This window comes from Embiotoca jacksoni, unplaced genomic scaffold (assembly GCF_022577435.1).
Source record: "Embiotoca jacksoni isolate LCO1_2020_lvr unplaced genomic scaffold, fEmbJac1.0.p SCAF_18, whole genome shotgun sequence".
NCBI classification, from domain to species: Eukaryota; Metazoa; Chordata; class Actinopteri; family Embiotocidae; genus Embiotoca; species Embiotoca jacksoni.
This window is the reverse complement of record NW_027185318.1, coordinates 9054390-9178068: the sequence shown is the minus strand read 5'-3', so window position 1 is coordinate 9178068 and position 123679 is coordinate 9054390. Positions and strand designations below refer to the sequence as shown.

General features: G+C 41.5%; 7 protein-coding genes across 10 annotated transcripts; 4 read left to right on the top strand and 3 right to left on the bottom strand.

Moving 5' to 3' along the window:
• Positions 1-30938: 30938 nt before the first annotated feature.
• On the bottom strand, positions 30939-49615 carry LOC138200128 (SLIT and NTRK-like protein 3). 2 transcript variants are annotated; one of them, XM_069152604.1, is made up of 7 exons: positions 49379-49615; positions 46214-46494; positions 45784-46035; positions 45429-45544; positions 44229-45158; positions 41634-41853; positions 30939-34381 (listed from the first exon to the last, which is right to left on the bottom strand). In XM_069152604.1, the coding sequence occupies exons 2-7, from the start codon at positions 46427-46429 to the stop codon at positions 33248-33250; spliced, it is 2868 nt and encodes a 955-aa protein (XP_069008705.1). In that variant the 5' UTR covers positions 46430-46494; positions 49379-49615; the 3' UTR covers positions 30939-33247. The 2 variants fall into 2 exon arrangements, with proteins under 2 accessions (XP_069008705.1, XP_069008704.1); XM_069152603.1 differs by having other exon boundaries at positions 49509-49615.
• Positions 49616-54839: 5224 nt separating this feature from the next.
• On the top strand, positions 54840-74506 carry LOC138200127 (nardilysin-like). Its single transcript, XM_069152602.1, has 32 exons — positions 54840-54900; positions 55521-55767; positions 56287-56533; positions 57084-57165; positions 58246-58399; positions 58750-58823; positions 58987-59082; positions 59269-59391; positions 61061-61118; positions 61861-61934; positions 62233-62302; positions 62561-62638; positions 63694-63814; positions 64883-64941; positions 65346-65400; positions 65502-65606; positions 66132-66255; positions 66579-66665; positions 68355-68474; positions 68617-68668; positions 69010-69160; positions 69323-69450; positions 69645-69807; positions 70015-70046; positions 70330-70468; positions 70629-70676; positions 70764-70816; positions 71501-71584; positions 71814-71904; positions 72136-72252; positions 72340-72429; positions 72560-74506. The coding sequence occupies exons 2-32, from the start codon at positions 55556-55558 to the stop codon at positions 72779-72781; spliced, it is 3309 nt and encodes a 1102-aa protein (XP_069008703.1). The 5' UTR covers positions 54840-54900; positions 55521-55555; the 3' UTR covers positions 72782-74506.
• A 3780-nt stretch (positions 74507-78286) lies between these two features.
• LOC138200124 (protein FAM163A-like) lies at positions 78287-91793 on the top strand. 3 transcript variants are annotated; one of them, XM_069152599.1, is made up of 6 exons: positions 78287-79024; positions 79685-79735; positions 85976-86079; positions 87542-87565; positions 87726-87840; positions 88694-91793. In XM_069152599.1, exons 5-6 carry the CDS (start codon positions 87748-87750, stop codon positions 89069-89071), a joined length of 471 nt encoding a protein of 156 aa, XP_069008700.1. In that variant the 5' UTR covers positions 78287-79024; positions 79685-79735; positions 85976-86079; positions 87542-87565; positions 87726-87747; the 3' UTR covers positions 89072-91793. The 3 variants fall into 3 exon arrangements, with proteins under 3 accessions (XP_069008700.1, XP_069008702.1, XP_069008701.1); XM_069152601.1 differs by having other exon boundaries at positions 79685-79740; XM_069152600.1 differs by lacking the exon at positions 87542-87565.
• Positions 91794-91879: 86 nt separating this feature from the next.
• On the top strand, positions 91880-97152 carry LOC138200121 (rab GTPase-activating protein 1-like). The gene is made up of 8 exons (XM_069152595.1): positions 91880-93130; positions 94236-94316; positions 94476-94586; positions 94903-95007; positions 95126-95209; positions 95348-95419; positions 95669-95935; positions 96602-97152. Exons 1-8 carry the CDS (start codon positions 93020-93022, stop codon positions 96830-96832), a joined length of 1062 nt encoding a protein of 353 aa, XP_069008696.1. The 5' UTR covers positions 91880-93019; the 3' UTR covers positions 96833-97152.
• Positions 97153-97292: 140 nt separating this feature from the next.
• Positions 97293-100452, top strand: ebi3 (Epstein-Barr virus induced 3). The gene is made up of 6 exons (XM_069152596.1): positions 97293-97590; positions 98028-98142; positions 98267-98366; positions 99031-99148; positions 99289-99452; positions 100109-100452. Exons 1-6 carry the CDS (start codon positions 97494-97496, stop codon positions 100262-100264), a joined length of 750 nt encoding a protein of 249 aa, XP_069008697.1. The 5' UTR covers positions 97293-97493; the 3' UTR covers positions 100265-100452.
• A 108-nt stretch (positions 100453-100560) lies between these two features.
• Positions 100561-103316, bottom strand: odf3l2a (outer dense fiber of sperm tails 3-like 2a). Its single transcript, XM_069152598.1, has 5 exons — positions 103268-103316; positions 102746-102856; positions 102376-102498; positions 101932-102073; positions 100561-100906 (listed from the first exon to the last, which is right to left on the bottom strand). Exons 1-5 carry the CDS (start codon positions 103314-103316, stop codon positions 100561-100563), a joined length of 771 nt encoding a protein of 256 aa, XP_069008699.1.
• Positions 103317-106444: 3128 nt separating this feature from the next.
• crlf1a (cytokine receptor-like factor 1a) lies at positions 106445-122099 on the bottom strand. Its single transcript, XM_069151825.1, has 9 exons — positions 121987-122099; positions 117971-118249; positions 116308-116437; positions 115296-115465; positions 110380-110537; positions 109163-109237; positions 108983-109076; positions 107484-107668; positions 106445-107312 (listed from the first exon to the last, which is right to left on the bottom strand). The coding sequence occupies exons 1-9, from the start codon at positions 122057-122059 to the stop codon at positions 107289-107291; spliced, it is 1188 nt and encodes a 395-aa protein (XP_069007926.1). The 5' UTR covers positions 122060-122099; the 3' UTR covers positions 106445-107288.
• Between the last annotated feature and the right edge of the window lie 1580 nt (positions 122100-123679).

The following is a 123679-nucleotide window of genomic DNA, read 5'->3' as shown; positions in this document are numbered from 1 at the left end:
TCAGTTTGTGCACAATGATTTGCTCTAAAATGCTCACATTTTATTTTATTGTTAAGACGAGAGAACCTCATTTTTGCGGAAGCTCGGCATTTTTGAAATATGTTTTTGACGTTTTCTTTTCATGAAAGCAACTGGAAAAGTCCTGGGTGTTTGAAAAAAAAAAAACAACAAAAAAACCCATTTACACTTATTTCCAGTCAAGGTGTTGTTTATCTTTTGCCCCATGCTGTTACAAGTCATTATCACATTTTGTTAGCTTTCTAGTCATACAGTCTGACTTGTTGCAGAGGCACCACTGCGGTCTAACCATCTGTTTCAACTTGAAAAGAGTTGCAGCTGAAGGGGCTCCAGTTTTTACTGTTTCCATCTCCAGTTGGAATACAGAAATCTTTGAAATCGGTCCGAATTTTAACTCTCTCCGTCTTCACAGGGGATGTGCTGACAAAGGGAATTTACAGTATTGAACAATAGCAATTAACAAAAGGCAGTAAGGAAGTGGAGCGGCCTGAAGAGGGAACGTCTTAAGGAGAGATGAGAGACCCTTTACTTCCTCATCAGTAAATCCTTGCTGACGGACACAAGAGAATTCTCTTTCCCAATGTTTTTTTTTTTTTTTTTTTTTTTTCTGTTTTAATGAGCACACACTTTAACAATCCCACATGCATACACACATACCCTCCGTCTCCATTCCTTTCCCCATGTTTGTGCCTTTCTTTCTCCGCTGACACACACACACACACACACACACACACACACACACACACCCTAAACAGCAGAGATTGCCTCATTCTATCATCATTGGCCTTATTTTGAGCGAAGCGTGTGCAGGCATACACTGCAGAAAAGCCTAAGTCAGGAAGAGAGCAGTGTCTGGTTTCTATCAACAAAGCATCACATTAAATTCGGAACCACCTCCTCTGTTTGGTGTTAATCTAATGGCCCATTACCCCACCTGTCATCAGGAGAAAATATGGAGGAAAGAAATCTACCTGATGCCTGTATCGCACGCCTGTATAGGAATGAGTATCTTCTCGTCATTGTGTGTGACATGATGCATGCATATGTGGAGTGTGTATACGTGGAGGGTGCATGCATGCATGCCTCTATTAGTGCATTGCTGGCTGTGCGTACAGAACAGGACTGTTCATTTCCTATCTATCTAAACAGACTAAACAATGCCACTTTAAAAATCTCCCTGAGTTTTAATCACACACACACACACACACACACACACACACACACACACACACACACACACACACACTCACACATATTCTCACACTCGCACACTGTTTGTGATCTGGCATGTGATCTGTGAGAGCAAACGCCAGAGTGGACACTGTGAGGAGGGTGATAGCTCTTGTTTATCTGCGCAATAGCGCGGGATGTTTACCAGAGTAACACGCAGGTGTGTGTGTGTGTGTGCGCGCGCCTGTGCCAGTGCACGTGTCTATGTGTGTGTGCTTGTGTGTGTGTGTGTGTGTGTGTGTGTGTGTGTGTGTGCTTGCTTGTGTCTGGTTGTACATGCACACACATGCCTTTTGTGGACTAACTCAAGGCTTTTGGTTGCGTGGCAACCAGATAGAGAAACTTTTAACTACAGTAGAAATGATTTCTCCTTCTCATTGACAACACCCAAAATAACCAAACCTGAGCAAATAACCAACCACCCACACACACACACACACACACACACACACACACACACACACACACACACAAACTGTACAAAGCACTGCTCTGAAAATGGAATTAACTGCATTGTGACCTTTGCTTCGGTCATCTGTAGAATTTTGTGTTAGCATCATCAACAAGATCCAAAATAACCAAAGCTGTGCAAATACAAAGACACACACATAATACAGAAATGTAAATCAAGACACCTCCACTAAGTGTGCAAAGTGTGAATAATGTTCTGTTACAAGCTTTTCAAGGACTTAAATGCGTGCGGCTGTGCAGAAGCAAGTGTTTCCTTTTTATATGGCTGAATCCTCGTACGTGAATTACAGTGTTTTCAGAATCGCACACCTTCTGTTACGCTGCGTAGCTGATTTGAAACAAATTGAAAAAGCAACAACACCATCTAAATATGAGGGCTCCTTTTTGCAGCCCTCCGAGCAATCTCCTCTCGCTGCGTCTGTCGCTTCGCCCGCCACCTCTTGATCCCCCGACTTCCATAAAGAAAATAAATGCAATCCATTATCATTATAGACAAGAAGAGATACAAGGACAAAGAGAATGAAATGCCTCGCATCGCTCCTTTTGACACATTCATCACAGTTGTGATGAGCAGCATAGGGAGGCAGTGCGCCTCACTTCAGCGGCTGACACGAGCCCGGGTAAAACTTGGGGACCAAAGAGGCTTGAAGTAACGCCCACACTAATGTTCTAATCTTATTCTCGGGCCTATATTTGGAACCCACCCATGTAAATTTAGCTTCACGGATGCCTCGACACACCCAAGGCGCTCTGGTTTCTATCTCACATTTGAATAAGTCTGTTTTTCACCAGCAAATCTATTCCACGATTACACAGCGAATAATTACCTACAGCTGAATATGGAGGATGAAATCATTATTCACCGTCAGATTATTAATCACTACTCTAGTCCTGATCTGGGTCCTCAGCTGTGAAATTATAGTTCTACTTTAGCAAACAACAATAATGGACTGTACTGAGTTGAACAGGGTGAGAAGGAGGGAGCGAAATAGAGAAAGAAGATGGAAGGACTTAAAGGGAAAGAGACAGACTGAAGAGGAGGAGGCGGAAGAGAGGGACAGGCGGAGAGTAATATCAACCTGAGAGGGGGAGGAACTCAGGTGGAAGACGACAGATAGACAGAGGCAGAGAGAGGAAGAAAAGGAGGAAGAGCACAGGGAAAATGAGTTTGCCGAACATTGTGCTGGAATACAGAGTAATAATTACAGCAGTGCTCCTTCCATTGTGTGTCTTGGAAAACCAAATTCAGCCACAGCCAATTTCAATTAATCTTTATTGAAGCTTTTGTCAGCATCCTGGTTGGCAGAAAAGTGAGGAGAAGGAGAGACAGAGAGAGAGATGGGAAAATGGGACAGAGGGATGTGTTCACGGAGAGGAGACAGAAGAAATCAGTGTTGCCTGATGGATACCAGATGCTGAAAATTATTGTATTGAAGAAAATGATCATACGCGAGTTATAACTGAAAGAACAAACAAGACGTAAATAATTAAAACAAACATTTTTTTTTTTTTTTTTTATTGAAACAAGCAATTTCTTACACTGACAAATCTAGACAAAATTTAAAAAATGCTGACATAGTTATATGATTCATGGAAGAAGAGTATTCTTGTAGGACTCAATTAAAATAGAAATATCCCAACACGAAAAACAAAACAGCTCCTCAGTAAACTAAAGGCTTTAACAACAGCCTGTACATAGAAATGAGATAAATAACATGTTTACCATATCAGCTCAAGTTCAGCATAGCCTGACAATTTTCAATCTTCAAATAGGTGTGGTATTTCCTATACTAATCACGGTCTCAGTTTTATTATTCACACTAAAGTATTTCCTTGTATGATCTCGTACTGCTCCTGCACTTTGAGCGCTAATTGTGCAATATTTTCCAAGAAGTGTCCCAAAAAGGATATGATCGCTAACAGCTGCAAGATAAGTTGCAGCATCCCACACACTGAATATGATAAATACCTACAGATGTAGTCTGTGGAGTTTACTTAGTGCAAAACCATATAAAAGGACCTGACTTTTTGTTTGTATTCAGTTGATCTGCAGACCCACTTGTCTTTTGTTACCTTAAATATCGATTTTCTGGAAGGTCTGTGTCAGCTGTTGTTGATTTCCACGACATAGGCTACTCGGTGTGTCCATAACTCTGTCGATCTGATGAAAACTCTTCACGTTGAATACGGATAAAAGTAGTAGGGCTTACCTCAGGGGCAAACCTTCCAGTTTGCGACAGTTCCCCCCTCTAGTCTTCCAAAAGAGAGATGGTGTCATACACATCTTTTTTGCACATAGTGGGATTAAGGCATTATAGATGGTACATCATACACTGGGTGACATTTTCCAAACAGTATGTTAATTATTGTAATTTTAAGGTTCAATAATTATCATACATCTGGCAGCTCTGGAGGGTCTGGTTCTTGTTTTTCAGACTTGACACCAATTGACTGTTTGCTAAACTCCACCTATTGCTACACCCAGCGTAAAATCATACAGAGGAGACCTTCTCATTTGGCTTTGGATAATCCTCAGGTTTGGCATTTGTAACTCAATTTAATGCAAGTATGGCTGCAGCTGGCTGGCTGACGTCGAAAACAGAAATTTGCTTCAAATTTGAAACTAGATTTGCCAACAACGCTTTGTCTCACAGGAAACAACTAATATCATCAGAAAGGTTAAGTTCTGCTGTTTATTTTGATATGTGGTATGTGTATGGCTATCGGGATTTTGTGACTTGTTCGACTAAGCAGGAGTTTGAAAACTGGAGAAGAAATTAGTAAAGATATTACTTTACAGATTTTTGGGCTGTTTTCATAATGGAATTCCTTCAGTGTACAAATACATGATTAGCATCATTACAAAGTTCAGTGTCTGCTCTTTGTGGTGATATGTGTTCCACATCTATGCAGTGACAATTTCACGAGTAATTCAATCCAGAGTGGTGGGTGTGGAGATGAAGGCAGAGGTGTATGCGGATTTGAACTATGATTGAAACTGATATGGATTTAAAATGCTTTTTCTCTACAAGACTTGGTCACACAGACAAGCAACTAGCATTGTTTGAAGGCTCAAATTGTGTCATTTCTTTTGATATCACTGTGGGGAAATCTTCCTGAGTAGTTGTACTTAGAAGAAGGGATATGAATTTGGATGCACGGCGCATCCAAAGGGCTCTAAGGGTTAAATATCTAGTTATGATTACCAAGTTATTAATGAACAATCACTTTTCAGGGTTGTATTTGGCTAAAATCAGTTAATGCAAAGCATATCTGTCCCTCTATGTATTTGGTTATGCGTGTTACCACTTTTATGCATATAGATATCGTCCTATATGTATATTCTACATGTCTCTGTCCCTCTCTGTATCTCTCTGTATCTCTCTTTCTGTTTGTATTGTTGTTGTTCCTACTGCAGGGAGACAAGTCTTTAATTCCAGCAGGTTTGCTGGGAGCCATGACGAGCGATGTGTCCCGCAGCAATAATATTCAAGGGATAGTATTTTACAACATCCCTTCTCCGTTGGTATTGAAACCCTTGGAACATTGCTCTGCTCATTTTCATACATATTGCCTCTTCTGTCTTCTTTGGACTCATCTCTACGTAGCTCCATCACAGAAAGAAAGTGTTTTCTTTAAGACGTAACTTACCGTAGTCAACACTGCTGAAATGCCCCTTTGAAGCGATTTTCACAGCGGCAGAATGTTTTCGCTGCTTTTTTTAAAACGCACACCTCCAGAGGAACTCAGGAGCAGTCAACCTACAACACTGGCAGTCTTGGGAATCGGCTGTTGATACCACCAACATTCAGCCCCCTCCCCTCCTGCCCTCCTCCCCCCCACGCGTTCAATATAGATTGTTGCAACAAACAGAGGTAAAAGCATGACTCTGATAGAAATGACCACATACTGAAGAATTACATGCTATTTTCTGAGCCGAAATTGCTATTTAAAAAAAAAAAAAAAGAATCGCAGGTGTCAATACTATTACTTCAAAGGAAAAGCAATTAAATGCTGCTAGTCTTAGTTGGCTTTTCATGACCTCCTGTAGAGATAAAATGTGCAAATGGAAACAATTGGCACTCACTCCCACAAAAATAATTGCTGCCATAAAAGCAAATTCCATTAACATCAAAAACTCAAAATCATACTTAAGAAGAAATTTGGGAAAAAAAATTGTTTAAGAGGATGAATTGCCTGTTTTTTTCTTTTAGTTATTACTCAATACAGCTCAGGTCACAAAGAGCTTTCCTAAGTGGATGTGTAGTGTTTTAGAAAAGCAAGTCCCCCAAAAGCCCCCCCCAAAAATACAAATAAAACAATGTCCCTTTAAACCTCATGCTGTAGAGATTAAGAGCTGGAAGGTTACCGACCCTATTTCTTAGTGTAATCCACTGTGGAGCCTCAACAAGACACCGTATAGGGATACTTTTGTGAGGGATTATAAGGTGTCATCAGATAATCAGCACACACAAACCATGAGCTGAACCACAAGAGTAGACAACATGCCAGGCATCGACATCTCAGCCCCTCGGGCCAAATCTGCAGCCCCAGATAACAGCGTTGCCTCGGCAGTCTCCGGAGGGTAAGGAGGACTTCACTTTTCTTCGATGAATTTGACCACTGAAGGTGACCGTAGTCAGAGAGAGAGAGACAGATCCTGATACTGAAATGCTCACTCCACTGTTGGTTGACATTCATCTGCTTGGCACGGAGCCCGTCATTTCAGTGGTTAGCGTGCGGAGTGGACATCACCGGCCTGACCTGCCATGACACAGCAGTAATACTTTTTCAACAAGAAATAACATAAGGTGGGTGGAAGCCCTTGTCCAGCTAAGCACCACCTTGCAGTCCGCTTGACATGTTGGCAGTTTCCAGTGTGCTTTATTTAGACGCAGCAGTTTGTGCACCGCAGCTAAAACAGAGGAAAAGGTATCACACTGTAGGGAGTACACTAAAATTAGACCGAAACAAAAAGCAGAAAAAGGTAAAATGCTTGTGTTCAGTCCCCTAACAGCTAATGACAAGAGGAAATGAACAACAAAAAGGGTACATTTAAAAACCCTCAGTGGATTCATATGCATAATTGAATACCACCGACAGAGCTGTTGTCAATTTTGTCCTGACAACAATGAACCTTAATTTTTTAACATGCTGCTTTTTTTCTATTTTGAAGTGGCTATAATCAATATTTTATCATAACAAAATTAGATGACAATGTGTAAAGAACAACAATGTGAAAGGGAACAACCCTTTCACATTGTTGTTCTTTAGGATGAATATACAGAGCTGGATGGTCATTAAACCTGCAGTTCCTCCCCTGCTTTTACAGAGTTTTGTATTTCTCATTGTTTCGCTGTCCACACCAGAACTACCTCCTCAGCACCAAATGGCAGAGATACACAGCTAGCGGCTGGCTGGTGAACATAGTGGAGCATTTTGCAGCTTAACAGCCAAATATTTCCCACAGGAGTTGGTGGAGACAGGAAGCAAAGCTATGGAGAGTCGTATAACAACTTAAAAGGTGATGACATGACAGTGTTGTGTTCGGCACCTGTTTCCACTCTCCCCAAGTGGCAAAAAAAAAAAAAAAAAAAAAAGTTATTAGTTTTAAAGGTGAGAAAAATTTATATTTCGGCGTTAAGGCATGTGCCACCTCAAAAAATGATGTAAGGGCTGAGGCGGCTGCAGTGACAGATTGTTAATATCGTGATAAAGCAAGCTGAAAAAAAACTCAAGCGTGTACTCTGTCTGAATAACTAAAATCTAGGAATGCGATCTTCACTGGAAATCTCGTACCCAATGTTATATGCGATCAAATACAGCTGCAAAACCTTTTCACACATTCACAGATTGGAATTTGTGATGACATTTTCTTTTTACAAGTTTACACATTCAGATATGAGCGTGCAATTTTTTTTTACGTGCACACCAAAGGTGATATACAAGTGACGTTGTATACGCAGGACTATCACCTGCAGGAGAGTGCTGATGTTGTCCCATGTGCCAACCAAAGTCAAGCACTGAGTTGTATTAAGTACACAAGTTACACAAGTTAACTTGCGTAAAGTACGGTTTTATCTCTCTTGTACCGCAACTTACATCATGTACATAATGTAAATTTTAACCCATGATCTTAAACCTAACTAGTTTTGGTGCTTAAACCTGACAAAGCTGCAAGTGCATGTATTTATCATTGCTCTCATGACGACCGAGGCCTGGTACATCTGTCATGGGTCCCCTCCATAGTTAATACACTGTGTGTCATTTTGGCAAATGAGCTATTCTTTCATTTAGGTATATTGGTCTCATAGTCTCTATTTTGTTGCTTTGGTATGAGGACATGTTTGTCCTAAAGGGTCTGTTATTGTTCTGTGGCTGTGATCAGTGGCTGAAATCTGTCTTTGAATTACAAATCAAAACCTATGTTGTACGGTTTGACAGTGTGTTTCCTCTTAACCCTTTGTGTCAAATATAATGCAGATTGATTTTCAATATAAGCTGCTACCACATAACTTGGGCTGACAAAGCACAGTACATAATCATAACCAAAATCACACACAATATCTGCTCTCCATATAATAGTGATATAGTATATCTCCCCGCTCTTGTATACAGAAATACAAACTGTGCAGCTGAGATAAAAATGGGACTTCTGAAAACATTTCACCCTCTGTTAGTTTTGACTCCTGACTCCCTGCTTCCTACGCTCTCCAAAATACACCTTCCTTCCAATCACATCACTTAAAATTGACAAATGGACAAAAATATATTTTTGGAGCTGCAGACGTATAAAAAAACTCAATAGTAGGAGCCAAAAAGAAGAAGAGAAGCCTTGACAAATTGTGCCGTAGGTGGAAATACGAGCGAGTTAAAGGGAAAGTTTAAAAAAAATGAATATATATTGCTATAATTTCTTTAAAAAATATGGGATCAGGCATAGAGACAGTAGAGATTTGAAGAGAGGCAGCGGATGGAGAGAGAGGATAACATTCTGGAAAGTTCAGGAACAGATTCAAACCCTCGAAATTATGGGGGCACAAGTCTCGCTCCTGTTGAGCCCCTTTGATCCACTAGATTGACCTTGCATCAGTTTTGGACTGCGGGGAGCTATTTGTAAGTTGGTAGCTATCGAGGCTGAAAAATATCTTGCGGTGCGCCGCAATCAAGCCTGCAGAACTCTGACCAGAAGCAGAGCAGCAACATGGGTTCGTCTGGCTGCGCTGCTGCCACCGGGCTATCAGGCTGTTTGGTGATCAGTTAACTGTTGCAAACATTAGGACGCTTTATCAACCGGCCTGCGAACATGGGAGAGTAACTCCGGAAATGAAGATGATTTATAATACATGAAAAAAGAGGTGTCACTAATCCCACCAGAGCAGGAAACACAATGAGGACTGTCAGCAGAAACTTTAAATATTGATTCCTGGAAAAGACAATCAGACACACATTTCCCCTGAACTACAGCGTGTGTTACCCGCTGTTGGTCATTAATCTGAAGGGAAATAAACATTTCAATAGCCTCTAAAAAGTTTGTCTTTAATTGAAATACTTCAGAATCTTTAGTCCTGAAAGGTATGTAAAGTTCCCTCAGAAACCTGAAATTGACTTCGACATGCAAGATTGAAAAAACAAACAAACAATGAATCACAGACTGTTCAGAAAAGTAATTCTTGAAATGAAAATTTAAACAAAATGTGAACCTCACGAAGCAGTCAGATTCTCCAAACCCCATTCCTTTGTGTGTTGTCAAAACAGTAATTACATTTTTATTGTAAACCTGACAGCACATTAAAATTTTGTATTCTCAAGCTGACAAAATGGCTAATTTTGCTGTCTTTATATTGACAAATTTGGCTGAAGCAAGTTAAAATAAAGAAAAGACTGTTTCACAATACAATAAAATAATTACTTCTATAGCACGGAAACTGAAGTGTGATTCTGTGCCGCCTAATGATGCATTCTCCAACAACCTTTCGCTTCTATTTAAAATTATGACATTAAAAGGTAGCTCAGAAAACATGAAGCTCAATCTGTAATTGACATTTGTAAAGTGGAAAGCACATGAACATCACTACTGGAAGACGGCATTTAAAAAACACATTTGTGCAAAAATTTACTAAATACTAACTCTGTAACTACTAAAATGTGACACTCTAAACTACCACATTTGTTAATATGCAAACAATCGCAATCTTTAGTTTCAGTTTTTATTTTTTTTAATTTTTATTATCCAAACAGCTTCCAGTACCGTTGTCACTTCGATTTCAAAAATTAATTTTGGTCCGGGGCAGAGGATTATTATTGTGGCCCCTCGAATTGTTCAGTTACACATTGTGAGCACAAAGTCTCATAGGATGGTCAGTATTTGCTTATTTGCTAGGATACATCATCATTTCAACGCTACTTGCCTTTCATAATGTGTCACACACATTAATGACATAATTCTTAACAATTTATAACATGGCTTAAGTTGGTTTTCCTTCATGTTCCGGTTTTACCTTTGATGTGCACTAGATGAAAATTTGATTCGATTTCTAATGTTGTCTACATTACTTTTGATTGATTGAAAACCTTGGACACAGCAAAAGCATCTGCAGTGGCATGACATTTATGATTATACAATAAAGATTAACACAGACAGAAACACTGGGGGACAGATATGTTTGGCTGCAGTACAGAGATTAAATAATTTATTCTGATGGAGACCACAGATTTATGACAAAATCACTGCATTAAACGAAAATGTGCTGTCCTAAAACGTAATATGGATACAAAAGATACAAAGGAAATATGTCATATAGGACATGATAAACACAAGACAAAGAATAGGTTTTTATTTTAAGTCTATCCACAGAGGACCGATGCTTGAATACTAGTTTGATCCCTGCACATGTAGAGTGTGGTATCATTATGAAATGGAGAATTTAACTGCACAACAGCTGCTGGCTCAGATCTCAAGGTCAGCAAAGCCTTTAATTAATTATACATGTTCAGTTAACAACTTGTGTCAAGGCTGATGTTGGTTGTTTTCATCTGGAAAAGGCTCACGTGATGGAGGCGTGATGGTTGAAAACCACTGCAGTAGATGACAATGATTTGATTTGTAACTATGTGTACATTCATTTTGATTGAATGGAAACTGTGGAGTTTGAAAAGACATGGCAGGAAGCATCTGCAGGTGTGTATCTAGTGGCATGATACTTATGTATTATACAGAAAAGATACACACAGACAGAAACACTGGGGCACAGATATGTTTTGCTGCATTGCAGACATGAAATAATTTATTGTAATGGGGACCACAGATCTATGGCAAACTCACTACATTATGCTAAAATGTCCTAAAATCTAATATGAATACAAAGGATCCAACTCGAATCATTGACTCCAACAGCATGTGACATGTTAATAACAAGACTGAGGCTATATCCGAACTAATACATTTCATTTTAAAACCAAAACAACCCCCGTTAACACAAGTGTTTCACCGCTTGAGAAGTTATCTCTGTCCATTCTAACACGGCTCTCTATGTAGGGCTGATAACACCACAGGACATGTCTTAAATCACTCAAATAATAGTTTGCCTCCAAGCGCATGTCGTCGCAGCATTATAAAATGACCTGTTGATGGCACTCAATGACAAGTCACTTCATTAAAATTCATCTTCAGAGGAGCGGGAATGTCAGTATCAGAAGTCATGGCAATCTATCCAATAGTTGTCCAAAGTCATTCGTCATTAAGACAAACCATTTTATAATGATTGAAGACAATGTTAGGTGAAAAAGCGAAGAGAGATTAGAGCATTTAAATTCCTCACGAGTGTTGTGTTCAGATTTTATAACGGCCTGTCCAGTTGCTGAGATATTTTAGCCCAGTGGACAAACGACCGACAGCAGCCCTCGCTAAAGCCATGCGACTGAGCTCAAACATGACTTTGTGGGTTACTCTTGTGTAAAGCGCTGCCATGATTTGTAACAACAGTTTTACAAAATGAAAAATGAGTGCAGGTCACACGGTTAATCAATACGCCTAAATGAAGTGGATCAATACTACAAGCTAATACAATTCATCCATAAATGACTGACAGTTACACAGTTCTTTTTTTTGTGCTCAGTAGGAGAAACTCTCTGCTGATGCTGTGAAGAGTTTGCAGCATTCATTTTTCTCTTCACATGAAATCTCCCTGTTTGTCAGGTGAATTATCGTCTGCTTAGAACTCTCACTTTGATCTAAATCATTTAAAGGCCTAATGAGTGAATCACCTTTGAACGACTCAGAGACTTGCTGATGGTTTGAAGTCATACATCAATACTTTACTTAGGATAATTTATGATGTCTCGTTTAAATTACAATGTACATTAATAAAAGGTATTTTGTTCGAAGCAATTAGCTTTCAAAGACCACAGTGGAAATAATGTAACTGTTGTGCATGAAGCTCTTGCCCATACTCACACTCACGTCCAATGTTGTTGTACTTCCTATGCTGTATGACAGGCTGTATATTCATGTTGTGAATTTATTTTTAGCCACTCTATGGATGGAAATTTTAGTTGGTTGGTTTTTCAGTTGGTCTTTGATCCAGAGTGGAGTATCGATTTACAACAACCATGGATCTTTGTACCAATTATCATGGTCCTCAGAGGATTAAGCTAGTGACTTTGATGTTGTGGCTCTTTCTGTTGTGACACCATGAGGTTCTGACAGTAGTTTTGGGTGATCTACAGGATAGGCATGCATGTTCCCCACAAAATAGCTTATAATCAGTTATTTTTCCTCTAAGCATCATGGAGAGGTCAACATTTTAGTGCCCAATATTATTTGGTTTATGACCAAATACCTTCAAAACTAACAACATTCCCATTAGCGTCAATGCCGCTATCTTTAGACAGCACCCGCTAAGTATCGGCATGTGATATGCGAGTTTATTAGCATTAAAACATTTGCTATTATTGTTCCTCTATAGCTTTAGAACAGCTAGCACAGCTGCAGACTCTTGTTTTTTGTGTAATCTATAATCTGCTAGTTTGCCAGGCCTGCCTTGAAAAAGAGATTTTATGTCAAGAGTCTTCCTGAATGAGGTTAAATAAATCAATAAAACTGATAATATAAATCAGTGTCAGGCTTTTATGCTTGGCATTGTGGATGTGTTAATGTCCTCTTTCGCCTGACATCCGCTAAACTAAACTAAAAGCATGCGTTGCGTGGTTATGCTTTGCATTAGCTCTCGATTCAATAACAAGTTTTGATAGTTTTAATTACAGCTTGCTCTGAAGTATTATGTTGTCAAGAGAACCTGATATAATATTATTATCACAATGCAGTAATTATGAAACAACAGTTACAAATCATCCTCCAACTCAGACTAAAAATCATGAACAAGTGAAGAACTGTCTCAACCCAACTGTTAATATTTATTGCTATTAATTTTTTTTGGATATAAAAATTGCAAACGGTGTCAAATCTGCCCTGAGGCTCAGGGCAGAAAAAGGATTTTAATAAGGACCTCTGACAGCTGTAGTTTTGTTTTTTTAATGGTGACATTTGCACAGTTTCTATTTGCCTAAAGTTATCAAACTCATCGGCCACACAAAGGACGAGCCTCCTGTCGGGAAATGTAAACATTTAAAGATCATAAGCATGGAGACATGTCTCCACATGTTATCTTCAAGCAGGGGAAATGGCAGCACATGTTTGGGCCCCACTTTTAGCAGCCCTGAGCGAGTAAGCGACTCCATACTCCTCTCTTCTGTTTTGGTCCAGTGACAGCCCACCATGACGCCTCCTGGCCCTCCAGCTGGCTGCTCAGTTATTGTGCAGGAGTAATGGCCACGAGGCTCCTGTTAGCCACGCGATAGACTCTTGAGTTTCTTCCTGATCTCTGGACTCCCCACGTGGCCACTGAGCCGTATTAAATCATGGCCTCTGATACCGGAGAGGTATCAGGGAATATAGTAACAGACTGACACTGAGGAAGGCAGACAGCGACAGGGAGAGGCAGATGGACACACACTCTCAGATACTCTCGAACACACGCGCGCACACGCACACGCACACACGCACGCACACACACACACACACACACACAGCCTGCACCCATACTGCTGTGACTGAGAGTGAAAGCATGACTGTGACAGTTGTGCTGTGGGGTTATCAGTGGCCAACAGAGCATGCCCAGACACAAACACACATATACAACCCCCTATAAACACACACACACACACACACACACACACACACACACACACACACACACACACACACACACACACACACACACACACACACACACACACACACACACACACACACACACACACACACACACACACACACACACACACACACACACACACACACTCCTGAGGCCTCTCTGGTCAATGTTATGTACAGTCAGAGTCTGACGGGAGCAGACTTTGCCTTTTCCTTGCCTGCCATCATCCCCCACTCAGCCTCTTTTATTCACTGGCTTGTACCTCTTTGCCCCTCCCCACACCCCCCATCCACACATCTACGTCTTATCTCTCACCTCCTCCTCCTCCTCCCTCTCTGTCTCCTCTACACACCCCTCCACGGATCCATATGATCCTCTTAAGTAAAACACCCCAATCATTCTTCACTAGTCATCGGCAACTATATTGCTGAGGTAACACAGGCAAGCGTAGGTGCCCGTGCAGATGCTGGCGAGGCAAATATGGGTGTCATCATCTGAGAGATCATACCGCATGAGCAGGAGTGTCTGTCTGGCTCCCTCCCTTAGATTTTTCTCTCACTCTCTCTCTGCAATAACAGTTTCACACTCCCTTCCCCTCTCCACTGGGAGACAAACATTAAAGAGCTTTCTCATAATGAGGGAAACTACAGAGAAAAGACTTAAAGTACACACACACACACACACACACACACACACACACTTTCCACACACTCGCACACACACATACGCCCATGCATTCACACGCATGTAGAAACGTGTACACGTGCCATAGTTACGTAAAGGTTACGTAAAAGGTATTAATATTAAAATGAATGCTAGTGCTTGGCTGTCATTAAAATAGTACACACACTTGGGTGTGTATGTGTTTGTGTGTGTTTGTAAATGCGCATACGTTTATCTGTCTGACCGTCATTAGAATACCTAATATTTTATGAAGGAGCTGGGATGGAGAGGATCCTAGAGCTATTAAATTAGAGCAGGGGAACTCCTGTCAGCCGGTGAAATTATAGTCGAGCTCATCCTCGAACATCCTACAGTCAGTGATGCACTTAAACTGAACTTGCAATCGTCATAATAACAATAGATTTTGTTTAGATGGCACTTAATAGCCTGTAGGTGATGATAAGAAGCTGTTCAATACATAACCCTTATATGTTGCACATATGTTTTGTCTTTAAGATGGTGACTGTCACATTAGACCTTAATGGGTCATTAACTCTTTCCATGACTTTACTGATATACACAGCTGACCACTCATTGCTCTCTGACCATTAAATAGTACTAATTGTTTATAATTAATTAATTATATAGGTCATTGATAAAGTTCAACTTTACCATGCTTCCAATAAATCTGTTTATTCACATTGATATAAATGAAGACCCATTCTTCATCACATCGGTGGTAATAATGGGCTCCGTCTTTTTTTCTTGCCAAATGTTACAATGAAGATATACGTGTGGTTTTGTGGCAGTACATGCGCACACACTGCATTTAATTTGGTCTAAAAGTCTATATCCTGCTTTAACACCAAAAGGTCACAGGTTCACTGAAATTGAAATGGAACATCACTTGCTTTTGGCTTCTTTAAGGTCACAGTCCTCTTTGCTGTTATGAGTCAATGTCATAAAAACAGTTGACACACCAGGCGATTGAAGGCAGGCTAAAAGTATTTTTTTTTCAGCCCAACGTGAGGTGTTCCAGATGCTGTCTTTCATATCAACATGAAAAACTACATGGGATAAAACCAAGCAGATGCCATGCCTGATGCTCATTTTTGTGCCCAGTGCCTCTAGCCGTCCAGTCGGGCCGCTACATGCTGGTGTTTCAGTCTTACTAACAATGTGGTGTGCCTTCAAACATTGTTCAAACCCTCCCCATGAATTGTATTTTGAAGTCTGGTGGGCACCCTAAAGTTCAGAAAAAATACAGACTATTTCAGGCAGCAGTTTGGGGAAAAGAGTAAAAAGTGATTCACAAAAACATATTTCAATTTGAGGGACTGGTAGACCCATAAAAAAAAAAAAACTTCTCGGAACAACCTGAATAGAAAATCTGTGATTTACAACCCTGAAGCTACTGGACGTCAAGGGGTTAAAAACATCCTCTAAGTAGGGAAGAGGCAAACCCGCCTTTTTAAGTCGGCGTTTATGCTATGATTTTATAATGAGGGAAGTTACATAAAAATACGTTTATTTTCTGAGAATTTTGTTTATTTCGTTGCAAATCTTTATGATATTTATGAATTTTTAACAACTACTGTAAAGGAAGCTGCGAGCAACTTGAGCTTTCAATAAAACATGAACTCATAGTATTCTGAAAGGTATAATAATATATTCACGGTTATTACAATGGTGCTCGTTCTCTTCAGAAATGCAGAGTGCAGTCGAGAGACAGACTTCTACTTGCCTTTCGGGAGCCACATCGACTTGTAAGATATAATACAAACAGACACTTTGGCTCTAATATAAACAGAAGTTTTTTTTTTTTTTTTTTTTCAGTAGGTGTTGTTCCCACAGCTGACAGTGTTTGCCCGTACCAGACTCCTCTAACCGCTGACACTGACCGAGGGAATACAAAAAATATCAGAGGGTTAATGAGGTTCAGGTGCCGCTCTTCATCTCTTCCCACCTCCCAGCCACAGCTCCAGCCCGCACCCGCCTGCTGCAGTCGCCTCAATGCCGACTATAGTTCAAACTGCCCCACAATACCAAAAAAAAGAGAGCGCAGGTGGTTTGTGCCGCGAAACTGACACAAAAAAAACCCTTCAGTATTTATTTCCTGCCTCCAACAAAAGTTTCCCTGCTCCAGAAGTGAATGGCTTCAAAAGCATACTGTGTTTTTAGCCTTTATCCTGTGGCCATGTTTTTACTGACCATTTCACTCCTTGCAGTCAAGTTTAGTAGAGTGAAATCCATTGTGGAATTGAGGTGGACCAGTTCATTTGATGCATTTACTCGGCATTTGCTTTTCGGTTACAATCTTATCAAGAATAATACACGCTTGGTTTGGCTATCTCCTGTTGGCTTCACTCTCTGGTGACGTCAAACCGTTGTTCAGATAGCAGCACAGATCAAAGTGATGGACTGACACGGTCATCCATAAAGGAGTCGAGAGTCCAAACGTCCACCAAAGCAGACCAATCAGTGTGAGAGCACATCAAAAATCTGATCATGCAAATCATAAAAAAAAATCTTAAAGTTTGAGGATTTTGATGAATTGATAACAAAGTTATGATTAAAAAATTTAAAAAAAAAAAAATTATATATATATTCTTCACTATTTAATGGTCAGAAATCAAATTGAAGTAAATTTGTGGCATTGACAATGTTACCCCATACTTGTTCTGATTATGACAATATTTTCCGATGCTGCTTACCATGGCTAATTATGTCGATTTTGTTTATGTATTTTGTATAAAGCTGTTGAGTTGAACTTGGATATATATTTTGTATTCATATTAGTGACATGTTGATCTTGTAATTGATTCAGCAATTTATTTTGTGTGTAATTTTGTGACTATCTCTGCCAGTTGAGATTTCCCTTGAGTTGTCATTCAAACAGCGTTCAGGTGAGGTGGATTTGAGCAATTCTTCGAAGGCATGTTAAAGGAAATCAACCTGCAGCCATTGTTCACCTGTTTCTGTGCCACAGGTTTCCAGCAGAACATTACTAAGTAGCATTGTGATTGTGGGAAACATGGCATCAAGTGAAAGTGTCAGAAGTCAGATTGTTTTTCCAAACAAAGACGGGCTTTCTCGGCGTCAAATCATGGCGAGACTGAAGGTTCCTAAAGGGGCAGCGCGCAGCACTCTGAGACGTGTTGTGGAAACTAGATCAGTTGTATCCAAAGCACGATCAGGCGGCCCAAAAGTGATTACGCCATCAGAAGATCAATGCATCAGGCTTTGCTGTGTTTGAGATCGAAAAGCAGCTTCATCACAGATACAGAATTTGTTAGACAAAAACAATCCCAATCAGCAAAAGTCATGTAAAAGAAGGCTGTGTAGCAGTGGTGCCAGAAGACATATCTTGGCATATCTTGTGGATGACTGGGAATAAAAAGAGTCAGTTTACTGATGAATCCAAATTTGAGATCTGTGTCAGTGACAGAGAGATGAACAGGAGAAAAAAAATAATACCACGGTAGATCAAACCCACAGTGAAACATGGTGGGAATTTTTCTCATTTGTCGGTGTTGGCGTCACATCGCCACTGAACATTTATGATGGCACGTCAAGACTGAGAAAGCCAAGAAGCTTATTGTTTCATCATGATGAGATAACATGGGTTATCAGGTTTCGCAGAATCTTTTGCAGTTCATCAAAGCAAAACGGGGGAATACCAAATACCAAATACTATTTGAACTATTATAACGTAATCTGAAATTCACACACTTCTTTCATAGCTTCAACTACATTTTGTGTGTAATTTCAAACAAATGCAAAATACAAGCGTTTTCTCTGACTTTTGACCCCCAGAGTACATCCAAAGACAACAATCAATCATTTATGTTTTTTCTGTTAATTGTCTACTTATCATGCAGCCAAATGATTTGAAACCAAGTCTCACCTCCAATCATCTAATGGTTAAAAAAAATAATTTGACTGTGGACATACTAGATTTGGATGAGCACAAAAATCCAATTACTTTTTTAGTAATGGTCTGTCCTCCAAATTTAATAAAAACCCTTTTGTAATTTTTTTTTTGAGGATATAAACTAGCAAAGGTCTTCAGATGACTCATAGTTTCATAGTAAACCACAGAACAATAATCATTTCGAGCAGATCAATAGTTTAGTCATATTTGATTTAACTCTTGACTTGCATCTTGTGGTTCACGTTGGTTCAGATGTGTCAGCTGCTTGTTTGCATTGTTTGAATGTAATGCCTGTGACAGGCAGTGATTTGTTTAGTTGTCAGACAGTGTATATGAAAGGCTGGCTTGCAATATGAGTCATAGGAAGCAATGCTGCGACTATTCATTGGCCAAGAGTGTGTCGCTTGTCTACTGAGATGTATAAGATACTGTACAGAGCAAAAGCTTTAGGCAGTAAAAATAAAGGATGCTTTCAGAAAAGATGCAATAAATTATTTTCATTTCTCAATTAATACAACTCTATACAAAGCGCAGTAAACCTCAAGCCTCATTCTTTTCTCCCAGGCAGTAGTGGAGGAATGGTAAATGGTCTGCACTTGTATAGAGCTTTATCACCTTACAGTCTCAGCGCTTTTACATTCACACGCTATTAAGACTGAGCTGCCATGCAAGGTGCTCGCCATCAGGAGTACATTCACACACCAATGGCACGTCATCGGGAGCAACTTAGGGTTCAGTGTCTTGCTCAAGGACCCTTAGGCATGTGGACAGGGGACAGGGCAAGGAGCCGGGGATTGAACCACGCACCTTCCGATTAGTGCGCAACCCACTCTGCGGTCTGAGCCACAGGAAGTATCCAGAGCCTTTACTTCAGTAAAACTACCAATAGAGCAATGTAAAAACACTGTAGTACAATTAAAACTACTGCATTAAAAAGTATTAGCATCATTAAAGGTTTGTCTCTTTCACTGATAAAATATTATATATGACACAATTAGATTATTAATACTGAAATATCAGTGTGTGTGTAAGGGATGTGTAAGTGTCTGCACCCCCCACCCCGCCCCCAAAAAACAACAACAAAGAAACAACCTATTGCTATAAGCTCTGTTTGTTCTTGTCCAGCTCCCGAATAATACTAGCGGGTTGTTTAATGTGTTTTTGTTTCATTTCAAGTTGTTATAATTTCAGTTCGCATATATGCCCTAATTCATTATTAACAGCAGATATTCTTCTATAGGGAATTGTCACTCATATTTTTGTTAAGCCTGAACCATTACAAGAACGTGACTCAGATCTCTGACCCAAAGCGACTGCTTCACATTTCCTCACGCACTCAGTGATTCCTCAGGGGACCGCGTTACCTTTTTGAACAACAGAACAAAACATATTCTACCAAAAGTGAAACTCAGAAGTCAACAATTTGTAGATCTTTGCCTAAACAGAAGACAACAGGAACAACATAATGTAGCCCAAAAAGAAATGTCACATCTTTTGTGCTCCTTAATTTTCTGCTTCCAAATAGCATCATTTTTGTGCGAAAAAAATGTGCAAACAGTGGAGTGAGCGATGCTTTCTGGAAACTTAGACAAGCACTTGCAGGAAAAATGTACTGCTAAGTCCAGTCTCAACTGTAAGATCAAATATAAATAGTTGCTCAGTGTCCGGTTCAGCTTTTTTTGATACAATGTTTGATCTTGAGTGAAAGAAAGTCTGAGTGCTGTACAAGAGAGAGAGGTAACGTGAGGAGAGAGTACAGTTCAGTGTTTCTCAGAGGCTGAAATGAGAGGAGAAGAACGCGAGCTCAAAGGCAGTCAGGTGTAAGACAGCAATAATCGACTGAAGACAAAACACTGGTTGAACGGGGTGAACTGGGAGAGCAAAACGAAGCTTCTGAAATAACAAAATCTCAAGCTACAAATGGTCAAATTTGTGTGTGTGTGTGTGTGTGTGTGTGTGTGTGTGTGTGTGTGTGTGTGTGTGTGTGTGTGTGTTTTATAACCAGTCCATTACTTGTAGAACAGAAGGCACAGACTCAGAGCTGTGGACGTGCTAATTCTGCATTTACAATGCAACATTTAAAACCCCTTCTGGCTCCGAATGAGTTGAACAGAGCAGCACATTCTGCTTCGCTGAGTCTGCTCAGCTGTGCAGTTTTCTGGTAGTTGTCTGCGTATTTATTTGATTCAACAATTGGGTATCTGCAGCCACCTAACCTCTTGCATAGTCGCAGGGTAATCTGACTTACAATTGCAAACTCACAGTCACGAGAAGTTTTGTCGAGCATTGACAAATGCAGAATGGGGGCCGGTGCAGCTTTTGGTTGGGATTCTGGGTGCCTTAATGTGTTTTGAAATGATTTACTGCAGCATCCTCCACTGCTGCAGTCAACATCAGCAGCGCCCCGGTCTCCCATCGTCTCTCATCATCGTGGGAATGAGTGAAATTCATTTTGCCATCAACTGTCCACATGTGGCTGAGGTATACCAGAGCTGTTTCTATAGTGGCAGGAACAGTGGGGGAGAGGCAGAAGAAGGATGTCCCGTGGAGTGACAGAATGAAAGAGGAAAATGAAAATGAGGGCAAGCACAGCAGACTCCACAAAGCAGTGTTACACCTTCCAAAAACACCTATGGCATCACTCTAAATCCTCTTTTCTCATCAAAACAACACTGTAATCAAGTCTAATATGATCCAACGAGAAGCTGATTAAATAATTAGCTGATCAGCAAAATGTTAATTTTCAAGTATTTTGATAGGCAGTTAATGAATTAATATAATTATTACACAAAAATGCCAAATGTTTGTTGGTTCCGGCTTCTCAAATCTGAGTTGTTCTTCATGTAAAAATATTTTGGGGTTTGTTGGATAAAAAAAATATTTCAAAGATATAACTTCAGGCTCTGAAAAACTGACACAATTTTTGTGATATTTTATAGACTGAACCAGCAGCTCTCAGACTGTGGGGAGTGACGAGTGGAAGGAAGAACTCAGCGAGGATTGATCTGTTTTACTTGTGAGGAACAAACAAACAGGTGAGTGCTTGCAGACTAGCAGAGTAGTCCGTTCTCAAGCAAGCAAGTGTCATTCAGACAGAAAAACAACGTGTAAAAGGAAAAAAGGGATTGATTCATGACTGCTGAGACAAGAAAAATAAGTGGCACTCATCAAGCAGAGATGTTGGACTGATAATTTGTCATGACCAATGTCAAGAAAACACGACAACGCCTACCGTGCTCATAATAGTGATGAGATGAACGGCTTTTTGAAGGGATTTTATGTCTCTTCTTCTTTCTGAGAGCTGCTCAAATCATTGTCCCATTGTTCTTTTCTTTTAGTGGGCGAGTGTAACTAGGTTTATCAGAAAAAATAACTGCTAACATAATGACAGGGTAAGATTTGGATCAGATTCAAACTTCTTTCTAGATCGCACGCCTACTGCTGCTCTTTCTCCCTTTCCACTAATGGATCTGGGGAGGAGGGGGACATCTTTGAATGTTGTACTTACAGACGGGAACTGACCAATCCTAGTCATTCTGCCTTTATGGAACCTAACGTACAACTTCTACATTTTGTGACTGGCTGCTTCTCACTGTTTATGTAGTGGAGAGTGAATTTAGGCAAAGAGAATACAAGAATCGTATTGTTCGCGGATGTAACGTCTCTAGCTCACAATTTGATTCGCTTGCAAAGTAACAGGAGAGACATTTGAGTCTTTTGTGACTAAAAACTTTGCCAGCAGTTAGTCCATTTTATCTGAGGAGCATGCATATATAATACAACACCTCAATTCAACTAAAGGTTTGTGCAGAGGAAATAGGATTTGTAGGAAACTCGCATTATTAGTTTTGAAAAAGATAAAACGGGCTTAAAAGCTTAAAAAAAAAAAAAAGAAATCTAAGAAAATTGTTGCATCAAATCATTGCCATTTCAGTAAATTGATTTTCAACTTGAATTTGTTTTCCCTCACTTCTGAGGGCTTTCTGTCCCAGTTGAGTAGGATGTTGTACGCCGGCTGCTGTGTCAAACACAACAGAAGAGCAGCTGGTGTATCTCTTGACAGAGCAGCCAAACAGACTCACGTTGGTTTCAAAGAAGTCAATCAACAACTTAACTGCAATCTGATGTCATGCTGCACGGTGCGCTGGTAGCTTTTTACACAACAGCGGGACCCAGTAAAGATTGGTAACCTTCCTGAGGAGTTAGATGTGTGCTGCCTGTCAACTGCACCTTTGACAGCTCATTATCCCAGCAAAAATTCACACTGATCTGGTAGGAAAAAAAAAACTGCAGAACAATGACCAAATACACTGTGAACGTTTGGGGTAAGCACTCGCTGTAATGGACAAAAGCATCATGATTTCCTGTGGCTGCTTCACAATAAAAGCCACCTTCAATCATTTTGCTGTCAAGCAGCGAAAAGAAGGATGTGTGATTGGTGTTAGCTGAAACTTAGAGAGCAAACAGAGAAGAAACTGTCATTAATGATGAAAATTGTGCTTCTTTACATAGTTTTCCAGACAGCAATCTAAATCCAGCACAGGAATTTTGGACTCCACCACTACAAGTAGAAACCAGATTAGAGAGCCAAAGACTGAATGTAAATACATTGATGGCTATTTCATACAAAAATACCATAAATAGAACTGAAACTTTAAATCGTTTTGATAGTAAGTTCTGCAGTACAGATATTTGGTGTAGTCTAATTGTAAACAGTGTGTTGAGAGTATTACCATTTTTTTTAAAGCCGTCAAAGAGGCATGACAGAAAAAGTTATTAGACAACCACCACACTAAGCATTACCATTGGAAAATAATTACCAGAATAAACGACACTGAAAAAACAGTTTGTTGCAGCCTAAGGAATGCAGCCTTTTGTCATTAAGACACTGACAAACCCAACGTTCAATGTCAGGATTTCAATATTCAGATTCAGGATGTATTCAAGGCATTAATCAAACCAGTTGCGTATTTGCCAGTGAATCGGGCGGGGAAGAGTTTGTAGCGCAAGGAGGAAATCTGTCCCAGCAGCACTGAGTCACATAACAACTGGCTCATGAACTGTGAACACTCCCAGCCTCTGGGTTGTGTTTGCTATTGTGGCCCTCGATCCCATTGTCCCACCATTGTTAATGATAATGTCAGCGGTGATGGGTGTGCGAGGTGTGTGCGCGCGCGCGTGCGCGTGTGCTCTGCAGCGTGTTTGCAGAGCGTCCTAGCATTTGTGTGCGCCGCGTGTATCAGAGTAGCGTGCGTGAGAGCAGTGCGTGTGCGTGACCAGAGGTGACCCACTGGTGTCCCTGCTGGTCCGGAGCAGGGATAACACCCTCCGGAGGCGACGCTCATTAATCATCCCATTCAAACACACCGAACGCAATCCATCCTCCCATCCTCGCCTCCTCCTGCTCCTCCTTCCCCTCACATCCTCTTCCTCCTCTGCTCCGCAGCACCGGCGCTCCCGTAATGGGGTCACTGCTCCCATTTAACAGAGACAGACAGAGGAGAGAGAAAGGAAAAGGGGAAGCGATGGAGTGACGAGGGGGGGATAGTAAAAATGAAGTAAGATTAAATAAGAAGTAACGAAGGGGGAGGGACAGCGAGGGAGGCAGAAATAATAATAAAAAAAATTTAAAAAAAAGCGGGGGAGGAAGATGGGGGAGAGAGGAAGGAAATAATTACAGAGGGAGGTGTTTGAAAGTAGGAGCGATTAAGAGGAGAGGGAGGGGTAATAGAGTGAGGTATGAGAGGGGGTAAAAAAAAAAAAAAAAAAAAAAAAAAAAAAAGTGCTGGAAAACAGTAAAAGTCTTTCCCCCTGATTAATGTCATGCAAGAGAGAAGCACAACATTGTGTTCTTTAGAAATGTGGAGAAGAATCTTTGGAATATGCCGCTATGGGAACCCGGCACTAATTATGTGACTGTGTGTGTGTGTGTGTGTGTGTGTGTGTGTGTGTGTGTGTGTGTGTGTGTGTGTGTGTGTGTGTGTGTGTGTGTGTGTGTGTGTGAATCATTCTAGTGCTGGAGGAAAAGCATGTGTACATAACCAACACACAGAGTAGCACAAAAGCTGGCAGAAGCATATAGACACACACTAGCTAGCGAGCAATGCCAGGGGACCTGGGTAGAACTAGGTTCCTCCTCCTGCTGCATTATTCTCTTTGGAATGTTGTTTTTATTTCCTGGTTCGAAAACTGCGGTGCATCGCCCTGAGTTATTTAGCATCACGCACACACGCACACACACACACACACAAAAGCTAGAGCGCTTCACTCATCCTCGTCCCACAACCACTTTCAAGAAAACAGCCTCTGACAGATGCCCCAAACAAAAAGAACCGGAGGCCAAAAAAACATCTGAGGCTGACAGAAAGTGTCGCTTTCTCTCCTTGTGTGCCCTCAAAATAACAAGTTTATTGTGTTTTCTGGTGGACGGCGCCCTCCCGCACAAGTCCAAGTCCCTCTGCACTTTAAGAGAAAGTTTGACTATTTTTTTTTTGGCAGAAAGCGACACGAGGATATCGACGGCAGTCCTGTTTGTGTACATTAAATATGAAGCTACAGCCAGTTCGCGATTAGAACGAAAACTGGGAACTGCAGGGAACAGCCAGCCTCGCTCTGTTCAACGGCAAGAAAATCTACCTGCCAGCACCTCGAGAACTCAATTTGTAACTGGTAATATTTCATTTGTATAATCATTTCTCTAATCCTGTGGTTTTCAAACTGAGAGAAAGGGAAAGATGTGAGGAACAACTGGACATTTTTGTGGTTTTCCTGCTAATTTGACCCTCTTTGCAGCAACGGCCGGAGCTGCAGCAGTGACACGCAGCTCATGGAGACAATTAAGGTATTTTAAAACCTTAGCGTGGCACCCAGTTGCCACAGTTTGCATCATTTCACAGAGTCGTAACTCATTCTCAAATGTGATACACATTTTCTAAACTCATCAAGGCTTGCACTTGTTATTATCTCTGATGTTCATCGCAAATCAACTGAATATAAGAAAAGGAAAGAAACGGAGGCTGAAGTTGTAACCGATTTTTTTTTTTGTGCTCGGCGAAGTTATCATCACATTCAATGAGAGTTGTATCCATCTTCTCATCTAACTCTTCGCCAGAAAGTGAATACAGTAGCATATTTCCCAAAAGGGTCTGTTTCTTTGCAGCGGCCAAAGAGAAGATCATGGCTGCGTCTTGTAGTCGCAGTGATTTCTCCCAGCCGAGTGCAGAGAGGCCTGGGCATTTAGTGTTGACACAGAGAGCTCTGTCTGCCAGAGACGAAGGAGCTAATTTATATAAGAATGGGATGGAGATTAAGACCTCTGAGGGTATTATGGATTTGGGGAATTAAGCATAATGGATTTCATGTAGGGCTTTATTTTACGAGTCCTCCCGTTGGAGAGAGGTACGCAGGCTTGAGAGCAGATCTGATTCATTCCACGGCTTGAGAACTGGCACATGCACATACCAACCGGCTCTCATTCAGTAAAACACACGCACACACACACACACACACACGCACACACACACACACACACACACACACACACACACACACACGCACACACGCACGCACTTACATTTGTTATGCCCGTATTCATATAAACAGCAGCTCCCCGGGATGAGCCATGGCTCTTAAACTGTCTGAACTGAAATGCCTTTTGTCATCCTCAAGTGTATATTTATGAAGATTTTACACTTCTATTTCACACTGCTCTGGTTTTTTGAAACAACGGATTGCTGGATATCATCAAAACCGCAAACAAATACGACGCACGATACAGCGAGTGTTGTGTTATGTGAGACAAAGTGGAACCGCCAGAAATAAAATCAGCCAACACTTTTTTTTGTTGTAAACAGCCTTTTAAATCGTCTCCTCTTGTTAGATTTTGAAGACTAACTGTTCAGAGTATAATGCAATACGATAAACACCTGTATAATTTCATCCTGTCCAGTACGATAATTACACAACCACGGCTGTAAAAGTCAATATAGAAATAAATTAACTGAAGGCTCAGGTCGAGTACAGGTGTAACATACAGGGTAAATATTACTATTAAAGATTAAATGAAGCTATTAATTATTACTTTGAGCTGTATTAAAATTGCAATGACACGGTCTGTATACCGCATACTGATGACTGTGTTTGTGTCTCGCTTCATCACACACTCAGACACAGAAATGTTAAATAGATAAGAGAGAACTTGTTCTGCTCTGTTCTTTCTGAATTTATCTGCACTTTGAACACTCCGATAAGCCTTTTAACCTTGCTTTTTTATTTTTATTTTATCATGTGCTGTCACTGTATCAATTCAAGGCTAACTCATGAGTTGGTTTTGATTTATTAAAACTGTTTGCCCGTTTGTTTTTCAGGTTTGAAGCAATATTGATTGATTGTTTTCTATTTGTTTGCCACTTGGGGGCAGCGTAACAAGCCGTAAGCATAACAGACATTATATCACCTGCAGCCGGGTGATAATTCAGGAGGTTCTTCTCAATTAACTCCTTTCACATTACACATAGTCATTTGATCCAATGTTAATATAAAAAATATTGACTGCTACGGCTTTAAAGATTAGATTTTCTGTGATGGTTTGCTAACTAACGCAGGACGAGAGCTTTGTAACTCTTGCCGATGTCAATATGTGCAGTCGGTTCGCTTCTTACTACATTATGATGGATGGGTTTATGAAACAGCAGCAGTCTACAGTGTTCTTATGTGCTGAATGCCTTTAAGTCTGTCATCCGTATATCCAGGGTATGTGTCTGTGTTTGCATATACAAGAGTTTGACATAAAATTATTGAGTTTTGGCATCACGACAGCCTAATAGTCCACATGCTCTCTCTCTTTCCTTATATTTTCTGTCAGCTTGTCTACTGTAATCCGATTAAAATAATGGTAAAATGTCGCCCCCAAGGACTTCTTGAAAAAAACGGACTTTTGGCCCATGAAAGTTGGGCTTGGGCCTAAATGAATCAAGGTGGGTTTATTTGGAAGTGAAATTTTAGGCACCCCTTTGACAGAAAACATTTTAAGCTTCACAAATTTACATTTTAAAATTGTGCATGACCATTCATTGCAAGTGCTCTCTGTTTTACCCCCTGTTTATTCTCAATACCTTAGTGTCATCACGAATTTTTCTGTAACTGATCAGGACATCAAATCTCTCATTGTGGCTGGTTGAATTTAGATGTTTGATGCCATAACTCCAGCGTTGAAAAAGTAAAGCGAGGGTCCAGATTTTCCCCTCGGTGCACAGGACCCATAAATCACTGTTACGGCCCCGCACCCAGACACATAAACACAATCATGCTCCCAGTTTCAGAGCAGCAGTTGGAGGGAGAGAAGATATTCTGAGTTATCTCTGTGAACGGGTGCCTTCCCTTGGCTCCCACTCCACTCGCCTTCCCCCGCCAGATAAACATGTTGTTCCAAACACTGGTTCAACACACGGCGACGGGCGGAGATTAAGACCGACTTAAGTTTATCATAAATGAAGTGCAAAGTCGACAGTTGTGTGGCCCACTGCCTCTCAATACTAAAGCCACCAGCTGTGGTATTTAGGAGGTGATGGGAGCTGTGCAATAGCAGCTACCAGGCATTCCAGTGCTGAGGTAGGCTCTAATCCTCTGCTCCTGGCTCGCTCCTGGCTCGCTCCTGACAGAGGAGGAAACAGCAGGGACACACGTTCACAAATCAGAATTTATGGCACCATCAACACTGTCTGTTTCAGAGACAGCGATCCTCAGGCTTTGTCGTTTTTCTTATAAGTCTCAATCCAGCGAATAATTGGTTTGTACTCAATATTAAAAAATGGAAAATTGGACTGGGTTACGCCAATATCCGAGTTGAAAATCAGATTTCAAAAACACCATTTCGAGCATAAAATCTCTAGAGTTTAACTATTTATCTGTTTTGTTTTATTACTTTTCAGGAATGCATGATCAGCATGTCACTTCCCAGCAAATTTTCCTCTTCACTTTCTCTTAGCGGCAGCATTTTTGTGAAAGTTGCAAGAAAAATGAGGTGAGCAGTGTCTTCTTGCAGCAGGAAACTCAACACCCCTTGGATGTGTGGGGGACATAAAATCTGGGTGCAAATCTGTTCAAAAAGACCTACTTCTTAGAGTATTTTTCAGTGAAAATCATCCATATTCTCCTTATTCTGTCAGTTTCTGATCTTAAACAGACAAAAACCTTAAAACTCAAAAAGACGTGAATAAGGATATAAACCACTCTCTCTCTCTCTCTCTCTCTTTCTCTTTTTCTCTCTCTCTCTCACACACACACACACACACACACACACTTCAGCACAAGGCCTGTAAAGCTCATGTGATGTTTTCAACGTCAACCGGGCCGGTCCCTGCCATCTTAGTGTCTCCACACCAGCTTACTGCAACAGCAGAATGACACAGTAACAGACACATATCAGCTTACTATAATAACACCTAACCAACACGCGAGTAATCCGCCATTTTGCTTCACAGCACTGTAAATAAGTATTGTCATGCTACACTAGAAGGCGCAGAAATCTTCATCTTCTAACTGTAACTGTTTGGCAGACATGTAATTGAGCTCCAAGTCTTTTACAGAGATCATGTGGGTGGCGTCGCGTGCCAGAGAGCAGACACGGAGCGAAGGCGGCCAGAAATGTGTGCACTCACGATGGCAAATACAGTACGAGTCGGTTTCACTCATCTACTGTAACTCCTTTTTTTTTTTTTTCTTCTTCTTTTCTTTCTTCTTCTTCTCTGCCTCGCCACCTACTGTAACTCTCCTCTCACACAAATGAACAAGTCCTCCAACAGCCTTAAGCCTGGAAACACCCGCTCGCTGATCTTTCTCCCCTTCGTTTCATCTCCTCCCATCCTCCCTCAAATCTCCCTCTGTCCTCTTTGGTCCCTCTTTCCCTCCTTACCTTCTCATCATCCTCTTCCTTTCAGCATCCTACTCCTTACCCTCCCTCCTCTCTCTCTCTCTCTCTCTCTCTGCATCACACACTCTCATGGTCTCTCACTCTCTTTGTAGGTATTTCCCTTGCTGATGTTGTCCATTGAGAGCCAGTGATTGTCTGTGGGTGAGAGCAGAGGAGAATAGTGAAGCCGATTACTGCAATGCAGAGCAACCAAACAACATCACAGTGCTGCAGCAGGGCTCTGTGTGTTTGCATGTGCGCTTGTATGTACAGTTTGTGTACATATTTAAATGGACTTTGTTTACTCGTGCGCTTGTGTTTGTACGTAGAAAGTGTGCACACATTTGCAGCACTGATACAATGATGTAAATGTTTATGCGCGTGCGTCTCGGTGTGTGTGTTTGCGAGCGATGACCAGCTCAACCACAACTATTTATCATGGCCCAACACCAAAGCTTCTGCAGCTATGCACCATGACTTTTAAATAGATCTCTTTTCACTGACATCAAACCATGCTCAACTGTGCATTTTTAATACCCTGCATGTTTATGCAGAGAAGAATATGGTTTCTTGCCTACACACACACACACACACACACACACACAACCACACACACACACACACACACACACACACACACACACACACACACACACACACACACACACACACACACTCAGAAAGGATCCGCCTATTGCAGCTCAGGCTAAATCTATTATGCAAAATGACAGTGTTTTAATCAGGCTAATTGTCCAGCTCCTCGCCATGTCTCTGCCATCTCTACTTAACCGATGCCACAGCCGCACTGTTTTTTTTTTTTTAAAGGAATAAATGACACGGTGGTGGAGGAAGAGCGAGAGGCAATCTAAGCCACAGAGGCCCACAGGCGTTTGAAGTCTAAAGACTCTTTCATCCTCGACTCTGGGAAATGAATGATTTTTTTCACACAGTGACAGGACAGCTCTGACAGGACCCAAACACATGAACCATGGAAAAGCTGTCAGATAGTCAAACACACATACACAGACACATACACGCGCATACGGGGGAAACACAAGTGCAAAATGCATACACACAGCTGGAACGAGCCCAGAGCGGAAAGTGCTGCAAAACAAAATCCACGTTCATGGGTGAGAAAGTGAGAAGGAAGCGTTAAAAGTGAGAAAAAGGGAGTGAATTGGACGGAGAGAATGATGCTATAATTAGTCGTTTGTTGCTTTAACTGGCATTTAGTTTTAACTGGGCTTCTTTGTCTGTAGACACAATGGGGCTGATGTGGCATGAGTGAACTACACAGCTTAGAGGATTAAGGCTGGACTGAGGCTGTGCCGTGGCGCTCACTCACTCTTTCCGTCACGCACACACAAACAGACGGAGACGCGCACTCGACTAGCTGCACAAACACCCAGCTTCACACACTTTCTTAAACACACACACCTACAAACAAAGGCACACCCCGCCGAAATCACACACACACACACACACACACACACACACACAGTCCCGAGTGTGTGCACACACAAACGCACCCACAGGGGGATTATCCGTGCAGTGAGTTCTGAACACTGAGAGTGAGGAGGCGTCTGAAGAACTCTGCTCATCACCGAAGGATGGAAAGAGCACAGCAGAAAGAAACAAAAACACACACACACACGCACACACACACGCACGCACACACACACTTGAGTGTGAGCTACCTGTGTGTTGAGCAGCATATAGAACAGCATCTCTCCGTGTCCGTCCTGTGAGGCTGAGCTGACAGCCAGAGCAGTGCGAAGAGAAGGAGAAATAGAGGAGAGGAGAAAGAACAAAAGGAAAACAGCGAGGAGGAGAGCAGAAGAATAAAGAGGCCGAGGAGAGGGAGGGAAGGGAGCAAATCAGATGGAGAGAGACCAAAGTAAAGGAGTGAGGGAAGATCATTATGAAAGTAACACGGATAGAGCAATTCGCAACCTTGGCCTCGAGGCCACCAGCCTTACATGTCCTTATTTCACAAACAGATTGTATTGATTTTATACCATTAATGTGGTAGATTTCACACTATTAGCTTCTGTCTCCGCCCCTTAGTGTGTGAAGAACCCTGCAGGCGCTCAGCTTTGCTCAACGCTCATCTGATCTTTCCATCACGCTGCATGGACAAGCTTACAGGCTTAGCATACCTCAAGCCGTTATTATAGCAATGGAGACGGAGAGAGTGAGTGTGCATTTAGAGAGGTCAGGACCTGTGTGTGTGTGTGTGTGTGTGTGTGTGTGTGTGTGTGTGTGTGTGTGTGTGTGTTTGTGTTTGTGTGTGTGTGTGAATCTTGTCACACAGTAGCTGCCGGAGTTTTTTTATTTTTTTTTATGTAGCACCCTTTATTGTATTTCGTGGGTCGGCGGTAAGAAGGCTGAACCAGATGCAGAATCATCCTATACATTAATATAACATGATCCCTTACAGGAGAGCTTCAACACGCAAAAACTAAGAATAAATATATTCACAACTGCCTCTACTATTGGTAGGAGATGAAAGCATAAAAAGGTACCTCCGTAAAAGATAATAATCGATAGTTGATAGAAGTGTCTGTCGTTTTTTTTTGTTTTTTTTTACAAAAAAAATGCCTTTGCGTCCTGGTTTTTTTGTCCATTGTTCTTTTTTTGCCATTCAATTTTCCTCTGAGAAATACTTAAAAATCAATACAATAACCTCTGTGCCTTTGTCCCATGAAAGAAAATGTGGAGCAGAGGTCCTTGTGGCCCCATTAAGTCTGGCTGATTAAGAAATCCAAAATGCATCCATTGCAACAATGTCCTTCTGTAAATAGGCCTTCCTTTGTTTTGTCTTGCATTTCCCCAAAAAAATAATAATTTCTGTATCCTCTCCTTCATAAAAACAGAACCTTTTTATAATTTCACACATCAACCAACTATTCCTGGATAAGTCCTTCGTCATAGCCCTGTAAAAATTCAACTGGATAAGCAAATTAAGTTAACTGGATGAGATGATGAAAATGAACAGAACTGCATACAAACAACTCCAATATTGACTGGGTATATTATCATTTTTGGCTCATCCAGGGAATGCAATTATTCTGGCGGGTTTTGATTGGTTTTCGTCTTGAGTCGTCCATCAGCGTCCCATCCATTGGTAGTCAAACCTCTTTGTTTAGATAAATAGATCTGTATTCATAGAAAAATAAGCATTGACCACACTGCTGGCTGTTCATTGCTAAGGCACTTGGCTGTTTTCTGTTATTTCTCTTCGTCTTGCTTTGTCTCGGTCATTTCTCCGTCTGACGTGTCCACCCAGCCCGCTCCACACCTTCTGGCTGCCACAGTTTATGACTCTGTGTTTGATGTTTCAAAGAGCTGGTGTGTTTCCCCTCCACGCTTGTCTTTTGAGAGTGATAATATGAACATTAACGCCCACTACCACCAACACCACCGTGCTGTCTGCCGCTAATTGTGGCGCTGAGCAGAGAAACTGAGCCTCAGTACTTAACGACTGTGGAGGGGGAAAAAAAATGCTGTAGCAGCTGCAGCTGAAGTTTTGCCTCCAGGCAGAGATCTGGGATCAGCTAATCCTTGCCAAATACCAACCTATATGCCAGTAGTGGGGAAAATACAAACTGACCTCAGCTTGTTATCCAGGAATAAACATAGTGTGTAGTGTAGTCCCACTCCCCCACAGGCTCCACTCAAAGCCACGCCAACCTCTGTACAGGAGTCATTGTTACTGGATGATTCATCACCAGAGAGGGAGATGATGAGGAGACAAGAGAAGAGGGGTAGCAGGAAGAAGGAGGAGGGGGAGGAAGAGGAGGAGTGTTAAAACTGGTAAGAGCGGTCCAGCACCTCCATGTAGTCTGGTGTGGTTCTCAGTCTGGCTCTCTGCTCTCCTGCTCCCTGCTCGCTCTGGTTGCCGTGGCTACCACCTGCCGTGGAGCTGGCGGTGGTGACCACGAGCGTTTGGTCGGGCCTTGCGTCCTGTTTGGAGTCTTGAGGGTGGGGGTAGCGGGGTGGGGGCCTCGCGTACCTGTCTGGCAGATCTCTGAATTCGGGGGTAGGGAGTCTGAAAAGGCAGTCCACCAGTTCCACCTTCGGGGTGGGGCCCTGGCTGTCGATCACCGTGGGACACAGGATGCCATTCCCGTGTAGGCTGGCGAGCGGGCCCATCGCTCCTGTGACGGTGTTGATGGGCGATGAAGACACCTCCAGAGCCCACTCCCTCTCTTTCTCTGTTGCAGAGCAGTAACCCCCCTCGCTCTCCTTCGAAGCTGCAAATGTCTGTTGCTGCTGCGGTCGCTGTTTCACTGCTGCGTCATGCTCCTCTTTGTAGATGGGGTTGCTACACATGTGTGAGGTTGCAGCGGAGTCAGGACCTTTAGACGCAGCCTCCGGGGGCAAGATGGTGTCGTAGACATGGTTGTGTTCGGGCGGAGGTAGCGGCGGCGTCTCCGGGAGCCCGTGGTGATGGTGGTGGTGGTGTGTCTGCTCGGTGAAGATTCCACACTCCATCTGGATGCCAGCCAGGTCTACCTCTCCCTGGCGACGAAACGGCAGCTTGTCCCTCCTCCTTAGGGCGTAGGCGATTAGTGCCGCTGCCGCAAAGAATGCGGAGACAAACAAGACGAGCAGGCTGAGCACTAACACTGACAGAGGGATTGAATCCTTCCCCGGGGGGATCAAAGGTCCCAGCCCTGAGCCGGGGTATCCAACCGATACGCCTCTGTCTGTGGCTGTGGAGGTCGTTGTCTGCTCCTCCTGCTCCTGGTCCTCCTGGGGCTCCAGCTCGGGGCAGAGCAGCTCCATGGAGAGGGAACGCAAGTCCACACCTTTGGTCTTTTCCGGGGAATGGCACACCACCTCTCCCACCACAACCACCGCGCTGAGCCCCTCCAGCCAACGCTTGAGTGGAGCTGCTTCACAGTTGCACTCCCACGGGTTCTGCTGCAGGTCCACCTGGAGAAATACATAACACCACAGCACGCTGTCATTGCGCAATAGCACTCTAATTACTGGTCTGCCATGCAATGCAAATTCATGAATCACTTTGTGGAATGTAAACAAAAATGGATGATTATGTTGACACCCTTGTGATATACATTAGTAAACTTGGTAAACGCCTGTAACATTGACGAATAAGCCAGTAGCGAGCACTCTGCTAAGATGTTTTATCTGTTATCTTTCTGTTTCAAGAGCAAGAATTTATGGAAAATTAGTTTTCCAGCATTTACATAATAGAATAGAGCTCTTCACAATGACCTGCTCCACTTAATGCTTTTTAAAAAAAATATGTCGGTGATTAAGAGCACTGAATAATGTAAATAATGTCATTATAGGGTCATCAAAACCATAAAGTGCTTCCATTTCCTGAATGGCTGTGCACATATTCTCAGTTTTCAACTCGCACCACCGACAAGTGCTCTCTCCAAAACCCTGTTCACTCATCTACTACAGCAGGTTAGAGGAAAATTTTAGTTTACAATAAAGACCACTCAGAGTTTGCAGAAGTGGTTGTTCACAAGGCTCACCGGCGGGGTTTTTCCTGTGTGACAAGGATGTGAGAGTATCACGGCACTTTGTTTGGAACAATAGACGGGATGTGATGAAACTCTCCCCTGTGCTTTAATCTAATAGGTATGCGCGTAAATCAGTTTTCTCATTGCCAGCTATTGATTGCGTCTCCGAAAACAAACTCAAATATTCACTTTGCCACTCTTTGAAAAAGCTAAAGCAGATTATGCACAAAAAGGGAATCACTTACATCATGTCGTATTGTCTGCAGGACTGATCTGTTCCATATCTTTTGCAATGACATTGGCAATGAAAGCTGATATTCTCTCTGTCACACTTCCAAGGAGCTTGCACAAATGTTGTCATGCTAATTTGGTTAGGACATCTCCCTGGCTTGCAGAAATAGATGGATGCTTTTCAAGATGATTCAGCATTGCTGCTGTGGGAGCCGTGGTACGGCTACTTCCCCATGCCTCACACCGAACAACCCAATACTCTTTCCCTTTATTGAAGTAAACCCACTGTGGGCTTTTGTGTGGCTTTCATTATGACATAATTGCGACAGGGGGGTGAGTAGAAACAACGCTCAGCTGCAGTTTTAACTCTGTTCGAACACGTCCACTTTATTAAAGGCCCACTGGAAAGTGCGGTTTTCCAGGTTCCCGCATTACTATGACACATCTGAGCTGTAATGGGACACGGACGAGCAAAGGGACATTTAAAAAAAACAACAAATGCAAGAGTTTGTTTTTTGCCATTTCATAACGACAATCTTACATCTGGTTTGAAATTCTTGAAGCATTTTACTGTTTGTTTTCATGCAGATCCCCAGGGCTCTATCCCCTTCTCTTTTGCGAGCATCTGTCCAACATATCCAACGCTGTTTACAATTTATACGCCTGGTCACATAGTGTGTGATTTGCTGTCAACTTGTCAATCAAAACTCTGCTGTGACGGGAAATTATAGACCTTCAGTTAGCCCGACAGGTGCTAGTTTCAGGGAAGACAAGAGTGCTTGTGTGATATGTTTTGTGAACACAGAGGCTTGTCGTAAACGTATGCACTTACAGAGTTGCATAAAGTCTGTTAATTATGAAGAGGAGGGCCCTGACCAAACCAAAGTCTTCTTTTGATGTTACCCTTCTGAATGCAGCTCTTACTGTTTTAATGTAACCTGTGATGATATGCAGGAAACCCTGTTCTCAGCCTGACTGGAATACAAGTTTTAGAAGCAAAGGGCCCTGCTGGAGCTGCAAAAGAGCATATTTGCTCTTGTGAGTTTTTATCATTATGATGGCGATCAAAGATCAAGCAATAATTGTCAAAAATTTACTTGAGAGCCATTAAAAATTCACATCAGGGGAGAGATTCAAAGTGTTTTCAGTGAGCCGTGTGTCATCTAATTGATCACTCTGCCCAAACAGCAATATCCTGTCAGTCATTAGAATGGCTCCAGTTAGTTCACAGAACAGAAGTCAACAGAAGCAGGTTTTGGAAGTTCTGGTGCGGGGGTTTGCGCTGTAGTCTCTGGTAACGAGATGCCCCTGAGCTTCCGCTTGCCAAGCCCTCTCCACACTGATGAATGTGCCTCATTGTCTTCTGAATAATACACAGTGAACATGAAAAGAGCGCATTTGAAGAAGAATCTGCAGTATAGGCAGAATTTTGTTTTTCTGAGGAATGTGTATACTGGAAATGTGTCTTTGTGATTGCAGCATATGTGAGATGTTTTACATACAAAGCCAAGGAAACACATCAGAGTGGTTCACTCATGGATGCCTACACTCTTATATTTCATCCGTTTGTGATGTTGAGTGCCTTCCTTTTTTTGAAGTGTGGTAATTTACTTTCATTGTGTACTCGCTCTTGCTGCATTGAAGTCTTCTAACTCAGATAGTGATTTCCCATATTTCCCACAACGACTTGAACAACCCCTCGAGAAGGAGCATGAACTTGTTCAATCCAGCGGTTTGTGTTTCATGTAGGTGGAGAGAGAGCGCTAGTAATAGCAAAGAACGAAGAGCAAGAGTTTGTGGTCCATCGAGGCTTCTGTCAGTGGAGAAATTGGCATCTCTGCCTCAGTGTGATTGCTGAATATCAGTGCAACATGGTGAGTCCAGAAAGAAGCCCTTGATCTTTAATTCTGAGGGAAAACAAACACTGGCTTTTAATGCTGCTGAATTAGATATCTGGAATTTTTTCTGTGTTTCACATGTGCTGCAAAGTGTTTGTATGTAGACATGACATACGCAGCATGTCTTGACTGCTACCTCCAGAAAAAAAAAAAAATGCACCCATTAATGGAGCTATCATATTTTAAATCTTTTTTACATACTAGAAAAAACAATTAAGAATCTACTTCTCACAACTGCTGAATACAGTTGTAATAATAATATATATTTTACATATATCATTCATATATGTATTATAAATAATCCAATATTGTTGTTATTAATTCTCATTATATGATTGTTTTGTGGAAACATTATCATGTTTAAATGCAGTTTTTATGTTTAAATAAATAGCAATAACTTAAATTGATCATGTTATAGCATGATAGAGTGGGAAGAAATGTGTTTCATAAATATGCATTTTTGTTCCTTTGAAAAGGTCTGGGTGCAAATGCATTTAACTTTTTATACATTAACAGTAAATATAAAGTCTGTTACTAATTATGGCATATTATCCACCCCTACACATAATCAAATATGAGTAGTTATTAACACTACATTACTCTTCTCTTAGTGTAGTGAGGATTCTGCATTTATTTTCCAGTACAGCTGCAGGAGTTAATTTGGAATTTAATGCCAAATCAGTAGAACAGAGGCAGACAGTCAATGAGACCAAAGTCCATCTTCTCTTCTGAAATAGAAAACATATCTGTGTGCTTGCCAGAGGGCTGGTCAAACTACACAGCAGCTAAAAGCCCAGTAATTTCAGAGGCTTTTACTGAGTATCTCTGCTTAAAACAGCTGTGTTTTAACGGAACTGTGCACAAATTGTTTTCACTGCATAAACAGAGAGCGACCGCTGTTTTTTTTTTATTATTGTTTTGAGAAGATTTAATCGGAAGAGACTAAATGCATATGCTCTGAAGTCGAGACTGCCGTGATTAGTTGTTTTAATCTCGGTCAACTGGTCCCTAACCTTAACCTTAACCCTCCCACACTGTTAAAAACAATCCTGTGTGCTCGGCCCATCAAGGGCGTTTAGTCTCTCCAAATTTAATGCACAGGATGTGCAGCCAGCCAAAAATAATGGATATTACTTTTGCTTATCAGTGTTAATGCTATTAATGTGGCTTACCCTAACATTATTTATCATATATTAACCACTTAAGACCACTAAACTAAATATGAGCTGTAACATTAGCCAAAACTCCTCTGCTTTATCTGATAACAGTGAGCAGTAGTGGAAGAAGTTTTGAGATCCTTTTGTAAAAAGAAAACACATTAAAAAATTCTACTGAAGTAAAAGTACATAAGTATTTGCAGAAAACCTTTGTTAAAACTACTGATTTGGTCACAAGGACAGCAGATAAATCTGAGGGGTTGTCTACAATGAATACATTTCTGATGAGTATTTGAGGGAAAAAGCACAATTTAGTGGAGCTGTTCACAAATGATAAACATGTTAAATATGTCCCTAATTCTTATATTATCCATTGGGTCAAATCCTCATCTGAAAAGTGCTGGCAAATAAATGTAGTGGAGTGCAAAGTATAATATTTTCCTCTGTAAAGTCGTGGAGTCGAAATCAAACGGGAATGCATTAGTAAAGGACAAGTATGTCAAAATTATACTAAAGTAAATGCACTTAGTTACTTTCCACCACTAACAATAAGTATATGAAGGTGAAACTATGAAACACTATGCTGATTAAAATGATCTAGTTGAACTTATATTAGCTTATTGTATTGCGATCACATCACCACTGATAACATTATGCGCTGCCTTTCTCTGTCTTCAGTTAAATCTGTGTCAGGTTTGAACTATTTTGTTCATTTCAGTGCAGACCAGACACAATACATTATTCTGCTGAAGAGCTCGATGAGAGGACGAATATCACTGTCAAATCTGAGAGTGGTATCAATCTTCTCATCTAATTCTCTCCCTCTAATAGCTGCAGCGACCACCTTTTTGTAACGGGGTTATCACATCACTGATTGTTTCTGTGGCTTTTGCTGTCTTTCAATAAGCTGTTAACCAGGAAGTGCCATATAGAGCTGAGCCAAGAACGGCGCTTCCAGCCACCAGTGAGAGGAATCTCTCGACTGCTAAAAGCTCACTTGGTCAGCGACAGTGATAATTCAGGAAGTCATGCTCTTTGCCATGAGACAGTCGGTCTGGCACATGGAGTAACACTGACCGGCAATTTTATAGTTGTTTTTTTTTGTGCACTTTAAAAAGCAAGATATGTTGTGTTAAATGGGGTGTGGAGTTGCTATCGGGTACATTTCTTGCATTTGCACAGAGCCAGGCTGCCTGGGCCCTCAATGTTTATTTTTTTTTTGCACAAAGTCAACCGGCTACTGACTCTTAACTTCATATTTAACATACAGATACTATAGTGCTATTGAACTTAATATCTATTGCTGGAACACAGTACGGATTTCCCTTTAAAGATTCATGTGTATTGAACACCCCAACGAAATATGCTCAGCGGTTGAATCCCACTGCAGTCGGTGTAGTCGGATGAGGTGCAAACACACATGCGGGTAAAACTGATAATCGGGTGAAGCTCTGTTGAGCATCACACTCACTAGTTTCCTGTGAAATTTGCCCCTGGTGAATACTGTTATTTTCACCAGCTTTTCCCGCCTGCGAATTGTTTTTCTATCTGATCACATAAGGTGAACCGTGGCCATGGGCAAGTTTCTTCATTACAGCTGGCAGTGATGAGAAAGTGCCACTCTAATTCACAACATGTTCTTTGCATTTACTGACAAAGACATATGCATTCCTTAACCTATACCCATCTCTGGCATCCACTCAGCTGCTGACTCACCTCACTTGATTTCATAATAGTTTTTTTCATCGGCTCAGTTGCTCTTGTGTTGCTATTAATTTTGTTGTTGAAAAATTATACACACTATAGCAATTCTAATTTTCTCTCTAATGTCAGACTAATGATTATTTTTTTTAATGGCATGACATCAGGCAGATATTTTTCATATCTTTATATACAGTAAGTGGGTGTAACTGAATAATCCTGCTCTTGATGGTGACAATGACTCTAAGCTATACGTGCTGCTGTTTTATCAAAATGGACTGCTTTTTCTTTTTTTGCAGCAGCAGCAGCAGCAGCTGTGAGCTAAACCCGGCTTCCATCTGTGTTACCCTTTGATTTTACTGTGCAAACTCTGGCTCCAAAAACACACGCCGGCGCCCAGAATTCCCACTTCCCGAGCTTCAAACAGGCCAGCAGTTAAGTCAACAGGTGATATCATTGTCACATTATTTTCTGCAGTCTACGGGCAGCGCTAATGTGGCTTTGTTGAGTAATAACAACCCTGGTAAATGAATGAATTCAATTACTGTGGCACAGATTTTAAGCACTACAATGGTAACACCGCTGGGCTTTATGAATATGGCCTACTGTGTACTTCCATTTGGTGAATGCTCTAATGCTCTTGGACATCAGAGGTGTACAACAGAAACAAAGACATAATACACTTGTGCACGGTTCCTCCAGCTTCATAAACTAGCGTCGTCCTTCCCCTGAGCAAACATTTAGAAACAGCATCTGAACTGCCAGCCTCACCCACACTACCTAAGATCAGGGATTTTTCATGGAGCCAAGTGAAACGGAAATACACAATGACATTCAGGCTAATCCACACCCACCTTACCTCATTCTACTCTGGCTGTCTAAGAAAAGCCCGGTACACTAAATTTGCTGAAGTGAGAGGAGGCAGGATGAGCAAAATGTAATACCTCGAGTTCGGTCCTTTTTTGGTGCTTTGTGTGCAGCCACCAGCCACATAATGCTGCAGTCAAATGTGTGAGCAAACAAATTTAACACGTACAGTAGTTTTTTACATCCTATTTACTGAATGGTGCATTAATTACAACCATGCACAAAAATTTGAGGGGTTCAGCTTTCTCCTGTTTAGCTCCCCATTTATTAAGACCACTTATGCAAATCAAGTCAATTGCAATTTTCCAATTAGAATACCTGAGGCGCAACCATGGGTCCCACATGCCGCAGCAGAGCTTTCAAAACAACAGACGATGCAGATGACAGAGTAAACCGCAGCTGTGCCAGAGGCCAGGAGATTGAGGGCTGCCAGAAGTTTTTAAATGCGGGTATGGCTTGATCCAAGATTTCAGCTTGTTTTGTTTATTCCATCAAGCTGTGATAATGTCATGTGTCTTGGCAATCTATTAGTTCTTTTAATCACATCGCCTCACATTCGAAATAAATATACTCTGTATAATTATGCACATTTTTGTTTAGTAAATCAACGGGGGTGATCCAATTCAATAATCTCCATTTTTTTCCACCCTGCCTCTGTCACTCAACAAAATGCATATTATTTAGCCTAAATTTGCTAAAAGCCTGGTGCCAGGTATCTGACTCATTTACACGCATAGGTTAGCAGATCAGAGTTGTTGTTTTTTCGAGCATCCATCTGCAGTGAAACCACTACAATCATTCAGCAAATACACACAGTAATATATTGGTTTACACCAACCTGTACCAGTCCGGTGAGGTGTTCCAGCACGCCCTCCATAGGAAGCTGCAGAAGGTGGTTGTTTCTTAGGTTGAGGCGAGCCAGGTTAACTCTGGAGAACACACCGAGAGGGAGGCTCCGGAGTAGGTTGGCGTTAAGGAACAACAGCTGGAGGGACGGCATGGAGTCGAAAGTGCCGCGATCCACTTCACAGATCTCGTTGTACTCAAAATATAGGTACCTAAAGACGGCGGAGGAGAGGGCTGGGTAACAGTGTTTACATGCAAAGAGACTAAAGAGAGACTGTGGGAACGGAGAGATAAATGGGCCATGGCTATGTTAAAGTTAAAGCTTTCACTGCATCTCAGCATTTTGTGATCTAATTCAAACTGCTCCTTGTGAGAGATGTTATAAATAACTTACAGACACATTTGTTTGTAGCCGAGCCCTCCCCTTTAAGAAGGTGGCCTTGTCGGTAATGGCTGATGTAGGTCTAGTGGGTACTTGCTATGAGAAGTGAGTGACTCTTGAATGTGATAAGTAACATTAGCATTACGTAGCCGCAGCCACTATGAAGCGCATGCAGACAGCAGTGATTAAGTCACTGTAATCAGCCCTAAAGAGTCTAGATAAGCTCAAGATTCTGGATTCCACCTTTCTGAATGTTCTGCACCACATTTGTCGCCCCAGAAAAGGAAATAAAGGCCCAGTTAATGCAACGTCATGACGGTGTCTCTGTTTCTTCTCATCACTGCAGAGTGGCTCCAGACAGTAAAGGCTATCGTTACCAGCTACCAGCCAGACTAGAGTAGAGACACGACCACTCTTAGGATCTGAAAAGGTGACACATTGTGTGCAACAGGCTTTGTGTTTTTGAATTCTATGCACCTTCCACCTCGTCTTCCTCTCTCTGTCTCTCTCTCAAAAGCACTCACTGAGGGGTGCAGGTCCTTTTATGACCTGACTGTCAATAATCTATTAGTAGCTTAGACAGAGACACTATTAGGCTAGGACACTTTGTTGAAATGAATTAAGAAAATGTTCTGTGTCCTTGCTGGTCGTCCAAATAGTTATTCCTTTTGCCGTTAGCATTGTCGTTAACAGGCAGCTCGCTTTCTGTATACGGTTGTAAAAGTTCTATGTTAAAAGTTCATTAGTATAGTTTTGTATTTTTCTTTACTGTAGTTTAGTGTTAACAGTATTAGCCCTAGAACTTTCTCTGATGCCCCCAAACAGTTTTCTTCAAATATTGAAATTGATATCATGAATGTGGGACGACTGGTCGACTATTGGTTTGAACTTACGACTATTACTTGACTGGGTTCATGTTTATGTTGGGGGAAGCCCTAATAATAACTGTAAAAAATACATGAAATATAATAACTTTTCAAAGGTCAATAAGAGTATCTGTCGATCTGTCTTAACTTTGTACAAATAAATAATTGTCTCTTTAGAACACAGGGTGCATTTTCACACATTTCTATTTTAAAGTATTGTGAAGGCAGGTCTCCTGCACCCCAGCATGAAAATTACAAGCATTAATATTCATGCTACAAAGTCATAACAGAAACTGGATTTAATCTTCTCATTCCCTGTTCACAGCTTATAAACTGATCAGTATCAAATGACATTGTGTAATTTTACACTGATGACTACTTACACTGGCCTTGGCATGCCTGATTATCGTGGTAAATCGTATTAAAGAACCTTTGAATATATGAGGGTTTTTTTAAAAAAAAAATTTTTAATTTAATAATAATAGGAATCAGTGAGGAGTATAAATGGAGACTTTTTCCCACATGCTGGTCATCCAATATCCTTCCATGGCTGAAATAAGTAATATATCTGGTTTAAATTACTTATACCGCTCCTCTCACCATTAAGTCACTAACAAAGGCTAACGAGAGGTTAAGAGGTAGACATTCTGAGTGTCCAGAGAGGATCATTATTATTGATTAATAGTCAGATTAATGGATCTGTAGATTTTCTGAACTCTGTCTTGAAATATTTTGACAACGGGGCTGAAAATTAAAAGCTTAACAATGTTCTGAATCTGAAGGTCACGTGACACAAACCTTCTCGTTCTTTCGATAGCAGAGGATGACTGTTAATCTGTAGTCTTCATCAGTGCTTTAATTCACTGAATACTGACCACTATTTGCAGAGGAATTATCTTTGTGAGCTTAATCTGACAATGATACACATACGTGTCACTCTGCTTCTTAATATAAGCCTTTTTCCAAAACACAAACTCCTGGCATCATCCAAACGTCTCACCGCCTTATCAACACCTCTGTATGCAAATACAAAAAAAATATTAATTTTCACGTTGTCACTCATACCGGGCTCACGCCTCAAGTGAAGCATGCCATCAGGCAGCGTGACTAACAAATGACACTCCTGCAAGAGAATAGGCACCTTTTATTTCAATCAAAGCTCCAGCATAATGGTAATCAAAATGTTCTGCTCCGTGCTATGCCAGTATCACAGTGAAATTAATTTCCACGTACTTATAAACAAATCTCTAAATACCTAAGCTGACATGTGGTTTCAGTTTACGGATTTGTCTGAAGTGCCGTGAAGGGGGCATGTTTGAAATGCTGCGAGCGATCCTACCTTAGGTTCTGCAGCCCCAGGAACATGTGCGGGCTGAGTCTCTCCAGGTTGTTTCCGTTCAGGTAGAGGCTCCTCAGGCTGGTCAGGCTGGAGAAGGCCCCTTCCTGGAGGTAGGAAATGCGATTGTTCCCCAGGTGAAGCAGGTCGAGGCTGGAGAAATTCCAGAAGTCTGTGCGGTAGATCCTCTGGATTAAATTTCCACTCAGGTAGAGCTTGCGTCCGTTGAGTGGCCGCGGTGTGAGCTGGGACACGTTGAGGAAACCGTTCTCCTTGCAGTTGACAGTGAGGCCCAGGTCTGTGATGTGCAGGTTGCAAGTGCAGCCCAAGGGACAGATGATGGGGATGGGGGGTCTTGTTTGGTAACCAGCCACAGGGGGATTCTGGTTGGGCATCAGACTGCGAGGCGTGGGCGATATTCTGGAGGGTCGAGGCCTTTTAGTCGGCCTCGGCTGCCTCTCCCTGTCTTTACGCTCTGCTGAGGAAGAGGACGACGAAGTGGAGGACGTGTGAGTGTTCTGGCGGGAGCCATGCACCATAGAGGAGGGTTTAGTCGGCCTGGCCCGCCCGGGATGGGAGTTGGGTCTAGAGTTTGGGGGCAAATGCTGGGGTTGCGATCCCGCCGATGGACCGCCCCCCTCCCCTTGTAGCTCTTTATCCGGCAGGTCAGCACAGAGTTCCTTGCGTGGAATTTCTCTCAGGTCCTTCCCGTGAAGGTGGAAGGGATATTCGCATGTAACGTCCCCGACTACAGCCGTGTAGGGGATCTGACCCAGCCACTGCTGTAGCTGCACCGCCTCGCAGCCACAGTTCCAGGGATTCTCCTCCAGCTGTAGCTCCATCAGGGAGCGCCCGACGTACTCCAGGGTCCCAGCATATGCCAGGCTCTTCAGACGGTTTCCCCGCAGGTCCAGATGAGTCAGAGACACAGATCTAGTGCAGGAGGAGGAGGGGGGGGGATAGTTAGCTAGGTTAGATGAAAGGACAATGTGATAGTAAGAGAAAATAAAGGTTCACGCATTCCATTGCAGAGAAATCTGTTTTTCATCTGATGATTAATCTGTCTTTTATGATATGAAATTGTGTGCCACAGAAACATTAATTCAGCAGCACAGAGTGACTAATTGTGTCTGACACTGATATTTCTGCAGATCAGTCCTGGCATAATTAAAAAGATTTGCAGCAAAATAATCAGAATCTAACCTGAACAGATGAGCAGGCAAGACGGGGATCAGGTTGTCATTCAGGATGAGAACCCGCAGCTTGTAGAGGAACCTCAGAGCACCGCTGTCGATTCGTTTGATCACATTGTAGTCGGCCTGCAGGTAAGAAAGAGAAAATGTGATGACCGTGTAATTGCTCAAATTGGGAAATAGACTGAACAGATAGCTTAGGCGCTCTCCATGTGAGAAATGCGCAGAGAAGTCGAGAAGATTGTTTCACGCAGGCCACCTGCTAGCCGTTTCTGTCACCGCTATCTATTGTAACCACGCGGGCAAATTTGTCAATAATTCTGTCAATCGTGTGTAATCAACACGTTCTATTTCCCCCATCTTACCTGGAGGTATTCCAGAGCCTCTAAGCCGGCGAAGGTGTCATTTCTGAAGACCTCCAGCTTGTTCTCGTGGAGGTACAGGCGTCTCAATTTGGCCAACCCGTGGAAGGCTCCCACTCGGATGTCCTGGAGTGCATTGTTGCCAAGGTTTATCGACACTGCGTTGCCAAGGTGCTGAAACCCGTTGCTATAGAGACGCCTCAGAGAGTTCCTCTGGAGGTTGAGTTTAAAAGGGCGGACCCATGACTGTGACACCTGAATGATTAATTACAGGTCTGATTAGTTATCTTATTAATTACATGAATTTAACAGTTAGAAATACCCACGAGCCACATTCGAGACAGGATATTAGACTTGGAGATACGGTATAAGATAAATGACGGCGCAGTGCGGTTCCACGTGCACGGCCAAATAAATGAAAAAAGAGTGATACCTGGCTGACATTTGTGAAGCCCCGCCCATCGCAGTGCACGTGCAGTACGCCTTCTTTGACCTCGCACGTGCACGGCTCAAAGCACGGTTCGTCCACTTCCTCCTCGGAGTTGTCCACTAGAGGGGTGTGTGTGGAGGTGGGGGTAGGGGTTGGGGTGTGCGACGCCCGGGACAGACACACACACCCCAGGGCCACCGCCAGAGTGACCCACTGCATCCTCCTGCTTCTTCCTCTCAGCACAACAGCCTGGGGCAACAGCCCGGCATCGGCCCTTCACCGCACTGCACGGTGACGTGCAGCACGCAAACATGCATACATTCAAACAGACACACAAACACACACACACACACACACACACACACACATGGTTAAAAGAGGGCAAACAGACAGGGAGGCAGCAGCAAAAGTCAGCTCAGGATGAATCAGATTGATGATACATCACAAGCATACCAAAGCAGGCAGAAAATACATGTTAAATCACACAGACTGTGGTGCCAAGACCAAAGAATAACATTAGATTGGAATAATGATAATGACACAGTAAGAGCCGCACCATGGTAAACATGTGTAAGATGTCCTGTAATCAAGAAAACAAGGCTTTAAATATTGAGGGATCCCACAACCAGGACAGGCCTGATTTAAAAAAACAAAAACAAAAACAAAAAAACAACAACAAGCTTAGCAATCTCTCAGCTGCCACAATGTTGCTTTTGAATTAAAAATTTAAATACTGACATTGAAAATGCAAAAACAAAGGCCCACACATGGGCCGTTCACCTGTGAATCACATTTTATCATTTTCAGAGTGGCTTTTTTGGACAAGTGGAGGGGTGGGGGCGGGGTCGGGGGTGGGGGTGGGGAAGCTTGTGATGAATATATTCATCTGTATTCTCAAATGCCCAGTGAAGCCGAAATGTCACGCACGTGTTGTTTTAATGTATGCAATATGAATATGGGTAAATGCAAATCAGACTCATAATGTTTCTGTCTAATGAACTGCTCCATTTAATAAGATGAATGGCAATCAGAGAACAGAAGGACGGGGCACAAAATACCCCATATCATCAATCAGCGAAATGTGTTATCATCAGGTTATCAACAGCCGTCGAGTCCTGTCATAATCATTATTGTGACAATGACAGCGGAGTGAAAGCTTCACTGTGAATCAAAACTCCTCAAAATGTTTCAAAAGGGCTGATGTGAAGGCAATGCAGGAGCATGAACTGATGACAGTCGTGCTGCTGCTGCTGATGATGATGATGGTGCTGATGGTGATGATGAGGATGAGGCTCGCATTGAAATAACAACAGGGAGAATAGAGTTGCAGTGGTCCTGGCAACAGCAACAACAACAAAAAAAAAGAAAAACAGCTGAGATTGTGAGTCTTGCATGGGGGGAATACTTCCTCTCAAGTCTTAATGAGATCTAAATTGGATAAAGCATCTCGATCTGCTCATACATTGTTGAACACCGGCATGCGAAATGCAATAATGATCATGATGGTATGGTAGCTGTAATCATACAGCAATAATCTAGCATCAGCGAGTTAGACAAGGAGGCAGCAGTGAAAACATCACCGCCTGGGAGAGGAAGAGCAATCACAGAGATGATTATGACGGGGAGAGATGAAGGGAGAGGTGGAAACGAGAAGAGCAGGAAGAGGAGGAGGTGGAGGAGGAGGAGGAGGAGGAGGAGGAGGGGTAAAAATGGGAACAAGGTGAAGGAATGGAGTAAAGGAGAGGCAGACGGATAAAGGAAGCGTAATGGGCAGAGAGTAGGTGCAAAGGAAGAGGAAATGGGTGAGCTGGGAGAGAGGAGTGGGATTGCATAAGCAGTAAGAAGTCAGTCAAGGCTGCCACTCAGGATGAGAGCTCACAGTGAAACAGCTGAAATCTGATATTGATTACATCAAAGCCCTCCTCTCGCCCTGCACACAATGTACGCCCGTCTCACAGAGAAGCGGCGCCGGAGCCAAGTTTCATGCGTGTGTGTGTGTGTGTGTGTTGAAAACAATGTGAGAAAGGTCAAACCATCTCCAAAAAGTATGCTTTTATAGCCTGCCAAGTACAGACACAGGTAGCGAGACACGTGTAGATGAGTGTGAGCTTTTGTAACAATCCAGTGTAATACTGCAATACTTGTTGGACAATCTTACAAAATATATATATATATTTTTTTTTTAAAAAAGCACAACGAGAGGAGAAAAACAACATAATTTCTCTGGGTAAGATGTGGACACCTGGCTAAGACCGTTTGGAGCATCTTTCCTTCACAGGACAATCTAGGCTCACACGCTGAACAGTGTTTGACAAATTGGAAAACAATACGAAATGCAACCCATTCGGATTCCCAGTGGGTCGTTTTCATCCGAGAAATGCATTGTTTATCGCTGGGCCCAGAGCCCCCTGTATAGAGGAGATCAATACTGAGTTCAGATAGACCACTGGGATCCCTCCTGTTAAGATTCTGCTTTGGTGGATGGCCATCTCCCCTTAATGAGAAGAAACACAGTCAACACTCAAGCCTCTTTCTCCAATCAGCCAAGTGGACTAGTCAGCAGTCGGCATAGCTCTGCATCATTATGGTAACAAGCAACCAAAGGACTTACGTGTTGACTGGTGACAGCACAGCAGAAAGCTCTATCTGTCAGTGTGTCTGCCTGTGTGTCCGTCTCTGTCCTCGTGTCCGTCTGAAGACAGGCCTGACACAGGTGTGGCTTCCTTTCACTGTCTTTCTTGAGTCTCTCTGACTTTTTTTTTTTTTTTTTTTTTTCTCTCCCCTCTCCTCCTCCTCTCTCCTCTAGACCTGCACACTGACGCAAGCGAACTAGAGATGACGGTCACTGCTTATTCTTCACCATATTATTCATGTCACATAATTCCTGTGTCTACCTCTCCGTCCTCTCTGTCCGCCAGGATACACACTCACCAAGCTTCACGCAGGCTTTTACATGGGCCCCTGCTCCCAGCACAGACCCGCACTATCAGGCAAGCAGCAGCATCACTGATCAAATGTATAGTCCTATCAGCCCCGGATAGCTCACAGCCCTCCAAGAAAATCAATTAGCCCCGAACATTACAGCACACAAATTGTAATAGTTAGCAGGAATTACGGCATGACCAATTAAACAGCCCAGTCATTAACATAACCTATTAAGACATTTACCAGCCTATGTATGAAAATCCTTGGCAGAGTAACGCAATCCAATTGCATTCCTCATTGTCTGTCTCTCCCCACCAGCCTCTCTGATCCACACGGCGACGCTTAGCAGAGCAGGGATGCGGGTAATACTCACTCAGTCCGCCGCCAAAGAATTAGGGAACGACCGAGAAAACACTTTAGAGGCTGACTGTCGACATGTCGTTCACATTCAGCCGCACTCTTCTCCCTCTCTCTCTCTCTCCTGTAGCGGCTGAGGCGGATGGGGAGGGAGGGGGCGGGGGGGGGGGGGGGGGGACCACAGCAAGGGAGGGGGGGGGGGGGGGGGACGTGATAAGACTGCAATGAGGTGGAGGATAAAAAAACAGAGAGAGAGAGAGAGAGAGAGAGAGAGAAGGAGAAGAAGAAAAAAAAAAAAACCGATTGGCTTTAGGATGCAGGTCCGCTTCTCCACAGTGCAGCCCGTGGGAGCTGCGGCACTGGACCGTTGAACAGGCGTGCGATGCGCGGAGTTGTAGCCTGCGTAACGACGGAGGATCCTCTCTTCATCTCGAACACAACTGGGTAATTCATAGAGGAGAAAAAGGGGGGGGGGAGACGCAGGCGCCGGAATTAATCATGCAATAAGGCGGCGCGCAACTGCTCGTTTGTATATGAGGCACAAAGCGCGCGGGGTGGGTTCTTCCTCACCAGAGGAGCCAGTTCAGTTCCTCATCATAAACAGATTACGGAAGACAACAGTCACAGACAACGGGCCCCATAAACTTTCTCCTCACGTTATCCGCGTGTGCAGCCTGGTACAAAAAAAAATAATAAATAAAAAAAAAAATACCCCGACTGTTCAGCTATACCGACAATAATTTATAATCTCATTAGTTTATTCATCTTTCCTCTTGCCCTTAAGCACCGACGGATTTCGTGAAACCGGTGTGTGTTACCATGGCGACTCGTGCCAGCTGGCTTTCGTCGCGCACATACGCACGCGCGCGCGCTCGAGCACGCACACAGCACCGGGTCGGGAAAACTGTGGTGACTTTTATGAAGGGAACAGCGGAGATTACAGCGAGGCCTGGAAGTCTGCGCGGCCTACATCAAAACACCTGTCTTGCCAAACGGAGGTGGTGGGCGCAACAGATGCCGCCGCGGAGATGGAGAGCAAAGACACCCTCCCCCCCCCTACAGAATTTAGCTCCCCGGACCGGCTAATCACAGCCTGCTTAAGTGGCTGTTGCTCCATCCATACTTCTTCTAAGTGGCAGCTATGGAGCCCCCTGTGAAGCCCCAGTGGACCAGTGGGCACGGTCTCCCTCAAGGACACTATGGTGCTGAAAACATGCATGCAAAAGCGTTAAAATATCAGTCAACCAGTTTCATGGCTATAGGAAAAGATTTAATAACAACATGTCTTCCACATTACTGAGCTGAAAGTTCAATTTTCAGTTCAATTTCACATTGATTTCAGCGTGCATTAAGGTGAATCACCTTGAGGAAATGGAGAGGTGCATCTCTTCCTCATTCAAACGCACTCTTTCTCTCTCTCTCCATACTTCTTCCTACAGCAGAGGAGGGGAAAACTCTCCCTGGAGATTCCTATCAGACGGTTCCAGTAATATCTGGGAGATGTAGATGATGGTTATAGATTTCAGGGCTCTCAGGTGCATTAGTCTGTATTACAGCCTCCCCACAAGGCTACTTAATGCTTGCAATGGAAACAGGCTGGCAGATGCAGGGCATGTATGCCCAGCCACATGCACACATTTGAGCCCCATATAACATGCCAAGATACTACTTCCATCTTTGTAATTGGTGATCTATGGCATGAAGTAATGTGATCCCAGACCTGAAGTTATACTATCTACCTCAGAGTGTAACAATGCCCGTGACCGAGAATCTGGGTGAAAAACACTCGCTTTTCTCACCGTAGTGTTGTTGTTGAACCGTGGAAGCTCCCTAAATTAAGAAAACAAACGGAGAGGAACTGGGAGAAGATGGTTATCAGGCACCATCAGATACCTGCGTGACTGTTCTCCAGGGGCAGGAGCCGCTCTGCGCACATTTATAAGCACTTTTTTAGAGTGTTGACGGGGCATCTAAAGTAGGGGATCTATTTATACTGGCCTAGTGCTGTCTGTGGAGCTGTCCAGTGGTGAAATGGATGGGGATTCATGCTGTTTCATTTCTCCTTTTTTCCTCCTCTGCTTTCTCCTTCTCCAAAGCCTTCTCCTTTGTCCCATCTGATTTATTTCTGTCAGATCATACTAACATTCCTTCTATACCTTTCCTTCTTTACGGTCTTACCTGGATTCTTTTGTGGGCTCCTGTCAATTCAGACTGGTTTACATGTCATTCTTTCTTTGAGTACATCCCTTTTGTTTTCCTCTCACTGCTCATTGCCTCTTCTCTTCCGCTGAGGACAAGTGGTCATCCCAATTTTGTAGCTCTCTCTCCAATTATTCTTTTGCTCACAAGATATCCACTGGGACTGGCCAGCACGCATGAATGCACACACACTCCAGACTCGAGGACAAGCAGGCACACTGACAAGAGCAAGAACTTGGATTATTCCTCTCCCCTGCCAATCCATGGGTCAGAAAACCTCCTTAAAGCTACATGTTGTTCACATACAGCTGCACCATCCCTTTTGGTTTCTGTTTGGCCTGTACTGCCCCCAGTCTCTAGTTACTCAGTGGAATGAGGCAAGCAGAAAGGCAGGCAAGGGCACCCTGCACTCAGTGGGAAGGAGTAGAAAGCAAGTGGAGGAGAAGAGAGTGACAGAAGGAGCAAAGGGGGAAAAAAAAAAAAAAAACAGGCTGTGGGAGAGAAAGGAAGACAATGAGCAGTGGGCATTTGGTGTGTGAGTCTGAGTCTGAGATGCATCGTGAAGAGGAAAGTGTGTGTGTGTGTGTGTGTGTGTGTGTGAGAGAGTGTGTGTGTGTGAGTGAGAGTGTGAGAGTGTGTGTGTGAGAGAGAGAGAGAGAGAGAGAGAGAGAGAGAGAGAGAGAGAGAGAGATGAAGAGTTGAGGCAACAGATAGAGGGGATAGATATGGAGGAGTAGGAGGAATATGGCCAGGAGGGCAGGTGGTTCTGTCATTAGCTCCAGATTAAAGCAGAGGGCAATTCCAGAGGACTCACCTCTGATTCACACAGTAGTACTGCAGGCAAGGACAAGCCTCCCGGGAGACATGAAACACACGCGCACACACACACACACACACACACACACACACACACACACACACACACACACACACACACACACACACACACACACACACACATGCTGGACACACAGCAGTGATTCACAGGATTACCCACAGGCTCATGAACACACACATAAACACACACATATAGGCATATAACACCCCCTCCTCATTTAGCATAACTACACACAAGATACACCGTGACTCACGAGAACATGCTGACTCCCACACACATGGCACATACAGGCAGCCACGCAACACACACACTCACACGCACATTCACATCGTTAAACTAATTAATCAAATCTCCTGTTTTAATTAGGATTCAAATCAGTTGCTATGGGAACCTTGCCCCCTCGGAGTCTTAAGGTAAAGGCTCTCATTGCTGCTGCTGCCTCCAGTGACTCTACAGGAAGCCATCTGAGAGGGACAAATTCATAATACCTACAATGATTCAGCCGGCTGCATTCTACAGTGCGTTTTCACACAGATACATTTTTCCGGGGAGGCCTGAGGGGCCCGATCTGAACTTCAATTTGGGCTCAGCCATAGAGAGGGGCACAAAAGTGGAATGAATGTGGGATTATGGCGGCTCATGTTGCAGCCTCGCGAATACAATGTACTTTGCCATGAAAAGGCCATGTGTGTTGGCATTAAAGGGGAGGCTCATGGTTTGCAGGGGCCTGTCCAATCGATCACTAACACAAGACTGCCATTTTGCTCTTAGGGTTTTCACGTGGAGACGCAACGTAAAAGCACTTTCACACACTTCTAATAGGCTGCATATCCTCGCTATTACTGCAGCATGGCAATTTCAGCTCAGCTTTGTGCTCACACGCCTTGTCCCAGAACTTTGCTCTGGAAAAAAAAATAAAAATCATCCACTGTGTTTTCATAGGGGCTCCATTAGTGATCAATAGGATATGCTTGTGAATATCTTATATTAAAGGGCCAAGTCAGTGCTTTCACTTCTGTCTGTCAGAAGACTCAATATATTCTAACATTTGTGTTAATATTAATCAGACTGGGGAAATATTTATTCAGCGACTAATTTCTGAGCCCTATTTTAAGAGGTGTGAAGGTTTTAGTGTTAACGCCGTTTCATCTCACATTCCGCTTATCTTAAAAGACTGGATGAGGAAGATGAAAGTGTGGCGGAACCACGCCGCCCTCATCTGTCCCAGGAGTCCTAATACCAGCTCAGGTGAAGGCTGGACTTGATGAATTAAAGCTGGAGAGGATGCCAAGTGAAGCCATTAGGATACAGGAACTCAGGCGTGTGTCTGGCTCACCGGTTGTCATGGTTGCAGTGTTTATCACCTCTTTCTGTCGACAGAAGCCCAGGGGCAAATCAGATTGGCTTCAGACAGAGAGACAGAGAGGGAGAGAGAGAGAGCGTTGGTGAGTGAGGGGGAGGACATATTGGCACAGCAGAGGGGTGAAATGCCAACACGCTGCAGAGTGACAGCTGAGGAAGAGCACTGGACAAATGTCAACGTGGCTTATTCATGATAAGATTTCCATTTGACACACATTCAAGGTTTGAGATACAGTATATTAGTCTAACTTAGCGATCCCTCACTTTTTTTTTTTGGACTTTCTCTACTCTTTTAATTTATTGTCTTTTTTTAAAATCCCATTTTTTTTTCTGCTGTCTTTAGTCTTGCAGATGTGTTGAATGCACTTTCACACATTTGACAGCTTGATAGCCCTTCAGTAGGAGTCTTGAGAGGCAACTAAATGTTAGATCATCCTGCCAAATCAGGGGTAAATCCCCCCCCCCCCCTCCCTCGTGGCCTATGCCTGCCACCTAGCGGCCCCTAAACCAATCATCCCTGTCTGAGGCCTTGTACAAGTGCATTAAGAGACGTGCTCATGTGTGCGTGTCTGTGTGTACTACATAGCGTATAGTTGGCAGTTATGTGGCTAGCTGACAAGACAATCCACATCAAACGCACCTATAACCGGTTATATTGGCTAAGTAAATAAAACAAAACGACCGATTATGACATTTACCGGTTATGACAAGTGGCCGATTGGACATTTTCGATCTAGCGGTCATAATCATAAACAGATGGCTAGCAGCTGGTTGCACCCAGGTGGCTACTTGTCGCTGCCTGTCTCGTCCCTTTAGCTTATCACAAAGAAACCGCTCCTGACTCCACGGCGCACACGTGTTAACACACAAGCCACGCCTTTTCGTCTTGCAAAGCCAATTGGCGCACGGCATGATACGGCGCGCCATCCTCTCAGCCAATCACTGCGCTCCTTGTTGGGGGAGACGCTCTCGTACGCGGAGGCCGCTCTGCTGTCTGCAGGAAAGCAAGGTATGGATGCATTGTTGTCGGGTTTATAAGCTTCGGTTGAGCTTTTCCTTCAAACAAACCTCTAACTGAACCCGCTAAACACGTTGACATTACATATCAGCAGTCTGTAGAACCCAGTTATCTTTTTTTTTTTTTTTTTCTTCTGTGTTTTCATTTCTTCCTGGCTGCTTTTGAAGACTCGGTGGCCTGTGTTGCTGTACTTGTGCAGAGGAGAGATTCAGGTTTTGGTTTTGGGGTGGTCAGGCTGGGTCGAATTTTAGCTGACATCCCTTTTGAATAGGGCGAAACCACCAGACAGCCTGTGTGAATAGCTGTATTGTGGGCGCTGGCTGGTGCGTGCGTGCGTGTGTGTGTGTGTCTGTGTGTATATATATATATATCTATACGTGTATTTGTGTGACAGCACGGGTTCAAACCTATAAGCCCGTGACACAGAGAGTCTTGGTTCATCTGGGTTGTTTTTGGCCCCCCCTGGGTCCAGAGCTTTCATTTTGCCCTCCTCGTCTGTCAGTTCATCATAGCTCTGTTCGGGTTGACACGGTGTGCTGTTGCCGCACTGTGGAGTAAATTACCGCTGACAGTGAGCTGTCCTGTCGTTTATGGCCGCGCCTTGCTGTCAGCCCGCAGTGCCAAAGTGTCATCATCTCCGCCGAGGATGCCGCAAACAAACAAGTCAAGAAACGCCCCGGCGTGCGACTCTTCGTGCTCGGGCCAAGGGGAAACCTCAGCGGAAGATACAGAGCCGGTGTCCCGGGAGGAGAGCCGGGCGGCGGGGGACTCGGGAAGAGGAGGAGGAGAAGGAGGAGTAGAGGACAATGTTGGAGACTGCGAGATCATCAAGTCACCCAGTGACCCGAAAAAGTACAGGTAAAACAAAAAACAACTCTTCCAAAGCACAACTTAAATGCAAGCTTTCAGATGTTCTCGAGTACTTTAATTTTGCATTGAACTGTAGAGTGTTTACGTGATTAATCTTTTTTTTTTTTTTGTGGCTATTTCTCAGTTATTGTCAAGCAATGAAATACATCTTTGGATGCTATTTTCTGCATTCATGAATGTGAAAGTGCTGAGAAAATGACCTAGATCCACTAACCCACATCTAGAATTGATATTGAGCCTCTTTTCCTGCTGGAACATACTGAATTATTGTAGTCTGATGGGACAATTTCATGCTTTAAGCGCTCACCAGTGCCTCAGGCCTCCGTGGGCCAAAGACAGAAAATTTGCTGTGAAAAAGCTAAAAACAAAAGCGGCTCAAGGGGCAGAGGATGCAGTCTGCAAAGTGATATTTGATTTACCAAAAGAAGACAAAATGCAATGAAAGCTGCAAAACACTGTTTCTCAAAGCTCCCCGTGCTGTTTCACCTTTGACTTTACTCTCTTCAGATACATCGTGTTGGACAACGGGCTGCGAGCTCTGCTCATTTCAGACTACAGCGGACCAGCAGCATCGGAGGATGAGGAGGAGGACGGAGAAGATGAAGGCGAGGAAGAAGAAGAGGAGGACGACGAATCTGGAGACGAAATGGAGGACGAGTCTGAGGAAGACGACGAGGACAAGTGCAGTGAGGATGATGATGATGACGACGAGGACAAAGAGGGGAAGAAGAAGAAAGGAAATGCAGAGAAACAGGTACTGGAGGGAAGTTTTAATGTAGAGCCCCATTTAGGTTTTAGCAAAGTTTACTGTTGTTGAATATCTTAGAGGAAGAAAAAGTACTTGAGTCAGGTTGAAACCAAGATAAGCCACAAATGAAATACAGGACAACACAAATCGAGAGCTTTTTAAATGGACTCCCTTTAAACACATCTTTACTTGAAATGTCTATGTTTACATCACTTCAGCTACTTAAGGCATAAGGTTATTGTTAGAAAATACAAAAGTCTCAAAAGTTTCTAAATTCTCTAACCTCTCTGTATCCCTTCCTTCCATTCCTGTTTGTTCTTATAGAACATCTAAATCTTTAAAAAATGGATCATAAGTTATACTCTTTCAGCACGTTACTTAAAAATAAGTTGTGTCACGGATTTGGTGCTGTATTTAGAAATGCCCCAAATTGTTTTCTTTCTTTTTTTTGTGGTCTTTTGGGTGTTGTTGACAGTAATAAAGACAGACTGTCATCAAACTTATGCTTGAAGTGCACTGCCAGGTTCAAAAGATGACTTGCTGTCCTGTGTTTCAGTCTGCAGCAGCGCTGTGTGTTGGTGTGGGAAGCTTCAGTGATCCCACTGATCTCCCCGGCCTCGCTCACTTTCTGGAGCACAGTGAGTGATACATCTATTATCGTTATTTCTTTAGAAAAGTATTCAGTGGTTTTTTCCAGCTACTTCTTTCAATGTTCAATGCATTCCAGGTGCAGTTTGTTTTCATCGCTTTGCCTGCCCTCATAGCCTGTTCCGTCAAGTTCAATATCATGTGTGACATTTCCCAGAATATCCCTCTCCTCGCGCCAGATTAACCCACTGTGGGGCCACAGGGCAAAAATGAGCTTTATGGCTCCTTTTGACCCACTTTTCCACGTTATAATGAATCTCTAGATGCTGTAAACAAGGAGCCTTTCCAGTAAAGTTTGTTGAACTTCATTTACAACTTTTGTTTTCACTATATTTAAATCTTATTTCTACAAATAGGCACGTAAAATGTCACAAAACTTTGATTTTGAATTTAGGATCCCTGTTTAGGATGACGAAATTGATGCAGGACTTTGGGAAATTAGAGCAAACAATCAGTTTACTACGAACCAAATGAGATACATTAAACCTGAAGCTGTTAGGGCCCACTTTGCCTGGTTGGTAATTCAGACTTGTTTCGTCCTAACAGCAACTCAATGCCTTCAGTTTGTGGAAGACAGCAAGAGATTTTCCAGTCAAAAAAAAAAAAAGAAGAAAAGTCAGACTTGCACAAAGTGCCACATATCTTCTGAATGGCAGTCAACTCCATTGATGCTACTATCAGTAGAGAAATTGTTATATCTGTCTCGAGCATTGCTCCTAAATGATCAGTCTGAAAGGAAACCCTTGCTCATCCTTTTATCGTCTGCCATTAAAACTGTCGCCAAGTGTTTGCAGCACTAGTAAGAGTTATGTGTATGGCTATGTTTGAGAGCAGGCTATCAAATTCTATCATGGCTGAGCTAGAAATATGATGCCGTACTGTCTGTGCCTGGCTCGTTGTCCACTTAAATAAGAAAACCACAGATGCAAGACACTTCTCTTCTCTTCTCTTCTCTTCTCTTCTCTTCTCTTCTCTTCTCTTCTCTTCTCTTCTCTTCTCTTCTCTTCTCTTCTCTTCTCTTCTCTTCTCTTCCTCTTCCTCTTCTCTTCCTCTTCCTCCTGTTTTCCCAGTGGTGTTCATGGGCAGCGAGAAGTACCCCTCAGAAAACGGCTTTGATTCTTTTCTCAAGAAGCATGGTGGGAGCGACAACGCCTCCACCGACTGTGAAAGGACCATCTTCCAGTTTGACGTCCAGAGAAAAAGCTTCAAAGAAGCTCTTGACAGGTGAGGAAGGTGCAATATGGCTGTGATATCAGTTTACTGAACAATTTGTGTCCCTGTATAAATGCTATGGGTACATAAAGTATTTGATATGAATTGAAGAATAATAAAAGTGATTACAGTTGCAAAACAGTTGAAATCATATTCCTGTCTCCGGCTCTGATGTAGATTATGGTGTAACTGTGTTCATAATGTGAACTGGCAGACTGACAAATATCACAGACTCAGTCAGTCCCCATTCTGCTGCTGTCTGTGATGTGTATCAGGACATCTGATGGCTTTTGTCTGGTCTGTGTCGCGTCCATCCGTCTGGCCCGTATGTGGCCTCTGATTATGGTCTGTCGCCCTCTTAGGTGGGCTCAGTTCTTCATCTGCCCCCTGATGATCCGAGACGCCATTGACAGGGAGGTGGAGGCCGTTGACAGCGGTGGGTCTCTGTGCCTCTGTGCATCACTCCTCTATTCTAGAAAATTGAATATTAGCTGTTTTGTTTGGAGTTGGACGTTTTATCAGCTACATGGCTGTGTTCTCCTCACGCAGCTCTTTTTCTGCCATCTTACCGTTTCCTCTTCTCTCCTTTTGTCGGTCAGAGTACCAGCTGGCTAAGCCGTCTGACTCCCACAGGAAGGAGATGCTGTTTGGCAGTCTGGCCAAACCTGGACACCCTATGGGCAAGTTCTGCTGGGGTGAGTTGGTAAACACAACCGCTGGGACAGATAATACACACAGGGCCTCCTTGGGGTATGTTCAGCAATAACAAACAAGAAGTTGAAGTTACTTTTCTTTGCTGATATCCTTGAATTTCTAAACCCTTTTTTTCTATCATGTTTTCTAATTGTGCTGAATTGATTGATCACTTGTGGCAACACCAGGGAATGCGCAGACACTGAAGCAGGAGCCAAAAAAGAAGAAGATCAATGTCTATAAGCGGCTGCGTGCCTTCTGGAAGAAACACTACTCTGCCCACTATATGACTCTGGCTGTGCAGTCAAAAGGTCAGGAAAATCTCTCCAGTTTATTACACACCAAGAAGTAGTCCACTAGATTGACATGAATGTAATTGATTTCAATCATTTAATGCACCAAAATGAACTGACTCATTGAAAAAGCAATCTGTAGATTAATCCAAAATTCCGACTGTCATTAGCTCTAATAAGGATCCACTTCATCCATGTTCAGCCGACTGTAAATAATCATTTCCAAATCAACTCAAATTGCTGTATTACTCAAAACAAAGTCAGATACAAAATATCTTAACACGGTTTCTGGGTTTCACAGAATATCACACAGCTAATTAACTGCAGCCTACAAGTAAAATGATGACAAGGGTTGGCATTTTTCCTGTTGAGAAACCTCATCCTCATAAAAACAGCTCTCTGTATTGGTCTGATTCTTTCTTGCTGCAACCTCTGGTACTTGATTAAAAAGTATATTCTCCCAAAAAAATCTGCCTGTGCAAAGTGATACGAAGGAGTCACAGTGATCAGTAATTGCAGTGAAACAACAACAAAATTATATAACCAGCGTTTTAGCCAGAAAATGATAAAGCGCTGAAACACCAAAGAATAAGGAAAATGAAAAACGATTACATTTAAATGTTTCCTGTAACACGAGATCTTATAATAAAGACAGCAATGCACCTGAGCACACCTCATTTTATGACCAACACACCCGTGAGCGGCCAGCTGGGTACAAGTTCATATTTAATCAACAAGTGCGCTGGTTAGGAAAAGGACAACTGTGTCAGTCTGAAAGTTGCAAATATACTTGGATTACATTGCGTGGTGCTGCTTTGTGCCAGATGTAAAAAAGATCCCTTAAGATTCCAGTTGATGTTAATTTAGTTGGAACCTGTGCTGACTGAAATGCATTTTAGTGACAAATGGCGCGAGTTATTGATCAGTGTTGGCAGAAAAACCTGCTTTTAGCTGCTCCTGTGTCAAACAGAGAAACTTCTGTTTCCACAGCACGGCCAAACAAACTAGCCTGGATGTTACGTCACATTGTTTTATTTAGGTATAGTCAATAACTGTTATTTTATCAGAAAGATAAATATATAAAGATATCATAAGATTACAATGCTGTAATAAAATATGTATGCGTCATTTTGAATCCTGCATGGCAAAGACGAGCTGTGTTTCCAATTAGATTTTGAATTACAGAATATCATGCAACACTTTGCATTGTTAATGCAGAACAAATGCCTAATGCATGTAAACAAAAATAGTTACCACCTCAATAGTAAAAACAGGTCTAGAATTTGACCGATTTTTAAAAAAAATAAATGTTTTATATACACGCAGGCTAACATGATACAAAAGCTGCATTTATTTCACATTAATGTAATGGTTTTTAATGCAGTTTTATGTTTATTTATGGCAGTGTGTAAAATTTAAACTAATACCGAGTTAGAAACGCACAAAGGGCTGATTTTCCATCTATATTTTAACATCATAGTAACACATGCAAATCTATCGGGTAAAACACTGTATTGACTGGGTCTTTAAGGCCAAAATACAAAAAGCACTAGAGTTGCTTTGAAACAAGCATTCTGCATTGCACTGCAATTCTCCCCCAACCCCAGAATTATGAGTTTTCTGCCAGTAATTATTGAGACGCACTCCAGCTCTAATTTATTCTCCTTCACTCGGTCTGTCCTTTTAGAGAAGCTGGACACTCTGGAGGAGTGGGTGAGAGAGATCTTCAGCAAGGTGCCTAACAAGTGAGTATTGGAAAAGAGGCTCTCAGTCACTGTGATGAGGGGCTGGCGTTATATATTGAGTCTCAATATCCTTTGCTCAAATGCAAATGTCAAGCCTTCCTCCATATCTGTCTCTCCTCTCTACATCTCAGACATTTTTTTTTCTTTCTTTTTTAACACGACACACCTTAAGGAGATCATTTCTCCCTAAAGTTGAGCTGAATTAGTGTTTTATTTCGAGACCTGAACTTCCGCTTGCTTTTATGAGTCATTGCGGTATTTTTTTAGAGAATCAACACGCATGTCACTGTTACATAAAAAAACGTCCAGCTTTCTGGGTTTCACTTCAATTAAAAATATTTTCATTTTGCAATATGAGCAGGTGACATTTCTCACACCTTTGCTTATAAAATCATCTTTAGTGGTTTCAGCACCTTTAGAGGCACTGAAGTCATTTTCATCAAGCTTAAAATAAGTGAAATCATTTTGGATATTTGCCTCAATGTGCTATTTCTGTGAAATGTAAACAATAATTAAGAGACAGACATCCTCAAAATTTCTTTTGAATCTTTTTGCGGGTACAACTCCTAAAAATATTCAGTTGAGTTGCAGGTGAAAAGGTGTTTGCTCTGTTGTTGTTTTTTCTTTTTTTTCTTTTAACCCATAAACGTTTTTACAATTATGCTAAAGAATTCATGCTTGGTGCCATGTGGTGACTTATTCACACATGGTAATTCTCATAATTCTGGTTTTATGTCTACAGTGACCTGCCCAAACCAGATTTCTCTGATATGCTGGATCCCTTTGACACGCCAGCTTTCAGCAAGCTCTACAGAGGTAATGATCTACCCTACTGCATATGCCCGAACACATCTGGTGCACTGCAGTTCAAAACCTGTAAATACATCTGAGGGGTATAGTGAGATGATTTAAAGCACAGCAAAGCTGAAAACCTATTTACTTTTTAGACTTTCTTCTCATCTTTTCTTTTTTTTTCTTGTCGATAACTAGATACCTTGACCTCTTCAGTCCTTGAAAAAACATTCATAAGAACAATCTGAGATGCACACCGATGAAGCAGCAACAAGTTTCTCAGGGATGGGGTTTCTCTAACTGTGTTTATGTGCATTTGCAGTCGTTCCTGTCAGGAAAGTTCATGCTCTGAATATCACCTGGGCTCTTCCCCCTCAGGAGGAACACTACAGGTGAGCTACTTGCACAAGATACATAGCCCATGTTACGAGGCACATAAATGAATTACACAACATACACAACAGACCACGCTTTCTCCTCACTTGAAACAAAATTGCATCAAATGTGTTTGTTTGTCTTTTTTTTTCCCGTGGCCCTGCCTCCTTCCTACAGAGTGATGCTTCTTCATATAAACATAGAATTAGACCAGCCAAAAGATTGCATCAATGTGTTTTGTTTCTCCTTTTCATGTTCTTCCCTCCTGTTTGCAGAGTGAAGCCTCTCCACTACATCTCTTGGCTGATTGGCCATGAAGGCACGGGAAGCATCCTCTCAGTGCTTAGGAAGAAGTGAGTGTTATTGCCTTTGTCTGTTTGTTTTTCTGATTTGAGGGCACTCCAAAACCCAATTAAAAGCTCTTCAATTTGCTGGGTATACATGAGCTTTTTTCTTGCTCTGAGCAAGGCCTGAGTGTTTGAGCCCAATCTTCAAACTCTACACTTTGCCCACCCTCTTGACAATGTGATTCATACAGTCTCATCGCTGGCTGTGGTGGTACAAGAGCATTTCAGCCTCTTGTTGCTAAGTGCCAAAGTGATTTGCCAAACCTTGTGTGGTCCCACAATACAAAGAGCCCATCCAGCGGTCCCTTTACCATCGGCACCACTCGAAACGTCTGCCAGAATATTCCTATTTACTGTGTGTGCTGTTCATAAATGACAGCAACAAAATATGTGCACTCACTCACAATTCCCAGTCGAAACAAACTGCAGAAGCAGTAGAGTGGTTGTTTTTTTATTGAGTTTAGACAATCCCGACATCAAGGGCCAAGAGGCTGGTTTGAAATTGGACAGTTTTTGTGCCCCTCTGTGAAATTGGGGAATGGTCTCTCCGTCTCTGTGTCTGTCACACACTATTTAGGACACAACTGATCAGATGCTTCACTCCAGTGTTTTTGCAGATTTTTGTACACGGACAAATCCATACAAATATTTCACCACAGAGGCCAGTTTAAAAGGTATATCCTCAATATTTTTTCGAATTTATATGCGTACTTTTTTCTCCCTCTGGTTTCAGTTCTTTTCCCCGCTTGGTGTCATCACTATTAATCTACTGCAGGCTTTTCAAACCAGCCTGCTCACACAAGCAGAACATGTCTTCATACAAATAAATGCAGACAAGTCTACTTTGAAGAATAACACAACTCCACTAAGTTTCAAGTGTTTGGAAGTTGTTTTTCATTTACAACGGAATGAAAAGCTTCCTGTAAGGAAGAACAAACAAGTAATAGAATGAGACATGATGTCGGGTCTTTATTTTTTTAAATTTTATTTTAAATCTCAGCTCACTGCCCCAACAGTGTTGATGAACTGGTGTGTGTGTGTGTGTTCGTGTGTTCATATAGGTGTTGGGCCCTGGCTTTGTTTGGAGGAAACAGTGAAACTGGCTTTGATCAAAACACCACCTACTCCATCTTCTCAATCTCCATCACTCTCACTGACGAGGGTTTCCAAAACTTCTACCAGGTAAATAGAAATTATTTTTAACGTTTCACTTCTTTTATTTTCTTTTTATTCTGGATAAATGGAAACACTGAGACTTGGGCTCGAATTCGTATTTGTTTGTATGATGTAGACATTGAATTATTGAAATGCTGCTCAGTGATAGGATTTGGTAGCAGACCCACAACAGAAACTGGAAGCAGGACCCAGCTGGTCTGTTTCTGTTGTTTTCACTAATACAACAGGTAATTTCAAGGCAGAAATCAATGTTATCAGTTGTTATGACAACTCCCGCATTAACCACAGACACAGTGGGTGATTATTCAACAGGACAACTATTTCCCACTCTTAGGGGCCTAATGAAATATGAAACTGCTGCAGACAACCACAAAAAAACAACCTCGCTTCACAAGTTCCCAATTGTCAACTTGAGTGGCAGAAAAGTTCCCAAATAAAACTCCCTGACAAATGGGAACTTTTCTGACAGTCAAGGTGATATTTGGGAAACCAGGGTTGGCCATTCCCAAATATTCGTGAATGACCAGGTTTCAACTTTAGTGACAAAAATGTTCCCAAAGGACACCTTGAGTGGAATAAATGTCTCAAATGGCCGTCCACCGAACAACTTGGTTTGTGTCCCTGGTACTTGAGAACCAGGAGTCGGGGGCATCGGTGGAGCCCACGCCTGACACAAGTGCACTCTGTTTAGGCTGTCTAACCAAACCACTCTCCCAAGGGTATGGTGATTGGGACCTTTGCATTTTGACATATTACATACTTTTAAATGGACTTGTCAGGGTTCCCAAATTTCAACCCAAATCCCAAAAATTCCCCCATTTCATATTCCTCTTGATATTTCCGCATTTATTTTCTCTAAATCTGTGCATTTATTTTTGTTATTTTTTATGTTACTCCTGTGACTCCATACAACTGAGGATCTTTTGTTCACAGTTAATAATCCTGAACTTACTGTTACTCTATGACTTTTTGTTTGCGTGTCTGAACCTTTAAAAAAATTGGGAACAAAGAGAAATGTGGCCATGGTTTATTCGATTTATGTATAATAGGCGTGTCTGTGTTTTTTTTTAACAGGTGATTCACCTCGTGTTCCAATACCTGAAGATGTTGCAGACACTTGGACCTCAGCAAAGGCACTTTTACACACACACACACACACACACACACACACACACACACACACACACACACACACACACAGAGTCTCACCAAACAACAAAACAAAGATGATGTACTTACAAAGAGGCAGTTAAAAAAAAAAAAAAAATCAAAAACAACTTGTATATTTTGTCTAAGGAGGTAGTAAATACTGCATGATATGATATACTGACAGGTTGGCTGTTTGTTCATGTATACGACTAAATTTCCCCACTGTGGGATTAATAAAGTCTAAATCAATCAAATCATATATTTATGACTTCAACATTTTAGTTTTTGTTATCTTCCTTAATTCTTAAGGAGCTTTGGTGTTTGACATCTGAGCTGTTGTCTGAGATGACTAAAGTTTTTAATTCTGTCTGTTTTTTATTGCATCCAGACTATACGAAGAGATTCAGAGGATTGAAGCCAATGAGTTTCACTATCAGGAGCAGGTAAGAATGTGAACTTCCATAACCTGCTGTGTTAGGTGCATTTTGAAACAAAAAATATTATTGTGAGACTGTAATGGAAACCTATGTTTGTTTTTTGTTAGATTGACCCTATAGAGTACGTAGAGGACATTTGTGAAAACATGCAGCTGTTCCCCAAAGAAGACTTCCTGACAGGAGATCAGCTGATGTTTGAGTTCAGTCCAGAAGTAAGTAGTTCAGTCGTTCTGGGAGTGAACCTCTTTCAGGGTTTCAATCTAAAATCTTGCATCTCCTTTTTTATATAAAGATGTGAATGAAACAGGTCAGGTTTTTTTCTTTCTGATGTGATAATGATTTTGAAGCTAACGCCTTTATAGTAAGAGCAATTTATTTGCTAGAGTTGTGGTCTTGTCTTCTATTGGTGGATGTTATTTTGCATCAAAAGTTACAGTCTAATTGCGGCTTTGCATATTTTCTGTGACGACAATAACTTCCGTTTAGCCTTTCTGCCGGTTATTGTGATTGACAGCTAAAATTGTTCTCGCATAAACAAGTGATTTAGACACAGAAGGGAAAATGCTCTCTCTCTCTCTCTCTCTCTCTCTCGCTCTCTTTGCTGCAAACTTGACTTTGATTTGGTCGTGTGTGTCTCTTTCTTTCTTTCCTTCTTTCGTTCGTTCTTTCTCTCTCTCTGTGTGTGTGTGTGTGTGTGTGTGTGTGTGTGTGTGTGTGCACGTGTGTTGTGTGTGTAGGTGATCAGTGCAGCTCTGTCCCTCCTCAACCCGGAGAAAGCCAACCTGATGCTGTTGTCACCAGAACATGAGGGCCAGTGTCCCCTCAGGGAGAAGTGGTTTGGCACACAATACAGCATTGAGGGTGGGTGTGTTTGTGTTTGTTTACTGTCAGTGTAACAGTTCCTTCCTACAATGTAGGCATTCAGTGAATACATTGTCTTTTTCTTCCCTTGTGTGGTGATATTCAGCCTGATATAATGCAGAGCCAGTAGTAGAAATGCCAGCATTTATCTTTGTCTTTTAGATGACGAACAATAGTGTCGGAACAGAATTTAGATTAAAGAAACAACAGAAACTGTACAAGACATTTTTGTCACAAATAAGTGTTCAGGTGACTGAATTCAAAACATGAATCGAACCAGAAAATATTTCTTTTGTGCTAACAGAAGTTTAACCTTCACACAGACATCCAGCAGGAGTGGATGGAGCGGTGGACAGGAAACCTGGAGCTGAACAGTGACCTCCACCTTCCTGAAGAGAACAAGTTCATCGGTGGGTGGATAAAGTTCTTTGTGCACTGCAGGCCAAAAAAAAAAGAGGTGTTTTTGTGTGGCTGAGAACTGGTGCAAGTATCTAAAAAGTGTCCAATAAGATGATCATGGACAAGATTTGGTCGAGCAGTTTGTACTTTTCCATTCATCCATCCATCCAACAAATGCAGTAATCAGATATATTGACCAAACTTGGAGGGAAAGTGCATTTTGGTCAGTGTATTTTGTTATTTGTAACACTCCCTTGTTGGTCACTGATCCAACAGAGGTGTTGTAATTCAAACTCAAATTTGTCAACTCCTCCTCATGTATCTCTCTGTTTGGACAGGATTTATTACAGCTTAGGATGCTGTAATAATTACAGCTTCAGTTACATGCTGTTTTCCAACAAAGTTTCTAGCTATCCCATAATTTAAATCGAGTGGAGATAAACTTTGTACTATAAGTGCACTGACTTTCATTAGTTCAGTCTCCACTTTAACAGAAGTAGAAAAAGATGTTGCTTAGCAGATAGATGTGTGATGGTACAGGTCCATGCATGGTGAGCCAGGTATTTAACACTGTTTTAGATACAAATCTTTTTTTTTTTTTGCTGCAGCCTGACATTTAGAAAATGATATTTAAGTAGTTTGAAAGTGTCTGTTAATAATTTAATTACAGCTAAATACAAGCAATAGTATCGGTGCTTAACAGCTGGCATTGGGCTTGTATAACACTTAGGTATTCTCAATGGTTTAAAAAAAACAAACAGACCTGTTGTCTCTTTCTTTTTAAAACCTGATGCCTGCATTACCCACAATGCAACTCAACCACCAGTTGCTTGTTCATGGAGATTCAGGTGTATTATGCTAAATGTGGCAAATGTAGCTGTAAGCCTGTAGCTCTAAGCAAACATGAGGAGCGGGCCGCAGAGGTCTGTGAAGCTCAATTCTTCCTAAATTCACGCCCTCGGATTGTTTTCTTTTTCAAATTTGTCACCGTTACATCCACCTGACGCAGACTCAAGTGCTGCCAGTTGAGGCATTTCATCAGATTTTTCGCAGCTCCATCTTGAGCTATAAAAGTCTTACCGTAACTTTTTTTGTCACGTGCTGCAGTCGTCCTGAAAACTGGTAAACGGACTATAATGTCAATGTACAAGCAGTGCATTTCTTTTTTAAAGATACAATAAAGGCTGCTGGCAATGCAGTTCACGTGGTTTTTACACAATGTGTCTTCACAGAACTAGATCCTGTAATATATGAGTGGCTAAAATTCTCTATAAAAAGCCAACTCCAGCTGGCTGACAAAAATTGGTACGTGAGTCCCGTTACCGTTGCAGATTGCATTGATTTAAAGCAGCACATTAAATAAAGGTCAAGACTTTAACTCAAACATTGGAAACCAAAACATCTCTGGTCCAATCCTGGCCAACCTTTAAAGGCTGATGCACCCTGGCATTGTGTTCTGCCTACAAACTTAGAAGGCAACAAACCCACACGACCAACTTTGCTGGATGTTGGCGGCCTCACTTATTGGCCCAAGGGTTCCTGAATCATTTATAGGGGGGGGCAACATCTCTCTCTGTGGTGACAAGCTGCTGCATGTTTATCCCCAAACTGGACAGATTGAATTGTTGAAACTCACACATTATTTATGAAATTGTACCAAGCGGAACGAGATGATTTATTGTTTATGTGCATTTGTTCAGCCACTGACTTCACCCTGAAGCCCTCTGACTGCACCGACACCGAGTTCCCAGTCCGGATAGCCGACAGCGACAGAGGCTGCCTGTGGTACAAAAAGGACAACAAGTTCAAAATCCCAAAAGGTAAAATGTGTGTGTGTGTGTGTGTGTGTGTGTGTGTGTGTGTGTGTGAGCGCGCGTGTACATTTGCATGCAGGATGCTGCCATCAAGACATTTGATATCATTTGGAAGGTGTTGACACCCATTTGTCCTCTGCACCTGCAGCCTACATCAGATTCCACCTAATCTCCCCCGTAATCCAGCAATCTGCCAAGAAGTAAGTTTGAATTCAGATTTGACCTTGTGAAAGTCCTGTGTGTTCTGCTGTTACCTTTTTTAACATCTGCTATCCCTCACTCTGTTTTTAATCTCTTCTCTCCCTCCCACTGCCTCCAATTATGTCTTTGTAATTTTTCATCGTTTTAACCCTCCTTCTTGCTCCTTTCTGGTGCCTTACTTCTTCCACTCCGTCTTGCCTGTTGTTTTTGTTGTTTCTTCTCCTCCTCCTCCTCCTCCTCCTCCTCTTTCCTCTCCTTCTCATCCTTTTACTACCTCCGCCTCCCTCGCTTAATTTCACTTTCCTCTTTTCTTTTTTTCCCCCTTCCTGTTTCCGTCCAGTGTGGTCTTGTTCGACCTGCTGGTTAACATCCTTGGCTACAACCTGGCAGAGCCGGCCTACGAGGCTGAAGTGGCTCAGCTGGAGTACAAACTGGTTGCCGGAGAGCATGGCCTGGTCATCAAGGTTAAAGGATTCAACCACAAGCTGCCTGTGAGTGAACTCATCCAGAGTAACTGCATACTCATACATACATACATACATACAGATATGTGTGTGTATTAAGTTTCCATTGCATAAACTCACACACTGATTAATACAAATGTTCTTCTGAGTGATTCATTGCTCACTTGTTGACCACATTTCTCCCTGCAGTTGCTGTTCTACCTGATCATTTACCAGCTGGCTGATTTCTCTGCCTCCCCTGATGTCTTCAGCATGTTTGTCGAGCAGCTCAAAAAAACCTACTTCAACATCCTCATTAAACCTGAGAAACTCGGCAAGTGAGTTGTTTTCCCTCTGTCTTCATTATTTCTGACTGTTCCATCTTGCCAATGCGAGTCATCGCAAAGTCTATGTTGCCTTCTAGTGGTGAAATGTGCGACAGCCCTAAATAGAAAATCCTCCCCTTCATCCTCTCCTCGCTTTGGTCCTCCTCTCCTCTCCTCTCCTTTTTTGTTTTTGTTTTTTTTCTCAGGGACGTGCGTTTGCTGATGCTGGAGCACTCTCGCTGGTCCATGGTGGAGAAGTACCAGGCTCTGACCGCCGGTTTGACCAGTGAGGAGCTGATGGAGTTCAGCCGCAGCCTCAAGGCCGAGCTGTACACCGAGGGACTGGTGCAAGGGAACTTCACCAGGGCGGTGAGTGGACAGCAGTCGGTGCACAGACAAGGCGACTGATTTGACAATAATATTCGCCGATTAGGATGAATCGATAAATGTTCACATCTGCACTTGCATCAATTGAGGCTGAGTGTGTTTGACATTGCCCTCGTGTTTTTGCTGATTCCCTCTTTTCACTCTGTTATCTCTCCCTATTCATTAGCCTTCATTGTATTTCCTCCACAGGACTCGATGCAGTTCCTGCAGTATGTCACAGAGTAAGTCTGCTATTACACTCGATGCACATCCTAATGAGAACACCAATACTCGGCAATCACATAGATTTGTTTGCCACGGTACACAGTAATTCGCATCAGCTTCAGTTGTTCAGTCCGTGACTCCCCTTTTGACTTTTTCATTAATAGTTTTTTCGAATATATTCCCTCAATTCCAACTTTCTTCCTCTTTTTTTGTCTTTGTCTCTTTCTTCCCTCCTGACCTAAATCTCTGTCTCTGCTTCCCTTCTTCCTCTCTCTTCCTTCTTTGCGTCTGCTCTGGCAGTAAGTTGCATTTCTCCAAGCTGCCAGTGGAGGTGCCGGTGATGTTCAGAGTGGTCGAGCTTCCTCAGAAGCACCACATCTGTAAAGTCAAATCACTCAATAAAGGAGACGCCAACTCTGAGGTCACTGTTTACTACCAGGTACACACACACCTGCCACACGCATGATCAACCAAAAAATGGGAGCGAATCGGTGTACATAAAAAAAAATTAAAAAAAAATCTTGTTGTCTTTTTTTTTTTTTTTTTTTTTTTAAATGTACACCGATTCACTCCCATTTTTTTTTTTTTCTTTTTTCTAGTCTGGCCCCAAGGCTTTAAGGGAGCACACACTGATGGAACTGTTGGTGGTGAGTATTTAAATATGTTCGTCCTCTCAGTCCACCTGGTCATCCCTCCCATCTTTAACTTGAGTTGTTGTTGTTGTTGTTGTTCAGATGCACATGGAGGAGCCCTGCTTTGATTTCCTCCGGACCAAGGAGACTCTGGGGTGAGTTTCTGTTGTGATGTTTCCAGTAACATGTTTGCTTTACTTCAAATCAAAATTCTGCCAAAAAATAATCACCCTATATTTCTATTGAGCTTTTAGTCTTTTTAAACTTGCTTCCACCTTGAAACTTATACTGTACATAGACATTATAGTACCTGCAATAGTTTTCCTCAACCACAGTGTTAGAATTTACTTGTTATTGGTGCTTAAAGAAATTGTGCTATATTGATCAACAATAATCACCGTCTTTATTATAACCTATTTATGTGCATATTAGACAAAGGTACATATTTATTGTAGCACCAGTAACTGTGACTCACCACGCCTTTTCATTGTTGCTGTTCAATATGCCAAGTTTTCTCTTTTTCCAACCTTTTTTTTTTTTTTTTGCTGTAAAGTTATTTGATGTGGAAATCAAACATGTCTGTGTCTTTACTGTGTATTGTTTTGGTGCTTTCCAAAGGCCAAGCTTGTGCCCATCTTGCTAACAGAGTTGGTAAAGAGAGTTAGTAATGTTTAAACTTGTGCACAATAGCTCCATTTGCACTGAAACAATGCTTTTTCAAATTTAACTGATTTTGTTAAAGACTTCAAAGCAGCGTGCAAATCAAATGTTTCTCATCAATTTATTTCGTCTGGTCTTTCTCTAATCCTTGCTGCCTCCTTTCATGTCTCCCTCTGCAGATACCACGTCTACCCCACGTGCAGAAACACCTCGGGCATCCTGGGTTTCTCTGTCACCGTGGAAACACAGGCCACCAAGTTCAAGTGAGTCTGCAACACAATTGTAACCTTTAATTCGCCCGGAGCAAGATACGATTTATCTTAACCGCTTTCCCAAAACCAAGGTATAATCTATCTTACTGTTCACCCAAAGCCAAGCTACAATTTATCTACGTAGCCCTGGAAAGAGAAGCGAGTGGAACTGATAAATGACTAAAGGAATCAAATACGCCCCATAGCCTATAATATATCTCTTACCTCTCATCTCTCTCAGCACCGAGCTGGTGGAGTTAAAGATTGAAGAGTTCTTGGCTTCATTCGGGGAGAAGCTCAATGCACTGACTGAGGAGGCGTTTAATACTCAGGTTGGTGTCTGCGTTTGTATTATTATTTTGTAGTTGTGAGTTTCCTGTTGTCATAAAGAAGTTACAGCAAACGATACATACCCAGAAAGTTTTTGAAAAGTCAAAAGTGACTTTTAGAACAAATTTGCTCATCATGTGCGACGTATTGGGACATTGTTTTTTGAAAAGTCCTCGGAAGAAGAAGAAGAGTGTGTAGAAACACTGTGTGCTGTACGTGTGTCTTTCGTACAGGTGACCGCTTTAGTGGAGCTGAAGAAGTGTGAGGACACGCACCTCGGGGAGGAGGTGGACAGGAACTGGGCCGAGGTGGTTACTCAGCAATACGTGTTCGACAGGCTCAACAGAGAGGTAAGGACAGCGCAATTTAAACCAGATTACTGTAAATTGTCAGTGAACGACACCTGTCTTATTGTTGATTTGCGCCTGTGTGTTTAGATCGAGGCTCTGAAGCAGATGACCAGAGCGGAGCTCGTCTCCTGGTTCCAAGAACATCAAGGACAAAGCAGCCGCAAACTCAGCGTGCACGTAAGCGATGCCTTTTATGTTCAGGTTTGGCAGGGAAAGGGAAAGGGTGTTTAGCTTTCTCATTCACTTTTTTTCCCTGTACTTTTATTCACGTATAAACTATCTATAACCTCCTCCCTGTCTCTTAAAGGTGGTGGGATTTGGTGCTGAGGAAAATGATGAGGAGGGTGGTGGGAAAAAACAAGAAGAAGAAGAAGGCAAAGGGGATTTAAGTGGCTCTACCTATGGCGAAGTGTCTAAGGTCACTTTTCTTCCTGCCTCGCCCAAGTTGGCGGGCGCCGTCGCCATCATGGACATTCCTGCTTTCATCAAAGGCCTCCCCCTCTTCCCCTATCACAAGATACTCGAATAAACTCATGCTCACACTGTAATACAGACAGGTGGCTGGGCTTTGCCTGTCACTGAGCCACGTTCAGGGACTCTGCCTCATTAGAGATGCAGACTCTTAACATGTGATGAAGGAAGGTTGAAATGGCTGCGGCTCCTCTCTGGACCTCGATTCTGTCTCTGGGGCCCGGCTGTAGGTTTTACCCAACACTGTGTGCATAAGCAAAAAGCCTGGGAGTTTTATTTTAGCTAAGTGATAGTCTATTCTGCTTTCTCACACTCAGTTATTTCATGTCCTCAGACACCGGGTGAGTGGGAGCGTTCTCTTTTTCTCCACCCCAAATTGACCTGAAAATCTTTGAATCAAGTTCTTGTTTATTTGGTTCTTCGCTATGCTGATGTTACAACACTGAATCCCAGCACTTTCTGCTGTTTGAGTTGGTGGCCAGACTTTTTTTTTAATGCCATTCAAAAACACAAATCAACTGTGAAAACTGCAGAAACGCAGAGTCCTTTTGAATGCCACATGTTTGAATTTGAGTGATTGTGTGCTGGATTTTATTGTGTGCTGCTGCTGTTATTGAGGAGACCTGAGTCATGACATGGAATGAACATGTGCAAAGAAATAAATCGGTCAGTGGTGAGTGAATGAATTTAAGTAATCTTCGCAGTGAAAGTATACGAAAATGATTTGACGGAAATTCTGTTTAATTAGAATTTGTAGTGCATTTTTTTCTGCCAGCTCGTGGTAAAAGTACAAGGAATTTGCATGAAGTGTTTTGACATTTTACTTTTCTTTAAATGCCAACTTAACTGACACACCTGCAATTTTCTTGGCATGCAGTCACATTAAGCAACACAAACTCAGCAGACGGACAGTATGACGAACAGCAAGGTCACAAGTGTTTGCACGCCGGTGACTCAGTACGGTGTAATTTATACTATGAATTATATGAAAATTATACATTTGTCACAGACTCTGCTTTAACCCCAAAGAGAAGGTTGATATTTTATAGGGGCCTGTGGATGGTGAGTCTTTGCACTATTGAATGTAATTAAAAACTAATGGGGAGCACGGCCCAGCAGAGCATGTTAACAGAATTGACTAATGTGCCCGCAGGGACGTCTCGTACTGTATTAAAGTCTTCACCTGCATTAGCCTCACATATAACTGTGCTACATGCGAGATGGATAGCAAAATAGCTTGTTCGCCTAAACAGGATAAGCTTTTCATTTCACCCTTACTACATATTTGTTGGATTTCTCATTATTGAACCATGAACCATTAATTTGCTTCTGTACCAGACTCCACGATTCTGGTTTTTGGGCTTCTACACTATAGATTTTAGCATTTGGCTGCTCGAGTACTAGTGAGGTCTGGTATGTGAAGGCCTGGCTTTCTGCCACTGTTCCAGCCCGTCCCAAAGGTGTTGGATGGGGTTAAGGTCACGGCAATCTGGAAAATACTATCGTCTAAAATATCATTGTAAGCTGCGGTGTTAAACCAGCAGTTTGTCTGCTTGGGGGCAACGAAACCCAAGCTGTAAACCCAACACCACTACCACCTTTTAAAGTTGAAAGAATGAACTTATAGGATGCTTATTTAGCATGCATAACATTATCAATCATCAAATTGTGTTTCTGGCCACCTGGGAAGTGTGACTTTGACGTTCATTATTCTTTTAGCCCTGTTTTTGGTCTCCACTTACACCTTAAATAAAATCTGGCCTTTTAGTGGGATGCTACACGAGCTAACCTTGTCTGTCTGTCAGTTGCTCTCGGGCGGTTAACTAGAGTACCATAGCCTGTTTTGAGAATTTTTATTTGAATATTAGACCAGTGAGAATGGGCTATCGGTAGAGTTAACAGTAAGGGCCACAGTGTCAAAATCTCTTCCAGCACTGTATAGTACGTGATGTCCTCCCATTGAAATGACAGTGGTAACATGGTTTTGGTGGTCGGGTTCAGTAAAATACTGTTCACATTAATTCACCAATTATAATCAAATGTTTCCTTTATTATTCTGAAACGGAACTACGTGAAGAAAATGTTAATTATGTTAAGTACGCGTAGAGTATAACGTGCTTCTTTGTAATAACGGTACAAAATATGGTGAAAATAAAAGGAGGCCCACTTAAGATTAAAATGTACCTGTGGGAAAGGTGCTGTTGCTGCAATCCCTTTAATGACTCAATGTGGAATTCATTTGACAAGTTCTGGGTATACAGTAACATCCTGCAGTGTAGAGGCCCACAGAGCATCCTTAGTGATGACAAACAGATCTAATTAGCTTTCAGTTTGTGATCTGAGCTGCGCCTCCTTGGTAGATCAGCTGCATTAATCTCCTCTGTGGAGGATACAGGATATTAAGCATAGGCTACTTGTCCTACATAACACCAAAACAGAGATACAGCAGCTTTGATGGGCAAAAAAAAAAAGGGGGGAGAAAGCACATTATGAATATGAAGTGATACCAAGGAACAGACTCTTTTTAGCTTCAGGAAAGCTTCAGCCCTCCTTTTACTGCTGCTATTTCTCTCCTGAATTGTGCATACTAAAATTCAAAAACATCGTCAGGTTGGACTTTTCACGCTCACCTTCACACTCATTTCACCTAAAGGTTTAGTGATCTCTCTATCTGGTGAACTCGGAGGCCATTGAAGACACTTAACAAGCAAGCAAAACGCTTGTGAAGGCTATTTGGCCTCCAAATAAGTTGTGATCGTTCGTGTTTGTTTGGCGCAAGGCGACCAGGCATTCAGCCTAACGTGTTCATTTTGGTTTCCTCAGTATGGACCTTTTTTTTTTTTTTTAACGTGATATGTCCATTAGTTTTGTTCTCCTACTGTGTCAGTAAAGAGTGAGTTTATTAAGAAATGAATCAGTTTGTGCTTTTACAAGCATAACAGGATTTACTGACTATATCCTTCTTGTCGCCATTCATCACTGGATTGCAGCAGACCTATTTTCCTGTCACTGGCAATAGATTTCATAGTTTATGTTGTGCTTGCAGTTTTGACTGCCTTATTTATTTAGGAAAGGTTCCCATGTCAGATTTTTAATAAAGAGCTAGAATACATTAGCTCCAAACAATTGTTTACTTAATATTTTGTTGTGCTTTCTGCATTCAAAGAAAATGTATTCAAATATTAATGACTTTCTAACACACGCACACAGCAGTGCTTTAAGATAATCTAAATGTCCAATTCAGCAAGCTAACGTGCACACAATAACAACGCCAACCTCAGGGGCTAGAAGGAATGTCGATTGCAAGTATTCGTTCATAAACCAAAGTATCAAAACACTGCTTTAAAATGTTGGACTGACGATAGCGCGAGATGAAATTCAAGGTATTCACCCAGTATGCCTCCACTTGGGAGCATGAATATCTTTACAAATTTCCTGGTCAGCCATCTAATAGCTATTGAGATACCCGAGTTTGGACCAAAGGACCAGCTGACTTACACCCATGCAGACTCGATGCTAGCCTGGCTAAAAGTGCGTTTGTTATCATTTTATCTCCGAATGCAATTTTTTAAACGGACCGTAAAGCAGTTTTAAAAAGCATACATACAGCTGCTTGTCCATAAATTCTCTTCCGTTGCCTACGCTTTTGAGGAAAATGAAGATTTGCTTTCCCCTGTTGTCTGCCTGTGCAACACAGAGCCGCAGTGTCTCCCCGCTTCTTTGGATCAGAAAGTCATAATTCAGTCTTTGGGGGGTATGTAACTGTGTCACAAGTAGTATTGCCAGTAAATGAATCCAGCCCTGCGCTGTCACCAGTAACTGGTGGTCCTGCTAAGAAAGGCTTTGTGACTTTGTCCCAGAGAGTTGTGCTCATCCTGTGTTCTACTGTCACAAGCCGTTTGCTCTCTGTCTCCGTCTCTTAGACTGAGTATATAAGCAAAGAGGAAGTGTATCACAAATGCATGCAGACAAGCTTACCCATGAATCAGAGAAGATTAGATTTGTTTAGTGTGCGCACACACACACACACACACACACATGCTCTCCACTTCACCCTGTGTAAACTTTCCACTGCTGCAGTCTGTGTCAGTCCTGTTGTCATTCTAATTTCATCTGAGGAACCCTGCCAAGGCAATAATGAACTCAAGTCATGAGGCAGAGGCCATGGTGAGTGGTTGGGAGTTGTTGTGTGTGTCTGTGTCTGCATGTGTTTGCGTGAGTGTGTAGTAGAGAGAAAATGAAAAAAGAAGAAATGGAGGTAAAGCTGGTGCTAAAGAGGGGATGGGCAGGTTTAAGTGTGTTGTTTGTGTGTGCGCGTGCGTGCGTGCGTGTGTTTAAATGCGCTGCGTCTAACATTGTGCCGGTTTTAAATTAATCAGTGCAGTGGGGTGTATCATCTAAGCCGCTGTAATGTGTCGACTCCTTTATTCAATTTGAGCAGTAATCTTAGAGCTCCCCCCTGGTTTGCCTTCATCAGCCCCCTGCTACAAAGCTAGCTTAACTTAGCCACAGAGACACACACACACACAGAGGCAGAGAAATGCTAAAGAGATGAGCCATTTTCTGCGTCAAGATTATACTTAAATAAGTGTAGCCAGGCGGAGTCTCCTCATTATGTGGGTATTGTGGTCAAGACGGTCCTTGTTTGCAGCAGGTGTTCGAGATGGTGGACTCCCACTGCTTTAGGTAGTTGGACAGATGATGTAATAAAGATTGATAGAATAATCCTTTCAGATGTATCAGAGGAAAGGAGATAACCCCGAATGCTGCTGTCCTTGGTGCTGAAGTTCAATATGCATGATGTTGCATAGTGAACGTCAGCACCACGGACAGCAACATTCATTCGTCCCAAACTATTTTCCTTTTAAGACTTTTCCCGTGAGAGTGGAGGTCCTTGACTTTTCTCTGAGGTCAGTGACCCCAAAGTTATCTCAAACATAGACCTGCATTTAATTCACAGCATTTCCTCTCTAATTAATAGTGAGTTCAATGTATTCTTGGTATTAATATCCCCGAGACCCACTTAAAAAGGTGCTGTAACTCTTAAGTGACCTCATCAGTTACAAACTATTTATATTGGCATTTTTCGGATGCCGGATGGCTGAAAATAAACATTTTAAAAAATTTTGCAAACCTCAAATTGAATTTCAACATGGCTGAAAAGTGATTAAGCATCAGTGTAAACAATGAGTGTTAGGTATTAGTAATCTACTTTTACCCAAAGCTGGAAGTGAATCATTTCATTTCGTTGCTGCAGCTGTTTTGAGTAGCCTATTCTTGATGTATTTTAGTAACTTTAGAGTAAGTGCAAGTGTAACAGAGTAAAAGAACAGCACTTCCTTCTCGAATTAGCACCAAAGGCGCAGTGATGTTGCACATCGACCATCAGATCAGGCTGTGGTTAACTGCGTCGGGGCAGGTGTGATTCTGTTGCGTGAGATCAGGAAATTCCCATTTTCAGACTGTAGCTTAAAATTGTTCTTTTATCCGATTTTAACGCTGGTTTTACTTTTACATCGTTTGCTCGAGCTTCTTGCCATATTCTTTCTGTCTTAAGAAACTTACAAAAACAAGTGGTAAGACATCTTTTACTTTCTACAGAGATCGATTCTCGCCGATTTGAGTTTTGGAAAGCCCAGCGTGAGTTTTCCTTCAAACAAAAAAGGCGGCGTGAATCTCTCCAACCACAGCTCGAAGTATTGCAGCAGTTTTTACGCTTTCATCGCGGCATGGCGACGACCCCCTCTCCTACCCACTACCATCCACCCCACTCCGTCCTCCCACTGAAGTGATACCGCACGGTGTGCAGCTGACACCGTCGCTCCACTCGCTGTTATATCTCACCCCGCCCCGCCCCGCCGGGAACGGCGGCAGCGGGTGCCAAACCGCCGCCGCCCCCCCCCTCCCCTCCCCCGAGAGCCTCGCTGAGGACGCAGCCATACCGAGCGGTGACACTCAGCAGCCGGACTGCCGCCTCGTCTCGTCCGTCTCCAGCGCTTCACAAAGAGGAGGATGCCATGAGATTTCCCATAGGCCCTCGCTGGCACCTGGCTGCGAGTGAACCGGGGGGAAAGAGGGGCTAACCGACGGCGGATAATGACGTGATGGTTCCGGTTGTAGAGCGAGCAGAGGGGGGCTCCGGGCGCCTTTAATGACCGGTGCTGGGGAGGAAATCACTGGACTTTATTGTGTGTGTGTGTGTGTGTGTGTGTGAGCTACGTGCAACACCGGACCGACCGCAGTCCTAAGAAAAAGAAGCGGTCTCTCAAACAGGTTGCTGAGATATTCTTCAGCCGGAGAGGTAAAGCATTGTGGATTTACTATCACTTAACGGCTCAGCGCATCAATGTATCCCCTTAATTGAGTAGAATTAAGCGAATCGGTGATCTAATAGCAGATAAATTGACCTCTAGCCGTCAATTTAGTTGAAATATTAGCTATATTTATGTGAGAAAAGTACTGATTTGCGATTTTATCCCGCAAAAATGTCGTATGTTCTTGAGTTTTGACATTACATGCAATGGTGTGGATGGGAGATGGTAAGGTGAGTTAAATCGATTTCAGCCTCTATCCTATTCCTTTAGTTTACTGTAGCCTGTTTGCATTGGACTAAGAAGAATCCATGTTTAATTTACAGACTTTGTGCCATGAATGACCATGAAAATGTATTTTATCCTGCATGTTTCTGACCACTTTCCTATTTCCCATGAGACAGTATGAGTGAGTGAGTGAGGTGATGAATAAATGCAGGTGTGATGAATGACATGAAAATGATGAATGAATGAATTTCTGACAGACAGATACATCTGACAGACTTTCTGCCCCCACCTTGAGACAAACAGGCTCATTTACTGTAGCTGCAGTGCTGACCACATTGCTGGTGCCTCAGGCTCTCTTCAAATCATGGTTGTAACTGATGTCATGTCATGTCTTTTTTTTTTTTCTTTTTTTTTTTTCCCAGGGGGCTTTGCACCACAGTCGAAAATGATATACCCCAGATGGTGACTTCTAGGTAAGGTGCGCGTTTGTGCATGTTCGTCTCGTACTTACACACACACACACACACACACACACACACACACACACACACACACACACACTGGTTGTTACAGGTGAAAAGGGAGCCGGCTCTAAACCCTTTTTCCCCACAAGGTTGTTCATGTGGTGTCTCTGATCTCTGTTCTGCACCTCGGGGATCTTGCTTTGGGCAAAGTGTGTAATGGGAAGTGTTCACTTGTGTTTCAGCTCTTATATCTTCAGCTGAGATCTCTGCAGCTCATTTGGATTTCACTGGTGTCCCAAAATTCAACCCCTGCTCAGTTCACCAAACCAGTTCCTATGTATTCAACCATAGATGATCCAAAATAAATTACAGTGAGGTAATTATGATGTGGTAGCCATACCAAACACGAAAAGAGACCAGATCCAGTGTACACATTATCAGTCATATGGAAAAAACGGGTGACTGAATTCCATTTAGAGAATTTGAAAATGAAATATTCTGCCTCTCCTCCCCCCACTTTTTTTCCCCCACTCCTTGCTGCCTTTGTTCCCTTCTGCTCTGGTAGTGGGTGTCTCTGTCCTAGATGTGGATGTGTTCCTCTCCTCACACGCTGAGATGAGTGCTTTTCAGAGGCGGATGAGGCAGAAAAGTCCAGATTTTACTATCTGGCTAAATTGCCCTGTGATGGAAAAATATTGTTAAAGGAATGATAGTTGAATAATTGAAGCCCCAGGGCTTTAAAATTGCAGCGACTCGCTGTGATTTCCAGTGCAAAGTTGGAGGCCACCTCAACGAAATATTCATATCATTATTTAAGAATGGATATATCAGAAAGCCACTAAGCTACTGCCACCCTCTCCAGCCCTCTTACTCTCCCTATATGATCTCTGTTTCCAATCTCTGGTTGTAAAATCATCTCCCCATGTTTTCTCTTTGAAAGTGAATTTATCCCCATAATAACTTTTATCAATATCCTTCATCTCATGTCCTCTTAAACGGGACCATAATAGCTTTTCAAAAATTGCTTTCCACCTTCCTCACATAGTTATATTTCTTTGTATCTGCAATAAAATATTAAGACCATTAAAGTATAATGACTTTCAGGAGACATTGTAAAGAATAAATATAGAATAAAAGAGAATATAGTGGGAATACAAATGGACTTTGACAGTACAAGAAATAAGTTGATTAATTCATCAAGCAAAAATGCCAAACATTTTCCTTTTCATGTCATCATAAGTTGAATATATTTGGGTTTTTGGCTGCTGGCCTGACAAAACAAGACATTTTCAGAAACCTCTTGGGACTCGGGGGGAACTTGTGATGGGCACTTTTCACAATTTTTGGACAATTGGACCAGAGATGGTTCACTTAAAGTCTGCAACAGGGATGAAAAGCTTGTTGGTCTCTATACAAATTAAGAATATCTTGTAGGTTATGCGCCACGCTATTTTTTGACCGGGCTCGGTAATGTCCTGGAGTCTCTGCTGATTGACAGGCGAGATCACTGTGATGACAGAACTCCCAAGAAGTTACGGCTCCCAGCCAAGAAATAGTTGGGCAATAACTCCCTGTGAAACTCTAACTTGTTAACCTACAGAGTTTGTATGGGTTAATCAAACGAGATAAATAGTCTTAAAAGAAAGTTTTAAAGGTGTTGGTAGTTGGATTTTGTTATCTTCAAACAGAGTCAGGCTAGATTTTTCTCCCTCTCCAGATTTGTGCTAAACTAAGCTGACGGTAGCTTCATATTGAATCAACATGGCATTACTTTTCTTCTAACTCTCGTGCAACAAGAGATCAAATAAACATATTCCTCCAAATGTCAAACTACGCCTTTACCTTGTAGCTTTGGGTTTTCTAATTAAATTTTTCTTTCAAAGCTTCTCTCATTTCTGTGGTTCACTCGGGCATCACAGGGGAGAAGAAGCTCCTAATTTCAAAACATGATCCCACATGATACTTCTGAGTGTTTTTACCTCTTTAGTGTTTGATCAGGGGTGTGTGTGTGTGTGTGTGTACACGTGCGTGTGTACACGTGCGTGTGTACACGTGCACGCCCGTGTGTTCTTGTGCATTCACATTTAGCTGACTGCTAGGATCGTTTCATTTCCCACAGAGAAAACGAATTAAAATATGACACCTCTCTCTTCTGCCTCTCCTCTCCTGCTTTTCATTGTGTCAAGAGATGGCAAAACTGCTAAATATAGTTCTGAAAGTGGAGTGCGAAACCTCTCCATGTCTCTCAACATTTCTAACATAATGAAGGTTGAAGTGTTGTGGCAACCTGAACAATGGCTTAATCATCTGACTAATCACCTTTTTATGTGCATTTTAAATTTAAAAACTAAAGAGAGAAGAACAAGAAAAAGAGCATATTCTGTGTGCTTTGATATGAAAGAGTATAAATCTTAACAACAACAACAACAACAACATCATCTGATAGCAATTAATATCACAACATGGCAAATAGATTACAATGTAATACAACATGCCCAACATAGAAACACTTATCTGTAAAACAACGTTCTCATGGATGAGTCAACACTACCACACAGTTATGTTGTGGGTACAGGTTTACTTATATTTAAAACTTTTTCGGATAGTTCTAAATACATAGCTGCCATTCCTGTGGAGAGAAAGAGAGTCGGAGACTGTTGCATTTTAATCCTTTGTCATTTCAATTATCCCCAAGCTGTAATTGTTGAATTTGTCTGCTGTAACGCTGACCCAGACTGCAAAAGTGAACCAAGTCAAGCTGCTGAATGGTTAATCCCATTTGAACACATTGTACATTTTAACTTTAGCATGCTTTCACTGGCAAACAGACTTTTGTGCCATGATTGGATATTTCTCACTGAAATACCCTCTGGAAGATTTAATGTCCCTGCTTATATTTTTATGTGCTCAAGCTTTAACCTTTTAGACAAAACCTAAACCAGATGTTCATATTAATCTAATATTTGTTTTCAGTAAATGTTTAATTTTGTGATCTACCATCACTATATTTAAAGTCAGTCAACAACAAGATGGAATTTTGAGCTGTAACGATTGGTGGATTAATAAAAATGCCAGTAATGTCTGGTTCCAGCTTCTCAGATGTGTACAAATTATGGTTTCCTGAGTATTTTGTGATATTAAATGAAATCTCTTTATGTTGGTCGGACAAAGCAAGAAACTATAAAATGTCCTGTTGGGAATTTTCAACATTTTCTTCGATTTTATTGACCAAATTGATTAATCAAGAAAACAAGTGGCAGTTAAACAAACAAGGAAAATAATTATTAGTTTCAGTCTAAATTGAATTATCACCCAGCCCTGCTTCATCCTCAGAATGATGACAAGGCTGCTGATAGTAGATCTCTCTCACTCACTCACTCACACACACACACACACACACACACACACACACACACACACACACACACACACACACACACCACTTGATATTGTCTTTTGGCATCCCTCAAAATCCCTTGAAATCTGGGGAGATCCACATTTTCTTCATCCTTTCTCTTGTATAGTGAAGAAATGGATGCTTTACTTAATGCGACTGAAGGTCACTTGACGGATAGACTCTGTATGACTGGAGTCTACTGGTCACCTGGGACTGGTTCACTTCATGACTTGAAGGAGCTTTTGTGTTGTGGAAATCAGATGCCTGCTGGCCCCTCTGAGCCCGTCTCATCCCCCTTCGTCCCCGTCACTTGTCCAAGTCAGCGACTGATGGGATTTCTGGGGAGATCCTTGAACTTCTTTCAGGCGACAGTTAAATCTAAGGGTTTCATACATGATGCTATGAGCATGTGTTTGCATGTTTCCCAGTTGAGTCAGACAGCTGTAAACTAGCAGCGAGTCATACGTGAACTGTGTGGGATAAGATACTCTGACAGCGTTCGGGTTCAGTATTCCAACCTCTGTCACTTGGTGTCTTTGTCTCTCCAGTCTGTTGGAAACTCTCTAATCTGAGGCTTTTACCTCAGCGCTCCCTTTCTCGTATAATTTGGTTGCATGTTAGTCAAAATCAATTATTTTTGTTTCTAGAGAGATTCCATTGTTTTATCTTTGTTGATTATACATATACAGACAAGGCCATAATTTTTGCATAATTGTGTCACCGTAGCTTTTTAGATTAAAATTGAAGAACCAGGAGGGGGGAAACATTCGGAAAGGGGGTTGAATGAGAGACTCTAAAGACAGTGAAAAGGAGACGAGAAGTGAGGACACAGATGATTGTGAGCAGGAGAGGGAAGATGGAGAAATGGCGAGCAAGAGAGACTTCACATCGCTTTTAACGACATTATCGTGGCCCGTGGTGTATATAATTTAGTACGATGACGCAATGGAAGATACTGCAGCGAGTGAGCTGTCTGGGAGTGAGGATCGCATGCTCATTTCAACACACACACAGTAGCAGACATTTCTTTCTGTGGTTGTGGTGTCAGTTTAAAATAGTCAGAGATTCAAATGTATTTCATGTTGAATGATACGATTTATGACCCCATCCCTATCAGTTTTTAAGGGGTATTCCCCCTCTTGCATCTTTTGTTTCAATTCAGATGGTTGAAAATCAAAAGAGACACAGGAAAGAAACCTTTCGCATTGTGTGACTGAGATGAGAAACATGTGGCTCCAGAGCTAGACAGCAGACCAAACCATCCAAGCATAGGCTTGCATTTGTTTTAACCTCCTGGCTGAGATTTCCCATTTATGTCAACATATCAAGTGAAAGAACATTTTATTTGTTTCATTAAGTAATAAGACTTAAATTTGCTACAAATTACTGCTGTGGGAGGCTCATGGCTTTTAGAAAATTACAATAATACCTCCAGGAATGAGAAAAGAAACTAGATCATTTTATTTTTTTTGCCATTTAATTGGCATAATTAAATGTTGTTCCTCTGCTGAGAAATATCAGGATGTTTTAGTTAATCAACTTGAACAGTAGATAAACAAAGTCGTCTGGTGTTGTAATTACTGTAATGGCAGAGCTTAAAATGAATAATTCTGCTTGAAGTCAACCATATAAATTAGTCTAAATTAATGTCAATACCATGCATTTTACATGCTGATGCAATAGGTCATCCTCCCCAAGTGCATTAATTTGGGTGTTCTGGTTTCTGGTTGGGTGTTTGTTTGGTATTTTGACGTGACCGCCAGGAAAATGAAATGATGGCATGCACACACACATTCTGTATCTCTTGCACACAGCTAATTTAGTGTTTTCTGTCAGATAGACCTCTATAAGGAGGCTAGACAGTGCATTTGCTGTGTGCATTGAAGATGCTTATGTTTATGGATGTCTTGATTTCTTTTCATTCGCACCATTTTTGCTCCTATGTGACTCCAATCAGAGCTTTTTGTTTCAGGTTACTTACCTGCAAAGAGGAGAAAAGGTCAGAGGAAATTAGAAATCCTTGCACTGTGATTTTTAAGTGAGGGATTCTGTATGAATATCTATATATTTCCTTGACTTTCACTCTTCCAGTATGTCTGTGTATTAATGACTGTATGCAGCCAACGGTATCCAGGACTTTTTCCTGATGGCAATTATTCATGCAGCTCTGAGAGGTGCTTTTGAATCTGTCACATTACACCTAAAGGACACAAGATGCACGTGCATTTCAGATTTAGTATTCTGAAACTGTGCTGCACATGTGAATGCAACATACTGCCCATATGGCTAGTGTGCACTGTAGGTGCTGCTGTGTTCAGCATGATAATCCATCCTCATCTAGAGCAGTCCTATTGTAATTCAGCACCTCACAATTTCTGCTTTTAATCATGCTGAAGTGAATGTAATTATATGCAATATAGAACTATATTGTATTTATTTATTCCAAGGCCAAGTTCTATGTCTCATTAGACAGCAGGTGTGATATAAATGCTAAAGGGAAAAAAAATGTTGACTAAACTGACATTCTAGGTAATCAGTTATGTCTTGTTATGTTTTGCAAAGCTGCTTACAGCTTTTCAAATGTCTATAACATGAAGATTTGCTGCTCTTCTCTATATAATATCACTGATATCTGAATGTGGTTAGGTTTGGTTTGGTGATCACGCTAAATAAGTAAGTACATCGCTTACGCTCTGGTAACTTGCTACTACATTTTATAAGCTAAACTATTGCTTGAACTAATAAAATATGGATTGCCAATGAAAATAATTATTAACTGAAGCCCTATACAATTTGTTTCTCACGCTAACCACTTTCACCTGACAAAAGCCTCTCTCTCTTTTATCCCGCAGGAGCTCGAGTGTGAAGGGGTTTTGAGAGTAACACTCCACAGGCCTGTCATGGTTTCCTACCTTCTCACATTCTTCCATCTCTGCATCTCCCGCTGTCTTCTAATGTAAGTGTGCATTTCTTTTATTAGAGTTCAGACATTTCTGTGCCTTCAGCAGATGGAATTATTTTTCTTCTAAACTCTAAACCTCTGAAAACAACATAACACCAGCCACTAGGCTATACTGTACAGATGGCTGACAACTTAAAGAAATGGTTCAAAACGTTGTTATTCGATGTCTTGTCAGCAGTGAGATAAGAAGATCAACATCGCTTTTATGTCAAAGTGATGAGTGTTGAGCTGAAGCTGGTGATTATCTTAGCTTAGCATAAAGACTGGAAGCAGGAGGAAACAGCTAGCCTGGCTCTGTTCAAAGTTTAAGAATACACCTACTAACACCTATAAAGCTTACAAATACACACAGTGTATCTCATTTGTTTCATCTGTAAACAGAAATGAAAAAAGGATCATTGGCAACTATGGTTGTACCTATACTTTACATTACATTACATAACAGGTTATGTTACATGGGTGACGTAAGTTACGCCGCGTACTGTATGTGCCGTGCGTTAAATACATTATGTAATTTTTAATTATTTGTGTTAATGTCAGATTATTTACCTTTACCTACCATCTGGGGCAGCTTTCCGGTCATTTTGCAAAGTATGACAGTTTTTTTTTTAATTTAGACATCTTCAGCTTCTTTTACCAAATTGGAGATGTTGTAGCATTCAGAACTTGCTGAAATCTCTAGATCAAATGCTGATGTGAACAAGTGGCTCAGAAATTGAATCTGAACGATCACAGACAAAAAAAAGTGGATAACTCTTCTCGTATTCTCTCTCAGAAACCAAACAACTGTAAATAATTCTGTACAGAGTACCAGAGCCTGCTGAACGGTTGGATGAATAGACTAATTATGTGCCATCATATGCTATGTAGCCTATGTCTTACATAATCACACAATGCTGTGTCTCAATTTGTGTCAGGAAAACAACCAAAGAAAGCCAGCAGATATGTTGGTGAGGGATGCATTCAAATGTCACAATTATTTCCAGCCAGTGTTACATCTGGGACACCAAGGTTAATGCACTATACAAGTATGTGTACACATGTGTAAGTGTACTATCGGGAGTACACAAATTGAGACAGGGTCTGGGTCTGAACCCAGTTGAACACCTTTGGGAGATTTTGAAGCAACATGTCTCTCATCACATCATCAAAACAGTAAATGAAGGAGTAGGTTTTGGATGAATGGTGTTCATCCCTCAACTATAATCTCACAGACCTGCACAATCAGTGCCATGGAGCATTAAAGTTGTTCTGTAGGTTTGTGGTGACCCTGACATCTTACTGAGACACTTTACATTGTCGCCCATCTGTACTATATCTTCGTGCCCCGGCACAACCCATCTGTTTGATAACAGCTGCGTGATAACCAACCAGTTACAACATGTTTCATCAGTTGCAGTTACATCACAATGGCACTTGAATATACTAATTCAGCCTACATTGGTTATCTTTTCAGGCATTATAGAAACATTTGTTGGACGTAAGTATGCTGAATTTTCTGCCGCAAATTTGAGTAAAACTGAAATCCAGATGTCATTCAGTCTTTTTTTTTTTTTCCCCTCCTCCTTACTGTGTTCAAATTTCCATTTCTGTGGGCTTCCATTGTTCCTTCTGTTCTCTGTGTATTGTCCCCTCTGAAGGGTTTGATGGAGAGCTGGTCGAATGTCAGCGGGAACTATTGTTATATCCGGAGGAATTCTCGCCGGAGTGATACTGCTGTGCATTGTAGCAGTTCTCTGTTACTGTAGACTCCAGGTATCGTCATGCGTGCATGTTTGTCAGTCATTGGAAGGAGGGAGATAAAAAAAAATAAAAAAATAAAGTTAATCTATTTCAAACTTTTGTGGTATAAAGTTTTATCTGGGTGACGTATTAAAAATGACTGAGCTCAGTCATCTGTGAATCTCATGACACATTGGTTCAGAAGCAGAGTGGGGATTTCTGGCACAATTTCAACTTTTTCTAAAATGCATGAAGAATGGGAATACAGTAGTTTTAAAGGGGTCATAAATCTAGTTTCCCTCCAGTTATTTTACTTTTCAGATGTTGCATTCTTGTTTATCTAAATTAGATGTTTTAGTTGAACAACAGTATATCTGATGCTTTTAATTAAGCCTTTTTCAATATTTGTATGCAGTGTAAATACACTTATTCTGTTATATAAGATACAAAAACTGTACTATCTACTTTAAGATGACATTTTATTAAGAGAAAACAAATCGACTCTTATTTCCTTTTGTTTGATTTTGTTTGTATTTTTATTTCAGCGCATGATAACAATTATAACGTTCCTCTTTGTGTCAGTTTAAGACAGTCAGGCCTTCCTTCACTATAGTATCAAGTGAACAGCAAATGTGATGTTGAGAGCTGTTAAAGCTTCAACAGATCTACCTTTCAAATGCTTTCCGTCCCTCCAAAACCAAAAGTGTACTGTCCCTTCAACAAACAGGGAAAAGAGTGGTATCGATCCTCCTGTCTAACCTCGTTGCAAGAGATGTTCACAATACACTATGTTTTACAAAACAGTCATTTTGTGCAACAACTCTCTCTCTCTCTCTCTCTCTCTCTCTCTCTCTCTCCTGGTGTCTTCCCTGTCAACCTCCTGCAGTATTACTGCTGTAAGAAAAATGATTCTGAGGTGGACGTGGGTTCCGTGGTGGGAGCGGACCCTCTCTCTCACTTTCCCTGCAACGCCTGCAACGCCCTCGCCATGGATGGCGCCGCCATCACCCCCGTCTCCCTGGATCAGCTGGACACGGGTTCCCACCACAACCACTGCCCCACCTGTTCGCCGTACCCCCGCCGCGCCGGACTCGCAGACGACATGCGTAACGGAGGGGAGCGGCTGGGCTTCCACACCTACTACGAGAACCCGTCTGTCTCTCTCCCCCTGTCCGTCAACCCGCAGGGCTCCACCCCTCTGAGTTACTACAATCCCACGGACATGTTTCCTCCCCCGCCGCGCCCCTACAGCACCCAGGTCTGACCTCTGCTTTGCCATAAAGACGCGCGCACACACACACACACACACACACACACACACACACACACACACACACACACACACACACACATCTAGCACATGCCCCTTTGCTTGGGACTAAATTCAGGTAATGGATTAAGATACAGCACAACTACACAGACACACATGCTCACATTACTGTACATGCTCACTCCACAGTCACAGATTTACCCAGACTCCTTCATGCAGGGAAGTGATCCATAAACTGAGCCCACTGACAGAGCCCCTGTGTGGGCAACAAATCCGTGCAGCAGTGCTGGGCAAACAGCATTAGATCGACTGGAAAATGGTGCATAACTCTTCTGCAGCATCAGTTTGTGTCCTACGGGGACAAATCACACATGCTGCTAAAATATTTTGGGTTGCTGGATCAAATATATAATCCGGCTAAATTTGGGTGTCAATGCATCTTGTTTAATACAGTAATGTAAGACACATTTGAATTTGTGACAACACATGTTGTATAATGTGATCATAAGATGGTCCCCAGACACACTGAGAAACAGCTAATATTCTTATGTAGGTGGTAGGAACTGCAATTTCTATATAAATCATGATATGAACTCATTATATTCAATATGTATATTTTCTTTTCATGAAATGTTATTTTACAACATAGATGTGAATCACAATCCAATCAAATGAATTCAGTTTTTCATTTTTCTAAGTAGGTTTCAGATTATTTTCAGTAAAGTTTTATTGATGTATGGCTCTATTTTTTTTTTTTTAATTTTGTGGAAACTTTGTGGAAAAGCTATTCGGAAACTATTTGTAAATCACTTCCTGGCCTTCACAAAAGAACTCAGAAAATGTAAACCTTACGACACAGCAATTCTGCGTGACTTACACGGCCTCAATTACTTAAGATTAGACATGCAAGGCTGTTAAAAGCTGATGTTCAGCCTATTCTCTGACAAAATGCTGCCGCCTACAAATGCCTGTGTCAAGTAAAAATTAAGATCTCATACTTTTCTTCTGGCAGCAGACTAATATCTTGATTATTGATTAGTTATTAGTGGTTTTAATGCACAGTTGGATATGTTGATGCATTTGTCAGTCACCTAAGACCAGAAGAGATGTTAAATAGCCACAGAAATCCCTTCCTCTGAGCTGCGAGGCTGAGGACATCTGCTCTTTTTTTTAGCATTCAAAATTCATCATTGCCGTTTTCTACTTATAAAATTAAATGTGAACTGCGAGGTTAAATCGGATCACCGGGAGACGGGCTTCTGATCCGACACACGGGGAAGGCAGGTGTTAGCTGTTAGCTTGATCGTCACAGTTTTGTATATATCTGGTTACAAAAATACAACATTTGAAAAGGACCACCACCCCCCCCCCCCTCCCTCCCCCATTACCATTTCTTCAGTTTCTGTTATTCTTTCCTACAGTGCTCCTCACCTCCCCCTTTCTGGTGTTAACTAAAAGGGTCTAATGTTAGTGTGAACCCCTCCACCCACCCGTCCGTCCATCTGTCCGTCCGTCCGTCCCCTGCAGCTTACAGTACATGAGGGCTAACAGTTTTTCTATTAGGAGTAGTCGTTTGCCAACTTTAGAAACTACTTATGGAGCTTAATCCTGAAGGAGAAACTCCAAGTCAAGTTATTTGAAGGAGTCAAGTTTCAGTCTCCTAGAAAAATTTGCTTGTGTTCTCACTTCTAGTTAACCGGGCTGGAACTAGACGACTAAAAGGGGGTTTGTCCTGCAGTGTCTTCCATATAGGTTGATGTATTTTAACTTTTTCATGTTTACAGATTGAAATGGAAGAACAGAAAGGAAGAATCCTGAGATTTTAGAGACGTGATAGGCAGAGAAGACTTGCGTATCGTATTTTACTGATCTCAAAGCTTTGTATAAGCCATCCTATCTGCTACAATACAGTAATAAGATGCAGTGTTATTACACAGTATATGCCTGAATCTATATATTTTTAAGAAGTATTGTAGTTTTTGTGGGGGATGTCAGGGTTTAGGTGTATTTTAGTGAGTGTGACTTTTCCTTTTCCATTTTGTGTTCCTGTCTATTTCTGACAGTTAAAATACAACAGAGGAACATAATGAGAAGAGACTGGAAATGTACATTTAAAGATAGAAATTCACTTTAAAGTTATCCATAAATTGTGCTAAAAGTATGAAAAAAAGAAAATACAATTATATTGAGTATTATGGATCAAAGATTATTATTTAAAAGATAGATATTTATTCACTATATTATCACATTGTTTCCACTGAGCTGTGAGCTTCATCACATCTCCTAACTTTCATCACCGCACATCCTCTTGTTGTTCAGCAGTAAGTGCTAAATTATATATTTAAAAACTGCTTCTTCTTTTTTTTTGTTGTTAATTTAATTGTCCACTCAGCATTGGTGTTCACTGCCACATAGCCAGTATACTCTCACTCAACAAATACCATCCCCATAGTTGGGTGAAAGTGGCTTTTTTTTTATCGTGCTCACTGGTTTGTTGCATCACGAAGAGCACCACGGCTGTATCAGAGCTAAACAGTGTGCCGTTTATTTTTAGCTTCCTGTTTCTTGTTTTCATTGTTAAAAAACTGTATTTTTGAGATTTTACTGAATTGATAGAATACGTTTTGGAATACCCTGGTACAGTGTGAAAAATCCACCATGTTTCACAAATTGTTCCTTTTTTGAGGAGGAATAAATGTTTATATATCTGCCTGGACTTTTTTTTTTTTTTTTTTGCCTGTCTTTTGTTCCAGTGACTCAGACAGTAAGATGTCGAAATCACCGTTTCTGGGAAAAGAAAAGAAAAGCCCAGACGTACATTACGGCAAGAAGAGTTGAAAATCTGCTGAGGAATACGTATGAAAACTGAAAGTACAATCGAAGACAGAAGTGAAAAATAGCTACACACTGAAGCTTAAAAGAAGGGAAGTGAAACTTGGGGAAGACATGAACTGATTTGTCATCGGGAATAATTAAATGAGAGCATTCAGAACTGAAATGAAGAGAAATGGTATCTTTTCATGTGGGGCGAAAAGAAGTGGGTGTCATTTACGGGCAGAGGTGCAGAATCCTCTTTGTTGTGGTAATAATGGCTTTACCTGCTGGACCTGTCAGGCTGCTCAGCATGTGACAATAATAGAGTGACAGGTTTGTGTCACGCCAACACCTCGGGCTGAAATATCACGAATGCCACACCATTCACTGTTTGCATACATTAACAGTGTTTAGTTGGCAGTCTGGCAGGTTCACACAGCATCAGTGCCAGAGAGGGTGAGAGTGTGAACAAAAATAAAAAAAGAGAAAGAAGAAATGTTTGGAATTAAAGTTTATGACAAAAAAAAAAAAAAAAAAAGAGTCAAATCAGAGTCGTGTGTGTGTGTGTGTGTGTGTGTGTGTGTGTGCGTGTGTGTGTGTAAGAGAGGACAGGTGAGGTGATAAGAAAGGTCAGCGTTGTTATGGGTGTGTTTGGCTGTCCTTCTTTCACACTCTCTCAGGTCTCATAAATCCTGTTGAACCTGTTGCTTCCTGTACCTGTAACACACTATTTCACTGTGTAACTGCCTCTGACTACTACTTGTTTGATATTTGAGCGTGTAAGTGAGCTGCACTTTACCTGATGGAGTATCTTTCTTCGTTATTCAACTTTGGACTATAAACAGAGTTTCCTTGTGCTGGGAAGACTTGGACTTTATCCGGATGTTTCCTGTTTACTCTCACATGCTGGACTGGCTGAAAATCAGACGACCACATCTTTCTGAAGTCAAGTTACGTCTCTGATACACGAGATACTTCCATCATTCAGGCCTGACCTTATACTCAACACTCCCGGTGGATTTGGCCTAGGTCAATCTGGTTGGAATTGGAGGTTTTGCATGATAAACACGGTGACTGTTTTTGTCGGTGTGAGAGGACACAGCTCCTGCAGCTGCATATTGGGGCAAGATGATGGAAGAGGTGTCCGTGGCGACGGCCTGTGATGCCCATGCTATTGACCAGATGAGCGAGGAGGAGATCTTTGCCTGCCTGGTGGCTGAAACAGGACCTCGATTTACAGTAAGATTCCCTCTTGCATAGATTAATTCAATCATAAGTTTTCTTCTTTGGTTCGAGAGCAACACATCTAGCTGAACCATCGTTCCACGGTTTTTAGGCATTAGTAGAATGTAGCTAAGTATATATTTACTCAAATGTACTTCATTAATTTCGTACTGCCTCTACTTTACTTGAATATCTCCATTTTACGCCACATTCGGCTGTAATTTTCTGAGGACTTCATTTCAGAGGAATTTTTACTCACCATTGATTGAGAGCCAAAGAGGCAATTTAGCATGCAAAAAAATATGTTGACCTAATTTAACTATCTGCTTTTTGTTTGTTCTGTTGTTATAGATTCTACTATTTAACACCACATAAAAAAGCCCTGCTTCAACCTGCCACAATAGTAAAACACTGCTTACATCACTGATATCAAATAGAGTCTTATCATTAAACTCTCGAAGGTCCCTTTTATCTGCAAGTTCTGTTTCCTTTGACATTCAAATTTGTATTAAATAATCCTGTTTTGAATGCTGAGTATACTCAGAGCCAGTACATGATTCTGGTAATGGTAAAGGTATACTGCAAACTTATTCTAAAGAGCTGTCGTGAAGTTACTTGCAGTGATATAACATGGAAAAAAAAAAAATCACTTTTGCATTATTGTAGTGCATTTAAAAACCTGCAGATACAAAACTTACATTTAGAGTCTTCCTACATTTGTTGCCTGAGCTGACTGCAGTGACAAGCATAATGCAAAACCAATTTCTCTGCTCGACAGATTTGTGTACCCAGATATAAGGAAATTAATTCTGATCGTTCATTTCAGATATTTGAGATATGTAAATTGTCATTTCAGGCTTTAGAAAAATTCCTTCCCTGTTCTATTATTCCTTTATGCTTCCTAAATTACTGTATCATTTTCCCCATGTGCACAGTCCTGTGTCTTATCTTGTTTTTCATCCTGATCTGGATCTCTTTCTGAGGCCTGTTATTTTTTTGGCGTACTTATCCCACATCTGGCACAATATCTGTTTGGAGGAGATAGCCGTCTTCAGATCATTCAAATCTGACAGTTTTTCTACCTGATTGTTTTTAATTAGCCTTGACTCTCTGACCTCAGGTCCTGACAAAGAAAGCTAAACGAAGGCAAAGCCAACTTCAAATAATGGATGATGAAGAAGATCCTTTGGACAAGCAAATGGTTAGAAATTCTTGTCTCTAAAACTCCAGTCCTCAAATTTGTCTTTTCAAAGCTACATTTTCTTGATTTTCTGAAATGTGCTGATTTCCATTCTTCAGCTTTTTGAATGCAGGAGTTTGAGTTTTCAGACCCTGATGGATTGTCCTATGTGGTTTTCAGAAGGAAAACCGACGGCTTCAGCAGGCCAGCCTCCGTCTAGAGCAGGAAAATGACAACCTGGCCCACAGACTGATCACCGGCAAGATCGCCCTGAGGAACGCTCTGGACAAGGTACTATTAATTACTGCCCTCTACAAAAGGGTAAAAAAAAAAAAAAGCCTGGAGAAACCACTAATAAAAATTACCAAACTGTGACCTTATTAAAATTTTTACATTTCAGCATTAAAGTACAAAATCGTATTGTTTAAAACTGTAACATTCGGGGTATGTCTTATAAAAACTTCTGGTATTGTCTATGTCACTGCAGACTGCATAGTTGTATGCATGGCACAAGGATAAACATTTCATTCATGATGTGAGAAAATGCTGTGTTTGTTGAACCTGATGCTGATATCTTGAGCTGACTGACATGTTTTGTTTTTTTCAGGCAGAGGACAGAGTGGATGAACTAACCAAAGATCTTCTACAGACCAGACATCAACTGCAGGCCACGGAGGACGAGAAGAAGGGGAAAGACGAGGAAGCTGCAATGGTAAGAAAGATTTCCAGATGTCTGATGATTGAATAGCACCTTATCGTCGTTATACAGTAGCTGTTGACATGTAATTTTGCAAGCATGCAGGTGTTAAAGATGTTTTCTCCTCTGAAAGCTGAAGGAGGTGTTTCGGAGAGAGATGGAGAAGGCTGAGCAGGAAGTCAAACGGTCATCGGGTATCATTGCAGACTACAAGCAGGTACAAATTTAAAACAGTAGGATGTAAACTATACAAAATATACTAATAATGGATATAATATGAAATAGATATATTCATAAAAAATTGCTGCTGCTGTTTTTACTTAATAATATAAAAATCCGATGCTTTTCCTCTAAGATATGCTCCCAGCTGACAAATCGTCTGGAGAAGCAGCAGGCCGCCCACAGAGAGGAGTTAGATTCACTCAAGGTGAGAGTATTCCTGTGGTGCTGTCCCACTTTTATCTTTCCTTTTACTTCTGCCATACTTCACTTTCAATACAATTGTTGCAGGAAATCGTTTTCAACCCTCTCAAACTCTTTTCTGTTTCAAAAAGTGCCTCAGTTGCTTTACTTTCTCAGTCGCGATGATCTTCAGCAGCTGGTGGATGCTGGTTGTCATGTTCGGGACAGAAAAGTTAAATCTATCTGCCCGTTGCGCTCTCTTTTCACCTTGCAGAGTTCAATAAAGGTTTGCTCCTACTGTCAGCACGCTGTCGAATCAGATGAACCACCCAGTTCTAGTCAGAACTCAGAGACCGCAGCACAGACAGAAGGCCGAGGGACGTCTGAACAAGGCAGGGAGGAGAACAACGCAGGACCCCGACAGGCAGAGCAGAGGAGGGAGGACCAGGAGAAGGAGGCCCTCAGGACTCAGATTAGGGAGCTGGAACAGGAGTTGGCCCAGACCAAACTCCAGATGGTGGAGGCTAAGTGCAAGATCCAGGTAGGACCAGACCATCAGAGCATCCATAAATGCAGTCAGATCACTGAAGCTAATTATACTCTGTCACAAAGTTTAATATCACAATTAACATGCACAAGACCAATAAATCGTTCAGGCAAATACAGAGGTACCTTTGCATGTGTCAGCTAATAAGCCAAAAGAAACTGCAGCACAGAATGCAGTTTCTCATTAAATGGGTTTGAGACAGTTCAGGCAGTGTCTCAATTAGCTCTGTAGTTTAAAAGTACGAGTATATATATATTAATATGATATATTAATATAATATATATAATATGTGTGTGTATATATATATATATATATCAACAAGATTGTCAGTTTTAACCTGACACTCGAAATACAAGTCAGAATCTAATATCAGAAGCTTGAAAAAGTTGCACGAAATATTTACACTTTGATTTGTACAATAATATACTTGAAGAATACTTACATATCACTATGTACATTCAAAGTACATTATTACTTTTGGTGCTAAATGTAAGTACTTTGGCTTGCTTTAAATTAAAAAGAAATTGTACTTCAACTATACATTATTGTTATTTCTTCCTGAATTACAAAAAAAAAAAAGCGTCAAATGCATTTGATTTGCAGTAAAGTTTACATTTTCTGCTGCATTTGTCATCATACACCTGTGTAATCCTCCTACAGGAGCTGGAGCACCAGAAGGGAATTCTGGCCAACGATCTCCAGGAAGCAAAGAACAGCTGGATCAGTAAGACCTTCACCTCCCTGCGGACTTCCAGTGGGGGTCTTCACAAAATCAGCATACCCAGAGATGGGGCTCCTACAGTGGGTTGGAAACTCCACAGTGCCCCCCTCTCTGGATGGAGCTCCATGAAGCTGTTGTGGCCCCACAGAGACAATCGAGAAAATGTCTGAAAGGCTGGAATGTGAATGTGCAGGTAACCGGACACAAGAGGAGGATCAGACCTCTATTGAAGTGTGAGCTGAACATTGATGCTATTTCTGCATGTGCGCTTAGGTGGTGGTCTAGAGCATAAACTTTGACTTTGGAGAGTACCTGAGAATTCATGCAGGTGATGTCAGACAGGGACTTTCCTGCCTGCTCAACACTTTACAACAATTCACTGATGAAGTCCTTTATAGATCTGTAAACTTAATCCATGTGCCATGTGAGTTTTCTTCATCTTTAATTTGCAAACAGTGTCAATGCAACAATAAAGGAAGTATGACCCAAATTTTTTGTTTATAACGTAAGGAAACCTGACTCATCAGTCGAAACCTCGTGCAAGACGGTTCTTTCTGAAGGAAAGTCTGCTGTTCCTCTTTCATATTGAAAGCTTTTAAAATGCTGCTCATGCTGTAGCTCTGACATGCCGAGGGAAGTCAGCAGTAACAGGCTGAAATATAGTTTGTTGTCTATGAACTTTGACACTTAGATGGGACTAGACCATAACAGAGAGAAATAGAGCGAAGAACAAAGGAATAATCGAGAAGTATATTCCTGCAGTGTCTACAGCATTTTTAAAACTCTTGGACAAAACCAGTGTCAGTTAACAATTCCTCCTCTGAAGCACTGATGGCTGCGATGTTTGGCAGTGCTCATGTCACTGTTACTCTCCTCATGTGTGTTCTTGCAAGTGAAGCACTGGACCTGCTGAGAGCAACATCAGGGAGTGAGTACCAATCTATTCTTACAGTATTTTTGGTGTTGGTGGTTATGTATGTATTTCCCTTGAATAATGTTCTATAAATTAACAATGAAGATTACATTAGAAAGTAATAGTTTTTAAATGCTATTTTTAATGTCTTCTACGCTGCTATTATGAACTGAAATTCACATGTGTGTTAAGAGTTTAGTCAGCATTTTGCATTTATTTTGATTTCATTTGAGATATTTTGTTTACATTTTATTAATTAGATTCAAGTGTTCCTTCATTTTTTTCCTTCAGAAATTTGTACATGAAAACAAGGGGAAACAACAATTAAAATGAATAACAACAGTAAATAAACAATGCAATCCTAACTTTTATGTAAAAGCAAGCATATTTTCTGTATTTGATGCTATGCTCATGTTGCACAGTAAATGACAAAACTTCATTTCTCCCACCAGACCCTCCCTCCTCTCCCACAGTGCATTGCTGGTGTGCAAGCTATCCAAATGTGACTCTTTGCTCCTGGCCTGAACCCTCCATCTCCCCTCCAACACACTACATTGCCACTTACAGGTAAATCGGTGATAACAACCAGTCCTCTCCCTGTGTGCTGACCAAAACCACTTTTAGTGAAACAGGCTCCATTTTACAATCATCACGCAGGAGATAATCTGTGTAAATGTGTGTGTGTTCTCAGTGAGAGACACAGGCAGGGGAGCACCATGCAATGCCATCTCATCTCACCTGGCTTTCCATCCTCTGCTCTGATCTCCGCACCATCATCCGCCTCTGAACAGGTACCAGTTTATTTATCTTTGTGTCAAGGATCAGCAGATAGAGCATCTACACCAGGAGAGGGTTTTTTTCCAGGATACACACAACCTGATTTTAACCTAAATGAAACAAGCATAATGATTTTTCATTTACAGTATTGTGGTTTTATTCTCTGATAGTGATCCAAAAACTCCAGTGTGCAGGGGAATGGCTGAGTTTAGGAAAATCCCTCTTCATGTTTCTTTTGTTAAAATTGTAATAGACTCAGAAGTTTGTCTTGTGGGACTGAGAGGAAAAGTATGTCAGCAAGATATGAAAAATAAGTAGCTTTGCGCTTGGTTACTAATTATCATAATTATGTACTAATTATTGAGGGAATCCCCCTTTTGTTGAGTATATGCCCCAAGTATACAGCCTTCAGCTTCATATATCTATATCTTTATTGTATGTTTTTACTATTATGATTTCATTATTTGAGTGAATTTTTTAAAAGGAAGCTGTCCAAATGAAAGAAAGAAATGCAAATGATTTTCATTTACTGAACTTATTTTATATATATATATATATTTGAGAAATACAAGTACATGAAAAAGATATGAAGAATGGATATAAAACATTTACACAGAGTTGAAAGTAAGGTAGAGTATAATACCAACATGGCATATTATTATGTATTTGTGTTTTCAGCTCTGGCACTGCCACCTGCCCAACATGAAACTTCTTACCGACTACATCATCAACATCACAGCAGTTCATTCTGGTGGAAGCAGCTCCCATCTATTAAGTTTTATGTTGGAGGATATAGGTGAGAGCTGACATCAGGCATAATCCAATCTAAAATATTTTAAAAAGAAATGAGTGTGCTGTTTGACTAATAGCAATAAAGACACGTGGTTTTCTGGAGGGGTTTTCTGAACTAAAATCCTGTTCTCTATCTCTCTGCAGTGAAACCAGACTCTCCCGTAAAAGTCCGGGTTTCCCCTCATAATATCAATAACTTGTTGGTGGAGTGGTCTCCTCCCCCTACTTGGACAAATATGGACATCTTCCCCTTAAAATACCATATAATGTACCAGTGGGAAAACAGGGGTACCCCAAAGTCTGTCAATGTAAGAATAATCTTTGTCTAAACCTACTGTTGTGTAGAAAGAACAGCAATGTGATTTAAAAACTCCACATCTGACACACAGATTTCACGTGGAAGTTCAAAATTACCCAAATGTTCCGGGCAACCTCAAATGAGTTTAACGGCATGTTAAACGCTTCAGAAATCCCCTTCATCTGTGGACTTCAGCTTTTAATACACAATTTCGTAATATTTTTGGATTTTGGAGATTTATTTATAGATTTATATATGTATGATCATTTGTGCCACTAAAATTCTTCTGGCAGACCTCGAACATTTGTCCTCTCTGGTTTTCTAGAAAAAAATTTGGAAGGCTACAAATTACAGGAAACATTTGTGGCTTTGTTTGTATTTAGTAATGATTACGAAAGTATATAATTGCATTGATTTTTCGACTTTTTAACCGACAAGTTTTTCCTGTTAATATAAAAGCATTATTAAATGATTCATAAAACAAATAATAAATCCTTCACTTGCATCTTATAAACTGTGAATTAAAAGTCTTCTTTATAGCTGATAACCATTTTATCAACACACAAACATCAGCCATTGTGTTGAGTTTTTTTTTTTTTTTTTAACTCCCGACTTTATATTAATACAGATTTTTAAAAGATATTTATCCTACATTTTTTCCTCCAGCTGGGTCCAACTGAGAACACCAAGATTGAGCTGAAGCGACTGACCCTGGGGAGGGCATACCTGTTCCAGGTGTGTGCGAAGGAGCTGCTGGGTCTGGGCAAGTGCAGTGACTGGAGTTCACCTGTAAAAATCACAATCCCAAGAACAAAACCGTAGAGACTCCCTCTTACTTCCTGTTTCATTCACCTGGTTCCTGTTGAGTCAGCAGTTTCATTCCTTGTTATTTTATTGCACAAACAATGCAAGCAAAAGTTATTGATATTTTGTTTAATTTATAAAGGAATAAATGGATATTATCTGTACCGTGTCAATCACAATTGTTATTATCTTTGTATTTTTTTTTGTAATGCTGTTGGTTTGTGTTTACTGTGTCTTTTATCTTTGAAAAAACAAATAATTAAAGTAACATCATCGGAAAAACTGAATAAAAATAAAGCATCTGAAATAAATCCTCAGTCAGTTACATTCAGCATAAGTGGGGTGATGAACTCAGAGTGTCTAACACCCAGAGTGAAGGATGGCGGTTTGGGAAGGTGCACGTGAGACCTTTCGGGGCTGTATGTGCCGGGGCCGGGCATAGCAGAGGAATAATTGGGTCTCTTAGTCCGGCTCTGCATGGAGAAGGAAGGTTGGCGCTGGTGGTAAATGTTTGGGTTGGTGCTGTTGTACTTTCCCGGTCCGGGAGTCATGGCGAGATCTTCAGAGGGAGCTCCAGCCTTCCTCCGGGCTGAGAAGGTGTAGCTGGCACTGGAGGGCTTGTGGGGAACCTGACAGCCCAGCAGATTGGGAAGGCTGTAGCTGGTGGATTGAAGACAATAACCATTAGGTTGACAGAATCGCTATATTTGAGTCTGGTGATATTCTCTGTTTTTATCAATACTATTCAACACCAGTCTGTCCTTGGCTCTCTTTCCAGAATCCATTCATTCTTACTAAAGATACAAATCTTTAGAAATAGGTTGTGTCTCAACTGGTGTACTTACACTTGTTATTTTGAGTGCATAAGTGCATTCACACAAGTATGGCAACGTGAAGTGTAATATAAGTTCCTGGATGGCTTACTCATACCGGTCAAAAATTTGAGTCTGAATTGTTGGACACTTCTCCTCTCAGTGGAAGCCGTATTGCAGAAGGGGAGGGTCCAACAATTTGCTGAAATTGGAGGCTGAGGAAGCTGCAACTGTTGCAGCGAACACAACAAGATACAAACATGCACTATCCACACTAAAGTGTTTGTTTTTCACTAAGTACCGCTGTCCCGCAGAATAGAAGCAATCGGCATGTTTATTGCGTGCGTGAAACGGAGCAGGAAAACACTTCAATTTGCAGTAAAATGAGTTTGTGTGGTTGAGTTTAGGCTGCAACACCAACAGTTTGGTTAAGGTTGATGTTACAGCCACGGTGCCGTGTGTGTTACTTGTTGTGTTTTTGTTCTGCTCTAAGTGGTAGATCACACACGTTTCTAGTTTGCTCATCAGGTTGGAGTATGAAACCGAGCAATGGACATGCAGGCCAGGGCCAGTGGGCAGTTTGGCAACTTCATGTGTGTATCGCTGTCAGCTGTCAGGAGCATATTGTTTGTTTTTCTTAGTATTTTACTTTGGTTTGTTAAGAATATAACGGCAATATAAATGTATAGATCGTCTTCTCTTAATGTTTATAGAAGCTTTTTTTTTCTTTCTGTTTGCTGAAGTATTTTACTTTGAAACTATTTGATTTACTTGTTATTACTTGTGGTTCTATTTATGGGATTTGGTCACAATAAGAGAAATACAGAATATCACCAGCCTCAACCTTCAATCTGCCTGGCCTCCTGACTTCACCTGTTGGGTGCTGGTATGGCATCCTCAGAGCAGTATCTGGTTCGGGATCCGATGGTGTAGGATGGAGGTCTGCGGTGAGCGTTGAGAGGTGGAGCCTTCTCCGGGCTGTAGGCCCCCGGGCCAGGAGTCCGGGACGGGTCATCTATGCACGTCAACAGAAACTGAATTAGAAAGATGCATTTTCTTTTCTTCATCATCTTCCCATGTCTGAATGTGTGACTCGTGTCAGATGAAAACACATTTACTAAGCCTCTTATCTTTTGAGAATTTGAAAAATCCTCTCTTTATCAAATTTTACCTTGATGACAGTGTGTTTGTTTGCTTAAGGTGTTTCATTCAGCAGTTAAACTAGTTTCTGATTGAATAATTTACCTTGCCTGGAGCTGCTGTTATGCTTTATCAAATACCCGATGAAGGCCGAGCAGCTTGAAACCTTTTTATTACCTTTATTCCCTATGCGCCTTCCTCTGCCCGAAATGGAGTAAGATGGCATCTCCATCCGGCCAAACCGGGTGACCTTGGCGTCAATGTGGTACCTTGGTCCTGGACTGGAGTCCACAGCGACCACTACAAAAAAAACAAAATCCAAAAACACTTGACTACACTTTAACCTCTACCACTTAGCATTTATAAGCAATACAGAAACATTAAATAAGCAGTTCATAAGACAATATAATGTGAGTATTAATGTTATATAGTTAAATGGATTTAGCATAAAAACATTGTACTTCTGGAGCCAAAACTAGGCCCCTGCAGGCCAGATAAAAAGCATAGTTTTCTGAGAGATTTACAGATTAACATTGGAAAAACTCACTGGCACTGCTCATGCGGCTGTGGAAGGAGTATGCAGGGCTGCTGGGCTTGGTGAAGTCATGGTTCATGTATCCAACTGTAGGGGGCAGAGAGTAACGTCCGGGGCCCGGGCCTGACCGTGAGGATTAGGAGGACGAAGAGGAGGACGGTGATGAAAATGATGCAACAGATTCAGCTCCAAGCAGCGGTATAGTACACCCACTCACTCTTTGGCTCAGGCTCACATTGTCTCTGATGATTTCCATATGGAGCTCTTTGACTTATTTTCTATGGTTATGCATCTTAACGTTCTTCCGCTGCTTGTTTGGGATTGAATTCTAAACAAAGTAAAAAACCTCAAACAAGCATGGATTGATGACTGTATAATGCTGTGAGAGATTTCGTAGCAAAACCAGTTCAGCTTTAATACAGTCCATGTGGATGCGCACACACGCACACGCACACACGCACACGCACGCACGCACACGCACACACACACACACACACACACACACAGACACACACAGAGCTTTCTAAAACTGACCTCTTTCTTTTGCAGAGATAATCGGCCGTTTCTTCACCACCTCCTCCATACTCTGCCAGCCTTTCTTCCTTCCTCCTCGTGTCCACTGTTCTTCCTTTTTGGGACCCCTGTCACTTCAGAAACATCCTTTTCTCGTGTGGCTCTCTCCAGGTGAGCAACTGCCTCCCAGGCTGAATTATTCATGATCATGAGGTGAAGAAATCCTATCTTGACCGAGGCTCTGGTACGCCCCAACTTGGTCTCCACCTCCTTTTTCTCCAAGGTCCCCTCAGGAGAAACAGTTGTTACCACCTGGGTACAAAAAGGTTAAGGCTCACAACAGGTGAACCAGTGATTGTTTGGGACTGAAACATCTCAGAGAAAGTTTAGTAAAGAACAAATTCATCTCTGAAGATGCATCTGCATGTGAGTAAACACATTCAGAGTGAAACTGCTCTGCTGAGGTAGAACCTTAAAGTACTGTAACATTAATCTTGTTAGTAACATGTAATGTAGTTCATTTGTCATTCTATTCCAAGGCATTAGGTTACTGCGCTGCATTATGTGTGGGGAAACTCACAACAGTATGTATGCACTAAGTAACAGCATCAAAGTAAACAAGCTATTAAAAATGAAAGGACTTACACTGGTTTTCTGTTGCAGGTTGATATTTGACAACCTGAAAATTGCTGTAAGGAAAACTGTGGACTGGTGAATATTAAACATTTATCCATTTTTGTTTTATTTTAAATTTAGATCAATACAAGTACTGTAGTTGAGTACTTCACATGCACTTCAGTATTTCTTTCTTTTACTTTAAACTTCCTTTTCAATACAAATCAGCAACATTTTCAGAGAAATAAAAAGAAACTTCCTCTTTAAATTTGTCATGTGTTTTCATTTGAATAATTCATCTAATATACATACACATAATGGACTGTACAAAAATGATGATGGGGGAATGGGGTGAATTTTTATTTTACTAAAAACAAGACCATCCTCAGCTTTTATGTTTCTGATGAACTTTCTTTTACTTAGGATAAAAACTGCAACAGGAAAATGGTGAAAATATGACTTCTTTCTTAGTTTCAGAGCTGAAAAATAAACCATTAAGATTGAGGGAAATAAAGCACTTAACAAGTCTAAATACAAAGACAGTGTATATGGCCAAAGAACAAGCTTATTACCAAGGGCACAACCTGACCTCTTGTTGCAACTGATTGTGCTTTGAATAAATGGAATTTTTCAAGGAATGGCAAATGAGATCAGATGAGACAAGAGGATTCTCCCTTGCTGACAACTTTCCATCAGCAAGGAGATGGTGGATCTTTTCTCACCCCGAAATAATTTTTATAACATATAACATTTATAATATTTGAGGGGCTGTTTTTCTGCTGGACAGTTATTTTCATTTTTGTTGCATTAAGTACATTTTCTGAAATTACTTGTATACTTTTGCATAAGTATTTTAAATGCAGTATTTGTAGCATGTAGTATTTTTATGTCGTTGTTTTGCTACTTTTACTTCAGTATGTTGTGAGATTGGTACACATAGGTTTGTTTATTATTCTGTCTAATTTGATTTTAAAAAAATACATCACATACATATTTAACCTGTAAAAAATTGTGTCAGAGCTCCTGAAAATAATCTTTTAGATTGATGAAAATGTTGTGTCTTCAAAATGGCTATAGAACCAGTGAACTCAACCATTTTCCCACGTGGGCCACTTTGATTGCTAGTTTAGCACCAAGACATGATCTGAAAAGTGTCATCTTTAGTAGAAAAGCCCAAAGGAGGATTAACTTTTGACAAAGACAAAACTCGGGGAGAAATTAACCATCTTGCTCTCCCATTCTACTAATTCTGTCCCTGAACGCAGAGGTAACTAAAGCCTTTAGAGCAGAGCCATGACCAATAAAAACCCCACACTGGTTAAATATTAAGCACCAGTGACTGAGTGGTCACAGGTGCAGTAACAAGACTCTGCAGTGTCACCAGAGGGAGATGAACTCTCTGCACGGCTCGGTGCTGACAGGAAACACAATCAATGTCTCAAGTTTCCCAGATAAATACTGAGACAATACAACAAGTAGTGTTCAAAAATATTGCTTATTGTTATGGGACTGGGATGAGATGTGACCTTTTTATAGTCCTCTCCACACTGTTTTTTTTTCTGTTGGTTAGCAGGAGTTCATTCACGGATCCAAATGGTTTGTGATACATTATAGGGCAAGCAGGAAATAATCCAATTTAGGAGCAGATAGCGCCCCTGTGTGGCCAACACTTGATGCTTCATATTTTTGCTCATTAACCTTGATCTGAGTGGTATGGGGGCTTCCTTTGTCATACTCCATACTCGTCATACCTGTTCCTACCTGCAAACATTTACTACATTTCCTCTCCCCTTCACATTTTGGACAGTTTAGTGTTCTATTCATGTTTTGTTTTTTTAGACGGTTATTGAAATATTATTGTTTTTTGAATATATTTGGCAGTTGCAGCAAGCTGTTTTGATGCAAGATTTGGTTAAAACTGTGCGTAAACTCTACTATGCCAAGAATTTAGGAAGTCTGCATACTGTGCCTGATTGCCTACCATCACTTTGTGTATTTCTCTGTAGTTCTGGATCCACTTCCAGATAAAAAAAAGTTTCCAAATTAGAGTAATGTAGCTTCGGTGTGGGTGTGAGCCATCTGAGTTCCTTCTAGTTTTGTACTAATGGCCCTGCAGATATTTTCATACCTCCACGTCCTCGACAGTCGTTGGTGGAGACATTATGTTTTCAGGTTGTCCGTTCCTTTTGTCAGCCCGTCCTTTCATCTGTCAAATGTTTGTGGATTTGATGTCTCAGAATCGCTTTGAGGGAATTTCTTCAAATGTGGCACAGACGTTCACATGAACTCAAAGTAAAGTCGCACAAAGTATCTTACATTCTTCTTTTTGGGGGGTGATATGAATAAAAATGTTATTCTGAATCCATATTATCACATTTGCTGTTTGAAAATAGTTCAGTGAGGATTATCTGACTATAATGAGAAAGAGCAGAGCTACTATACTACTGTGGTACGCACGCACGCACACACGCACGCACGCACGCACACACACACACACACACACACACACACACACAACTAATCTCCAAACCCTGTGTTTCTGACATTTTTATACATCATCATTAGAGATCGATAACAACTTCAGTCATTGTACAGTCTTTACTAACTAAACATAATTTAAGAATTAAAACATAACTTTATACTTTAAATATGCTGGTACAATTCAGTACAAAAATAAAGGCAGTGAAACGTTTCCATTCACAAACACCATCATGTCATCAGTCACATACTGTCACTCAGAAGCAGATGCATCCTGGGTGAAACAGTTTGGCATATTATCCACCTGTAACATATAACTATAACAAAGCACGAATTAGAAATACTGTATGATAATTTGTTACTTTTTCTTTTTACATCAGGACCACAGTGAAGGCTTCGACTGGAGTATCCATGGATGCTGAACAGCCACTAGATGGTGCTTTGGATCCACAGGAGAAACCCCAAAATGTCACAGAATACTTTCAGATGCCCAGGCAACACCTCAGGTTTGTTTGAATCTGTTTTGATTGCCGCTATGCACCCGCAGAACAAATGCATGTCAAATGTCTTTGGTGATGTCTGAGTTGTTCACGCTACAATGTCGTTTGTAAAAGCAAAGGAGTCCACATGGTCTCTTTTCGCCATGCCATGATACCAGGATGTCCGTGATGAGTTCACCCTCTTAGTCCGTCACAGCTGCGCGTTTTCGAGTGCTCATATTGACAGGAAAAAATGCACAAATGAGGAATATCCCAGTTTTTCTTTGGGTGTCCTCTCGTAGCCACAGCTGGTATCCACACAAAATGTCCAGAGCAAATTGTCTCTAAAAGTTCGATATACGAATACAATCTCCTTTTTTTCTTTTCTCAAACACACACAGACAAAAACACAAATCGCATTCACTCAGTTGTTTCCTTGTCTTTTTTTCTGCTCGTAAAGCCAGCATGTGCTACGATTTATCCCCTTGGAGAACCTAAATTAGAGACAAAATCTGTTACAAATCTGCTTTAATAGAACAAGTTGCTTTTAGTTTGTGTATCTGCGTGTGTAGCACATGTATGCAGGCATGTCTGTGATTGATTGTTGTACATATGCGTGTGTGTCTGCATTTGGTTCATTCCCTGCATTAGTGATGCTTACCTACCTGGTTGCGAGCTTTGTGGGATTTCTGCATCAGCACTCTCCACTGGTCGTACAACTTCATGGACATGCTGCTGCAGCCGTAGGCGTGTTTCCGCACCCAGCCGAAGAACTGCTTCAACTCCCTGCGCAGGGTGGAGTTGGAGTCACCGCTAGACTTTGAGTCACAGGAGCCCGACATAAGTCGCTCTGCAGGAAGGTAAAACAAGAGAGGGAGGGTGGGAGATAGAAATTTAATGAGTTAAGACTTTTTGTGATGATTAATGACGGAAAAGAAAAAAAAAATCTGAAAAAGAACATGCTAATTGATTGTTATTAGGAGTCAGGTTCATTGAGAGAAATAGCTAGGGAAGCTAGGTGACTATTTGGGTGTCATTAAAGTCATTATGTAATTAAAAGTGCTATTCGCCACTAAACATGAAAGAAATGGTAAGGTTGTTGTATAACTTCTCCTGTTACAAATTTAAAAAAAATATAATTTCTGCTATTGTTGCAGTTATTTGGTATCTTAAAAGGGTTTACAGCATTTGAATTATGAGGCTTTGTGCGCTCAAACAATGTCTAAACAGGGCCGATGTTATTCAAAATATGGCAGCAGTATTTTCTCTTGGCCCATATTAGGGTTGATGAGTGTAAAACGGACTAAAGTAGCAAACTGAGAGAATCAAGTAATGTACAGGTGCCTGAAAAATCTACTTAAGTACAGCACTTGAGTAAATGTAATTGATTACATTACAAGAGAGAGAGATAGACTGAGCAGATTTAGAGGAAAGAAATGAGAACTGAATTCTCCAAATAACTGAAAAAAAAAAAACCTCTTTGTTATCTCTATCCTGATCAGTTCTTGCTGAGCTTGCCCTTGCAGAAACCTTTGCAGAAAAATTATAGTTTTTATGAACAGGGTTTTGTTTTCATAGTTGTGGTTATTCCGATCAGTTATAATAACATTTTACGCAGCAGTTTTGTCTGGGGAGGAAACAACCACAAGCGCTCCCAACTTTGTGATATTCAGGAAACAGCACAACTGCTCAGACATTACTGATGGGTTTTTAAATATTTTTTTCATAAAGACATGATTCTATAGCAACCATACTGCAACTAAAACATAATAAAGATGAAGTTGGATTTTGTAATGTTTTGTTTGGCTATGGTAGTTGGTTGGTTGGGCGGGCTAATATTTTTTATATGATTTGATTTCCTTGATCGATCCACCTGCCATTAATAAATCTGCCAACACAATATAAAACAGGTTGGAATATTGACCAGGAAGGATAAAATAACACCATCTTCTTCTTCTGTGAGACTGCCTGTTTCCAGCAGTGGGAGGGAACTGTGGGAGACATGGTACACCGTGATATGAAACACATTTTACTGCAACAAACTGACTCTTAAAAGGCACCAAAATGCTCCAAAAAAACTGAGATCAAGAAGAAAAAAAAAGCCTTTTGAGTGGATTTCTGACTGCAAATGTGTGTCTGTATGAGTGTGTGTGAGTGTGCTCACCACTGTGGGGTGTGGAGGCAGCAGTGGGGTGGCTCCACTCGCTCCAGATCCCAGCTTTGCGAGAGCCATAGATGCCCACAGGGTTACAGCGAACCTGGAAAAAGTACAACTCTGAAACACTGACCAACTCTAAAGTACATTATTAGACACTCGGACACACACACACATATTGTACCATACCTGGACAAAATACACTGTTCCAGGTCTCAGTCCAGCCAACCTACAAGAGGTCTGATTCCCAACATCATCCATTACCTACATGACAATGAAAAGACACAAACACAGAAGAGTTGAGCGCTGGAGGTCTGACCACAGCATTAAATACCAAACACAGGGCAGAATCAAGATGCAGAAAACACAACCGCAAACCATGTACAGACCCAAACATGCATGAACACCACATTGTTTGGTGGCTCCTGATCTGCATGTTTATGAAACTATTTTAATGTAACTGTGCCTGCTGGCTAAAATCTGTTCTCTATTATTTATTACAGAGCTGGATATGCTGGGAGACGCACACACATGGGAGTGAACACAGGTATGCACACACACAGAGAGCAAAACTGAAGACAGGCAAATAGATAGAGAGAGAGAAATACACACACGCTGCAGTTAATAATCTTCTCTAATAATCCCCACTTGCTATCTGGCATCCAGACTGTAAACACTTGTTGAGAAAGGACTCCAATGGAAAACAGAACATGGAAATTACAGGCATCAGAAGGCTAATGATGAGTTGCTGGGGAAGCCAAATAGGCAGAAGTTACAGCTGAGTGTCTTTACAGCCATATTGAAGACATTAACAGCTGAGATGTATTCCTCCATTCCTCAGCATGACCTCATGATTAGGGCCGGTTCAGAGGGAAATGGCGCTTTGTTTTCACCACCAACCCCTTAAAGACGCTTGGATTTAAGTCTCCTTTCTCCTCTGTCGAAGCGGTATCATCGCTTCGCAGCCTCTCCACTCCCCTCCTTTTCTTTTTCCACTTTGCGAGTAAGGACTTGCTTACATTACATCGGTGTAATTCCCCCTTAATTACAGGAGAATCTTCACTCTTACCCAGAGGAAAATGATTTCTGGGAAGCACCATCTGCACGGCTCAAGGTTTTACACTGTATTTTTCATTCATTAAAGGCTTGTATAGAGGTGCACACAGTGGTTTTGGGATGTGTTTTCTTCCCAAAGAAAACTTGACTTCTAGATTTATGACTGATGAAAGTTTCTGACCGGCCCAACTATTAACTCATTTGGCAGAGGAGGCCTCAATCAGTCTAGATTAGAGGTGATTACACCATTAGGATGAGAAACAGCTGGGACAGAGCTGCAGTTGTGTATCTGTTTGTGTGTGAGAGACAAAGAGAACAGATTTACATCTTTGTAACAGAGTGTCCTTTACCTTCCAGTCTTGGCTTTCCTCCAGCCTGTAGCGGATCTGGTATTTGGCCTGAAACAGGAAGTCCTTGAGAGCAGGCGGGGCCTCCCAGCGAACACTCAGCTGGTCCTCCAACTGTCCGACACGACTGACGGTCACACCTGCCGGAGGGTCCGTGGTCACTGGAGGAAGACAACATGGAGCGGTTTAATAAGTAAGAACATCCCGTCTACATATAAAATGATGAAAAGTTTCCAAAAATAAACTAGATCATACTTCCTTGATATGAATATTTTCCAATTTTCGATGTTTTATATAAGAGTAAATTGAAATTTTTTTTTGTTTGTACTCCGGTTAAGAATATAGATATTTTGTAAAAGTCACTGGGACCGTGTGACTGGCATTATGTTCTATCATTTTATGCATTAAACAGTTAAATCATTAATTGAAAACATAATCAGCGGATTATTGGATGATGCTTTAACATTTGTAATTGAGTGTAACCATAAAAATTCCCCTGCTGTATTAGGGCACTGAGAGTTTAGCTCACTGACATCATTGACTGTTTGTGCCTCTATTTTTCTTTTAATGATGACTTTGGATGTTTAGCCTTTATTTGATCATGACAATAAACACGTAAATAAGAAACACCCAGTGAACAAGTTTATAGGACATACCGAATGTCACTTTCTGTTGAAATCTTTGAACCTTGTAAAATCAATTTTATACAATCAGGAAGCAGTGTAACAACTTACAGACAGCAAAATAAGAGAAAAACTATTTAACACCCTCAACAAAAAAAATTTGGAATGCAACATTAGGCTTTTTGACAGGACCACAACAGTGGTGACCGAGTGAGTGACTGAATTAGCATTTAGTGAAGCATTTAGAGAACTATTGGTCAGCTGTACGCCATGTGACTGACTGAAGTTTTGGGTGGCCAAATGCAACAACTTCCTGCATTTATTTCAAGTTAAAATTCATTGTTTCAAATTAAAAGCCCTGTAGCGTTTGGTACATGGTCAAAACTATCTGGCTGGTGCTGCTGACTTAAGACAATAAAGTTGCGGGTCACAAAATGAAAACATTGAGCTGAAAGAAGCTAAACGTTTCTGCAGGGCTGCTTTAAATACCCAAAGGCACAAACTGGGCATTTTGTATGTATTAGAACATGTAAGTTAATTTCTATTCTAAACACTTAACAATAAATTCTGATTAAAACATGAAAATCTTAACTCCTGGGCTTCTTTCTATATTTTAGTATAATGTTTGCTCGGTCAAGAAACCCATTTAATTGAAATTTAAATCAGTAAAAGTGATGTCTTTATGTGTAACAGCACATTGAAGGATTGTTCAGCTTTGGTGGAGGTTTGCGGTCTCTGGGTGCCTTCTAGTTTGTGAGGAGTTGATTTGTGTGAGCCAGAGGAGGCTTTTTCATCTGACAACAATTATCTTTTCGACAAACAAATCAGCACTGACAGACCATTGTTTTTTACTTTACTCTCATTTTGTTTGGGCTTTTAAGATCACTGCAATATCAACTACAGTCCCTTTTCAGAACGTCATCCCTTACCAGTAAACTAACAAGATGACACAGGGGGGAAAGAAGAAGATCTGGTGGAGGGAAAAAGTGCTTGACACGAGAGATTTAGAGGTTTTGTTTTTTGTCGCCAGGAGATTTAAAAGGTGGAGTGCTATCATCCAATGTTTTCATTATCTTTGAATAATAGAGAATTATTTTATTAATTTTTTTTAAATGTGGAAATTTTTCCTGCTATTAATGTTAACAAGAATAAAACTGTTTTTTTTTTGTTTTTTTTGGGGGGGGGGGGTTGTAATTATTTTTAGTCCTCCAACCCATTTGACCATGTATGCTTTTTTCCCCCCACTCTCAAATACAACTGACAGGTCTTTTTACTAAATTATTAGAATTTTTTTTTTTTTTTTTACTAAATTAAATAGGATATTGGATACAATTTTAAGACAAGATATTGAAACATGCCATTCTTGTTTTTTTTTTAAATAATTATCACAAGAAGACTCAGCAAATCCCAAGATAAAAAGATAAATAACTTGTGATTCTGCCATATCAGATAAAATAAAATGCTCTTGACCTCTTTAAAATTGTTAGAAGAAAAATGTTTTAAAATGTTATTTAAGATAAAGAACAATGCTACCTACCGTCAGATGAAAGAAAATGTGTTACAATACGCATTACATGCATTTGGCAATAAAACTCAGTGAGATGTGACTAATTACAGATTAATGATTCCCAACATTATGTTATGTTCCTCAACACGTTTTCTCTCAAAACACACATCAAACAGCAATACAAGTTTCTTCCAGTCCCTCAGTTCACAGGGAACCCCCACAACTGAGGAATGCAGGGAACTCTGTAGGTGTTTCCGCCTCGCCTTCATAACTGATTGGACATGACCGTAGACACGAGTGACTCACGGCAGCTCGACGCAGGTGTGGTTACTGTTTTTTATGACCTGCTGTTGTTGTGGAAACTTGCTTGAATGAAAAGGACAGCCAGGGCAACGGGAGCGAGACAAACCGCACACACTCACACACACAGATCCAGAAACCGCCCACATGCCTGCCTCTCTGTTTCTGTATTGTTACCAGGCCCTGCCCGGCCCTCGGGGTGTGTAAACAGGTGTGTACGTGCATACATTAGGAAAAAGAAGCAGACTACAGCTTGATGGATGCTTGTTTCCTCGCTCGTGAGATGTTCCCCTCCGAAACTATATATGGTCTTCTTTCGTTACGTTTCCCCGGCACCGTACGGAGTGTGTTAGGAGTGAACCAGGTGAAGAGTTCCAAGCTAATCGGGTTGTATTATTTCAGGTCCAAGTCTTAAAGCCTCAAAGCCCAAACTCCTCGGGCCTCGGGGGTCTACAGCCGCCTCGGAGATGGGATTAGGTATGAGGATCAGCCTGGAACATTCCAATGCTACATAACAGGGGGTTACCGAGTGTTTTCTGTGTGTGTGTGTGTGTGTGTGTGTGTGTGTGTGTTTCCGTGTGTGTGTGTGTGTGTGTGTGTGTGTGTGTGTGTGTGTGTGTGTGTGTGTGTGTGTGTGTGTTTCCGTGTGTTTGTGTCCAGTGAGCATGACTAAAGAGAAAATGAGCTCATCAAAAGAGAGGGCGTTTCCAGTCGTCACACACCTACGCTTGTCCAGGTGTGGGCGTGTGTGTGCGTGTGTGTGTGTGTGTGTGTGTGTGTGTGTGTGTGTGTGTGTGTGTGTGTGTGTGTGTGTGTGTGTGTGTGTGTGTGCATGCGTGCGTGTGCGTGTGTGCTTTAGGGATAATGAGAGCAGAGAAGAATTCGGTCTTGTTGCATGCTCCGTTTGCTAAAACCGCACTAAGCTAAGCAAAAGACCACATAACAAAGCTTTAAAAGGGAAAACCATTCAGTTCATATCAGTGTGAAGCCAGATGAGCACTTGTGAACAATTTCCTCTTGAATCCAGCAGCCAAAGCGCTCCAGCCAATGTTCTGTCTTCAGGAATGAAAGCATAAAGCGATGTGATACACTTGTTAAAGCTAAAATTGTTTTGACTTCGGTTACCAGCTTGGGGGCTACAAGGTAAATGTGAGGGGTCCCGAGATGGTGAACAGGGCTAGGAATGAACCACTCAGTTTAAAACTTGTCCCCCTTGTTTCCATTTTAGGTAGCATTACAGATATTTAATTGTTTTATTCTACACTGTCTTACAGTATGAATTTATAATTCTTCAGATGTGTATCATTGTATACACATTATCCCAAACTGCATCTTGGTTTGTGGTTTCTTTTATATCTCCTCTATAATTTGAAATAAAGGGTTTTAGGGCTCTGCAAACTATTTAAGAAAAAAAGCTGATTTTTCTTCACATGTATAAATATTTATTTCTGGACAGTGATTTTCTGGACAGTGATGTCCTCTTGAAACATGAATGCCCCTCAAAACTCCTTTCCAGGCTCATTGCTTCATTGGCGTAGGCTTTCTGAAGCTTTTCACGGGTGTCCGTTGTAGATTTCATGAGTTTGACACAAACTTTGATGTGCGCTCTTTGCTGAAATCCAAGGTGAAACCGTAAATACACACCAGTGGTCACAAAAACGTTTGTAACTCAGGTAGTGATTTCGATCAAATGACGCAACTTGGAATATTTCCTCACAGAGGTTATTACTTCGCCCTGCTCCGTGCAGGTCACAGTGCTGTGCCCCGATTTTGGGCAGCAGCAGCAGTCTCAGAACCTTTTGATCCACCCTGTTCAATGCCTCTTAGGGCCACTGCTAATAACAAATTTGGCACAAAGCCCTCCTGTATAACCACAAATTATAGTTGTTAAATCAAGGTTTTGGTATGGATTAAACAAACATGACACAACATGTTAACTAATACATTTTGGAGGTGCTCAAAGGCATATTTTTAAGTTTTGATAAACTGTTTAATGCTGCTTACTGTCTTGATGTTAAGCTAAGCTAGTTACACAGAGAAATAAAGGTGTTATTGATCTTCAATTTTGTTTTCTCTAAAGATTAACAAGACAAGTTAGCTGTAATTAGCCTGATAACCTGATTCATTTAGCAATGTCATTGTGGATTAGGTTAGTAATGCTTGAAGAATGGGATATTTTACTCTGCAGACCCTACTTGCCAAAAGAAGAGATTTTTAGCTATCACTGTTTTACTACTTTTTTCGTTGTTTAATTGTATAATTCAAAGGGTTTACTATGACATTTTTAAATCAGGTCATCTCATAGACATATGTGACCTGGGACAAGGGGTTGCAGGTAGACATTGCTTCATTTTGAAGGCTCACAAACATAAAAAGTTGATATCCAATGTCTTTGATGAAGGCCTGAAGGCCTCATTGGCACTGAGATCTAAACTTTAAGAGCAGCAGTTAAAAGAAGAGGGTCATAGTTAATTTCTTCTCACACTCACCCACGTCTAGGATGTCAAGGGTGATGACATCAGAGGCAGCCCGGCCCAGCTGGTTGGAGGCCTCCACCCAGATCTCATAGGGCGTGAAGAGGTGCAGGTCCTGGGTGATGCTGCAGGAGTACGGCTGTGTGTGGGTGTAATCCTCACACTCCTTCTCTGTACCGTACCATCTGAGAGGGAAAAAAAATACTGAAACAAGTCAGAACAGCATTCAATACCCATGACTGTAGTAAACAACTTATTGTATAATATGTTAAGAGTTTATACAGTAGTAGGGTTTTTATTAAGTTCTTATTGCACTAATCTGAAAGCAATAACAAATCTTAATGCAGTTGGCACAGCTGTTGGTAGGGTGTGTCAAGTCGTTTCCCTTTTAGTGTTTTTAAACTGTTGATTTGCTGATGTAAAAATGTGACGAGAGTTTATGCCCCATCTGAAACTCATTTTGGAAAATGTCTTGTTCCCAGCTGAACCCATTTTCCTTATTCTCATGAAATTTGATGCTTTTACTGTTGAATGGCTTCCATCCTCTGGCTACCACTGAAGATAAGGTTTTTTGTTGTTGTGTTTCCACCCTCCTGTCTCTGGGGATTTTCTCAGGCGAATCTGTGCCATAAAAAAATCTCATGAAACATAATATGACTGAAAACATTTACAATGGCCAGGTAGATGTTATATATATTTTAACCTTTGGATCTCACTTAATCTTTGCTCACTTTATTTACAAGCTTAGTCTTTATGTGTCTCTGCGTGTGGTCTGCATAGATGCTACTCTGAAATGTTATCAATTAATTGCTAGACCCCTCCTCTCCAACTGTCCAATCATAGTTGAGCAACTGGACATGGAAGACATTGGCTTGCATTACTTCAAAGGCCAATTAGATAATTTACCAACTACATTCTGTTTTAAAAGATGAATTCATAAACACTGTGAAAAAGCTCCTACTGCTTTCTACGATGAATATTTTCTGCGGTGTAGTTGTAGTGTGTGTGTGTGTACGCGTGTCTATACCTGAGTTTGTACTTGAGCCTGTACTGCGTGCTGATATTAGTCTCCCCTTTTCCTCCTGGAGCCCAGCTGCACGTCAGGTCTTTGGTGTTCCTGGACCAGCAGGTCAAATTGACCGGCTTCGCTGGAGGCACTGGGAGATAATGTGGTGGAGATGGAGAGAGAAGAAAAGTGGGAAGAAGAAGTGGGTGAAGAGGAATTAGATGAGAAAAGAGAGAGAAAGAGAGAAGGTGGAGAAAGATGTAGTAGAGGTGGCAGGGAGAGAGAAGGGAGGTGGGTCAGTGAGTTACCTCGTCATTACTTCAGCCTCGTACTCCAGAATGTAATTTACCCATTCGGGATGTTACTCAGAAATTGCAGGGGGGCGGGGGGGGTTTCTTATTGGTGTGTGTGCATGTGTGTCCCTGTGTGTGCATGTGTACTGTCTGATTTGGTCAGACTTCGGATAACTGCCAACATTCTTCATCTCTCAGAACAGAGGGTACTCAACACTAATGTCACACAGAGATCAAGATCCTGAATGGATCATCATGTGTGTGTATGTTTGTGAAAGCATGTGTTCCATTGATTTAATGCACCTTATTCAACTTGCGAGCATTTGACTCCAAATAATCGAATGTCCTTTCAGGCTTGCTCGTTACGCAGCCTAATTATCCCATTCATTCTTCACACAGATTAACATTCATTTATTCTGAGGTCAATTGGCCTTTTCCAGTCAGTCAGCCATGTTTGTTATGTTAATATTGGAGAGGATCATGGTCATACATCAAAAAGGGTGTCAGTGTGCACCAATAAGGTGTGGCTGGCTATTTGTACGATTTTACCAAAGTGTTTTCTTCTCTCCCCGTGCTTTCTGTATCTCTGTTCCGTTTCTGCGCCTCTGTCCCTCGTCTTTCACTGATATAGACAATAACTAGAATAGAAACAACAGCTCAAAACAAACTCTCTGCAGGACTATCTGTGATTTTTCAGCTAGCTTCAGCTCCTGTGCTCTATGTAGAGGAATGGCACATGTAGCCTATGTTACCATATATCATAAAACAATATTGTAAAATTAGAAGTACATTTTAATGTTCACTGGTAGTACACTGCCCAAGAAATTATGATCTTGGGTTGTTTTTTTTGTTTTTTTATTCTTAAAATGTTTCAGTGTTAATTTTGTGGAAGCTTAATAGTGCCACCTATGGTACCATATTAACAAGTTTAATCAAGTTTACTTTAGAAACTTAAAAAAATTAAAGGCTGGTCCTCATAAGTACAGAAGTACAAACATGTGTATTTGTATGTATCTAAAATGTCAGGCAGATACCCTGTGAGTGATAGTGCGGGTAATGGACCACACAGGTGGTCAAACGTCTCCCAGTGACACACTCAGTGAGGCCTCTCGCTGGGCCTGAAGGCAGCGAAACAAACCATGAAATACAGCTACAACTGTGCAGGGACACTTAAAAATCTGCCCACTACTTCCTTGTTGTTTCTCTTTATTCCCATTTCCTTTCCATTCCACTCCTCTCTTTGGTGTATTCCTCCTCTCAGTCCTCTTCGGCACTTTGTTTTAAAAGTAACAAGCCTTTACTTCAACCTCTCACAGAGAAGCAGAGAGGCAAATACAGATACATTACACCCAAAGAAATGTGAAGTTTATACATTGTAGATGTGAACTTACTCCCAACGTAAAGACAGGAGCCAGCCAATATGTGTCCCTTGTGGTTGTGACAGACAAGATTGTCACCGGATGTTTGCCTGGAGGCGTTGAGTCCGGCCAGCGTCACGCTGAGGTTGCTCGGGCTCAGCACTCTGTAGAGGGAGCTGGGTAGCTGTTGACCGTTCAGTGTCCAGAACAGAGAGCTGGCATGGACACCGAGGTCGGGGTGGACCCAGCAGCTGGCTGTCAGGTTGGACCCCATGCGAAGCACAGGGTCCTGGGGGTAGATGATTGCTACATCTGGAGGAGGGCGGGAGGAGATTGATATTAAAGGAAGACAGTTGATGACATGAGTATATCTTCTGATGGTGACTGGTCTACAGTTTAGACTGAATACCAAAATAAGATTCCTTCTTGCTTTCAAGGAGCAGAGTTAATAATGTGTGGCTGAAGAAGAAATGACAAACACCCTGATATCTGCTTGAACTTTTATTTACAGTTTCTGTACAACAAAACTCTGGACCTCATTTCTGTTACCCAGGCACTTCCTTATTGTTGAAGCTCTGTACCATTTCTCCTTCATCGTCAACTCCAGCTAGTGACCTCACTGGAGTATTTTTCACTAACTCCAGCTGGATAACGGGGTTCTCTTTCTCCAAATTCCAGACCAAACACATCCTGTACTTGAAGTCTTGGGCTCAATGTTTACTTGTCTCCTACGGACCAGAGTTAGCAGAACAATCCTCATCTTGTCAGCAGTTTCTGGTCATAACATGGACCAGTCCTGATGTCTTATCCTGGTATCTTTTCATCACCTTGAGACACGGCTCCGGTTCTTTCAATGGGTGCTCCAGGATTCATCGTCAACTCAACTGGTAGCATATAGGATTCCATGATGTTCCTTAATCATCATCTGTCGTGGCACGATGGTACTTTTGTTTGCCCGCTCACAGCATGCTAAAACTGGGAATGTTTTTCGCTTGCAACAGCACAATCGTAGATCGTAGGCCCCCACCACCCATACTCGGCCAATTTGGCTCAATGCAACTTCTTTCTGTTCCCCAAAAGTTTGACACTAAATTTGACGTACACTGTCCACCCAAGTTTTCAGTCCACGGTGAATTCAACAAATGTGCACGCACCAGTGGTCACAAAAACCCATAGAACGTGATCAAGTCACGTAACGTGGAATACTTATTCACAAGAAATGGCAACTTTTCTATTTTCCAAAAAATTGTCTGAGAACTTTTTGACCACTATGCGCATAAAAGGTCAGACAATTATATCTTTTTGATCTCAGTACGGGTGAACAAAATGAGAGAAGAGAAGAGAAGAGAAGAGAAGAGAAGAGAAGAGAAGAGAAGAGAAGAGAAGAGAAGAGAAGAGAAGAGAAGAGAAGAGAAGAGAAGAGATTATTTGCTTCAGATTTCAGGGCTTTGAATAATGCTCGCCACCTAAGTAAACAACACTATGAAAACATGGAAGTATAACGACTTCTATGAAGAAATGACTGATCAGCCGATGAGTGAGAGCGTCAACACTTTCAGACCACTACAAATATGAGCCCGGGGCCTCATCTTTTCAGCTGCCAGCCACCTTACTCTGACAGACATTGTATGGTCCTTTATGGAGGAGCCGCCTTTGAAGACATAAATTCACCTGTAACTCCACTTCAATATTAATATCATAACCCCATCTCGAGCTTTGACACAACACTCGCACGCATTCATGCACATGCATGAATGCAAACAAACACATGCACGGAGGCTGGTTGTCTTTGTCACCGGATACAGTGGACTAAAGGGTGCGGTGATTAGCCAATAATATGCTGATCCAGCTGAATAACAATCAGTGTTTATGTATTCCAGGCGCTCGGGATGGGACATTGCCCCGGAGCGGGGTGCGAAGCCCTCTAACACCCCTTCTTTCACAGTTCAAACACTACAGTGATTGACACAATTACTGCTGTTTATTGTCTCTGCTCGACACGATCACTGGAGGAAATGGCTTGTAAAATATGATTTGTTTGGAGAGGCTGAGGCTGCTTGAAGCACCAGGCTGGGGATGAGCTGCGATAGTGGAAGATGGAGTTACTGGGCAAGCTGAACTGAGAAAAATGTTAAACTTTTGTTTCAAGAGAATCCGGTCTCCAATGGCGGATTTTAAGTCTGCGGTGGACTTATGTGGACTTAACGTTCTCAGTCTTCAAAGGTATGTGACATCCCCTCTTTTTTACCAGAGAACTGTTTACCCATCCATGCAGCAGTTCAAAGCCTACTTTCCTCTGTCTGCTTTTCAATAGATGTACATGTGGAACATTTTGATGAGAAGTCACGCAACATTTGGTGAAAATGCGCCATGCAACGATGTCTGAAAAGCGATTGAGGAAACAGTGGATGTTATTTGTTGTTGTCTTTTTTTTTTTTTTATAGATCTATATTTGAGGTATTTAACTGATGCTCTTCACTAGAGGATCGATTATCTTGTCTAACGTCAGTTTAGGGCAAGCACAGGCAGGAAAAATGGCAAATTTAAAAATATTTTTAAAAAATATAAAAAGGCAATTTATACTATAAAAGTCTGTTTTGGGAGCCTTTTTGTGTATTTCAGAGTCAAAAATTTTATATAAATCCAGCATAAATATCTCATTATTTCCTAACAGTCCACATAAACTTAAAATGTTTTGAGCTTATGAGCAGCACTAAAAACCAATTATATGTCAGTAAGAAAATTCCACATTTAAACTGTTTTACTTTCATGGCATCTGTAAACCACAGCACACCAAGCGAAGAGTACGCACCATCCATTATTACAGTGAATAAAACAGTAATGACCGATTAGGCTCTATAATAAACAGCAGGGAAGCTTGTGATCAAACTCCTTTGTCTCCTTTAAGCCCCTAAAACTATACTTTCTTTTATTGGTGCCTTTCAAACAGGATGAATAGCAGGAGATCCTCTCGGAGGAGCTGCTGTTTGCCAGTGAGCTCGCCATAAAAACTAATCCAGCCACTTAACGGGTGAAACGGACATAACTTTGATTTATTTACGTTATTGTGCATTAAGCTGGTGGTTAACATTCTCCAAAACCAGAGCAAATGATGTCACTCTTTTGATGCGGTCTGTAAAGCCCCTATGCTCTCCATGTGTTAAACGAATTATGGCCGGACTTGTTGAAATTCAGCCTCATGGGAGATGAGTTCTCTCTGCAGGGATACAACCAATATCCTACAGCAGGAGCACATCAATAACAGGAGCTGTCAAGCACACAAAGTGGCATTTGTCCTTTTTTTTATTTTTATGTATCCAGAAACCAACCAGAGTGTAAGTGTCCCAGACATGAGTGAGTTCTTATTATGTAAGGCAACTTAGGAAAGAATCTGTGGAATCAGTGTTATTTTGCAATGGAAAAATATTTTACAGACAGTATTACTGAATACAAGCTCACTGCAATTCATATATGATCTTATACAGGTCTTATAAAATATGATGATCATTTTTCATTCTATGAAAACCCTCTGAGGTCCACAGTATTTTTATTTCACGTGATGTCCCTAAAATATTAGTTTTATCGGGACTTGTAGTTTAAAAAATAATGATAATCATATATTATTCAATAACAAATATTATATTAAAATAATAATTTGATCCCACAAGATATTATTACAATACTCTAATGACGGCTTGTAGGCTTTTTAAAATGTTTCCTCTCACTATACCGTTCAAAATAGTATTTATCATTTCACATATCACAAGAACATAGTATAATATTCTTATCAAGATTCGTAGTTCTACTGTAGCATGCCCCAACGACTAATACAATTATAAAATATGTTGCAGTACTATAATATTCCATTTTAGCGTCATCTTTCAAACATACCAGAGCAGGACGGTGTGTTTACACTATTTAGGTGACACTTGGATTGAATTGATCTCCGAGGACCGAAAAGGCTGCCTATAGCCTGTCCAAACCCCCAAGCCCTTCCCCAGCGAGACCACGACTTTGCGCATCGATGGACATCTGTGTGTGCAACTTACGTGTGGACAAGGACAGCACGCCGGGACTGTGCAGCATGAGGAAAGTCAAGCAGAAATCCAAGACGCCTTTCATTTTCCAACAGTTCGTCTTAATTCTGAGCTGATTCCTTGTCCGCGTGTTATTGTGGTGTCGCCTTTTTTTCTCCCCCCCCCCCCCCCGCCCCCCGATCCTGGATACAAATTACGCACAGCAGAAGGGAGGAAAAACAGCACGGGTTCAAGGTCCGGGTTTGAAGACAACTCTCGAGAATGAAGGAGCGCACTAGAAAAAGTGTGACCCGGTGGAAAAAGTCACCCTCTGAAGACCCATGAAGCAACTAGTCCTTATTACAGCCTTAAAGAGTGAGCATATCACGTCCTGTTTGCAGTCTTCCCCCTTTTTAATGCTTCCTGCAGCTAAATCATACACAAGTTCATACTTTTTAAGCCCCTCCTCTCTCGCTCTCTCTCTCTCTCTTTCTCTCTCTCGCTCTCTCTCTCTCTCTCTCTCTCTCTCCCCACACAGTCTCCAGTCATTTCCCTCTTTCCGTCCTTTCCCTTTTTTTTATATATATATACATATCTCCCCCTTCAGTGATGGGTAGACTCAGCCATTCACTTTCACTGAATCACCCTGTCTCTGTTACTTTCCATGCCTCAGGTCTCTGCTTTACAATTTTTCACCATTGGAGCCCGTTGACTCACTGGTTGCCAAATCTGGAGTGTCTTTTTCTTTTCTTTTCTCTTTTTTTTTTTTTTTTTTATCTCTTTGTCAATGAGAAGTGAGAGACAGAGCCTCTTTTTTTCACATAAGACCCTTTTTGTTTGCACTTGAATTAGGATTTTTGTCTCTTTAAATCTGGTCCGTTTCTGCTCAGATATGATGGATTTTTTTTTTTTAGTTGTATTATAATGTGATGAATAACCGTATTCCTGTCCTATTGTGTGTAAATAAATCCCTGAGATCTTTTTTTTATTATTTTGTATTGGATGTGCTTGTGATGGGTACCGTGGAAGCAGTTATGCCTGCAGGTATGGAGGCTGACATTTTAGGCTTAAAATAAGTCATTTATTTTGAACTTGCATTAGACTTATCAAAGCCCATAATCAGCCTTTGATAGCTGTTAACAAAAGTTACATAGCTTTAAAGAGGAAATTGGTCTCAGAGATAATTTATTTAACTCTTTTAACTTGATTTCGTCACACACACCTTCAACCTGAAAGCGAAAAAGATCTGTACAATCATCTCAGTTTCAAAGTGGACACAAACAATTAGTGTTGTCAATTCTTAATCAGACCAAATGTAAAATATTGTCACTAACTCCCCTTTTGCTCCTCAGTTATGGGGCTGAATAATCGACAGAAAAGTGTTAATTAAAAACGTTATGATGTCACAGTGAAGATGACCTTTGACCTTTTTATATATATCTGTCTTCACTTCACCCTTTTATCCTGTTTGATATTTGTGGGAATTTAGTTTTCATAATTAGCATATTCATTCTTGAGTTATGGCCACAAATTAATTTTTTTAGAGGTCACAGTAAAATTGACCTTTGACCTCCGACCACCAAAATCGAATTAGCTCATTCGGACACATCCTTGAGTCCAAATCAATATTTGTGCCAAATTTGAAGGAATTCCCTCAAGGCTATCTTGAGAAGTTCTGTTCATGAGAATGAGACGATCAAACAACCCAAAAACATAAAGCCTTCAG

Coding starts and splice junctions, on each gene's coding strand:
- LOC138200128 (XM_069152604.1), bottom strand. CDS start 46,429: ATGCAGTGGGTCACTCTGGCGGTGGCCCTGGGGTGTGTGTGTCTGTCC. Junction 45,545..45,783: donor AGGCTCTGGAATACCTCCAG/GTAAGATGGGGG, acceptor TCTTACCTGCAG/GCCGACTACAATGTGATCAA. Junction 45,159..45,428: donor TTGCCTGCTCATCTGTTCAG/GTTAGATTCTGA, acceptor CTCCTGCACTAG/ATCTGTGTCTCTGACTCATC.
- LOC138200121 (XM_069152595.1), top strand. CDS start 93,020: ATGATGGAAGAGGTGTCCGTGGCGACGGCCTGTGATGCCCATGCTATT. Junction 94,587..94,902: donor TGAGGAACGCTCTGGACAAG/GTACTATTAATT, acceptor TGTTTTTTTCAG/GCAGAGGACAGAGTGGATGA. Junction 95,008..95,125: donor AAGACGAGGAAGCTGCAATG/GTAAGAAAGATT, acceptor CTCCTCTGAAAG/CTGAAGGAGGTGTTTCGGAG.
- ebi3 (XM_069152596.1), top strand. CDS start 97,494: ATGGCTGCGATGTTTGGCAGTGCTCATGTCACTGTTACTCTCCTCATG. Junction 97,591..98,027: donor GCTGAGAGCAACATCAGGGA/GTGAGTACCAAT, acceptor TTCTCCCACCAG/ACCCTCCCTCCTCTCCCACA. Junction 99,453..100,108: donor GTACCCCAAAGTCTGTCAAT/GTAAGAATAATC, acceptor TTTTTCCTCCAG/CTGGGTCCAACTGAGAACAC.
- LOC138200124 (XM_069152600.1), top strand. CDS start 87,748: ATGTCAGCGGGAACTATTGTTATATCCGGAGGAATTCTCGCCGGAGTG. Junction 87,841..88,693: donor TCTGTTACTGTAGACTCCAG/GTATCGTCATGC, acceptor AACCTCCTGCAG/TATTACTGCTGTAAGAAAAA.
- odf3l2a (XM_069152598.1), bottom strand. CDS start 103,316: ATGGAGGAGGTGGTGAAGAAACGGCCGATTATCTCTGCAAAAGAAAGA. Junction 102,499..102,745: donor CAGCCGCATGAGCAGTGCCA/GTGAGTTTTTCC, acceptor TTTTTTTTGTAG/TGGTCGCTGTGGACTCCAGT. Junction 100,907..101,931: donor GCCATACCAGCACCCAACAG/GTGAAGTCAGGA, acceptor TCAATCCACCAG/CTACAGCCTTCCCAATCTGC.
- LOC138200127 (XM_069152602.1), top strand. CDS start 55,556: ATGCCGCAAACAAACAAGTCAAGAAACGCCCCGGCGTGCGACTCTTCG. Junction 61,935..62,232: donor TTTCAGCAAGCTCTACAGAG/GTAATGATCTAC, acceptor GTGCATTTGCAG/TCGTTCCTGTCAGGAAAGTT. Junction 64,942..65,345: donor ACACTTGGACCTCAGCAAAG/GCACTTTTACAC, acceptor TATTGCATCCAG/ACTATACGAAGAGATTCAGA.
- crlf1a (XM_069151825.1), bottom strand. CDS start 122,059: ATGAAAGGCGTCTTGGATTTCTGCTTGACTTTCCTCATGCTGCACAGT. Junction 116,438..117,970: donor CTCCTGTCTTTACGTTGGGA/GTAAGTTCACAT, acceptor ATTATCTCCCAG/TGCCTCCAGCGAAGCCGGTC. Junction 109,077..109,162: donor GAACAGTGTATTTTGTCCAG/GTATGGTACAAT, acceptor TACTTTTTCCAG/GTTCGCTGTAACCCTGTGGG.